The sequence below is a fragment of the Paralichthys olivaceus genome, chromosome 14, assembly GCF_024713975.1.
Source record: "Paralichthys olivaceus isolate ysfri-2021 chromosome 14, ASM2471397v2, whole genome shotgun sequence".
Classification (NCBI taxonomy): Eukaryota; Metazoa; Chordata; class Actinopteri; order Pleuronectiformes; family Paralichthyidae; genus Paralichthys; species Paralichthys olivaceus.
Window position 1 is genome coordinate 17,780,512 of NC_091106.1, and position 118,647 is coordinate 17,899,158.

Below are 118,647 nucleotides of genomic sequence, written 5' to 3' on the forward strand. Positions count from 1 at the left end.
CAGCACGTTTCGAGCAAGCAGCGCAGAGTTATTCACCCTTTGGTGAATATGGGTTAGGGTTGCAATTAGGGTTAGGGTTAGGGTTGTGATTAGGGTTAGGGTTAGGGTTGTGACTAGGGTTAGGGTTAGGGTTGTGATTAGGGTTAGGGTTAGGGTTGTGACTAGGGTTAGGAATGAAAACCCATTGGAGGTCAAGATATTCTTCAATAACTTTTTTTCCGAAGGTCATAGAGACTTGGAAGTTGGTTCCATCTCCACTAATGTGGCTATGCCCGATCCATTGGTACCACCCACGAGCTTCTACGACCTTTGGAAGGGGTAGGGTTAGGGTTGTGATTAGTGTTTGTTTTTTGGGTTGTGATTAGGGTTAGGGTTAGGGATGAAAACCTATTGGAGATCAAAATATTCTTCAATAACTTTTTTTCTGAAGGTCATAGAGACTTGGAAGTTGGTTCCATCTCCACTAATGTGGCTAGGCCCGATCCATTGGGACCATCCCCGAGCTTCTACGACCTTCGGAAATCGTAAAACCACCAAATCTAAAAAAAAAAGTAGAAGATATTTGTGAATAACTTTTTTTCTGAAAGTCATAGAGACTTGGGAATTTCATGACTAATCAAGGGTAGCCTGCCACACAACCACACCGAATTTCAGCACGTTTCGAGCAAGCAGCGCAGAGTTATTCACCCTTTGGTGAATATGGGTTAGGGTTGCAATTAGGGTTAGGGTTAGGGTTGTGATTAGGGTTAGGGTTAGGGTTGTGACTAGGGTTAGGGTTAGGGTTGTGATTAGGGTTAGGGTTAGGGTTAGGGTTGTGACTAGGGTTAGGAATGAAAACCCATTGGAGGTCAAGATATTCTTCAATAACTTTTTTTCCGAAGGTCATAGAGACTTGGAAGTTGGTTCCATCTCCACTAATGTGGCTATGCCCGATCCATTGGTACCACCCACGAGCTTCTACGACCTTTGGAAGGGTTAGGGTTAGGGTTGTGATTAGTGTTTGTTTTTTGGGTTGTGATTAGGGTTAGGGTTAGGGATGAAAACCTATTGGAGATCAAAATATTCTTCAATAACTTTTTTTCTTAAGGTCATAGAGACTTGGAAGTTGGTTCCATCTCCACTAATGTGGCTAGGCCCGATCCATTGGGACCATCCCCGAGCTTCTACGACCTTCGGAAATCGTAAAACCACCAAATCTAAAAAAAAAAGTAGAAGATATTTGTGAATAACTTTTTTTCTGAAAGTCATAGAGACTTGGGAATTTCATGACTAATCAAGGGTAGCCTGCCACACAACCACACCGAATTTCAGCACGTTTCGAGCAAGCAGCGCAGAGTTATTCACCCTTTGGTGAATATGGGTTAGGGTTGCAATTAGGGTTAGGGTTAGGGTTGTGATTAGGGTTAGGGTTAGGGTTGTGACTAGGGTTAGGGTTAGGGTTGTGATTAGGGTTAGGGTTAGGGTTAGGGTTGTGACTAGGGTTAGGGTTAGGGTTGTGATTAGGGTTAGGGTTGTGACTAGGGTTAGGAATGAAAACCCATTGGAGGTCAAGATATTCTTCAATAACTTTTTTTCCGAAGGTCATAGAGACTTGGAAGTTGGTTCCATCTCCACTAATGTGGCTATGCCCGATCCATTGGTACCACCCACGAGCTTCTACGACCTTTGGAAGGGGTAGGGTTAGGGTTGTGATTAGTGTTTGTTTTTTGGGTTGTGATTAGGGTTAGGGTTAGGGATGAAAACCTATTGGAGATCTAAATATTCTTCAATAACTTTTTTTCTGAAGGTCATAGAGACTTGGAAGTTGGTTCCATCTCCACTAATGTGGCTAGGCCCGATCCATTGGGACCATCCCCGAGCTTCTACGACCTTCGGAAATCGTAAAACCACCAAATCTAAAAAAAAAAGTAGAAGATATTTGTGAATAACTTTTTTTCTGAAAGTCATAGAGACTTGGGAATTTCATGACTAATCAAGGGTAGCCTGCCACACAACCACACCGAATTTCAGCACGTTTCGAGCAAGCAGCGCAGAGTTATTCACCCTTTGGTGAATATGGGTTAGGGTTGCAATTAGGGTTAGGGTTAGGGTTGTGATTAGGGTTAGGGTTAGGGTTGTGACTAGGGTTAGGGTTAGGGTTGTGATTAGGGTTAGGGTTAGGGTTAGGGTTGTGACTAGGGTTAGGAATGAAAACCCATTGGAGGTCAAGATATTCTTCAATAACTTTTTTTCCGAAGGTCATAGAGACTTGGAAGTTGGTTCCATCTCCACTAATGTGGCTATGCCCGATCCATTGGTACCACCCACGAGCTTCTACGACCTTTGGAAGGGGTAGGGTTAGGGTTGTGATTAGTGTTTGTTTTTTGGGTTGTGATTAGGGTTAGGGTTAGGGATGAAAACCTATTGGAGATCAAAATATTCTTCAATAACTTTTTTTCCGAAGGTCATAGAGACTTGGAAGTTGGTTCCATCTCCACTAATGTGGCTATGCCCGATCCATTGGTACCACCCACGAGCTTCTACGACCTTTGGAAGGGGTAGGGTTAGGGTTGTGATTAGTGTTTGTTTTTTGGGTTGTGATTAGGGTTAGGGTTAGGGATGAAAACCTATTGGAGATCAAAATATTCTTCAATAACTTTTTTTCCGAAGGTCATAGAGACTTGGAAGTTGGTTCCATCTCCACTAATGTGGCTATGCCCGATCCATTGGTACCACCCACGAGCTTCTACGACCTTTGGAAGGGGTAGGGTTAGGGTTGTGATTAGTGTTTGTTTTTTGGGTTGTGATTAGGGTTAGGGTTAGGGATGAAAACCTATTGGAGATCAAAATATTCTTCAATAACTTTTTTTCCGAAGGTCATAGAGACTTGGAAGTTGGTTCCATCTCCACTAATGTGGCTATGCCCGATCCATTGGTACCACCCACGAGCTTCTACGACCTTTGGAAGGGGTAGGGTTAGGGTTGTGATTAGTGTTTGTTTTTTGGGTTGTGATTAGGGTTAGGGTTAGGGATGAAAACCTATTGGAGATCAAAATATTCTTCAATAACTTTTTTTCCGAAGGTCATAGAGACTTGGAAGTTGGTTCCATCTCCACTAATGTGGCTATGCCCGATCCATTGGTACCACCCACGAGCTTCTACGACCTTTGGAAGGGGTAGGGTTAGGGTTGTGATTAGTGTTTGTTTTTTGGGTTGTGATTAGGGTTAGGGTTAGGGATGAAAACCTATTGGAGATCAAAATATTCTTCAATAACTTTTTTTCTGAAGGTCATAGAGACTTGGAAGTTGGTTCCATCTCAACTAATGTGGCTAGGCCTGATCCATTGGGACCATCCCCGAGCTTCTACGACCTTTGGAAATCGTAAAACCACCAAATCTAAAAAAAAAAGTAGAAGATATTTGTGAATAACTTTTTTTCTGAAAGTCATAGAGACTTGGGAATTTCATGACTAATCAAGGGTAGCCTGCCACACAACCACACCGAATTTCAGCACGTTTCGAGCAAGCAGCGCAGAGTTATTCACCCTTTGGTGAATATGGGTTAGGGTTGCAATTAGGGTTAGGGTTAGGGTTGTGATTAGGGTTAGGGTTAGGGTTGTGACTAGGGTTAGGGTTAGGGTTGTGATTAGGGTTAGGGTTAGGGTTAGGGTTGTGACTAGGGTTAGGAATGAAAACCCATTGGAGGTCATGATATTCTTCAATAACTTTTTTTCCGAAGGTCATAGAGACTTGGGAGTTGGTTCCATCTCCACTAATGTGGCTATGCCCGATCCATTGGTACCACCCACGAGCTTCTACGACCTTTGGAAGGGGTAGGGTTAGGGTTGTGATTAGTGTTTGTTTTTTGGGTTGTGATTAGGGTTAGGGTTAGGGATGAAAACCTATTGGAGATCAAAATATTCTTCAATAACTTTTTTTCTGAAGGTCATAGAGACTTGGAAGTTGGTTCCATCTCCACTAATGTGGCTAGGCCCGATCCATTGGGACCATCCCCGAGCTTCTACGACCTTCGGAAATCGTAAAACCACCAAATCTAAAAAAAAAAGTAGAAGATATTTGTGAATAACTTTTTTTCTGAAAGTCATAGAGACTTGGGAATTGCATGACTAATCAAGGGTAGCCTGCCACACAACCACACCGAATTTCAGCACGTTTCGAGCAAGCAGCGCAGAGTTATTCACCCTTTGGTGAATATGGGTTAGGGTTGCAATTAGGGTTAGGGTTAGGGTTGTGATTAGGGTTAGGGTTAGGGTTGTGACTAGGGTTAGGGTTAGGGTTGTGATTAGGGTTAGGGTTAGGGTTGTGACTAGGGTTAGGAATGAAAACCCATTGGAGGTCATGATATTCTTCAATAACTTTTTTTCCGAAGGTCATAGAGACTTGGGAGTTGGTTCCATCTCCACTAATGTGGCTATGCCCGATCCATTGGTACCACCCACGAGCTTCTACGACCTTTGGAAGGGGTAGGGTTAGGGTTGTGATTAGTGTTTGTTTTTTGGGTTGTGATTAGGGTTAGGGTTAGGGATGAAAACCTATTGGAGATCAAAATATTCTTCAATAACTTTTTTTCTGAAGGTCATAGAGACTTGGAAGTTGGTTCCATCTCCACTAATGTGGCTAGGCCCGATCCATTGGGACCATCCCCGAGCTTCTACGACCTTCGGAAATCGTAAAACCACCAAATCTAAAAAAAAAAGTAGAAGATATTTGTGAATAACTTTTTTTCTGAAAGTCATAGAGACTTGGGAATTTCATGACTAATCAAGGGTAGCCTGCCACACAACCACACCGAATTTCAGCACGTTTCGAGCAAGCAGCGCAGAGTTATTCACCCTTTGGTGAATATGGGTTAGGGTTGCAATTAGGGTTAGGGTTAGGGTTGTGATTAGGGTTAGGGTTAGGGTTGTGACTAGGGTTAGGGTTAGGGTTGTGATTAGGGTTAGGGTTAGGGTTGTGACTAGGGTTAGGGTTAGGGTTGTGATTAGGGTTAGGGTTGTGACTAGGGTTAGGAATGAAAACCCATTGGAGGTCAAGATATTCTTCAATAACTTTTTTTCCGAAGGTCATAGAGACTTGGAAGTTGGTTCCATCTCCACTAATGTGGCTATGCCCGATCCATTGGTACCACCCACGAGCTTCTACGACCTTTGGAAGGGGTAGGGTTAGGGTTGTGATTAGTGTTTGTTTTTTGGGTTGTGATTAGGGTTAGGGTTAGGGATGAAAACCTATTGGAGATCAAAATATTCTTCAATAACTTTTTTTCTGAAGGTCATAGAGACTTGGAAGTTGGTTCCATCTCCACTAATGTGGCTAGGCCCGATCCATTGGGACCATCCCCGAGCTTCTACGACCTTCGGAAATCGTAAAACCACCAAATCTAAAAAAAAAAGTAGAAGATATTTGTGAATAACTTTTTTTCTGAAAGTCATAGAGACTTGGGAATTTCATGACTAATCAAGGGTAGCCTGCCACACAACCACACCGAATTTCAGCACGTTTCGAGCAAGCAGCGCAGAGTTATTCACCCTTTGGTGAATATGGGTTAGGGTTGCAATTAGGGTTAGGGTTAGGGTTGTGATTAGGGTTAGGGTTAGGGTTGTGACTAGGGTTAGGGTTAGGGTTGTGATTAGGGTTAGGGTTAGGGTTAGGGTTGTGACTAGGGTTAGGAATGAAAACCCATTGGAGGTCAAGATATTCTTCAATCACTTTTTTTCCGAAGGTCATAGAGACTTGGAAGTTGGTTCCATCTCCACTAATGTGGCTAGGCCCGATCCATTGGGACCATCCCCGAGCTTCTACGACCTACAGAAATCGTAAAACCACCAAATCTAAAAAAAAAAGTAGAAGATATTTGTGAATAACTTTTTTTCTGAAAGTCATAGAGACTTGGGAATTTCATGACTAATCAAGGGTAGCCTGCCACACAACCACACCAAATTTCAGCACGTTTCGAGCAAGCAGCGCAGAGTTATTCACCCTTTGGTGAATATGGGTTAGGGTTGCAATTAGGGTTAGGGTTAGGGTTGTGATTAGGGTTAGGGTTAGGGTTGTGACTAGGGTTAGGGTTAGGGTTGTGATTAGGGTTAGGGTTGTGACTAGGGTTAGGAATGAAAACCCATTGGAGGTCAAGATATTCTTCAATAACTTTTTTTCCGAAGGTCATAGAGACTTGGAAGTTGGTTCCATCTCCACTAATGTGGCTATGCCCGATCCATTGGTACCACCCACGAGCTTCTACGACCTTTGGAAGGGGTAGGGTTAGGGTTGTGATTAGTGTTTGTTTTTTGGGTTGTGATTAGGGTTAGGGTTAGGGATGAAAACCTATTGGAGATCAAAATATTCTTCAATAACTTTTTTTCTGAAGGTCATAGAGACTTGGAAGTTGGTTCCATCTCCACTAATGTGGCTAGGCCCGATCCATTGGGACCATCCCCGAGCTTCTACGACCTTCGGAAATCGTAAAACCACCAAATCTAAAAAAAAAAGTAGAAGATATTTGTGAATAACTTTTTTTCTGAAAGTCATAGAGACTTGGGAATTTCATGACTAATCAAGGGTAGCCTGCCACACAACCACACCGAATTTCAGCACGTTTCGAGCAAGCAGCACAGAGTTATTCACCCTTTGGTGAATATGGGTTAGGGTTGCAATTAGGGTTAGGGTTAGGGTTGTGGTTAGGGTTAGGGTTGTGACTAGGGTTAGGGTTAGGGTTGTGATTAGGGTTAGGGTTAGGGTTAGGGTTGTGACTAGGGTTAGGAATGAAAACCCATTGGAGGTCAAGATATTCTTCAATAACTTTTTTTCCGAAGGTCATAGAGACTTGGAAGTTGGTTCCATCTCCACTAATGTGGCTATGCCCGATCCATTGTTACCACCCACGAGCTTCTACGACCTTTGGAAGGGGTAGGGTTAGGGTTGTGATTAGTGTTTGTTTTTTGGGTTGTGATTAGGGTTAGGGTTAGGGATGAAAACCTATTGGAGATCAAAATATTCTTCAATAACTTTTTTTCTGAAGGTCATAGAGACTTGGAAGTTGGTTCCATCTCCACTAATGTGGCTAGGCCCGATCCATTGGGACCATCCCCGAGCTTCTACGACCTTCGGAAATCATAAAACCACCAAATCTAAAAAAAAAAGTAGAAGATATTTGTGAATAACTTTTTTTCTGAAAGTCATAGAGACTTGGGAATTTCATGACTAATCAAGGGTAGCCTGCCACACAACCACACCGAATTTCAGCACGTTTCGAGCAAGCAGCGCAGAGTTATTCACCCTTTGGTGAATATGGGTTAGGGTTGCAATTAGGGTTAGGGTTAGGGTTGTGATTAGGGTTAGGGTTAGGGTTGTGACTAGGGTTAGGGTTAGGGTTGTGATTAGGGTTAGGGTTAGGGTTAGGGTTGTGACTAGGGTTAGGAATGAAAACCCATTGGAGGTCAAGATATTCTTCAATAACTTTTTTTCCGAAGGTCATAGAGACTTGGAAGTTGGTTCCATCCCCACTAATGTGGCTATGCCCGATCCATTGGTACCACCCACGAGCTTCTACGACCTTTGGAAGGGGTAGGGTTAGGGTTGTGATTAGTGTTTGTTTTTTGGGTTGTGATTAGGGTTAGGGTTAGGGATGAAAACCTATTGGAGATCAAAATATTCTTCAATAACTTTTTTTCTGAAGGTCATAGAGACTTGGAAGTTGGTTCCATCTCCACTAATGTGGCTAGGCCCGATCCATTGGGACCATCCCCGAGCTTCTACGACCTTCGGAAATCGTAAAACCACCAAATCTAAAAAAAAAAGTAGAAGATATTTGTGAATAACTTTTTTTCTGAAAGTCATAGAGACTTGGGAATTTCATGACTAATCAAGGGTAGCCTGCCACACAACCACACCGAATTTCAGCACGTTTCGAGCAAGCAGCACAGAGTTATTCACCCTTTGGTGAATATGGGTTAGGGTTGCAATTAGGGTTAGGGTTAGGGTTGTGGTTAGGGTTAGGGTTGTGACTAGGGTTAGGGTTAGGGTTGTGATTAGGGTTAGGGTTAGGGTTAGGGTTGTGACTAGGGTTAGGAATGAAAACCCATTGGAGGTCAAGATATTCTTCAATAACTTTTTTTCCGAAGGTCATAGAGACTTGGAAGTTGGTTCCATCTCCACTAATGTGGCTATGCCCGATCCATTGTTACCACCCACGAGCTTCTACGACCTTTGGAAGGGGTAGGGTTAGGGTTGTGATTAGTGTTTGTTTTTTGGGTTGTGATTAGGGTTAGGGTTAGGGATGAAAACCTATTGGAGATCAAAATATTCTTCAATAACTTTTTTTCTGAAGGTCATAGAGACTTGGAAGTTGGTTCCATCTCCACTAATGTGGCTAGGCCCGATCCATTGGGACCATCCCCGAGCTTCTACGACCTTCGGAAATCATAAAACCACCAAATCTAAAAAAAAAAGTAGAAGATATTTGTGAATAACTTTTTTTCTGAAAGTCATAGAGACTTTGGAATTTCATGACTAATCAAGGGTAGCCTGCCACACAACCACACCGAATTTCAGCACGTTTCGAGCAAGCAGCGCAGAGTTATTCACCCTTTGGTGAATATGGGTTAGGGTTGCAATTAGGGTTAGGGTTAGGGTTGTGATTAGGGTTAGGGTTAGGGTTGTGACTAGGGTTAGGGTTAGGGTTGTGATTAGGGTTAGGGTTAGGGTTAGGGTTGTGACTAGGGTTAGGAATGAAAACCCATTGGAGGTCAAGATATTCTTCAATAACTTTTTTTCCGAAGGTCATAGAGACTTGGAAGTTGGTTCCATCTCCACTAATGTGGCTATGCCCGATCCATTGGTACCACCCACGAGCTTCTACGACCTTTGGAAGGGGTAGGGTTAGGGTTGTGATTAGTGTTTGTTTTTTGGGTTGTGATTAGGGTTAGGGTTAGGGATGAAAACCTATTGGAGATCAAAATATTCTTCAATAACTTTTTTTCTGAAGGTCATAGAGACTTGGAAGTTGGTTCCATCTCCACTAATGTGGCTAGGCCCGATCCATTGGGACCATCCCCGAGCTTCTACGACCTTCGGAAATCGTAAAACCACCAAATCTAAAAAAAAAAGTAGAAGATATTTGTGAATAACTTTTTTTCTGAAAGTCATAGAGACTTGGGAATTTCATGACTAATCAAGGGTAGCCTGCCACACAACCACACCGAATTTCAGCACGTTTCGAGCAAGCAGCGCAGAGTTATTCACCCTTTGGTGAATATGGGTTAGGGTTGCAATTAGGGTTAGGGTTAGGGTTGTGATTAGGGTTAGGGTTGTGACTAGGGTTAGGAATGAAAACCCATTGGAGGTCAAGATATTCTTCAATAACTTTTTTTCCGAAGGTCATAGAGACTTGGAAGTTGGTTCCATCTCCACTAATGTGGCTATGCCCGATCCATTGGTACCACCCACGAGCTTCTACGACCTTTGGAAGGGGTAGGGTTAGGGTTGTGATTAGTGTTTGTTTTTTGGGTTGTGATTAGGGTTAGGGTTAGGGATGAAAACCTATTGGAGATCAAAATATTCTTCAATAACTTTTTTTCTGAAGGTCATAGAGACTTGGAAGTTGGTTCCATCTCCACTAATGTGGCTAGGCCCGATCCATTGGGACCATCCCCGAGCTTCTACGACCTTCGGAAATCGTAAAACCACCAAATCTAAAAAAAAAAGTAGAAGATATTTGTGAATAACTTTTTTTCTGAAAGTCATAGAGACTTGGGAATTTCATGACTAATCAAGGGTAGCCTGCCACACAACCACACCGAATTTCAGCACGTTTCGAGCAAGCAGCACAGAGTTATTCACCCTTTGGTGAATATGGGTTAGGGTTGCAATTAGGGTTAGGGTTAGGGTTGTGGTTAGGGTTAGGGTTGTGACTAGGGTTAGGGTTAGGGTTGTGATTAGGGTTAGGGTTAGGGTTAGGGTTGTGACTAGGGTTAGGAATGAAAACCCATTGGAGGTCAAGATATTCTTCAATAACTTTTTTTCCGAAGGTCATAGAGACTTGGAAGTTGGTTCCATCTCCACTAATGTGGCTATGCCCGATCCATTGTTACCACCCACGAGCTTCTACGACCTTTGGAAGGGGTAGGGTTAGGGTTGTGATTAGTGTTTGTTTTTTGGGTTGTGATTAGGGTTAGGGTTAGGGATGAAAACCTATTGGAGATCAAAATATTCTTCAATAACTTTTTTTCTGAAGGTCATAGAGACTTGGAAGTTGGTTCCATCTCCACTAATGTGGCTAGGCCCGATCCATTGGGACCATCCCCGAGCTTCTACGACCTTCGGAAATCATAAAACCACCAAATCTAAAAAAAAAAGTAGAAGATATTTGTGAATAACTTTTTTTCTGAAAGTCATAGAGACTTGGGAATTTCATGACTAATCAAGGGTAGCCTGCCACACAACCACACCGAATTTCAGCACGTTTCGAGCAAGCAGCGCAGAGTTATTCACCCTTTGGTGAATATGGGTTAGGGTTGCAATTAGGGTTAGGGTTAGGGTTGTGATTAGGGTTAGGGTTAGGGTTGTGACTAGGGTTAGGGTTAGGGTTGTGATTAGGGTTAGGGTTAGGGTTAGGGTTGTGACTAGGGTTAGGAATGAAAACCCATTGGAGGTCAAGATATTCTTCAATAACTTTTTTTCCGAAGGTCATAGAGACTTGGAAGTTGGTTCCATCTCCACTAATGTGGCTATGCCCGATCCATTGGTACCACCCACGAGCTTCTACGACCTTTGGAAGGGGTAGGGTTAGGGTTGTGATTAGTGTTTGTTTTTTGGGTTGTGATTAGGGTTAGGGTTAGGGATGAAAACCTATTGGAGATCAAAATATTCTTCAATAACTTTTTTTCTGAAGGTCATAGAGACTTGGAAGTTGGTTCCATCTCCACTAATGTGGCTAGGCCCGATCCATTGGGACCATCCCCGAGCTTCTACGACCTTCGGAAATCGTAAAACCACCAAATCTAAAAAAAAAAGTAGAAGATATTTGTGAATAACTTTTTTTCTGAAAGTCATAGAGACTTGGGAATTTCATGACTAATCAAGGGTAGCCTGCCACACAACCACACCGAATTTCAGCACGTTTCGAGCAAGCAGCGCAGAGTTATTCACCCTTTGGTGAATATGGGTTAGGGTTGCAATTAGGGTTAGGGTTAGGGTTGTGATTAGGGTTAGGGTTGTGACTAGGGTTAGGAATGAAAACCCATTGGAGGTCAAGATATTCTTCAATAACTTTTTTTCCGAAGGTCATAGAGACTTGGAAGTTGGTTCCATCTCCACTAATGTGGCTATGCCCGATCCATTGGTACCACCCACGAGCTTCTACGACCTTTGGAAGGGGTAGGGTTAGGGTTGTGATTAGTGTTTGTTTTTTGGGTTGTGATTAGGGTTAGGGTTAGGGATGAAAACCTATTGGAGATCAAAATATTCTTCAATAACTTTTTTTCTGAAGGTCATAGAGACTTGGAAGTTGGTTCCATCTCCACTAATGTGGCTAGGCCCGATCCATTGGGACCATCCCCGAGCTTCTACGACCTTCGGAAATCGTAAAACCACCAAATCTAAAAAAAAAAGTAGAAGATATTTGTGAATAACTTTTTTTCTGAAAGTCATAGAGACTTGGGAATTTCATGACTAATCAAGGGTAGCCTGCCACACAACCACACCGAATTTCAGCACGTTTCGAGCAAGCAGCGCAGAGTTATTCACCCTTTGGTGAATATGGGTTAGGGTTGCAATTAGGGTTAGGGTTAGGGTTGTGATTAGGGTTAGGGTTGTGACTAGGGTTAGGAATGAAAACCCATTGGAGGTCAAGATATTCTTCAATAACTTTTTTTCCGAAGGTCATAGAGACTTGGAAGTTGGTTCCATCTCCACTAATGTGGCTATGCCCGATCCATTGGTACCACCCACGAGCTTCTACGACCTTTGGAAGGGGTAGGGTTAGGGTTGTGATTAGTGTTTGTTTTTTGGGTTGTGATTAGGGTTAGGGTTAGGGATGAAAACCTATTGGAGATCAAAATATTCTTCAATAACTTTTTTTCTGAAGGTCATAGAGACTTGGAAGTTGGTTCCATCTCCACTAATGTGGCTAGGCCCGATCCATTGGGACCATCCCCGAGCTTCTACGACCTTCGGAAATCGTAAAACCACCAAATCTAAAAAAAAAAGTAGAAGATATTTGTGAATAACTTTTTTTCTGAAAGTCATAGAGACTTGGGAATTTCATGACTAATCAAGGGTAGCCTGCCACACAACCACACCGAATTTCAGCACGTTTCGAGCAAGCAGCACAGAGTTATTCACCCTTTGGTGAATATGGGTTAGGGTTGCAATTAGGGTTAGGGTTAGGGTTGTGATTAGGGTTAGGGTTAGGGTTGTGACTAGGGTTAGGGTTAGGGTTGTGATTAGGGTTAGGGTTGTGACTAGGGTTAGGAATGAAAACCCATTGGAGGTCAAGATATTCTTCAATAACTTTTTTTCCGAAGGTCATAGAGACTTGGAAGTTGGTTCCATCTCCACTAATGTGGCTATGCCCGATCCATTGGTACCACCCACGAGCTTCTACGACCTTTGGAAGGGGTAGGGTTAGGGTTGTGATTAGTGTTTGTTTTTTGGGTTGTGATTAGGGTTAGGGTTAGGGATGAAAACCTATTGGAGATCAAAATATTCTTCAATAACTTTTTTTCTGAAGGTCATAGAGACTTGGAAGTTGGTTCCATCTCCACTAATGTGGCTAGGCCCGATCCATTGGGACCATCCCCGAGCTTCTACGACCTTCGGAAATCGTAAAACCACCAAATCTAAAAAAAAAAGTAGAAGATATTTGTGAATAACTTTTTTTCTGAAAGTCATAGAGACTTGGGAATTTCATGACTAATCAAGGGTAGCCTGCCACACAACCACACCGAATTTCAGCACGTTTCGAGCAAGCAGCGCAGAGTTATTCACCCTTTGGTGAATATGGGTTAGGGTTGCAATTAGGGTTAGGGTTAGGGTTGTGATTAGGGTTAGGGTTAGGGTTGTGACTAGGGTTAGGGTTAGGGTTGTGATTAGGGTTAGGGTTAGGGTTAGGGTTGTGACTAGGGTTAGGAATGAAAACCCATTGGAGGTCAAGATATTCTTCAATAACTTTTTTTCCGAAGGTCATAGAGACTTGGAAGTTGGTTCCATCTCCACTAATGTGGCTATGCCCGATCCATTGGTACCACCCACGAGCTTCTACGACCTTTGGAAGGGGTAGGGTTAGGGTTGTGATTAGTGTTTGTTTTTTGGGTTGTGATTAGGGTTAGGGTTAGGGATGAAAACCTATTGGAGATCAAAATATTCTTCAATAACTTTTTTTCTGAAGGTCATAGAGACTTGGAAGTTGGTTCCATCTCCACTAATGTGGCTAGGCCCGATCCATTGGGACCATCCCCGAGCTTCTACGACCTTCGGAAATCGTAAAACCACCAAATCTAAAAAAAAAAGTAGAAGATATTTGTGAATAACTTTTTTTCTGAAAGTCATAGAGACTTGGGAATTTCATGACTAATCAAGGGTAGCCTGCCACACAACCACACCGAATTTCAGCACGTTTCGAGCAAGCAGCGCAGAGTTATTCACCCTTTGGTGAATATGGGTTAGGGTTGCAATTAGGGTTAGGGTTAGGGTTGTGATTAGGGTTAGGGTTAGGGTTGTGACTAGGGTTAGGGTTAGGGTTGTGATTAGGGTTAGGGTTGTGACTAGGGTTAGGAATGAAAACCCATTGGAGGTCAAGATATTCTTCAATAACTTTTTTTCCGAAGGTCATAGAGACTTGGAAGTTGGTTCCATCTCCACTAATGTGGCTATGCCCGATCCATTGGTACCACCCACGAGCTTCTACGACCTTTGGAAGGGGTAGGGTTAGGGTTGTGATTAGTGTTTGTTTTTTGGGTTGTGATTAGGGTTAGGGTTAGGGATGAAAACCTATTGGAGATCAAAATATTCTTCAATAACTTTTTTTCTGAAGGTCATAGAGACTTGGAAGTTGGTTCCATCTCCACTAATGTGGCTAGGCCCGATCCATTGGGACCATCCCCGAGCTTCTACGACCTTCGGAAATCGTAAAACCACCAAATCTAAAAAAAAAAGTAGAAGATATTTGTGAATAACTTTTTTTCTGAAAGTCATAGAGACTTGGGAATTTCATGACTAATCAAGGGTAGCCTGCCACACAACCACACCGAATTTCAGCACGTTTCGAGCAAGCAGCGCAGAGTTATTCACCCTTTGGTGAATATGGGTTAGGGTTGCAATTAGGGTTAGGGTTAGGGTTGTGATTAGGGTTAGGGTTGTGACTAGGGTTAGGAATGAAAACCCATTGGAGGTCAAGATATTCTTCAATAACTTTTTTTCCGAAGGTCATAGAGACTTGGAAGTTGGTTCCATCTCCACTAATGTGGCTATGCCCGATCCATTGGTACCACCCACGAGCTTCTACGACCTTTGGAAGGGGTAGGGTTAGGGTTGTGATTAGTGTTTGTTTTTTGGGTTGTGATTAGGGTTAGGGTTAGGGATGAAAACCTATTGGAGATCAAAATATTCTTCAATAACTTTTTTTCTGAAGGTCATAGAGACTTGGAAGTTGGTTCCATCTCCACTAATGTGGCTAGGCCCGATCCATTGGGACCATCCCCGAGCTTCTACGACCTTCGGAAATCGTAAAACCACCAAATCTAAAAAAAAAAGTAGAAGATATTTGTGAATAACTTTTTTTCTGAAAGTCATAGAGACTTGGGAATTTCATGACTAATCAAGGGTAGCCTGCCACACAACCACACCGAATTTCAGCACGTTTCGAGCAAGCAGCGCAGAGTTATTCACCCTTTGGTGAATATGGGTTAGGGTTGCAATTAGGGTTAGGGTTAGGGTTGTGATTAGGGTTAGGGTTAGGGTTGTGACTAGGGTTAGGGTTAGGGTTGTGATTAGGGTTAGGGTTAGGGTTAGGGTTGTGACTAGGGTTAGGAATGAAAACCCATTGGAGGTCAAGATATTCTTCAATAACTTTTTTTCCGAAGGTCATAGAGACTTGGAAGTTGGTTCCATCTCCACTAATGTGGCTATGCCCGATCCATTGGTACCACCCACGAGCTTCTACGACCTTTGGAAGGGGTAGGGTTAGGGTTGTGATTAGTGTTTGTTTTTTGGGTTGTGATTAGGGTTAGGGTTAGGGATGAAAACCTATTGGAGATCAAAATATTCTTCAATAACTTTTTTTCTGAAGGTCATAGAGACTTGGAAGTTGGTTCCATCTCCACTAATGTGGCTAGGCCCGATCCATTGGGACCATCCCCGAGCTTCTACGACCTTCGGAAATCGTAAAACCACCAAATCTAAAAAAAAAAGTAGAAGATATTTGTGAATAACTTTTTTTCTGAAAGTCATAGAGACTTGGGAATTTCATGACTAATCAAGGGTAGCCTGCCACACAACCACACCGAATTTCAGCACGTTTCGAGCAAGCAGCGCAGAGTTATTCACCCTTTGGTGAATATGGGTTAGGGTTGCAATTAGGGTTAGGGTTAGGGTTGTGATTAGGGTTAGGGTTAGGGTTGTGACTAGGGTTAGGGTTAGGGTTGTGATTAGGGTTAGGGTTGTGACTAGGGTTAGGAATGAAAACCCATTGGAGGTCAAGATATTCTTCAATAACTTTTTTTCCGAAGGTCATAGAGACTTGGAAGTTGGTTCCATCTCCACTAATGTGGCTATGCCCGATCCATTGGTACCACCCACGAGCTTCTACGACCTTTGGAAGGGGTAGGGTTAGGGTTGTGATTAGTGTTTGTTTTTTGGGTTGTGATTAGGGTTAGGGTTAGGGATGAAAACCTATTGGAGATCAAAATATTCTTCAATAACTTTTTTTCTGAAGGTCATAGAGACTTGGAAGTTGGTTCCATCTCCACTAATGTGGCTAGGCCCGATCCATTGGGACCATCCCCGAGCTTCTACGACCTTCGGAAATCGTAAAACCACCAAATCTAAAAAAAAAAGTAGAAGATATTTGTGAATAACTTTTTTTCTGAAAGTCATAGAGACTTGGGAATTTCATGACTAATCAAGGGTAGCCTGCCACACAACCACACCGAATTTCAGCACGTTTCGAGCAAGCAGCGCAGAGTTATTCACCCTTTGGTGAATATGGGTTAGGGTTGCAATTAGGGTTAGGGTTAGGGTTGTGATTAGGGTTAGGGTTAGGGTTGTGACTAGGGTTAGGGTTAGGGTTGTGATTAGGGTTAGGGTTAGGGTTAGGGTTGTGACTAGGGTTAGGAATGAAAACCCATTGGAGGTCAAGATATTCTTCAATAACTTTTTTTCCGAAGGTCATAGAGACTTGGAAGTTGGTTCCATCTCCACTAATGTGGCTATGCCCGATCCATTGGTACCACCCACGAGCTTCTACGACCTTTGGAAGGGGTAGGGTTAGGGTTGTGATTAGTGTTTGTTTTTTGGGTTGTGATTAGGGTTAGGGTTAGGGATGAAAACCTATTGGAGATCAAAATATTCTTCAATAACTTTTTTTCTGAAGGTCATAGAGACTTGGAAGTTGGTTCCATCTCCACTAATGTGGCTAGGCCCGATCCATTGGGACCATCCCCGAGCTTCTACGACCTTCGGAAATCGTAAAACCACCAAATCTAAAAAAAAAAGTAGAAGATATTTGTGAATAACTTTTTTTCTGAAAGTCATAGAGACTTGGGAATTTCATGACTAATCAAGGGTAGCCTGCCACACAACCACACCGAATTTCAGCACGTTTCGAGCAAGCAGCACAGAGTTATTCACCCTTTGGTGAATATGGGTTAGGGTTGCAATTAGGGTTAGGGTTAGGGTTGTGATTAGGGTTAGGGTTAGGGTTGTGACTAGGGTTAGGGTTAGGGTTGTGATTAGGGTTAGGGTTAGGGTTAGGGTTGTGACTAGGGTTAGGAATGAAAACCCATTGGAGGTCAAGATATTCTTCAATAACTTTTTTTCCGAAGGTCATAGAGACTTGGAAGTTGGTTCCATCTCCACTAATGTGGCTATGCCCGATCCATTGGTACCACCCACGAGCTTCTACGACCTTTGGAAGGGGTAGGGTTAGGGTTGTGATTAGTGTTTGTTTTTTGGGTTGTGATTAGGGTTAGGGTTAGGGATGAAAACCTATTGGAGATCAAAATATTCTTCAATAACTTTTTTTCTGAAGGTCATAGAGACTTGGAAGTTGGTTCCATCTCCACTAATGTGGCTAGGCCCGATCCATTGGGACCATCCCCGAGCTTCTACGACCTTCGGAAATCGTAAAACCACCAAATCTAAAAAAAAAAGTAGAAGATATTTGTGAATAACTTTTTTTCTGAAAGTCATAGAGACTTGGGAATTTCATGACTAATCAAGGGTAGCCTGCCACACAACCACACCGAATTTCAGCACGTTTCGAGCAAGCAGCACAGAGTTATTCACCCTTTGGTGAATATGGGTTAGGGTTGCAACTAGGGTTAGGGTTAGGGTTGTGATTAGGGTTAGGGTTAGGGTTGTGACTAGGGTTAGGGTTAGGGTTGTGATTAGGGTTAGGGTTAGGGTTAGGGTTGTGACTAGGGTTAGGAATGAAAACCCATTGGAGGTCAAGATATTCTTCAATAACTTTTTTTCCGAAGGTCATAGAGACTTGGAAGTTGGTTCCATCTCCACTAATGTGGCTATGCCCGATCCATTGGTACCACCCACGAGCTTCTACGACCTTTGGAAGGGGTAGGGTTAGGGTTGTGATTAGTGTTTGTTTTTTGGGTTGTGATTAGGGTTAGGGTTAGGGATGAAAACCTATTGGAGATCAAAATATTCTTCAATAACTTTTTTTCTGAAGGTCATAGAGACTTGGAAGTTGGTTCCATCTCCACTAATGTGGCTAGGCCCGATCCATTGGGACCATCCCCGAGCTTCTACGACCTTCGGAAATCGTAAAACCACCAAATCTAAAAAAAAAAGTAGAAGATATTTGTGAATAACTTTTTTTCTGAAAGTCATAGAGACTTGGGAATTTCATGACTAATCAAGGGTAGCCTGCCACACAACCACACCGAATTTCAGCACGTTTCGAGCAAGCAGCGCAGAGTTATTCACCCTTTGGTGAATATGGGTTAGGGTTGCAATTAGGGTTAGGGTTAGGGTTGTGATTAGGGTTAGGGTTAGGGTTGTGACTAGGGTTAGGGTTAGGGTTGTGATTAGGGTTAGGGTTAGGGTTGTGACTAGGGTTAGGAATGAAAACCCATTGGAGGTCAAGATATTCTTCAATAACTTTTTTTCCGAAGGTCATAGAGACTTGGAAGTTGGTTCCATCTCCACTAATGTGGCTATGCCCGATCCATTGGTACCACCCACGAGCTTCTACGACCTTTGGAAGGGGTAGGGTTAGGGTTGTGATTAGTGTTTGTTTTTTGGGTTGTGATTAGGGTTAGGGTTAGGGATGAAAACCTATTGGAGATCAAAATATTCTTCAATAACTTTTTTTCTGAAGGTCATAGAGACTTGGAAGTTGGTTCCATCTCCACTAATGTGGCTAGGCCCGATCCATTGGGACCATCCCCGAGCTTCTACGACCTTCGGAAATCGTAAAACCACCAAATCTAAAAAAAAAAGTAGAAGATATTTGTGAATAACTTTTTTTCTGAAAGTCATAGAGACTTGGGAATTTCATGACTAATCAAGGGTAGCCTGCCACACAACCACACCGAATTTCAGCACGTTTCGAGCAAGCAGCGCAGAGTTATTCACCCTTTGGTGAATATGGGTTAGGGTTGCAATTAGGGTTAGGGTTAGGGTTGTGATTAGGGTTAGGGTTAGGGTTGTGACTAGGGTTAGGGTTAGGGTTGTGATTAGGGTTAGGGTTGTGACTAGGGTTAGGAATGAAAACCCATTGGAGGTCAAGATATTCTTCAATAACTTTTTTTCCGAAGGTCATAGAGACTTGGAAGTTGGTTCCATCTCCACTAATGTGGCTATGCCCGATCCATTGGTACCACCCACGAGCTTCTACGACCTTTGGAAGGGGTAGGGTTAGGGTTGTGATTAGTGTTTGTTTTTTGGGTTGTGATTAGGGTTAGGGTTAGGGATGAAAACCTATTGGAGATCAAAATATTCTTCAATAACTTTTTTTCTGAAGGTCATAGAGACTTGGAAGTTGGTTCCATCTCCACTAATGTGGCTAGGCCCGATCCATTGGGACCATCCCCGAGCTTCTACGACCTTCGGAAATCGTAAAACCACCAAATCTAAAAAAAAAAGTAGAAGATATTTGTGAATAACTTTTTTTCTGAAAGTCATAGAGACTTGGGAATTTCATGACTAATCAATGGTAGCCTGCCACACAACCACACCGAATTTCAGCACGTTTCGAGCAAGCAGCACAGAGTTATTCACCCTTTGGTGAATATGGGTTAGGGTTGCAATTAGGGTTAGGGTTAGGGTTGTGATTAGGGTTAGGGTTAGGGTTGTGACTAGGGTTAGGGTTAGGGTTGTGATTAGGGTTAGGGTTAGGGTTAGGGTTGTGACTAGGGTTAGGAATGAAAACCCATTGGAGGTCAAGATATTCTTCAATAACTTTTTTTCCGAAGGTCATAGAGACTTGGAAGTTGGTTCCATCTCCACTAATGTGGCTATGCCCGATCCATTGGTACCACCCACGAGCTTCTACGACCTTTGGAAGGGGTAGGGTTAGGGTTGTGATTAGTGTTTGTTTTTTGGGTTGTGATTAGGGTTAGGGTTAGGGATGAAAACCTATTGGAGATCAAAATATTCTTCAATAACTTTTTTTCTGAAGGTCATAGAGACTTGGAAGTTGGTTCCATCTCCACTAATGTGGCTAGGCCCGATCCATTGGGACCATCCCCGAGCTTCTACGACCTTCGGAAATCGTAAAACCACCAAATCTAAAAAAAAAAGTAGAAGATATTTGTGAATAACTTTTTTTCTGAAAGTCATAGAGACTTGGGAATTTCATGACTAATCAAGGGTAGCCTGCCACACAACCACACCGAATTTCAGCACGTTTCGAGCAAGCAGCGCAGAGTTATTCACCCTTTGGTGAATATGGGTTAGGGTTGCAATTAGGGTTAGGGTTAGGGTTGTGATTAGGGTTAGGGTTAGGGTTGTGACTAGGGTTAGGGTTAGGGTTGTGATTAGGGTTAGGGTTAGGGTTGTGACTAGGGTTAGGAATGAAAACCCATTGGAGGTCAAGATATTCTTCAATAACTTTTTTTCCGAAGGTCATAGAGACTTGGAAGTTGGTTCCATCTCCACTAATGTGGCTATGCCCGATCCATTGGTACCACCCACGAGCTTCTACGACCTTTGGAAGGGGTAGGGTTAGGGTTGTGATTAGTGTTTGTTTTTTGGGTTGTGATTAGGGTTAGGGTTAGGGATGAAAACCTATTGGAGATCAAAATATTCTTCAATAACTTTTTTTCTGAAGGTCATAGAGACTTGGAAGTTGGTTCCATCTCCACTAATGTGGCTAGGCCCGATCCATTGGGACCATCCCCGAGCTTCTACGACCTTCGGAAATCGTAAAACCACCAAATCTAAAAAAAAAAGTAGAAGATATTTGTGAATAACTTTTTTTCTGAAAGTCATAGAGACTTGGGAATTTCATGACTAATCAAGGGTAGCCTGCCACACAACCACACCGAATTTCAGCACGTTTCGAGCAAGCAGCGCAGAGTTATTCACCCTTTGGTGAATATGGGTTAGGGTTGCAATTAGGGTTAGGGTTAGGGTTGTGATTAGGGTTAGGGTTAGGGTTGTGACTAGGGTTAGGGTTAGGGTTGTGATTAGGGTTAGGGTTGTGACTAGGGTTAGGAATGAAAACCCATTGGAGGTCAAGATATTCTTCAATAACTTTTTTTCCGAAGGTCATAGAGACTTGGAAGTTGGTTCCATCTCCACTAATGTGGCTATGCCCGATCCATTGGTACCACCCACGAGCTTCTACGACCTTTGGAAGGGGTAGGGTTAGGGTTGTGATTAGTGTTTGTTTTTTGGGTTGTGATTAGGGTTAGGGTTAGGGATGAAAACCTATTGGAGATCAAAATATTCTTCAATAACTTTTTTTCTGAAGGTCATAGAGACTTGGAAGTTGGTTCCATGTCCACTAATGTGGCTAGGCCCGATCCATTGGGACCATCCCCGAGCTTCTACGACCTTCGGAAATCGTAAAACCACCAAATCTAAAAAAAAAAGTAGAAGATATTTGTGAATAACTTTTTTTCTGAAAGTCATAGAGACTTGGGAATTTCATGACTAATCAAGGGTAGCCTGCCACACAACCACACCGAATTTCAGCACGTTTCGAGCAAGCAGCGCAGAGTTATTCACCCTTTGGTGAATATGGGTTAGGGTTGCAATTAGGGTTAGGGTTAGGGTTGTGATTAGGGTTAGGGTTAGGGTTGTGACTAGGGTTAGGGTTAGGGTTGTGATTAGGGTTAGGGTTGTGACTAGGGTTAGGAATGAAAACCCATTGGAGGTCAAGATATTCTTCAATAACTTTTTTTCCGAAGGTCATAGAGACTTGGAAGTTGGTTCCATCTCCACTAATGTGGCTATGCCCGATCCATTGGTACCACCCACGAGCTTCTACGACCTTTGGAAGGGGTAGGGTTAGGGTTGTGATTAGTGTTTGTTTTTTGGGTTGTGATTAGGGTTAGGGTTAGGGATGAAAACCTATTGGAGATCAAAATATTCTTCAATAACTTTTTTTCTGAAGGTCATAGAGACTTGGAAGTTGGTTCCATCTCCACTAATGTGGCTAGGCCCGATCCATTGGGACCATCCCCGAGCCTCTACGACCTTCGGAAATCGTAAAACCACCAAATCTAAAAAAAAAAGTAGAAGATATTTGTGAATAACTTTTTTTCTGAAAGTCATAGAGACTTGGGAATTTCATGACTAATCAAGGGTAGCCTGCCACACAACCACACCGAATTTCAGCACGTTTCGAGCAAGCAGCACAGAGTTATTCACCCTTTGGTGAATATGGGTTAGGGTTGCAATTAGGGTTAGGGTTAGGGTTGTGATTAGGGTTAGGGTTAGGGTTGTGACTAGGGTTAGGGTTAGGGTTGTGATTAGGGTTAGGGTTGTGACTAGGGTTAGGAATGAAAACCCATTGGAGGTCAAGATATTCTTCAATAACTTTTTTTCCGAAGGTCATAGAGACTTGGAAGTTGGTTCCATCTCCACTAATGTGGCTATGCCCGATCCATTGGTACCACCCACGAGCTTCTACGACCTTTGGAAGGGGTAGGGTTAGGGTTGTGATTAGGGTTAGGGTTAGGGATGAAAACCTATTGGAGATCAAAATATTCTTCAATAACTTTTATTCTGAAGGTCATAGAGACTTGGAAGTTGGTTCCATCTCCACTAATGTGGCTAGGCCCGATCCATTGGGACCATCCCCGAGCTTCTACGACCTTCGGAAATCGTAAAACCACCAAATCTAAAAAAAAAAGTAGAAGATATTTGTGAATAACTTTTTTTCTGAAAGTCATAGAGACTTGGGAATTTCATGACTAATCAAGGGTAGCCTGCCACACAACCACACCGAATTTCAGCACGTTTCGAGCAAGCAGCGCAGAGTTATTCACCCTTTGGTGAATATGGGTTAGGGTTGCAATTAGGGTTAGGGTTAGGGTTGTGATTAGGGTTAGGGTTAGGGTTGTGACTAGGGTTAGGGTTAGGGTTGTGATTAGGGTTAGGGTTAGGGTTGTGACTAGGGTTAGGAATGAAAACCCATTGGAGGTCAAGATATTCTTCAATAACTTTTTTTCCGAAGGTCATAGAGACTTGGAAGTTGGTTCCATCTCCACTAATGTGGCTATGCCCGATCCATTGGTACCACCCACGAGCTTCTACGACCTTTGGAAGGGGTAGGGTTAGGGTTGTGATTAGTGTTTGTTTTTTTGGGTTGTGATTAGGGTTAGGGTTAGGGATGAAAACCTATTGGAGATCAAAATATTCTTCAATAACTTTTTTTCCGAAGGTCATAGAGACTTGGAAGTTGGTTCCATCTCCACTAATGTGGCTATGCCCGATCCATTGGTACCACCCACGAGCTTCTACGACCTTTGGAAGGGGTAGGGTTAGGGTTGTGATTAGTGTTTGTTTTTTGGGTTGTGATTAGGGTTAGGGTTAGGGATGAAAACCTATTGGAGATCAAAATATTCTTCAATAACTTTTTTTCTGAAGGTCATAGAGACTTGGAAGTTGGTTCCATCTCCACTAATGTGGCTAGGCCCGATCCATTGGGACCATCCCCGAGCTTCTACGACCTTCGGAAATCGTAAAACCACCAAATCTAAAAAAAAAAGTAGAAGATATTTGTGAATAACTTTTTTTCTGAAAGTCATAGAGACTTGGGAATTTCATGACTAATCAATGGTAGCCTGCCACACAACCACACCGAATTTCAGCACGTTTCGAGCAAGCAGCACAGAGTTATTCACCCTTTGGTGAATATGGGTTAGGGTTGCAATTAGGGTTAGGGTTAGGGTTGTGATTAGGGTTAGGGTTAGGGTTGTGACTAGGGTTAGGGTTAGGGTTGTGATTAGGGTTAGGGTTAGGGTTAGGGTTGTGACTAGGGTTAGGAATGAAAACCCATTGGAGGTCAAGATATTCTTCAATAACTTTTTTTCCGAAGGTCATAGAGACTTGGAAGTTGGTTCCATCTCCACTAATGTGGCTATGCCCGATCCATTGGTACCACCCACGAGCTTCTACGACCTTTGGAAGGGGTAGGGTTAGGGTTGTGATTAGTGTTTGTTTTTTGGGTTGTGATTAGGGTTAGGGTTAGGGATGAAAACCTATTGGAGATCAAAATATTCTTCAATAACTTTTTTTCTGAAGGTCATAGAGACTTGGAAGTTGGTTCCATCTCCACTAATGTGGCTAGGCCCGATCCATTGGGACCATCCCCGAGCTTCTACGACCTTCGGAAATCGTAAAACCACCAAATCTAAAAAAAAAAGTAGAAGATATTTGTGAATAACTTTTTTTCTGAAAGTCATAGAGACTTGGGAATTTCATGACTAATCAAGGGTAGCCTGCCACACAACCACACCGAATTTCAGCACGTTTCGAGCAAGCAGCGCAGAGTTATTCACCCTTTGGTGAATATGGGTTAGGGTTGCAATTAGGGTTAGGGTTAGGGTTGTGATTAGGGTTAGGGTTAGGGTTGTGACTAGGGTTAGGGTTAGGGTTGTGATTAGGGTTAGGGTTAGGGTTGTGACTAGGGTTAGGAATGAAAACCCATTGGAGGTCAAGATATTCTTCAATAACTTTTTTTCCGAAGGTCATAGAGACTTGGAAGTTGGTTCCATCTCCACTAATGTGGCTATGCCCGATCCATTGGTACCACCCACGAGCTTCTACGACCTTTGGAAGGGGTAGGGTTAGGGTTGTGATTAGTGTTTGTTTTTTGGGTTGTGATTAGGGTTAGGGTTAGGGATGAAAACCTATTGGAGATCAAAATATTCTTCAATAACTTTTTTTCTGAAGGTCATAGAGACTTGGAAGTTGGTTCCATCTCCACTAATGTGGCTAGGCCCGATCCATTGGGACCATCCCCGAGCTTCTACGACCTTCGGAAATCGTAAAACCACCAAATCTAAAAAAAAAAGTAGAAGATATTTGTGAATAACTTTTTTTCTGAAAGTCATAGAGACTTGGGAATTTCATGACTAATCAAGGGTAGCCTGCCACACAACCACACCGAATTTCAGCACGTTTCGAGCAAGCAGCGCAGAGTTATTCACCCTTTGGTGAATATGGGTTAGGGTTGCAATTAGGGTTAGGGTTAGGGTTGTGATTAGGGTTAGGGTTAGGGTTGTGACTAGGGTTAGGGTTAGGGTTGTGATTAGGGTTAGGGTTGTGACTAGGGTTAGGAATGAAAACCCATTGGAGGTCAAGATATTCTTCAATAACTTTTTTTCCGAAGGTCATAGAGACTTGGAAGTTGGTTCCATCTCCACTAATGTGGCTATGCCCGATCCATTGGTACCACCCACGAGCTTCTACGACCTTTGGAAGGGGTAGGGTTAGGGTTGTGATTAGTGTTTGTTTTTTGGGTTGTGATTAGGGTTAGGGTTAGGGATGAAAACCTATTGGAGATCAAAATATTCTTCAATAACTTTTTTTCTGAAGGTCATAGAGACTTGGAAGTTGGTTCCATCTCCACTAATGTGGCTAGGCCCGATCCATTGGGACCATCCCCGAGCTTCTACGACCTTCGGAAATCGTAAAACCACCAAATCTAAAAAAAAAAGTAGAAGATATTTGTGAATAACTTTTTTTCTGAAAGTCATAGAGACTTGGGAATTTCATGACTAATCAAGGGTAGCCTGCCACACAACCACACCGAATTTCAGCACGTTTCGAGCAAGCAGCACAGAGTTATTCACCCTTTGGTGAATATGGGTTAGGGTTGCAACTAGGGTTAGGGTTAGGGTTGTGATTAGGGTTAGGGTTAGGGTTGTGACTAGGGTTAGGGTTGTGATTAGGGTTAGGGTTAGGGTTAGGGTTGTGACTAGGGTTAGGAATGAAAACCCATTGGAGGTCAAGATATTCTTCAATAACTTTTTTTCCGAAGGTCATAGAGACTTGGAAGTTGGTTCCATCTCCACTAATGTGGCTATGCCCGATCCATTGGTACCACCCACGAGCTTCTACGACCTTTGGAAGGGGTAGGGTTAGGGTTGTGATTAGTGTTTGTTTTTTGGGTTGTGATTAGGGTTAGGGTTAGGGATGAAAACCTATTGGAGATCAAAATATTCTTCAATAACTTTTTTTCTGAAGGTCATAGAGACTTGGAAGTTGGTTCCATCTCCACTAATGTGGCTAGGCCCGATCCATTGGGACCATCCCCGAGCTTCTACGACCTTCGGAAATCGTAAAACCACCAAATCTAAAAAAAAAAGTAGAAGATATTTGTGAATAACTTTTTTTCTGAAAGTCATAGAGACTTGGGAATTTCATGACTAATCAAGGGTAGCCTGCCACACAACCACACCGAATTTCAGCACGTTTCGAGCAAGCAGCGCAGAGTTATTCACCCTTTGGTGAATATGGGTTAGGGTTGCAATTAGGGTTAGGGTTAGGGTTGTGATTAGGGTTAGGGTTAGGGTTGTGACTAGGGTTAGGGTTAGGGTTGTGATTAGGGTTAGGGTTGTGACTAGGGTTAGGAATGAAAACCCATTGGAGGTCAAGATATTCTTCAATAACTTTTTTTCCGAAGGTCATAGAGACTTGGAAGTTGGTTCCATCTCCACTAATGTGGCTATGCCCGATCCATTGGTATCACCCACGAGCTTCTACGACCTTTGGAAGGGGTAGGGTTAGGGTTGTGATTAGTGTTTGTTTTTTGGGTTGTGATTAGGGTTAGGGTTAGGGATGAAAACCTATTGGAGATCAAAATATTCTTCAATAACTTTTTTTCTGAAGGTCATAGAGACTTGGAAGTTGGTTCCATCTCCACTAATGTGGCTAGGCCCGATCCATTGGGACCATCCCCGAGCTTCTACGACCTTCGGAAATCGTAAAACCACCAAATCTAAAAAAAAAAGTAGAAGATATTTGTGAATAACTTTTTTTCTGAAAGTCATAGAGACTTGGGAATTTCATGACTAATCAAGGGTAGCCTGCCACACAACCACACCGAATTTCAGCACGTTTCGAGCAAGCAGCGCAGAGTTATTCACCCTTTGGTGAATATGGGTTAGGGTTGCAATTAGGGTTAGGGTTAGGGTTGTGATTAGGGTTAGGGTTAGGGTTGTGACTAGGGTTAGGGTTAGGGTTGTGATTAGGGTTAGGGTTAGGGTTAGGGTTGTGACTAGGGTTAGGAATGAAAACCCATTGGAGGTCAAGATATTCTTCAATAACTTTTTTTCCGAAGGTCATAGAGACTTGGAAGTTGGTTCCATCTCCACTAATGTGGCTATGCCCGATCCATTGGTACCACCCACGAGCTTCTACGACCTTTGGAAGGGGTAGGGTTAGGGTTGTGATTAGTGTTTGTTTTTTTGGGTTGTGATTAGGGTTAGGGTTAGGGATGAAAACCTATTGGAGATCAAAATATTCTTCAATAACTTTTTTTCTGAAGGTCATAGAGACTTGGAAGTTGGTTCCATCTCCACTAATGTGGCTAGGCCCGATCCATTGGGACCATCCCCGAGCTTCTACGACCTTCGGAAATCGTAAAACCACCAAATCTAAAAAAAAAAGTAGAAGATATTTGTGAATAACTTTTTTTCTGAAAGTCATAGAGACTTGGGAATTTCATGACTAATCAAGGGTAGCCTGCCACACAACCACACCGAATTTCAGCACGTTTCGAGCAAGCAGCGCAGAGTTATACACCCTTTGGTGAATATGGGTTAGGGTTGCAATTAGGGTTAGGGTTAGGGTTGTGATTAGGGTTAGGGTTAGGGTTGTGACTAGGGTTAGGGTTAGGGTTGTGATTAGGGTTAGGGTTAGGGTTAGGGTTGTGACTAGGGTTAGGAATGAAAACCCATTGGAGGTCAAGATATTCTTCAATAACTTTTTTTCCGAAGGTCATAGAGACTTGGAAGTTGGTTCCATCTCCACTAATGTGGCTATGCCCGATCCATTGGTACCACCCACGAGCTTCTACGACCTTTGGAAGGGGTAGGGTTAGGGTTGTGATTAGTGTTTGTTTTTTGGGTTGTGATTAGGGTTAGGGTTAGGGATGAAAACCTATTGGAGATCAAAATATTCTTCAATAACTTTTTTTCTGAAGGTCATAGAGACTTGGAAGTTGGTTCCATCTCCACTAATGTGGCTAGGCCCGATCCATTGGGACCATCCCCGAGCTTCTACGACCTTCGGAAATCGTAAAACCACCAAATCTAAAAAAAAAAGTAGAAGATATTTGTGAATAACTTTTTTTCTGAAAGTCATAGAGACTTGGGAATTTCATGACTAATCAAGGGTAGCCTGCCACACAACCACACCGAATTTCAGCACGTTTCGAGCAAGCAGCGCAGAGTTATTCACCCTTTGGTGAATATGGGTTAGGGTTGCAATTAGGGTTAGGGTTAGGGTTGTGATTAGGGTTAGGGTTAGGGTTGTGACTAGGGTTAGGGTTAGGGTTGTGATTAGGGTTAGGGTTGTGACTAGGGTTAGGAATGAAAACCCATTGGAGGTCAAGATATTCTTCAATAACTTTTTTTCCGAAGGTCATAGAGACTTGGAAGTTGGTTCCATCTCCACTAATGTGGCTATGCCCGATCCATTGGTACCACCCACGAGCTTCTACGACCTTTGGAAGGGGTAGGGTTAGGGTTGTGATTAGTGTTTGTTTTTTGGGTTGTGATTAGGGTTAGGGTTAGGGATGAAAACCTATTGGAGATCAAAATATTCTTCAATAACTTTTTTTCTGAAGGTCATAGAGACTTGGAAGTTGGTTCCATCTCCACTAATGTGGCTAGGCCCGATCCATTGGGACCATCCCCGAGCTTCTACGACCTTCGGAAATCGTAAAACCACCAAATCTAAAAAAAAAAGTAGAAGATATTTGTGAATAACTTTTTTTCTGAAAGTCATAGAGACTTGGGAATTTCATGACTAATCAAGGGTAGCCTGCCACACAACCACACCGAATTTCAGCACGTTTCGAGCAAGCAGCGCAGAGTTATTCACCCTTTGGTGAATATGGGTTAGGGTTGCAATTAGGGTTAGGGTTAGGGTTGTGATTAGGGTTAGGGTTAGGGTTGTGACTAGGGTTAGGGTTAGGGTTGTGATTAGGGTTAGGGTTAGGGTTAGGGTTGTGACTAGGGTTAGGAATGAAAACCCATTGGAGGTCAAGATATTCTTCAATAACTTTTTTTCCGAAGGTCATAGAGACTTGGAAGTTGGTTCCATCTCCACTAATGTGGCTATGCCCGATCCATTGGTACCACCCACGAGCTTCTACGACCTTTGGAAGGGGTAGGGTTAGGGTTGTGATTAGTGTTTGTTTTTTGGGTTGTGATTAGGGTTAGGGTTAGGGATGAAAACCTATTGGAGATCAAAATATTCTTCAATAACTTTTTTTCTGAAGGTCATAGAGACTTGGAAGTTGGTTCCATCTCCACTAATGTGGCTAGGCCCGATCCATTGGGACCATCCCCGAGCTTCTACGACCTACGGAAATCGTAAAACCACCAAATCTAAAAAAAAAAGTAGAAGATATTTGTGAATAACTTTTTTTCTGAAAGTCATAGAGACTTGGGAATTTCATGACTAATCAATGGTAGCCTGCCACACAACCACACCGAATTCCAGCACGTTTCGAGCAAGCAGCGCAGAGTTATTCACCCTTTGGTGAATATGGGTTAGGGTTGCAATTAGGGTTAGGGTTAGGGTTGTGATTAGGGTTAGGGTTAGGGTTGTGACTAGGGTTAGGGTTAGGGTTGTGATTAGGGTTAGGGTTAGGGTTAGGGTTGTGACTAGGGTTAGGAATGAAAACCCATTGGAGGTCAAGATATTCTTCAATAACTTTTTTTCCGAAGGTCATAGAGACTTGGAAGTTGGTTCCATCTCCACTAATGTGGCTATGCCCGATCCATTGGTACCACCCACGAGCTTCTACGACCTTTGGAAGGGGTAGGGTTAGGGTTGTGATTAGTGTTTGTTTTTTGGGTTGTGATTAGGGTTAGGGTTAGGGATGAAAACCTATTGGAGATCAAAATATTCTTCAATAACTTTTTTTCTGAAGGTCATAGAGACTTGGAAGTTGGTTCCATGTCCACTAATGTGGCTAGGCCCGATCCATTGGGACCATCCCCGAGCTTCTACGACCTTCGGAAATCGTAAAACCACCAAATCTAAAAAAAAAAGTAGAAGATATTTGTGAATAACTTTTTTTCTGAAAGTCATAGAGACTTGGGAATTTCATGACTAATCAAGGGTAGCCTGCCACACAACCACACCGAATTTCAGCACGTTTCGAGCAAGCAGCGCAGAGTTATTCACCCTTTGGTGAATATGGGTTAGGGTTGCAATTAGGGTTAGGGTTAGGGTTGTGATTAGGGTTAGGGTTAGGGTTGTGACTAGGGTTAGGGTTAGGGTTGTGATTAGGGTTAGGGTTGTGACTAGGGTTAGGAATGAAAACCCATTGGAGGTCAAGATATTCTTCAATAACTTTTTTTCCGAAGGTCATAGAGACTTGGAAGTTGGTTCCATCTCCACTAATGTGGCTATGCCCGATCCATTGGTACCACCCACGAGCTTCTACGACCTTTGGAAGGGGTAGGGTTAGGGTTGTGATTAGTGTTTGTTTTTTGTGTTGTGATTAGGGTTAGGGTTAGGGATGAAAACCTATTGGAGATCAAAATATTCTTCAATAACTTTTTTTCTGAAGGTCATAGAGACTTGGAAGTTGGTTCCATCTCCACTAATGTGGCTAGGCCCGATCCATTGGGACCATCCCCGAGCTTCTACGACCTTCGGAAATCGTAAAACCACCAAATCTAAAAAAAAAAGTAGAAGATATTTGTGAATAACTTTTTTTCTGAAAGTCATAGAGACTTGGGAATTTCATGACTAATCAAGGGTAGCCTGCCACACAACCACACCGAATTTCAGCACGTTTCGAGCAAGCAGCACAGAGTTATTCACCCTTTGGTGAATATGGGTTAGGGTTGCAATTAGGGTTAGGGTTAGGGTTGTGATTAGGGTTAGGGTTAGGGTTGTGACTAGGGTTAGGGTTAGGGTTGTGATTAGGGTTAGGGTTAGGGTTGTGACTAGGGTTAGGAATGAAAACCCATTGGAGGTCAAGATATTCTTCAATAACTTTTTTTCCGAAGGTCTTAGAGACTTGGAAGTTGGTTCCATCTCCACTAATGTGGCTATGCCCGATCCATTGGTACCACCCACGAGCTTCTACGACCTTTGGAAGGGGTAGGGTTAGGGTTGTGATTAGTGTTTGTTTTTTGGGTTGTGATTAGGGTTAGGGTTAGGGATGAAAACCTATTGGAGATCAAAATATTCTTCAATAACTTTTTTTCTGAAGGTCATAGAGACTTGGAAGTTGGTTCCATCTCCACTAATGTGGCTAGGCCCGATCCATTGGGACCATCCCCGAGCTTCTACGACCTTCGGAAATCGTAAAACCACCAAATCTAAAAAAAAAAGTAGAAGATATTTGTGAATAACATTTTTTCTGAAAGTCATAGAGACTTGGGAATTTCATGACTAATCAAGGCTAGCCTGCCACACGACCACACCGAATTTCAGCACGTTTCGAGCAAGCAGCGCAGAGTTATTCACCCTTTGGTGAATATGGGTTAGGGTTGCAATTAGGGTTAGGGTTAGGGTTGTGATTAGGGTTAGGGTTGTGACTAGGGTTAGGGTTAGGGTTAGGGTTGTGACTAGGGTTAGGAATGAAAACCCATTGGAGGTCAAGATATTCTTCAATAACTTTTTTTCCGAAGGTCATAGAGACTTGGAAGTTGGTTCCATCTCCACTAATGTGGCTATGCCCGATCCATTGGTACCACCCACGAGCTTCTACGACCTTTGGAAGGGGTAGGGTTAGGGTTGTGATTAGTGTTTGTTTTTTGGGTTGTGATTAGGGTTAGGGTTAGGGATGAAAACCTATTGGAGATCAAAATATTCTTCAATAACTTTTTTTCTGAAGGTCATAGAGACTTGGAAGTTGGTTCCATCTCCACTAATGTGGCTAGGCCCGATCCATTGGGACCATCCCCGAGCTTCTACGACCTACGGAAATCGTAAAACCACCAAATCTAAAAAAAAAAGTAGAAGATATTTGTGAATAACTTTTTTTCTGAAAGTCATAGAGACTTGGGAATTTCATGACTAATCAATGGTAGCCTGCCACACAACCACACCGAATTCCAGCACGTTTCGAGCAAGCAGCGCAGAGTTATTCACCCTTTGGTGAATATGGGTTAGGGTTGCAATTAGGGTTAGGGTTAGGGTTGTGATTAGGGTTAGGGTTAGGGTTGTGACTAGGGTTAGGGTTAGGGTTGTGATTAGGGTTAGGGTTAGGGTTAGGGTTGTGACTAGGGTTAGGAATGAAAACCCATTGGAGGTCAAGATATTCTTCAATAACTTTTTTTCCGAAGGTCATAGAGACTTGGAAGTTGGTTCCATCTCCACTAATGTGGCTATGCCCGATCCATTGGTACCACCCACGAGCTTCTACGACCTTTGGAAGGGGTAGGGTTAGGGTTGTGATTAGTGTTTGTTTTTTGGGTTGTGATTAGGGTTAGGGTTAGGGATGAAAACCTATTGGAGATCAAAATATTCTTCAATAACTTTTTTTCTGAAGGTCATAGAGACTTGGAAGTTGGTTCCATGTCCACTAATGTGGCTAGGCCCGATCCATTGGGACCATCCCCGAGCTTCTACGACCTTCGGAAATCGTAAAACCACCAAATCTAAAAAAAAAAGTAGAAGATATTTGTGAATAACTTTTTTTCTGAAAGTCATAGAGACTTGGGAATTTCATGACTAATCAAGGGTAGCCTGCCACACAACCACACCGAATTTCAGCACGTTTCGAGCAAGCAGCGCAGAGTTATTCACCCTTTGGTGAATATGGGTTAGGGTTGCAATTAGGGTTAGGGTTAGGGTTGTGATTAGGGTTAGGGTTAGGGTTGTGACTAGGGTTAGGGTTAGGGTTGTGATTAGGGTTAGGGTTGTGACTAGGGTTAGGAATGAAAACCCATTGGAGGTCAAGATATTCTTCAATAACTTTTTTTCCGAAGGTCTTAGAGACTTGGAAGTTGGTTCCATCTCCACTAATGTGGCTATGCCCGATCCATTGGTACCACCCACGAGCTTCTACGACCTTTGGAAGGGGTAGGGTTAGGGTTGTGATTAGTGTTTGTTTTTTGGGTTGTGATTAGGGTTAGGGTTAGGGATGAAAACCTATTGGAGATCAAAATATTCTTCAATAACTTTTTTTCTGAAGGTCATAGAGACTTGGAAGTTGGTTCCATGTCCACTAATGTGGCTAGGCCCGATCCATTGGGACCATCCCCGAGCTTCTACGACCTTCGGAAATCGTAAAACCACCAAATCTAAAAAAAAAAGTAGAAGATATTTGTGAATAACTTTTTTTCTGAAAGTCATAGAGACTTGGGAATTTCATGACTAATCAAGGGTAGCCTGCCACACAACCACACCGAATTTCAGCACGTTTCGAGCAAGCAGCGCAGAGTTATTCACCCTTTGGTGAATATGGGTTAGGGTTGCAATTAGGGTTAGGGTTAGGGTTGTGATTAGGGTTAGGGTTAGGGTTGTGACTAGGGTTAGGGTTAGGGTTGTGATTAGGGTTAGGGTTGTGACTAGGGTTAGGAATGAAAACCCATTGGAGGTCAAGATATTCTTCAATAACTTTTTTTCCGAAGGTCATAGAGACTTGGAAGTTGGTTCCATCTCCACTAATGTGGCTATGCCCGATCCATTGGTACCACCCACGAGCTTCTACGACCTTTGGAAGGGGTAGGGTTAGGGTTGTGATTAGTGTTTGTTTTTTGGGTTGTGATTAGGGTTAGGGTTAGGGATGAAAACCTATTGGAGATCAAAATATTCTTCAATAACTTTTTTTCTGAAGGTCATAGAGACTTGGAAGTTGGTTCCATGTCCACTAATGTGGCTAGGCCCGATCCATTGGGACCATCCCCGAGCTTCTACGACCTTCGGAAATCGTAAAACCACCAAATCTAAAAAAAAAGTAGAAGATATTTGTGAATAACTTTTTTTCTGAAAGTCATAGAGACTTGGGAATTTCATGACTAATCAAGGGTAGCCTGCCACACAACCACACCGAATTTCAGCACGTTTCGAGCAAGCAGCGCAGAGTTATTCACCCTTTGGTGAATATGGGTTAGGGTTGCAATTAGGGTTAGGGTTAGGGTTGTGATTAGGGTTAGGGTTAGGGTTGTGACTAGGGTTAGGGTTAGGGTTGTGATTAGGGTTAGGGTTAGGGTTGTGACTAGGGTTAGGAATGAAAACCCATTGGAGGTCAAGATATTCTTCAATAACTTTTTTTCCGAAGGTCATAGAGACTTGGAAGTTGGTTCCATCTCCACTAATGTGGCTATGCCCGATCCATTGGTACCACCCACGAGCTTCTACGACCTTTGGAAGGGGTAGGGTTAGGGTTGTGATTAGTGTTTGTTTTTTGGGTTGTGATTAGGGTTAGGGTTAGGGATGAAAACCTATTGGAGATCAAAATATTCTTCAATAACTTTTTTTCTGAAGGTCATAGAGACTTGGAAGTTGGTTCCATGTCCACTAATGTGGCTAGGCCCGATCCATTGGGACCATCCCCGAGCTTCTACGACCTTCGGAAATCGTAAAACCACCAAATCTAAAAAAAAAAGTAGAAGATATTTGTGAATAACTTTTTTTCTGAAAGTCATAGAGACTTGGGAATTTCATGACTAATCAAGGGTAGCCTGCCACACAACCACACCGAATTTCAGCACGTTTCGAGCAAGCAGCGCAGAGTTATTCACCCTTTGGTGAATATGGGTTAGGGTTGCAATTAGGGTTAGGGTTAGGGTTGTGATTAGGGTTAGGGTTAGGGTTGTGACTAGGGTTAGGGTTAGGGTTGTGATTAGGGTTAGGGTTGTGACTAGGGTTAGGAATGAAAACCCATTGGAGGTCAAGATATTCTTCAATAACTTTTTTTCCGAAGGTCATAGAGACTTGGAAGTTGGTTCCATCTCCACTAATGTGGCTATGCCCGATCCATTGGTACCACCCACGAGCTTCTACGACCTTTGGAAGGGGTAGGGTTAGGGTTGTGATTAGTGTTTGTTTTTTGGGTTGTGATTAGGGTTAGGGTTAGGGATGAAAACCTATTGGAGATCAAAATATTCTTCAATAACTTTTTTTCTGAAGGTCATAGAGACTTGGAAGTTGGTTCCATGTCCACTAATGTGGCTAGGCCCGATCCATTGGGACCATCCCCGAGCTTCTACGACCTTCGGAAATCGTAAAACCACCAAATCTAAAAAAAAAAGTAGAAGATATTTGTGAATAACTTTTTTTCTGAAAGTCATAGAGACTTGGGAATTTCATGACTAATCAAGGGTAGCCTGCCACACAACCACACCGAATTTCAGCACGTTTCGAGCAAGCAGCGCAGAGTTATTCACCCTTTGGTGAATATGGGTTAGGGTTGCAATTAGGGTTAGGGTTAGGGTTGTGATTAGGGTTAGGGTTAGGGTTGTGACTAGGGTTAGGGTTAGGGTTGTGATTAGGGTTAGGGTTAGGGTTAGGGTTGTGACTAGGGTTAGGAATGAAAACCCATTGGAGGTCAAGATATTCTTCAATCACTTTTTTTCTGAAGGTCATAGAGACTTGGAAGTTGGTTCCATCTCCACTAATGTGGCTATGCCCGATCCATTGGTACCACCCACGAGCTTCTACGACCTTTGGAAGGGGTAGGGTTAGGGTTGTGATTAGTGTTTGTTTTTTGGGTTGTGATTAGGGTTAGGGTTAGGGATGAAAACCTATTGGAGATCAAAATATTCTTCAATAACTTTTTTTCTGAAGGTCATAGAGACTTGGAAGTTGGTTCCATCTCCACTAATGTGGCTAGGCCCGATCCATTGGGACCATCCCCGAGCTTCTACGACCTACGGAAATCGTAAAACCACCAAATCTAAAAAAAAAAGTAGAAGATATTTGTGAATAACTTTTTTTCTGAAAGTCATAGAGACTTGGGAATTTCATGACTAATCAATGGTAGCCTGCCACACAACCACACCGAATTCCAGCACGTTTCGAGCAAGCAGCGCAGAGTTATTCACCCTTTGGTGAATATGGGTTAGGGTTGCAATTAGGGTTAGGGTTAGGGTTGTGATTAGGGTTAGGGTTAGGGTTGTGACTAGGGTTAGGGTTAGGGTTGTGATTAGGGTTAGGGTTAGGGTTAGGGTTGTGACTAGGGTTAGGAATGAAAACCCATTGGAGGTCAAGATATTCTTCAATAACTTTTTTTCCGAAGGTCATAGAGACTTGGAAGTTGGTTCCATCTCCACTAATGTGGCTATGCCCGATCCATTGGTACCACCCACGAGCTTCTACGACCTTTGGAAGGGGTAGGGTTAGGGTTGTGATTAGTGTTTGTTTTTTGGGTTGTGATTAGGGTTAGGGTTAGGGATGAAAACCTATTGGAGATCAAAATATTCTTCAATAACTTTTTTTCTGAAGGTCATAGAGACTTGGAAGTTGGTTCCATGTCCACTAATGTGGCTAGGCCCGATCCATTGGGACCATCCCCGAGCTTCTACGACCTTCGGAAATCGTAAAACCACCAAATCTAAAAAAAAAAGTAGAAGATATTTGTGAATAACTTTTTTTCTGAAAGTCATAGAGACTTGGGAATTTCATGACTAATCAAGGGTAGCCTGCCACACAACCACACCGAATTTCAGCACGTTTCGAGCAAGCAGCGCAGAGTTATTCACCCTTTGGTGAATATGGGTTAGGGTTGCAATTAGGGTTAGGGTTAGGGTTGTGATTAGGGTTAGGGTTAGGGTTGTGACTAGGGTTAGGGTTAGGGTTGTGATTAGGGTTAGGGTTGTGACTAGGGTTAGGAATGAAAACCCATTGGAGGTCAAGATATTCTTCAATAACTTTTTTTCCGAAGGTCATAGAGACTTGGAAGTTGGTTCCATCTCCACTAATGTGGCTATGCCCGATCCATTGGTACCACCCACGAGCTTCTACGACCTTTGGAAGGGGTAGGGTTAGGGTTGTGATTAGTGTTTGTTTTTTGGGTTGTGATTAGGGTTAGGGTTAGGGATGAAAACCTATTGGAGATCAAAATATTCTTCAATAACTTTTTTTCTGAAGGTCATAGAGACTTGGAAGTTGGTTCCATCTCCACTAATGTGGCTAGGCCCGATCCATTGGGACCATCCCCGAGCTTCTACGACCTTCGGAAATCGTAAAACCACCAAATCTAAAAAAAAAAGTAGAAGATATTTGTGAATAACTTTTTTTCTGAAAGTCATAGAGACTTGGGAATTTCATGACTAATCAATGGTAGCCTGCCACACAACCACACCGAATTCCAGCACGTTTCGAGCAAGCAGCGCAGAGTTATTCACCCTTTGGTGAATATGGGTTAGGGTTGCAATTAGGGTTAGGGTTAGGGTTGTGATTAGGGTTAGGGTTAGGGTTGTGACTAGGGTTAGGGTTAGGGTTGTGATTAGGGTTAGGGTTAGGGTTAGGGTTGTGACTAGGGTTAGGAATGAAAACCCATTGGAGGTCAAGATATTCTTCAATAACTTTTTTTCCGAAGGTCATAGAGACTTGGAAGTTGGTTCCATCTCCACTAATGTGGCTATGCCCGATCCATTGGTACCACCCACGAGCTTCTACGACCTTTGGAAGGGGTAGGGTTAGGGTTGTGATTAGTGTTTGTTTTTTGGGTTGTGATTAGGGTTAGGGTTAGGGATGAAAACCTATTGGAGATCAAAATATTCTTCAATAACTTTTTTTCTGAAGGTCATAGAGACTTGGAAGTTGGTTCCATGTCCACTAATGTGGCTAGGCCCGATCCATTGGGACCATCCCCGAGCTTCTACGACCTTCGGAAATCGTAAAACCACCAAATCTAAAAAAAAAAGTAGAAGATATTTGTGAATAACTTTTTTTCTGAAAGTCATAGAGACTTGGGAATTTCATGACTAATCAAGGGTAGCCTGCCACACAACCACACCGAATTTCAGCACGTTTCGAGCAAGCAGCGCAGAGTTATTCACCCTTTGGTGAATATGGGTTAGGGTTGCAATTAGGGTTAGGGTTAGGGTTGTGATTAGGGTTAGGGTTAGGGTTGTGACTAGGGTTAGGGTTAGGGTTGTGATTAGGGTTAGGGTTGTGACTAGGGTTAGGAATGAAAACCCATTGGAGGTCAAGATATTCTTCAATAACTTTTTTTCCGAAGGTCATAGAGACTTGGAAGTTGGTTCCATCTCCACTAATGTGGCTATGCCCGATCCATTGGTACCACCCACGAGCTTCTACGACCTTTGGAAGGGGTAGGGTTAGGGTTGTGATTAGTGTTTGTTTTTTGGGTTGTGATTAGGGTTAGGGTTAGGGATGAAAACCTATTGGAGATCAAAATATTCTTCAATAACTTTTTTTCTGAAGGTCATAGAGACTTGGAAGTTGGTTCCATCTCCACTAATGTGGCTAGGCCCGATCCATTGGGACCATCCCCGAGCTTCTACGACCTTCGGAAATCGTAAAACCACCAAATCTAAAAAAAAAAGTAGAAGATATTTGTGAATAACTTTTTTTCTGAAAGTCATAGAGACTTGGGAATTTCATGACTAATCAAGGGTAGCCTGCCACACAACCACACCGAATTTCAGCACGTTTCGAGCAAGCAGCACAGAGTTATTCACCCTTTGGTGAATATGGGTTAGGGTTGCAATTAGGGTTAGGGTTAGGGTTGTGATTAGGGTTAGGGTTAGGGTTGTGACTAGGGTTAGGGTTAGGGTTGTGATTAGGGTTAGGGTTAGGGTTGTGACTAGGGTTAGGAATGAAAACCCATTGGAGGTCAAGATATTCTTCAATAACTTTTTTTCCGAAGGTCATAGAGACTTGGAAGTTGGTTCCATCTCCACTAATGTGGCTATGCCCGATCCATTGGTACCACCCACGAGCTTCTACGACCTTTGGAAGGGGTAGGGTTAGGGTTGTGATTAGTGTTTGTTTTTTGGGTTGTGATTAGGGTTAGGGTTAGGGATGAAAACCTATTGGAGATCAAAATATTCTTCAATAACTTTTTTTCTGAAGGTCATAGAGACTTGGAAGTTGGTTCCATCTCCACTAATGTGGCTAGGCCCGATCCATTGGGACCATCCCCGAGCTTCTACGACCTTCGGAAATCGTAAAACCACCAAATCTAAAAAAAAAAGTAGAAGATATTTGTGAATAACTTTTTTTCTGAAAGTCATAGAGACTTGGGAATTTCATGACTAATCAAGGGTAGCCTGCCACACAACCACACCGAATTTCAGCACGTTTCGAGCAAGCAGCGCAGAGTTATTCACCCTTTGGTGAATATGGGTTAGGGTTGCAATTAGGGTTAGGGTTAGGGTTGTGATTAGGGTTAGGGTTAGGGTTGTGACTAGGGTTAGGGTTAGGGTTGTGATTAGGGTTAGGGTTGTGACTAGGGTTAGGAATGAAAACCCATTGGAGGTCAAGATATTCTTCAATAACTTTTTTTCCGAAGGTCATAGAGACTTGGAAGTTGGTTCCATCTCCACTAATGTGGCTATGCCCGATCCATTGGTACCACCCACGAGCTTCTACGACCTTTGGAAGGGGTAGGGTTAGGGTTGTGATTAGTGTTTGTTTTTTGGGTTGTGATTAGGGTTAGGGTTAGGGATGAAAACCTATTGGAGATCAAAATATTCTTCAATAACTTTTTTTCTGAAGGTCATAGAGACTTGGAAGTTGGTTCCATCTCCACTAATGTGGCTAGGCCCGATCCATTGGGACCATCCCCGAGCTTCTACGACCTTCGGAAATCGTAAAACCACCAAATCTAAAAAAAAAAGTAGAAGATATTTGTGAATAACTTTTTTTCTGAAAGTCATAGAGACTTGGGAATTTCATGACTAATCAAGGGTAGCCTGCCACACAACCACACCGAATTTCAGCACGTTTCGAGCAAGCAGCACAGAGTTATTCACCCTTTGGTGAATATGGGTTAGGGTTGCAATTAGGGTTAGGGTTAGGGTTGTGATTAGGGTTAGGGTTAGGGTTGTGACTAGGGTTAGGGTTAGGGTTGTGATTAGGGTTAGGGTTAGGGTTAGGGTTGTGACTAGGGTTAGGAATGAAAACCCATTGGAGGTCAAGATATTCTTCAATAACTTTTTTTCCGAAGGTCATAGAGACTTGGAAGTTGGTTCCATCTCCACTAATGTGGCTATGCCCGATCCATTGGTACCACCCACGAGCTTCTACGACCTTTGGAAGGGGTAGGGTTAGGGTTGTGATTAGTGTTTGTTTTTTGGGTTGTGATTAGGGTTAGGGTTAGGGATGAAAACCTATTGGAGATCAAAATATTCTTCAATAACTTTTTTTCTGAAGGTCATAGAGACTTGGAAGTTGGTTCCATGTCCACTAATGTGGCTAGGCCCGATCCATTGGGACCATCCCCGAGCTTCTACGACCTTCGGAAATCGTAAAACCACCAAATCTAAAAAAAAAAGTAGAAGATATTTGTGAATAACTTTTTTTCTGAAAGTCATAGAGACTTGGGAATTTCATGACTAATCAAGGGTAGCCTGCCACACAACCACACCGAATTTCAGCACGTTTCGAGCAAGCAGCGCAGAGTTATTCACCCTTTGGTGAATATGGGTTAGGGTTGCAATTAGGGTTAGGGTTAGGGTTGTGATTAGGGTTAGGGTTAGGGTTGTGACTAGGGTTAGGGTTAGGGTTGTGATTAGGGTTAGGGTTAGGGTTAGGGTTGTGACTAGGGTTAGGAATGAAAACCCATTGGAGGTCAAGATATTCTTCAATCACTTTTTTTCCGAAGGTCATAGAGACTTGGAAGTTGGTTCCATCTCCACTAATGTGGCTATGCCCGATCCATTGGTACCACCCACGAGCTTCTACGACCTTTGGAAGGGGTAGGGTTAGGGTTGTGATTAGTGTTTGTTTTTTGGGTTGTGATTAGGGTTAGGGTTAGGGATGAAAACCTATTGGAGATCAAAATATTCTTCAATAACTTTTTTTCTGAAGGTCATAGAGACTTGGAAGTTGGTTCCATCTCCACTAATGTGGCTAGGCCCGATCCATTGGGACCATCCCCGCGCTTCTACGACCTACGGAAATCGTAAAACCACCAAATCTAAAAAAAAAAGTAGAAGATATTTGTGAATAACTTTTTTTCTGAAAGTCATAGAGACTTGGGAATTTCATGACTAATCAATGGTAGCCTGCCACACAACCACACCGAATTCCAGCACGTTTCGAGCAAGCAGCGCAGAGTTATTCACCCTTTGGTGAATATGGGTTAGGGTTGCAATTAGGGTTAGGGTTAGGGTTGTGATTAGGGTTAGGGTTAGGGTTGTGACTAGGGTTAGGGTTAGGGTTGTGATTAGGGTTAGGGTTAGGGTTAGGGTTGTGACTAGGGTTAGGAATGAAAACCCATTGGAGGTCAAGATATTCTTCAATAACTTTTTTTCCGAAGGTCATAGAGACTTGGAAGTTGGTTCCATCTCCACTAATGTGGCTATGCCCGATCCATTGGTACCACCCACGAGCTTCTACGACCTTTGGAAGGGGTAGGGTTAGGGTTGTGATTAGTGTTTGTTTTTTGGGTTGTGATTAGGGTTAGGGTTAGGGATGAAAACCTATTGGAGATCAAAATATTCTTCAATAACTTTTTTTCTGAAGGTCATAGAGACTTGGAAGTTGGTTCCATGTCCACTAATGTGGCTAGGCCCGATCCATTGGGACCATCCCCGAGCTTCTACGACCTTCGGAAATCGTAAAACCACCAAATCTAAAAAAAAAAGTAGAAGATATTTGTGAATAACTTTTTTTCTGAAAGTCATAGAGACTTGGGAATTTCATGACTAATCAAGGGTAGCCTGCCACACAACCACACCGAATTTCAGCACGTTTCGAGCAAGCAGCGCAGAGTTATTCACCCTTTGGTGAATATGGGTTAGGGTTGCAATTAGGGTTAGGGTTAGGGTTGTGATTAGGGTTAGGGTTAGGGTTGTGACTAGGGTTAGGGTTAGGGTTGTGATTAGGGTTAGGGTTGTGACTAGGGTTAGGAATGAAAACCCATTGGAGGTCAAGATATTCTTCAATAACTTTTTTTCCGAAGGTCATAGAGACTTGGAAGTTGGTTCCATCTCCACTAATGTGGCTATGCCCGATCCATTGGTACCACCCACGAGCTTCTACGACCTTTGGAAGGGGTAGGGTTAGGGTTGTGATTAGTGTTTGTTTTTTGGGTTGTGATTAGGGTTAGGGTTAGGGATGAAAACCTATTGGAGATCAAAATATTCTTCAATAACTTTTTTTCTGAAGGTCATAGAGACTTGGAAGTTGGTTCCATCTCCACTAATGTGGCTAGGCCCGATCCATTGGGACCATCCCCGAGCTTCTACGACCTTCGGAAATCGTAAAACCACCAAATCTAAAAAAAAAAGTAGAAGATATTTGTGAATAACTTTTTTTCTGAAAGTCATAGAGACTTGGGAATTTCATGACTAATCAAGGGTAGCCTGCCACACAACCACACCGAATTTCAGCACGTTTCGAGCAAGCAGCACAGAGTTATTCACCCTTTGGTGAATATGGGTTAGGGTTGCAATTAGGGTTAGGGTTAGGGTTGTGATTAGGGTTAGGGTTAGGGTTGTGACTAGGGTTAGGGTTAGGGTTGTGATTAGGGTTAGGGTTAGGGTTGTGACTAGGGTTAGGAATGAAAACCCATTGGAGGTCAAGATATTCTTCAATAACTTTTTTTCCGAAGGTCATAGAGACTTGGAAGTTGGTTCCATCTCCACTAATGTGGCTATGCCCGATCCATTGGTACCACCCACGAGCTTCTACGACCTTTGGAAGGGGTAGGGTTAGGGTTGTGATTAGTGTTTGTTTTTTGGGTTGTGATTAGGGTTAGGGTTAGGGATGAAAACCTATTGGAGATCAAAATATTCTTCAATAACTTTTTTTCTGAAGGTCATAGAGACTTGGAAGTTGGTTCCATCTCCACTAATGTGGCTAGGCCCGATCCATTGGGACCATCCCCGAGCTTCTACGACCTACGGAAATCGTAAAACCACCAAATCTAAAAAAAAAAGTAGAAGATATTTGTGAATAACTTTTTTTCTGAAAGTCATAGAGACTTGGGAATTTCATGACTAATCAATGGTAGCCTGCCACACAACCACACCGAATTCCAGCACGTTTCGAGCAAGCAGCGCAGAGTTATTCACCCTTTGGTGAATATGGGTTAGGTTTGCAATTAGGGTTAGGGTTAGGGTTGTGATTAGGGTTAGGGTTAGGGTTGTGACTAGGGTTAGGGTTAGGGTTGTGATTAGGGTTAGGGTTAGGGTTAGGGTTGTGACTAGGGTTAGGAATGAAAACCCATTGGAGGTCAAGATATTCTTCAATAACTTTTTTTCCGAAGGTCATAGAGACTTGGAAGTTGGTTCCATCTCCACTAATGTGGCTATGCCCGATCCATTGGTACCACCCACGAGCTTCTACGACCTTTGGAAGGGGTAGGGTTAGGGTTGTGATTAGTGTTTGTTTTTTGGGTTGTGATTAGGGTTAGGGATGAAAACCTATTGGAGATCAAAATATTCTTCAATAACTTTTTTTCTGAAGGTCATAGAGACTTGGAAGTTGGTTCCATGTCCACTAATGTGGCTAGGCCCGATCCATTGGGACCATCCCCGAGCTTCTACGACCTTCGGAAATCGTAAAACCACCAAATCTAAAAAAAAAAGTAGAAGATATTTGTGAATAACTTTTTTTCTGAAAGTCATAGAGACTTGGGAATTTCATGACTAATCAAGGGTAGCCTGCCACACAACCACACCGAATTTCAGCACGTTTCGAGCAAGCAGCGCAGAGTTATTCACCCTTTGGTGAATATGGGTTAGGGTTGCAATTAGGGTTAGGGTTAGGGTTGTGATTAGGGTTAGGGTTAGGGTTGTGACTAGGGTTAGGAATGAAAACCCATTGGAGGTCAAGATATTCTTCAATAACTTTTTTTCCGAAGGTCATAGAGACTTGGAAGTTGGTTCCATCTCCACTAATGTGGCTATGCCCGATCCATTGGTACCACCCACGAGCTTCTACGACCTTTGGAAGGGGTAGGGTTAGGGTTGTGATTAGTGTTTGTTTTTTGGGTTGTGATTAGGGTTAGGGTTAGGGATGAAAACCTATTGGAGATCAAAATATTCTTCAATAACTTTTTTTCTGAAGGTCATAGAGACTTGGAAGTTGGTTCCATCTCCACTAATGTGGCTAGGCCCGATCCATTGGGACCATCCCCGAGCTTCTACGACCTTCGGAAATCGTAAAACCACCAAATCTAAAAAAAAAAGTAGAAGATATTTGTGAATAACTTTTTTTCTGAAAGTCATAGAGACTTGGGAATTTCATGACTAATCAAGGGTAGCCTGCCACACAACCACACCGAATTTCAGCACGTTTCGAGCAAGCAGCGCAGAGTTATTCACCCTTTGGTGAATATGGGTTAGGGTTGCAATTAGGGTTAGGGTTAGGGTTGTGATTAGGGTTAGGGTTAGGGTTGTGACTAGGGTTAGGGTTAGGGTTGTGATTAGGGTTAGGGTTAGGGTTAGGGTTGTGACTAGGGTTAGGAATGAAAACCCATTGGAGGTCAAGATATTCTTCAATAACTTTTTTTCCGAAGGTCATAGAGACTTGGAAGTTGGTTCCATCTCCACTAATGTGGCTATGCCCGATCCATTGGTACCACCCACGAGCTTCTACGACCTTTGGAAGGGGTAGGGTTAGGGTTGTGATTAGTGTTTGTTTTTTGGGTTGTGATTAGGGTTAGGGTTAGGGATGAAAACCTATTGGAGATCAAAATATTCTTCAATAACTTTTTTTCTGAAGGTCATAGAGACTTGGAAGTTGGTTCCATCTCCACTAATGTGGCTATGCCCGATCCATTGGTACCACCCACGAGCTTCTACGACCTTTGGAAGGGGTAGGGTTAGGGTTGTGATTAGTGTTTGTTTTTTGGGTTGTGATTAGGGTTAGGGATGAAAACCTATTGGAGATCAAAATATTCTTCAATAACTTTTTTTCTGAAGGTCATAGAGACTTGGAAGTTGGTTCCATGTCCACTAATGTGGCTAGGCCCGATCCATTGGGACCATCCCCGAGCTTCTACGACCTTCGGAAATCGTAAAACCACCAAATCTAAAAAAAAAAGTAGAAGATATTTGTGAATAACTTTTTTTCTGAAAGTCATAGAGACTTGGGAATTTCATGACTAATCAAGGGTAGCCTGCCACACAACCACACCGAATTTCAGCACGTTTCGAGCAAGCAGCGCAGAGTTATTCACCCTTTGGTGAATATGGGTTAGGGTTGCAATTAGGGTTAGGGTTAGGGTTGTGATTAGGGTTAGGGTTAGGGTTGTGACTAGGGTTAGGAATGAAAACCCATTGGAGGTCAAGATATTCTTCAATAACTTTTTTTCCGAAGGTCATAGAGACTTGGAAGTTGGTTCCATCTCCACTAATGTGGCTATGCCCGATCCATTGGTACCACCCACGAGCTTCTACGACCTTTGGAAGGGGTAGGGTTAGGGTTGTGATTAGTGTTTGTTTTTTGGGTTGTGATTAGGGTTAGGGTTAGGGATGAAAACCTATTGGAGATCAAAATATTCTTCAATAACTTTTTTTCTGAAGGTCATAGAGACTTGGAAGTTGGTTCCATCTCCACTAATGTGGCTAGGCCCGATCCATTGGGACCATCCCCGAGCTTCTACGACCTTCGGAAATCGTAAAACCACCAAATCTAAAAAAAAAAGTAGAAGATATTTGTGAATAACTTTTTTTCTGAAAGTCATAGAGACTTGGGAATTTCATGACTAATCAAGGGTAGCCTGCCACACAACCACACCGAATTTCAGCACGTTTCGAGCAAGCAGCGCAGAGTTATTCACCCTTTGGTGAATATGGGTTAGGGTTGCAATTAGGGTTAGGGTTAGGGTTGTGATTAGGGTTAGGGTTAGGGTTGTGACTAGGGTTAGGGTTAGGGTTGTGATTAGGGTTAGGGTTAGGGTTAGGGTTGTGACTAGGGTTAGGAATGAAAACCCATTGGAGGTCAAGATATTCTTCAATAACTTTTTTTCCGAAGGTCATAGAGACTTGGAAGTTGGTTCCATCTCTACTAATGTGGCTATGCCCGATCCATTGGTACCACCCACGAGCTTCTACGACCTTTGGAAGGGGTAGGGTTAGGGTTGTGATTAGTGTTTGTTTTTTGGGTTGTGATTAGGGTTAGGGTTAGGGATGAAAACCTATTGGAGATCAAAATATTCTTCAATAACTTTTTTTCTGAAGGTCATAGAGACTTGGAAGTTGGTTCCATCTCCACTAATGTGGCTAGGCCCGATCCATTGGGACCATCCCCGAGCTTCTACGACCTACGGAAATCGTAAAACCACCAAATCTAAAAAAAAAAGTAGAAGATATTTGTGAATAACTTTTTTTCTGAAAGTCATAGAGACTTGGGAATTTCATGACTAATCAATGGTAGCCTGCCACACAACCACACCGAATTCCAGCACGTTTCGAGCAAGCAGCGCAGAGTTATTCACCCTTTGGTGAATATGGGTTAGGGTTGCAATTAGGGTTAGGGTTAGGGTTGTGATTAGGGTTAGGGTTAGGGTTGTGACTAGGGTTAGGGTTAGGGTTGTGATTAGGGTTAGGGTTAGGGTTAGGGTTGTGACTAGGGTTAGGAATGAAAACCCATTGGAGGTCAAGATATTCTTCAATAACTTTTTTTCCGAAGGTCATAGAGACTTGGAAGTTGGTTCCATCTCCACTAATGTGGCTATGCCCGATCCATTGGTACCACCCACGAGCTTCTACGACCTTTGGAAGGGGTAGGGTTAGGGTTGTGATTAGTGTTTGTTTTTTGGGTTGTGATTAGGGTTAGGGTTAGGGATGAAAACCTATTGGAGATCAAAATATTCTTCAATAACTTTTTTTCTGAAGGTCATAGAGACTTGGAAGTTGGTTCCATCTCCACTAATGTGGCTAGGCCCGATCCATTGGGACCATCCCCGAGCTTCTACGACCTTCGGAAATCGTAAAACCACCAAATCTAAAAAAAAAAGTAGAAGATATTTGTGAATAACTTTTTTTCTGAAAGTCATAGAGACTTGGGAATTTCATGACTAATCAAGGGTAGCCTGCCACACAACCACACCGAATTTCAGCACGTTTCGAGCAAGCAGCGCAGAGTTATTCACCCTTTGGTGAATATGGGTTAGGGTTGCAATTAGGGTTAGGGTTAGGGTTGTGATTAGGGTTAGGGTTAGGGTTGTGACTAGGGTTAGGGTTAGGGTTGTGATTAGGGTTAGGGTTAGGGTTAGGGTTGTGACTAGGGTTAGGAATGAAAACCCATTGGAGGTCAAGATATTCTTCAATAACTTTTTTTCCGAAGGTCATAGAGACTTGGAAGTTGGTTCCATCTCCACTAATGTGGCTATGCCCGATCCATTGGTACCACCCACGAGCTTCTACGACCTTTGGAAGGGGTAGGGTTAGGGTTGTGATTAGTGTTTGTTTTTTGGGTTGTGATTAGGGTTAGGGTTAGGGATGAAAACCTATTGGAGATCAAAATATTCTTCAATAACTTTTTTTCTGAAGGTCATAGAGACTTGGAAGTTGGTTCCATCTCCACTAATGTGGCTAGGCCCGATCCATTGGGACCATCCCCGAGCTTCTACGACCTACGGAAATCGTAAAACCACCAAATCTAAAAAAAAAAGTAGAAGATATTTGTGAATAACTTTTTTTCTGAAAGTCATAGAGACTTGGGAATTTCATGACTAATCAATGGTAGCCTGCCACACAACCACACCGAATTCCAGCACGTTTCGAGCAAGCAGCGCAGAGTTATTCACCCTTTGGTGAATATGGGTTAGGGTTGCAATTAGGGTTAGGGTTAGGGTTGTGATTAGGGTTAGGGTTAGGGTTGTGACTAGGGTTAGGGTTAGGGTTGTGATTAGGGTTAGGGTTAGGGTTAGGGTTGTGACTAGGGTTAGGAATGAAAACCCATTGGAGGTCAAGATATTCTTCAATAACTTTTTTTCCGAAGGTCATAGAGACTTGGAAGTTGGTTCCATCTCCACTAATGTGGCTATGCCCGATCCATTGGTACCACCCACGAGCTTCTACGACCTTTGGAAGGGGTAGGGTTAGGGTTGTGATTAGTGTTTGTTTTTTGGGTTGTGATTAGGGTTAGGGTTAGGGATGAAAACCTATTGGAGATCAAAATATTCTTCAATAACTTTTTTTCTGAAGGTCATAGAGACTTGGAAGTTGGTTCCATGTCCACTAATGTGGCTAGGCCCGATCCATTGGGACCATCCCCGAGCTTCTACGACCTTCGGAAATCGTAAAACCACCAAATCTAAAAAAAAAAGTAGAAGATATTTGTGAATAACTTTTTTTCTGAAAGTCATAGAGACTTGGGAATTTCATGACTAATCAAGGGTAGCCTGCCACACAACCACACCGAATTTCAGCACGTTTCGAGCAAGCAGCGCAGAGTTATTCACCCTTTGGTGAATATGGGTTAGGGTTGCAATTAGGGTTAGGGTTAGGGTTGTGATTAGGGTTAGGGTTAGGGTTGTGACTAGGGTTAGGGTTAGGGTTGTGATTAGGGTTAGGGTTAGGGTTAGGGTTGTGACTAGGGTTAGGAATGAAAACCCATTGGAGGTCAAGATATTCTTCAATAACTTTTTTTCCGAAGGTCATAGAGACTTGGAAGTTGGTTCCATCTCCACTAATGTGGCTATGCCCGATCCATTGGTACCACCCACGAGCTTCTACGACCTTTGGAAGGGGTAGGGTTAGGGTTGTGATTAGTGTTTGTTTTTTGGGTTGTGATTAGGGTTAGGGTTAGGGATGAAAACCTATTGGAGATCAAAATATTCTTCAATAACTTTTTTTCTGAAGGTCATAGAGACTTGGAAGTTGGTTCCATCTCCACTAATGTGGCTAGGCCCGATCCATTGGGACCATCCCCGAGCTTCTACGACCTTCGGAAATCGTAAAACCACCAAATCTAAAAAAAAAAGTAGAAGATATTTGTGAATAACTTTTTTTCTGAAAGTCATAGAGACTTGGGAATTTCATGACTAATCAAGGGTAGCCTGCCACACAACCACACCGAATTTCAGCACGTTTCGAGCAAGCAGCGCAGAGTTATTCACCCTTTGGTGAATATGGGTTAGGGTTGCAATTAGGGTTAGGGTTAGGGTTGTGATTAGGGTTAGGGTTAGGGTTGTGACTAGGGTTAGGGTTAGGGTTGTGATTAGGGTTAGGGTTAGGGTTAGGGTTGTGACTAGGGTTAGGAATGAAAACCCATTGGAGGTCAAGATATTCTTCAATAACTTTTTTTCCGAAGGTCATAGAGACTTGGAAGTTGGTTCCATCTCCACTAATGTGGCTATGCCCGATCCATTGGTACCACCCACGAGCTTCTACGACCTTTGGAAGGGGTAGGGTTAGGGTTGTGATTAGTGTTTGTTTTTTGGGTTGTGATTAGGGTTAGGGTTAGGGATGAAAACCTATTGGAGATCAAAATATTCTTCAATAACTTTTTTTCTGAAGGTCATAGAGACTTGGAAGTTGGTTCCATCTCCACTAATGTGGCTAGGCCCGATCCATTGGGACCATCCCCGAGCTTCTACGACCTACGGAAATCGTAAAACCACCAAATCTAAAAAAAAAAGTAGAAGATATTTGTGAATAACTTTTTTTCTGAAAGTCATAGAGACTTGGGAATTTCATGACTAATCAATGGTAGCCTGCCACACAACCACACCGAATTCCAGCACGTTTCGAGCAAGCAGCGCAGAGTTATTCACCCTTTGGTGAATATGGGTTAGGGTTGCAATTAGGGTTAGGGTTAGGGTTGTGATTAGGGTTAGGGTTAGGGTTGTGACTAGGGTTAGGGTTAGGGTTGTGATTAGGGTTAGGGTTAGGGTTAGGGTTGTGACTAGGGTTAGGAATGAAAACCCATTGGAGGTCAAGATATTCTTCAATAACTTTTTTTCCGAAGGTCATAGAGACTTGGAAGTTGGTTCCATCTCCACTAATGTGGCTATGCCCGATCCATTGGTACCACCCACGAGCTTCTACGACCTTTGGAAGGGGTAGGGTTAGGGTTGTGATTAGTGTTTGTTTTTTGGGTTGTGATTAGGGTTAGGGTTAGGGATGAAAACCTATTGGAGATCAAAATATTCTTCAATAACTTTTTTTCTGAAGGTCATAGAGACTTGGAAGTTGGTTCCATGTCCACTAATGTGGCTAGGCCCGATCCATTGGGACCATCCCCGAGCTTCTACGACCTTCGGAAATCGTAAAACCACCAAATCTAAAAAAAAAAGTAGAAGATATTTGTGAATAACTTTTTTTCTGAAAGTCATAGAGACTTGGGAATTTCATGACTAATCAATGGTAGCCTGCCACACAACCACACCGAATTCCAGCACGTTTCGAGCAAGCAGCGCAGAGTTATTCACCCTTTGGTGAATATGGGTTAGGGTTGCAATTAGGGTTAGGGTTAGGGTTGTGATTAGGGTTAGGGTTAGGGTTGTGACTAGGGTTAGGGTTAGGGTTAGGGTTAGGGTTAGGGTTGTGACTAGGGTTAGGAATGAAAACCCATTGGAGGTCAAGATATTCTTCAATAACTTTTTTTCCGAAGGTCATAGAGACTTGGAAGTTGGTTCCATCTCCACTAATGTGGCTATGCCCGATCCATTGGTACCACCCACGAGCTTCTACGACCTTTGGAAGGGGTAGGGTTAGGGTTGTGATTAGTGTTTGTTTTTTGGGTTGTGATTAGGGTTAGGGTTAGGGATGAAAACCTATTGGAGATCAAAATATTCTTCAATAACTTTTTTTCTGAAGGTCATAGAGACTTGGAAGTTGGTTCCATGTCCACTAATGTGGCTAGGCCCGATCCATTGGGACCATCCCCGAGCTTCTACGACCTTCGGAAATCGTAAAACCACCAAATCTAAAAAAAAAAGTAGAAGATATTTGTGAATAACTTTTTTTCTGAAAGTCATAGAGACTTGGGAATTTCATGACTAATCAATGGTAGCCTGCCACACAACCACACCGAATTCCAGCACGTTTCGAGCAAGCAGCGCAGAGTTATTCACCCTTTGGTGAATATGGGTTAGGGTTGCAATTAGGGTTAGGGTTAGGGTTGTGATTAGGGTTAGGGTTAGGGTTGTGACTAGGGTTAGGGTTAGGGTTGTGATTAGGGTTAGGGTTAGGGTTAGGGTTGTGACTAGGGTTAGGAATGAAAACCCATTGGAGGTCAAGATATTCTTCAATAACTTTTTTTCCGAAGGTCATAGAGACTTGGAAGTTGGTTCCATCTCCACTAATGTGGCTATGCCCGATCCATTGGTACCACCCACGAGCTTCTACGACCTTTGGAAGGGGTAGGGTTAGGGTTGTGATTAGTGTTTGTTTTTTGGGTTGTGATTAGGGTTAGGGTTAGGGATGAAAACCTATTGGAGATCAAAATATTCTTCAATAACTTTTTTTCTGAAGGTCATAGAGACTTGGAAGTTGGTTCCATGTCCACTAATGTGGCTAGGCCCGATCCATTGGGACCATCCCCGAGCTTCTACGACCTTCGGAAATCGTAAAACCACCAAATCTAAAAAAAAAAGTAGAAGATATTTGTGAATAACTTTTTTTCTGAAAGTCATAGAGACTTGGGAATTTCATGACTAATCAAGGGTAGCCTGCCACACAACCACACCGAATTTCAGCACGTTTCGAGCAAGCAGCGCAGAGTTATTCACCCTTTGGTGAATATGGGTTAGGGTTGCAATTAGGGTTAGGGTTAGGGTTGTGATTAGGGTTAGGGTTAGGGTTGTGACTAGGGTTAGGGTTAGGGTTGTGATTAGGGTTAGGGTTAGGGTTAGGGTTGTGACTAGGGTTAGGAATGAAAACCCATTGGAGGTCAAGATATTCTTCAATCACTTTTTTTCCGAAGGTCATAGAGACTTGGAAGTTGGTTCCATCTCCACTAATGTGGCTATGCCCGATCCATTGGTACCACCCACGAGCTTCTACGACCTTTGGAAGGGGTAGGGTTAGGGTTGTGATTAGTGTTTGTTTTTTGGGTTGTGATTAGGGTTAGGGTTAGGGATGAAAACCTATTGGAGATCAAAATATTCTTCAATAACTTTTTTTCTGAAGGTCATAGAGACTTGGAAGTTGGTTCCATCTCCACTAATGTGGCTAGGCCCGATCCATTGGGACCATCCCCGAGCTTCTACGACCTACGGAAATCGTAAAACCACCAAATCTAAAAAAAAAAGTAGAAGATATTTGTGAATAACTTTTTTTCTGAAAGTCATAGAGACTTGGGAATTTCATGACTAATCAATGGTAGCCTGCCACACAACCACACCGAATTCCAGCACGTTTCGAGCAAGCAGCGCAGAGTTATTCACCCTTTGGTGAATATGGGTTAGGGTTGCAATTAGGGTTAGGGTTAGGGTTGTGATTAGGGTTAGGGTTAGGGTTGTGACTAGGGTTAGGGTTAGGGTTGTGATTAGGGTTAGGGTTAGGGTTAGGGTTGTGACTAGGGTTAGGAATGAAAACCCATTGGAGGTCAAGATATTCTTCAATAACTTTTTTTCCGAAGGTCATAGAGACTTGGAAGTTGGTTCCATCTCCACTAATGTGGCTATGCCCGATCCATTGGTACCACCCACGAGCTTCTACGACCTTTGGAAGGGGTAGGGTTAGGGTTGTGATTAGTGTTTGTTTTTTGGGTTGTGATTAGGGTTAGGGTTAGGGATGAAAACCTATTGGAGATCAAAATATTCTTCAATAACTTTTTTTCTGAAGGTCATAGAGACTTGGAAGTTGGTTCCATGTCCACTAATGTGGCTAGGCCCGATCCATTGGGACCATCCCCGAGCTTCTACGACCTTCGGAAATCGTAAAACCACCAAATCTAAAAAAAAAAGTAGAAGATATTTGTGAATAACTTTTTTTCTGAAAGTCATAGAGACTTGGGAATTTCATGACTAATCAAGGGTAGCCTGCCACACAACCACACCGAATTTCAGCACGTTTCGAGCAAGCAGCGCAGAGTTATTCACCCTTTGGTGAATATGGGTTAGGGTTGCAATTAGGGTTAGGGTTAGGGTTGTGATTAGGGTTAGGGTTAGGGTTGTGACTAGGGTTAGGGTTAGGGTTGTGATTAGGGTTAGGGTTGTGACTAGGGTTAGGAATGAAAACCCATTGGAGGTCAAGATATTCTTCAATAACTTTTTTTCCGAAGGTCATAGAGACTTGGAAGTTGGTTCCATCTCCACTAATGTGGCTATGCCCGATCCATTGGTACCACCCACGAGCTTCTACGACCTTTGGAAGGGGTAGGGTTAGGGTTGTGATTAGTGTTTGTTTTTTGGGTTGTGATTAGGGTTAGGGTTAGGGATGAAAACCTATTGGAGATCAAAATATTCTTCAATAACTTTTTTTCTGAAGGTCATAGAGACTTGGAAGTTGGTTCCATCTCCACTAATGTGGCTAGGCCCGATCCATTGGGACCATCCCCGAGCCTCTACGACCTTCGGAAATCGTAAAACCACCAAATCTAAAAAAAAAAGTAGAAGATATTTGTGAATAACTTTTTTTCTGAAAGTCATAGAGACTTGGGAATTTCATGACTAATCAAGGGTAGCCTGCCACACAACCACACCGAATTTCAGCACGTTTCGAGCAAGCAGCACAGAGTTATTCACCCTTTGGTGAATATGGGTTAGGGTTGCAATTAGGGTTAGGGTTAGGGTTGTGATTAGGGTTAGGGTTAGGGTTGTGACTAGGGTTAGGGTTAGGGTTGTGATTAGGGTTAGGGTTGTGACTAGGGTTAGGAATGAAAACCCATTGGAGGTCAAGATATTCTTCAATAACTTTTTTTCCGAAGGTCATAGAGACTTGGAAGTTGGTTCCATCTCCACTAATGTGGCTATGCCCGATCCATTGGTACCACCCACGAGCTTCTACGACCTTTGGAAGGGGTAGGGTTAGGGTTGTGATTAGGGTTAGGGTTAGGGATGAAAACCTATTGGAGATCAAAATATTCTTCAATAACTTTTATTCTGAAGGTCATAGAGACTTGGAAGTTGGTTCCATCTCCACTAATGTGGCTAGGCCCGATCCATTGGGACCATCCCCGAGCTTCTACGACCTTCGGAAATCGTAAAACCACCAAATCTAAAAAAAAAAGTAGAAGATATTTGTGAATAACTTTTTTTCTGAAAGTCATAGAGACTTGGGAATTTCATGACTAATCAAGGGTAGCCTGCCACACAACCACACCGAATTTCAGCACGTTTCGAGCAAGCAGCGCAGAGTTATTCACCCTTTGGTGAATATGGGTTAGGGTTGCAATTAGGGTTAGGGTTAGGGTTGTGATTAGGGTTAGGGTTAGGGTTGTGACTAGGGTTAGGGTTAGGGTTGTGATTAGGGTTAGGGTTAGGGTTGTGACTAGGGTTAGGAATGAAAACCCATTGGAGGTCAAGATATTCTTCAATAACTTTTTTTCCGAAGGTCATAGAGACTTGGAAGTTGGTTCCATCTCCACTAATGTGGCTATGCCCGATCCATTGGTACCACCCACGAGCTTCTACGACCTTTGGAAGGGGTAGGGTTAGGGTTGTGATTAGTGTTTGTTTTTTTGGGTTGTGATTAGGGTTAGGGTTAGGGATGAAAACCTATTGGAGATCAAAATATTCTTCAATAACTTTTTTTCCGAAGGTCATAGAGACTTGGAAGTTGGTTCCATCTCCACTAATGTGGCTATGCCCGATCCATTGGTACCACCCACGAGCTTCTACGACCTTTGGAAGGGGTAGGGTTAGGGTTGTGATTAGTGTTTGTTTTTTGGGTTGTGATTAGGGTTAGGGTTAGGGATGAAAACCTATTGGAGATCAAAATATTCTTCAATAACTTTTTTTCTGAAGGTCATAGAGACTTGGAAGTTGGTTCCATCTCCACTAATGTGGCTAGGCCCGATCCATTGGGACCATCCCCGAGCTTCTACGACCTTCGGAAATCGTAAAACCACCAAATCTAAAAAAAAAAGTAGAAGATATTTGTGAATAACTTTTTTTCTGAAAGTCATAGAGACTTGGGAATTTCATGACTAATCAAGGGTAGCCTGCCACACAACCACACCGAATTTCAGCACGTTTCGAGCAAGCAGCACAGAGTTATTCACCCTTTGGTGAATATGGGTTAGGGTTGCAATTAGGGTTAGGGTTAGGGTTGTGATTAGGGTTAGGGTTAGGGTTGTGACTAGGGTTAGGGTTAGGGTTGTGATTAGGGTTAGGGTTAGGGTTAGGGTTGTGACTAGGGTTAGGAATGAAAACCCATTGGAGGTCAAGATATTCTTCAATAACTTTTTTTCCGAAGGTCATAGAGACTTGGAAGTTGGTTCCATCTCCACTAATGTGGCTATGCCCGATCCATTGGTACCACCCACGAGCTTCTACGACCTTTGGAAGGGGTAGGGTTAGGGTTGTGATTAGTGTTTGTTTTTTTGGGTTGTGATTAGGGATGAAAACCTATTGGAGATCAAAATATTCTTCAATAACTTTTTTTCTGAAGGTCATAGAGACTTGGAAGTTGGTTCCATCTCCACTAATGTGGCTAGGCCCGATCCATTGGGACCATCCCCGAGCTTCTACGACCTTCGGAAATCGTAAAACCACCAAATCTAAAAAAAAAAGTAGAAGATATTTGTGAATAACTTTTTTTCTGAAAGTCATAGAGACTTGGGAATTTCATGACTAATCAAGGGTAGCCTGCCACACAACCACACCGAATTTCAGCACGTTTCGAGCAAGCAGCGCAGAGTTATTCACCCTTTGGTGAATATGGGTTAGGGTTGCAATTAGGGTTAGGGTTAGGGTTGTGATTAGGGTTAGGGTTAGGGTTGTGACTAGGGTTAGGGTTAGGGTTGTGATTAGGGTTAGGGTTAGGGTTGTGACTAGGGTTAGGAATGAAAACCCATTGGAGGTCAAGATATTCTTCAATAACTTTTTTTCCGAAGGTCATAGAGACTTGGAAGTTGGTTCCATCTCCACTAATGTGGCTATGCCCGATCCATTGGTACCACCCACGAGCTTCTACGACCTTTGGAAGGGGTAGGGTTAGGGTTGTGATTAGTGTTTGTTTTTTTGGGTTGTGATTAGGGTTAGGGTTAGGGATGAAAACCTATTGGAGATCAAAATATTCTTCAATAACTTTTTTTCTGAAGGTCATAGAGACTTGGAAGTTGGTTCCATCTCCACTAATGTGGCTAGGCCCGATCCATTGGGACCATCCCCGAGCTTCTACGACCTTCGGAAATCGTAAAACCACCAAATCTAAAAAAAAAAGTAGAAGATATTTGTGAATAACTTTTTTTCTGAAAGTCATAGAGACTTGGGAATTTCATGACTAATCAAGGGTAGCCTGCCACACAACCACACCGAATTTCAGCACGTTTCGAGCAAGCAGCGCAGAGTTATTCACCCTTTGGTGAATATGGGTTAGGGTTGCAATTAGGGTTAGGGTTAGGGTTGTGATTAGGGTTAGGGTTAGGGTTGTGACTAGGGTTAGGGTTAGGGTTGTGATTAGGGTTAGGGTTAGGGTTGTGACTAGGGTTAGGAATGAAAACCCATTGGAGGTCAAGATATTCTTCAATAACTTTTTTTCCGAAGGTCATAGAGACTTGGAAGTTGGTTCCATCTCCACTAATGTGGCTATGCCCGATCCATTGGTACCACCCACGAGCTTCTACGACCTTTGGAAGGGGTAGGGTTAGGGTTGTGATTAGTGTTTGTTTTTTTGGGTTGTGATTAGGGTTAGGGTTAGGGATGAAAACCTATTGGAGATCAAAATATTCTTCAATAACTTTTTTTCTGAAGGTCATAGAGACTTGGAAGTTGGTTCCATCTCCACTAATGTGGCTAGGCCCGATCCATTGGGACCATCCCCGAGCTTCTACGACCTTCGGAAATCGTAAAACCACCAAATCTAAAAAAAAAAGTAGAAGATATTTGTGAATAACTTTTTTTCTGAAAGTCATAGAGACTTGGGAATTTCATGACTAATCAAGGGTAGCCTGCCACACAACCACACCGAATTTCAGCACGTTTCGAGCAAGCAGCGCAGAGTTATTCACCCTTTGGTGAATATGGGTTAGGGTTGCAATTAGGGTTAGGGTTAGGGTTGTGATTAGGGTTAGGGTTAGGGTTGTGACTAGGGTTAGGGTTAGGGTTGTGATTAGGGTTAGGGTTAGGGTTGTGACTAGGGTTAGGAATGAAAACCCATTGGAGGTCAAGATATTCTTCAATAACTTTTTTTCCGAAGGTCATAGAGACTTGGAAGTTGGTTCCTTCTCCACTAATGTGGCTATGCCCGATCCATTGGTACCACCCACGAGCTTCTACGACCTTTGGAAGGGGTAGGGTTAGGGTTGTGATTAGTGTTTGTTTTTTTGGGTTGTGATTAGGGTTAGGGTTAGGGATGAAAACCTATTGGAGATCAAAATATTCTTCAATAACTTTTTTTCTGAAGGTCATAGAGACTTGGAAGTTGGTTCCATCTCCACTAATGTGGCTAGGCCCGATCCATTGGGACCATCCCCGAGCTTCTACGGCCTTCGGAAATCGTAAAACCACCAAATCTAAAAAAAAAAGTAGAAGATATTTGTGAATAACTTTTTTTCTGAAAGTCATAGAGACTTGGGAATTTCATGACTAATCAAGGGTAGCCTGCCACACAACCACACCGAATTTCAGCACGTTTCGAGCAAGCAGCGCAGAGTTATTCACCCTTTGGTGAATATGGGTTAGGGTTGCAATTAGGGTTAGGGTTAGGGTTGTGATTAGGGTTAGGGTTAGGGTTGTGACTAGGGTTAGGGTTAGGGTTGTGATTAGGGTTAGGGTTAGGGTTGTGACTAGGGTTAGGAATGAAAACCCATTGGAGGTCAAGATATTCTTCAATAACTTTTTTTCCGAAGGTCATAGAGACTTGGAAGTTGGTTCCATCTCCACTAATGTGGCTATGCCCGATCCATTGGTACCACCCACGAGCTTCTACGACCTTTGGAAGGGGTAGGGTTAGGGTTGTGATTAGTGTTTGTTTTTTGGGTTGTGATTAGGGTTAGGGTTAGGGATGAAAACCTATTGGAGATCAAAATATTCTTCAATAACTTTTTTTCTGAAGGTCATAGAGACTTGGAAGTTGGTTCCATCTCCACTAATGTGGGGATGAAATTAGGTTAGTTAACTAGCTAGTTAGTTATCTAACTTAGCTAGCTCTCATAGCCTAAAGCCAGCTAACTTTGCTTGAGCCCTGGACTCTTCAAATAAATGCTCTTAATGTTGTGAATGAAAGCTTCTTAGCAACAACTTTATCTAACTAATATCTTTCTCAGAACCTTTTACCTTCTACTCACCTCACACAGCAGATCTTTGAGTGTCAAGCTGTTTCGTTTCACGTCAACCACATGCAGAGAGACGGTTCCGCAACTTCCTGTATCCGTGTCAAAATAAAAGCCATCGTTTCAAATTAAAAGCCCTCTAGTGCTTCATACACGGTCCAGACATATAGGCTTTGACGTCTTGCTTGGTAAATAATTACCGAGGTCCGGACCTTGGTGGCCTCATAGCTGGCTATGGCCATGGTCTCAGAATGGGAAGCGGACCAGTTTTTCCCATTATGACCAAATTACACAGTTCCACCTGGGACACATTTTGGAAATTGTTCCAAAATTCCGAAATCCTATCATTCACCAAAAAGTTGTCAAAATAGACAAAACTAATGAGCTAAGTACCTTCATTTTCCTCAGAGGATCCCTGTCTATTTTGATTAGGTGACCTTTTCTGTGTAACACCCTCTTTATGTAATGGGCTGATAGCGCTGGCATTTGCTGACCACATCCATTCTCCTCAAAGAAAGAAGCATTTTGAGTTGTGCCATGCTAGAATTGAATTTTTAGCCATGAGAGACAAATACAGTAGAAAAGATAAATCATTTACACATTGCTCTACCCATCCTACAATTGAATATGACAAAGTGAGGGAATAATTGTAGCTTCTGAGGAACATTGCAGAAATCACTCTGCTATCCCAAGTATAGAAAATACATTTTTCATTAGTTTCACTTGGCTCTCTGGCCTAGCATACTAAAGTACTTCTTAAGTTTGTAAAATTATACATAAGCACCCCTGGCACTACCAATGCAACTCACACAACCTATTTCACTAGTATCCTTCAGTTGGAGTATGTAGGCTATTGTTTTATTTAACTGGTACCTGTTCAAGCCTCAACCTTAACTTTTGACCGTATATATACTGTATCAGCTCACGCAGGTAAAAAGTATTTGGTATATACGATTGACCATAAATGAAAATATAGGCCTCTTACCTTCCTCCTTTTTTACAATTACTGCTAATGAATGACTGTGGTTTAGTGTTAAAGTATTAAAGTACCTCTTCATCAGTGATGGTAGGACTGCAGATTCCAGGTGTGTACATTTGGAAATGGTTTTTGCTGACATGTTGATAATAGCTTTGTCTAATTGTCCAATATGATGATACATTGCAATCAAAGACACTTGAAGCATTGATTCAACAGGTTGAAAAACATTTTTCAATGGAATTGTTTAAATAAAAGTGTGAATTGGAGACGAAGTACAAAGTTCAACTCATTAAATGTTTTTGTGAACAGAACCAGTAAATCCCTCAAGGTGTCTGAGTATCTTTATTTTTCTGCCAAAATAGAACAAAGCAAAGCCTTCAACAAAAAACGAGAACAGCTCTTGGACCCGTAGAGCTCACTGGTGTCTAACGCAACAGTCATTATAGTAAAAATAAACTTTTCTTCCAAAGGGATTGTTTGCATCCAAATGGGGTATTAAATTATTTGTGTGCTCCAGTGCCTCGGGTTCAAGGTAGTGTGAAATAGCCAATGATTCTCTTTGCAGAAAATTTGACAATATTTAGCTCTCTTGCATGGTGGATGTGAAATCACAAACACAAAATATTTGATTTATCGTTATTTTTCACTAAGCACCTCACAAAGTATGATGAAGCAGTAGGTGATGTGTATGGTTAGTATCAAGTGTTATAAATATGAACAACACCAGCACATTTTGGTTAAATCATTATCAATATTTTGCATTTACATAGTTGTATATATTATATGACCTGAAAGTAGAAGTATGGAAATCCAAATTTAAATACAATTTATTAATTGTTATCTTCAAATGGCATATAACATAAGTACAGTGGAGCCAAAAAGTGTTTTAAAATGTGGATAAATCAATGTGCGTTTCTCCTGACAAGGTCTTTCAAATGTGTCAACAAAAGAAAGTTGGGAAATCACTTGACATTTTATTTATGCATTTTTTATTATACTTATTTATATGTGTATGCAAGCCTTCACATCTTTGCTGCTGCCTGCAAAAAATTATCTTCAAAACACTCAGTTAGTCTCTTGTGTTCTCTGCCATTTACTTTTGCATTCAAGTGGTTTCCCACTTTTCCCTTTGTTAGTACCATATGTGTTTAAGCCTTTTGGGAATCCAGTTTCTAACATTTATTGTTAGAAATTGCTTTTGCAAACTGTAATTCACTTTAAGCATCTGCTTTATCGGCGAGACTGTATTTCCAAAACAAAGGCACTGCGAGGAAACATGAAAACATTGTTGTTTCTCACAATATAATTTGAATATAGCAGTTTCTATTCATTTGGGAGGCCTTCTTTTATCCAAGATTTAAGAGTACCAAGACACTTGACAGAAAATCCATCAACAAAAACACATTTCATTCAACATATTTTATCCAACTTTCTTATAGATTTCTTAAATTCATCAAAAGATGGAGGGGCGGGGGCAGTTAGGTCAAAGTCAGTGGGTTAAAGGTTTAGTAGATGGGGTTAAAGATCACTCTCTCCATAGAGCGCAGTGGAGAAGGCAGTGTAGTCCAGGGCCCCTGGTGGCACGCCATGGCCGGTGTAAGGCGGCATCCTCATGATGCAGTACTCTGCTTGTTCAGGGGGAAGCTCTCTCCTTAGCTCCTCCACTAGTATGTAGGGCTGCGTAGTGGAAGGAAAATGTATTTCAGGCATGTTTTGCATAAAGTGTAATGCTAATACCACTGTTTTCCTACTAAGGTCATGATCAAAATTGTGGCTCATAAATCAGCTTGGCATGGTCAATTCTTGGAAATAATGACTTGAATAGAATAGATTAGAGTCAGCTAAGAATATCATGCCGGCACGCACATACCTTGTCAGCTGCCAGGATCCGGAAGGATGCCACAACCTGCTCAGCAGTGTCTGTGTCAGCGGTCTCTCTGGTCATAAAGTCAATGAAAGACTGGAAGGACACGAGTCCAGTACCACTGGGATCCACAAGTATCATTATACGGGCAAACTCCACTTCTCCCTTGGAAAGTAGGACATAATAAAAAGAAATGTTTCTACAAAGCATGTGTAGAATACAGCTCCCCTCCATCCAACCACATTTGAAATAACATACCAAGTCATATCCCATAGAGATGAGGCAAGCTCTGAAGTCATCAGTTTCCATCGCTCCATTCTTTTTCTACAGTTGAAGGCCAAATTTCAAGTTCACAACACAGGAGATAAGAAGGAAAATACAGTCAAGGAAGATAGAGTCAAAACAGAGACAAGATAATATCAACAGCGTTAAACATGACAGCAATATTGTAAAACTAAATGCTGAATTTATGTACTATTCACAGTCTTTAAGTTTTTTTCTCTAAATTTATCAGTGACTGTTAGATGAACCACACTGTGATAAAATAAATATAACTGAGGAGGAAGGATTTAAACGGTAAGTGCATAATCTTTAAGCTTTTCTGATAAAGCATTAAAGATGCTGGAGATTTTGTGATAAATGAGGTATGAGAACATTAAATGAGGAAAGAAGAAATTGTATTATCGCTCAGATGCTTGCCTGAGCATAAATACAATACAGAATACACACAAACACAAAATATTCCTTATCGGAGATATCGCTAAATGGTATAAGTTTGCCAATATTGTGTTGCAAGTTTGATTTGCTGGATGAGTTATCCATGCATTATTCTGTTAGTCTGGCAGAGTGAGGAAGTCGACAGATGTAGCTTGAATAAATGAAAACGGCATACCTAAATAAGTGATCCATTTTTACACCTCAATCAAAACTGCAAGGATCTACTCCTAACTAAACATTTCCCAGTTCAGTAGTTGCACTTTTTAATGGATTACTTGTTGTGGCATAAGGAGAAATGTAAAATCTTTCATCCTCAACATTTCCACCAGAAATCAGTTCGTGTCAGATGTAGTGACAAAGGCTGAACGCTGCAAGAATTCTCCAGTAGATTTGGGGTCAACGTCGGCACAGTTATAAGATCATCTCTAAATACTCTGCAACCCAAACTATATGATTTGCTTTAAGGTCAGGTTGGTAATTTGTTTTTGAAAATGTTTTTACTTATTTGTTGAAATCCTCTTCACGTCGCAATAGCCATTAATAAATAAAGTCTTCTGAGTTACAAAAAGAAAATAAGCCGTTGTCTGTTGCCCTCATAGGACTGGGAAAAAAATTATTCCCTAGCGTACCTGCGCGCACCCTGCCCGTCTCACTGTGCATGACTGAAGACTTCAACCAGGGATACATGCACCGCTGAAGCAGAGACAGAAAAGTTGGCCTCTAGCAGTTGTCAGGCAGTGCGCGTTCATGTGTTTTCGAGGAATAGCTTTTGACAAGAGGGCTGATGGGAGGGCTCGGGATGTACAGTATAGGGAGCTTTAAAAAAATCTGCAGTGCTGTGAACTGGTGAAGAGCTTTACCCGGTCAAAGTGGCTGAAAGAGGATCTGAACTCGTTCATCTGCTGCTGGCTGATGCCCTTGGCGTCGCGGGTCAGGATCTGGGTCTCTATCTCATTGATGGTTCGGGCGATGGTTGTGAGGAGCAGCTCCCACCCGACGCGGATGTGCTAGTAATGAAGAGAAGGCATGTGCAAACAGAAAAGAAAAAGCTGTACGTGCGTCTACTGTTCATGTCCATGTGTGCATACATTTGTGAGACTGTATGCCACGGCCCTGTACCTCCATAGTGTAGTTGGTGTGCTTATTATCAAACACCAGGGACTCTTGGATTAGCTGGTGGTCTCCCTCCAACTTGTCGATGTTGGGCTTATAAGCGACGATTACGTGCTCGCACTGCTTCAGCTGAGTCATCTGGTCCTCCAGCGCTCCTCCGATCTCCATCGAGCAGCGTGCAATTTCCTGTTAGGATAACCACATGCAACAAGGTTAACTTCTTTTTTTGGTCGAATTTGTATCTGCAGGGAGTCGTTTACCTGGGGCGAATATTGAATTCTGTCAGGACATGCATCATTTGATAAAATGCATGTGCATAATAATGTTCAGTCATTTCATTCAGTTTTATTTCATTATTGTTATCATCATCATCAGGAAAGTCACTATCGCTGTACTTGCGTACAGTGCATTTGAATAGAATTATCTTCCATTCTAGGCCTTTATTTGATTAGATGGAGAGAACTGTCTAATTGCGTATGAAGCCTGTATGTCTAACCTCCATCCTGGTCTGTACCCAGGGTCCGATGAGATTAGCCTGGGCAGCAAACTGTCGTCTCAGCCTCTCGTGGGCATGCTGGTGTGCCATCTCCTCCTGGAGGGCACCATCCCTCTGAGGAACCAGCTTCTTCACCTAGAGAATACGCACAGACACAGCTTTACGTGGTATTGTGAAAAGTTACCTCCCTGTGAAGCTGTTAATATTGAATAGAATAATTCTAATATATTTGGATTAAATGCTTTAGATCTTCATTCAACTCAGGGATAAAATATTAGAGCTGCACTTTTTTACTTTATCAGTGGAACACAGACTCTGCTCTCCTTGCTCCTCTTTCATGACTGCTTTTATACGGCCAGACAGCCACTATCGAAATAACGACTTTATTCGTTGAGTCTGTGAGTGAGTTTTAAAGCAGTAGATACCTTTTCCCACTTGTTAAGAAGCTCCTCTGTTGTAATGGTGCTGTAGGGGTTCATAATGTTGGCCTTGATCCCATAGCTCTGGGAAATTTTCTGCACCTCATTGTGGATTCCCAGGATGGCTTGTCTCTCTGCATCAGCCTCAGGTAGAGTAGCTTTGAACTGCTCATGAGCTGCGATTAGACTCTGACAGGGAAAAAGGGAAGCACCCGAAACGTTACCTTAAATTTGTCAAGAGTGGTTATATGTGTTTTTTTTGTGGGTGGAATAAATCTACCAACATTACACACTATGTTACATTAAATACCTCATAGATATTTACAATAAAAAGCAGATGTATGGCCCTGTTCAGACCTGGTGTTAACATCCATACTGAGAGATCCGTCTGCTACAAGTCTATTCTCCTCTGGCATTATGCATCCTGAATGTGGACACATTTGGGTGCATTCAGACTTGCACTGAGCTGACCATTTTCAATCAGATCACTCCGGACAGTGGTCTGAACAGGGTCTATATCTAAATTCTGTAAAACACAACTACAATCTAATGAATATGTATCTTTACTGCTGTAACCCTACCTGGACTTCTTCAATAGTATGCACTATGAACATGTCCTGCAGATCTTCCATGGCTCCTTCCATCCAGTTGTTGAAAGGAGCAGACCTCTTGGCAAATTCCAGGAACAGCTGATCAATAGTCTCCAGGAGTTTATCAGTGCGCTGAAATCATTAACACATACAACTTTCATTTATTTTCTATTCTTAAATCCTAAATAACTGACAGACACTTGCCTGAAGTAAGTCACCATCTTCATATCTCCCACAACAAATATTCCGTCACGCCTTTAATGACTAATCCCAGGGTAAATGACACTGGCATGCACTTGTTAACCCCCAACTTTAGATGAGTCCCTGCTGACAGAGTCCCCCCCTCTCCCCCAACAGAGGATGGTGGGGGATCAGGAGATGGGACAGAAAACAGACCCCTGTCCCTGTCATTCAGACTTAATCCTTGGCCCTTTTCCCACGCCCTCACACATTTGCAGGTCTGAAATGGTCAGCACGGATCAGAGGAAGTGGCTGGTGGGCTTCTAGCCAGTCTCTTCCCTGGACGGAGACCCTTACATCTATTTCTCCTTCATCCCCTCCACGCTGACATTTGCCCTCCTCTCTGGGTCAGGGGATCCAATTATCTCTCCTCATTAAACAGCTGTGTCTTCAATGTTCATATGTCCATGACAGTCAACTAAATATGCTTATACCTACATTTTGATTAAACTGGTCTCAGACGCAACGTCATTCTATTGTAGTCTCTATTATAGTCAATGTGGAACATTAGCACACTCTTGTGGGGACTTGGAAAGCTGTCCTAACACAAAAGAAATCAATCCTTCCTTCCAAGTTTAGGGACCTTAAAAGACTGAGCCTATGAGGAAGAATGAAAGCTTCTCATGTGCTTTTCAGTCAAACATTCAGATATATTGACCTTACAATTGTCAGCAGCCCTTACCTCCAGTGCCTCTCTCCGTTTCTGAGTCAAGGTTCCCAGCTTGTCCCACAAGTCACAGATGCTCTGGCAGCGCAGGTTCACAGCTGCCACATCATGGTAGTCCAGCTCACTGGAAAAACAAAGCACATGCTGGGTTTTTTTCAGCTGTGAAAGAGACATTCACAACATTATCATTTCATCAGTAATTGTAGTAAATGTCTGTGTTAACTTTTATTGTAAAAGAGGCACAACTGTAGGAGTCAAATCTAAAGCATGTGTAGCTCTAACAATGCCAATAAAACATATGCAGAATATGCATTAAAGTTTATATATTGACATTATAGGTAATAGTGGAGCATTTTATAAAGTCATCTAACCCTATTTCCACATTTAAGGGAACACTCCTTATAAGGATATGTCCCACTTCACCCGTACCTTTCTATGGTTTATGGGAGATGTACCTGCCATTACGGTCATCCACGCTATTGTATGTTCAAGTTTACTCGCTTGTTTAAAGTTGGTGCTACATGCTGACTTGTGATTTCAATTCTGTAGGGGCCCACGTATGTACAAATTTCCTCAGAGAATTTTGTGTTTGGCTCATTGTCAGAACAAACAAGATAACCTCCAAAGGTGTTCATGGTGCAGCTTTTCCATCAAATTAACCAAAGAGCTAGCAAGTCACAACCATTTACAGAGCCAGCTAACATTAGTATACCTGAAATTAGAAATATATAAAAAATGTGAACAGTCACTGTTAAAAGACAATCAGGCACATGGAGGTCTCCAACTTTAAACTGACTGTTTTCAGCCCATGAGTTACTGTAAGTGATACCATGGAACAAACTGAAATTCAAAGCCTTTGGCCTGGACGAACAAATCTCATCCAAGACATTTAAAACGATTTCTTCCCATTTGTGAGTTCAGCTCTGTTACATTTGAAACATCATTGAATTAAGATTCACATACACACAAAACTACAGAGTGCTGAGGCTCTGCAACTCTTAGAATGGATTAAAGGTTAAACTAGTATTTATAAAAAATATATATATATATATTTAGTCAGGCAATACAGACAGTGATACTTTCAGCATTTATTTGAAAAATTGAACAGATGTCAACATATTAAATTGCAGGAACCAGTAGAGCAGTCTTTACACCTGCTCTTGTTTGTAAGAGCAGTCCTCTTTAGTATTCCTGCCAGAGGTCTTCACTTGGATCTTCCCTTGTCTGAGGGCCTGAGGTTGGACTTTGAGCAGTGGGAAACTGGTATCTCTCATAGTGGACATCATTCCAGTGATTTCTTCCACTTTCATATTCTGACTGAAAGTGAGAGTGCGTGCCAGGAGGAAGCCGACCAGTCAAGAATAGGTAAAGCTGGCTTGGTCCAAGCGGTTCCACTTCTGGTACTGGAACTGGCTGCAAGTACTCCTCAGATGTGGAAGCAGCAGCAGAGATGGATGACAGCGCGTAGGGAGGCAGTGGTAAATAACCGCGGTCCTCCGTTTCCCGCTCCTCATTTCCGTTCTCGTAGATGGATTCATAATGACTCAACTCACCAGCCTGGTATTCAGATTTAGGATATACAGGAAGTGGTGGAGGAGGCACATTTAGATCTTCTGTTTCCCTCTCAAAGTTACCATCCTCAAAGTTCTCTTCGTATTGCTCAAGCTCACCTGCCTGAAATGGAGGGGGAGGAGGGGGACGAATGATGTCCAGTATGGGCTGAGATGTTCTGGACACGCTGAGGCCAGTTGTAGACTCTTCCAGAGGGTCCAAAACAGGAGCCTGACCAGGGGGATCTGTAGCAGGTCTAGTGCTTGCTGGATAGGAACTGTAATATTCTCCCCCCTCCATTGGGTCATAGAAGTATGAGACAGCAGGATCGTTCATATTGGTAGGCTGAGCAGGAGCAACTTGGGATAAACTACTATGGCGGCCAGGACGCGTCTCCACATTTGAGAAACTGCCTCCATAAGGATTATCCTGGCGCCAACCTAGAATGGAAAAATGTTTGTATTAAAACATTTTAAAAGGAAGTCTAAGAAGGTTTATTATTTAACTTGAGGCAGATAACATTTGTCAGGTTATAGCATTTACCTTTTTTAGTAGGAAAACAATGAACATTCCAGCAGAAGACTGAAAAGAGGAGCAGCAGACTGTAAAAGAAAAGCGCTTGGTCAAAAACTTCAGTAAAATTATAAACAAGACATAAAACAAACCAGAAACATAATCATTAAACTGTCTCATACCTTGCAGAACCCCAGGCAGCCATTCTCCTTCCCAGCTGAAATGTTATCTCCTCCTCTCAGCTCAGAGCACTGGTTAAATGTCAAACAGGAAGTGTTCTGTGGCCAATCCCGGACTGAGAAGGTAACGATGGACAGGTGCACATTGCTGACTGCTGATTGAAAATGTCAGTGAAGCTCACCCTTCACCTTTGTCACCAGCAGTGATGCTGTGCATCCATATGCTTCACGGAAGGTACCTTTTCTCAAGTTGTAAAGTTGATGTTCTGACTTGTGTTCATGTGCTTTGAAGTCGGAATGTGGAAAAAACATGAACGCTCTGAACAAAATGTGTTGTTTTCATGTGTCAAGAATAATATTCCAATATCTGCATAGTAATGATGAGCAAAGAAAGAAGGCCAGGAATGACATATAGATAATTTTAAATGTACACATCATTAAAAAAAAGTCTGTATAGTGTCTGTGTAGAGCTAAACCAAAATATTCGTTGACTTTGTAAAGTTTTGGCCCAACTTGGTGCCCGGTCACACATATGCCAATGAGTCAATGGTAAACCTCTGCCTACCGGTTCACTTCCAATCTCAAGTTGGCGTTCACATAGACTTTAGATTATTCTGACACCACATGAATTTACTTGTTTCATCAGTACTTTTTCCAAAGTGGTTCAAAAAATAATGAGTCACCTCAATGTGAACGAATAGAATAGTATTTCCTTCTATGCAAGAGCAGCGCTAATGGTATTAAAATAGTATTTACAAAATGTTTTCCCTCGCACCCCCATCATTGCCCACCCACCGCCGACTGCCCCGGGCCTCATGACACGACTGCAAACGTCTGCTCTAGTGAGTGCATACTTCAGCTCCTGTGCGATGGCGGCAATCTGCTCCACTCTGTCCTGGTGGGCTGCCAAGTCGCTCTCGAAGGCCTCGTGTTTTCGAAGCAATGCTCGGATTTCTATGAGGGTGGCTGTTTCATAGTCCTTCTGGGAGAGGATCAGTTCCTTACCTGAATATTAAAAATAGGCAAAGAGAGAACAAGGCAATAGGCAAGAGCACTGAAGAACCAGATTATTTAGAACATTAAAAACAAGTTAAACAGAAAAACAGAGAGACTTATAGTTACTGCAGTGAGAGACACAAACCATCCAGTTAAAAAGCATAGTGACAAACTGACCACTGGCCCAGTTCTCGTGATTGCTGGCTTTTTGGCGGAACTTTTCTGCCAGGTGATCCAGTCTCTCGAGCCGACGGATCTCAGTGAGGAGCCACTCCTCGTAACCTTTCTCTGCCTGCTCCAGGCCCTGCCACGCACTGGCTATGTCCTGGAAACAAAATGAATATTCACAGTTCAAATCTCCTTGTTTGAGAAGTTGAGAATTGATCCATCCTGGTAAATTAGAAAAAAAGGATGGAAGTGTAAAACAAACCACCCACTGCTGGTGCAATGCCAGGGCCTGTTTCTCTTAAATCCTGTGTAAGACTCCAGCATTTGCTATCAGGCTAATGTGACATAATGTGGTATAAGACACATTGATAGCTGTGCACTCAATCATAAACACTGAATTTGAGTCGTGACTTACGGATACCATCTTCCCCTCAGAGGGCATGAAGGCGGGGCGATTGCTTATGCGCAGCTTGGTCTGCAGGGTGTTGAAATTAATTTCCAGCTGGCACTTCTCCTGCACCTTTGGGGGCTTGTGTTGGCGTCTGTAGTCCCTGAAATCCTCCAGCTTCCGCTGCATCTCTGCCATGGTCTTCTCTGGGGTCCGGTTCTCCAGCCAGGGGGTGGTGCGGCGGATCCACTCCAGCAGCTGAGAAACATGGGACAGGGTGGGAAAAGTTGAGAAACAAAAGAGCTGCAGGTTAACATACAACAAACATAGAAATGATTCATGTTTTCTCATGGGTGAAGAAAGATGTAATATCAAAATAGGCAGAGGACCAACTTTAGAGTAGCATGTCCTGTAAATGCCTATTAAAGTAAATGGCTTCATTTCACAAAAGCCATTTTGAAACATTAACTCTGGAAAATTGGGTCAGGACATTTTCTACAGTTACATATTGAGAGTGCTGAAGGAGATTTTCAGAATAAGACGCTTTCACAACAAGAAAATGTCAGGAACATTCAGGTGAGGGTTATGGAAGTGCATGTCTGAAAGCATCACATGAGAGGATATTCTGTGACTACATGTCACACTATTTTACCTCACTGGCCAGTCTTTCATATTCCTCCATCATTTTTTCATTTTCCTGGTTGACGCCGAGCACCTTACAGATCCTGTTGGCAGCCGTCTCTGCCTGCAAGCACAGGACACCAGAACACAGTATCACATCAGCAAAGCAGCGTGGGCCATGCTCCCATTCTTCTTTCCAAACCAACCAACTATATAAACATCAAAATCAAAGGGACAGAGCTCTGCCCGTGAACACAGATGAATTGTACAGAAGAGATGGTTAATCTCAAAATGCAAATTGGTGAAGTCAGCTTCAACCTCTGTACCTGCTCAGCTCCAGCAAAGGCGTGGTAAAAGCAGGACACGTAGGTCATGATAGCTCTTTCATCGGGCTTTGGGGTGTTGATGATATCTATGGCAGTGACAGGGAGGGAAAGTCAAAGGTGTAGAAAAGAGAAAAGTGGGGGTCAACATTTTCACCCTTAACCAAAGAAGACACATTAAGAGAAAAACAAATATGTGAAATCTGGTGCAGCTTTATTGAATTTAAAGGGACTGTTGGGCCTTCTACCAGTTTGTTATGGTTTATGTTCCACACAGGTATATAATTATGGTATAGAAATATATCTATATATGAAAACAATCACATTTACAACTTGTGATTGGATCTATGTGAAAGAGCCAAGAGGTAAACTACACCTCCAATAGAGAAAACGTCTACGTACACACAGACATAATCATATCAATCACATTAGAAAGTTTAAAACTTTAATTTAAAAAAACAACATTTGGCTCCTTCTATTTTATAAAACATTACCTTCTGCGTCCAGCATTTTGGGAATGTCCAGGTGTTTCTCAGCTATGTCGAAAGCCAGGTTCAGGTTCCCCAAAGGATCATCCTAAATAAAGAAACACAATTCTGCATCACTGAGCAGCAATGTCGGACTTAAAATGCCACCACACTGACCCCTCTGCTATGATGGACGCATTATTCTCCCCTGGCCCCCTGCTGTACATGCACATTAATCTAACTGCACTTGTTTTTACATTTATATATTCAATACAGCTTCTGCACAAAACCTAGTAGAGAGAAAGTAACACGAGGAAGATTCATGAATGTGATGTTTATCTTAACTGATTTAATCAAATAGAAAATAAATCAATCAACCGGAACATTACTCTATGTGGCGCGGATTTTAAAGTGATGCTAATGAGAATTACATAACATTTCACCATATTTAGATTTACATTTAAATTTGACATTTAGATTTAAATTAAACATTTAGGTTTAACATTTAGATTTAATATTTAGATTTAGATATAACATTTAGATTTAACATTAAACATTTATACATAGATTTAACATTAGGGTTTAACGTTTGATATTTAAGTTTTAATCTGAAATTTTAAATAAACATGAAAACAAAACATTAAAAAAAAAATTAAAAAAATCCCGACAGTAAACATCATATATTTCTTGAGGTGACAAATTCATTTTTTGTGACATACAGAAAAAGAGTTATAACAGAGTGGGAGTGGTGCATTAAGCGAACAGCTGATGGTGAACAGTGAGAATGCACTGGGGTAAAGGGATCATGCTATCATGCTTCTGCTATTGTCTCATTTCTGTAACACTGTTCCATAAAGGTAGAGGGTGGGGGTGAGGATTGGCACAGTACATGACAGGGCCAGCTGCTCACAGATCCAGTGCAGGACAGACAGATAGATGGATAGGATAGTCATGGTAGTAATGGGATGGAGGGACGGATGGAAGGATGGATAGAAGGACATCCCACAAGGCCTGTGTGTGTGTGTGTGTGTGTGTGTGTGTGTGTGTGTGTGTGTGTGTGTGTGTGTGTGTGTGTGTGTGTGTGTGTGTGTGTGTGTGTGTGTGTGTGTGTGTGTGTGTGTGTGTGTGTGTGTGCGCTCCCCCGACCGGAGCTGGTTCAGCGGGCTGGAACACAGCGAGCTTAACAAACACACTCACCTGGAGCCAGACTCAACAGCTGCCTGGCACAGCTGCCTGTCTCCTGGTAACGCGAGTAAAACTGAAAAGCCCAGGTGCGACTGAGTGAGTGAATATGTTTGTGAGTGTCGAGAAGATGGAGAGAGTGAGGAAAAGCAATAGATAGACAACACCGGGTTTGTTTGTCCCTCATCACTCACATTTACTGACAGAATTGTATTCCTAATTATGAAAACAGACACCATCCTCACAGCGATACTTAATATTTGACCGTGAAATATCACAGTTACCACCTCATAAACGTCTCCCTGACTTTTCCCAGCCTCTAACTGGGGGAGCACCATGTGACACTGTGGACAATAGCAGAGGAAGAGCTAAGCCTGAGCTCTGCGGGGACTAGGCTCATGTTTCTGTGACTATTCTAGGTCAACTCCAAGTCAGGCCGGTGAGTTGTGTCCTGAAAATGAGCGCTTCTCTTTCCACAGCAAATGAAAATGTCACTCTCCCTAACCGGCCCTGCGATGGAAGAGCGAAGCCTCAAATATTCCGAAAGCAGCCATGGCCTTCCTGTCTGGCCTAGACGGCACAGCACCTTTCATCCAGGAGGGAAAGCATTGGTTATTTGTGCGCTGTTTTTTCCTGACAGACGTGGAGGGGGCTGTCAGCTGTGCAGAATGACTCAATGAGCCCCTCGACTGTCTACACACAAACACTGTGAGAGGGAGTCGTGGCCATCCATCAAATCCAAAACATTTAAATGAGCTGCGGATTTGTTGCCCTTCAAAAACACTCGAGCTCAAGTAGAATGTGCACCCTGATACACCCCGCATTGTGAAGGGGTTTTTAAATGGACAGGAAATGTCAAACTCCGCATTAATTGAAGGTAGACAAGCCTCGGCTCGCATATTTATCACTTTGTGTCACAAGGGGCCTCAAGTCACCACCATTAAACTAAATGTTGTGCTGGGCACAGTGGGGTTCACGAAATGGACCGAAAAACTGCAGCAACAGGTTGTTTTTTAATGCTAATTATGCTTAAGTTAAGTAAATAATGTATATTGAAGCAGTGACGCATGAGGTGACACTGAACGAATGCACTTGCAATAAAATGCTCTGCTCTGGAGATTGAATTCATGTCCATTAGCCCAATAACACACTGTTTATCTACAGCATATGTGACTGCTCAGGGGACCTCTCATAGACACCTTACCTTAAATTATTCACATGTGTAATATTCTGTATATAAGATGGAGCTGGTGGCACAGTAGTACAGCTGTTAGCACTGTCCCCTCACTTTGGAGTTTAACAAGGTTAATTAGTGACACTTAATTAACTATAGGTATGAGTGTAGATGGAAGGAAAACACTATAGATAAATAAAGGACAGAACCATATACAATACCAACAATCTCATAAAACTACTTCAAGTTCAAACTATAGTTTGGATTAACCCAGATATCACAATCAACACCTCCTGCTCTACGTATAGACTAGTTTCCCTCAGTGTTCCCGAACATAATCTAAAAAAAAATGTTTAAAAGGTGCCCCAAGAAATGTGATCATCCTGAGTTGAGTGTGTGTTTGTTTTCAGCAGTAGTTCATACTGTGACGGAAGTGTTAATTTCAGTGGAAACCACTCTGTTAGTGTTTGGGGCTGGAACACAGCATCCTGGTTACAGGTGAAACCACACGACACCTTGTTGAGCTTAGAGTAGTCGAGGAGGTCAGGTCTGTGTCTATGAATCAGGGCGCAGAAGGCCAGGCCATCCTTCCAGCTGCACCGGCCGACGAGCGGAGAGAACCAACACGTTTAGTTAGAACTCGACTCAGAGAGGAAGCTATTCCAGGTGGAGGTGCAACAGCACAAAGCTGTTGTCATACTTATAAGATTATAAGATGCTATAAGATTGACTTAGTTATTGTACAAACTATAAATATGCAGATCCCAGATAAAATCACTTGCATGTCCAAGTGAAATTAAAACAATATTTTGGAATAGGTGCCGGCATTTATCATCTCTGTTCTTAAAATATATCAACACGGTAGAGAATAAGAGGACAACCTAGAGTAACGACTAATCGCAGCTATCACTAAAATCAAACAGCTCAGTTAAGAGTATGTGTGAAACTCTGACCTGACATGGAAGTTTTGGACATTGACATTCCTGTAGGGGGCAGTCTTTCTTTGACACCACAGGAGAAGACCTTCCTTGGCAGATGTTTCTGAGGAGAAAGTGAATTCACAGGTTACTTATTTCACTATGTAGCAGAGGTTTGAGATTTAATAGACTCTGATAAAAGATAGAAAATATTCTGAGGACCCCTCATTTATGTCCCTTGGAATAATTGGACATTCTTTACACAACAGGAATATCCCAGATATTAAATATATATAAATATTTTCACCATGTCATCACAGAATACTCATATTTAATGATCATTTTAACACACAGTGTGCCAAGGACCCCCGGGTGTCTTTGAACCCCCATTAGAGAATCGCTATAGTATGCTGCATTTCTGTGCACAGCTAGTTTTTCCTTGGCTGCAGTGAACGTCTACACTCAGTTGACCCGATGTTATCGAAAATGATCTAATTTCTTTGGGTTTCACCATCTCACCTTCCACAGAAATGTCCTGGATGGCGAAGCGGAGGATGATAGTCCAGATCATTCCGAGAGTCATCTTTACATTACCGTCCACAATCTCTGAAAGGCAAACAACCCGTAAAATTTGGTTTGCACAAGACTGATGAAAAAAATCTGATTATCACCCTGATCCATATATGTTCAAATATACAGGAAAGCTGCGGTAACCTTCAGCTCCAATGGAGACCAGTTTCACTCCTTTGCTTGTGATGAACTCCAGAGCTTTGTTGACATTAGCAATCTTATGAAACCGCATCTTCCCTCTGTCTGGCTTGGGTAACCTCTCTCCTGCAAACAGTATTATGTAATGGTCAGCTATTTATGTAACTGGATGTGATCATTACTTTAGACAAAGAAATTGAAAAGAATCGAGAAGACATGAACTGATGACATTTTTTCTTGAGTGGGCTGACCTGAGATAACTTCCAGCAGCAGCATCAGTTTCAGTCCATTCCTGAAGTCTTCCTCGATATTTTCAATTTGAGTTCCAGCTTTCCTCAGGTGGGAGTTACACCAGGCCGTGAAGGTCTAACAAGGAAAAGGGACAAAAACGTGGGTGACCGTGAAAACTGCAGCTATTTCCACACTTCCTGCTACTGATGCATCACACTGAAGGCTTGATATTCCCCTCTGCAGAGGACCAGAACAAACTGAAGCAGTTCACAGCTTAACACGTCGTCACTTCAAGACTGCATTTCAAATCAATCTTAACCTGTTTGACCAGTGCTACATTTTCCGATTAACCCTCAGTGACCCTTCAGTGTCTGGTTTCTTGCTTTTTCCTGCTGTGGCTCCATAACAGCGATCAGGTGAAACGTGGGCTCCTGAAAAACTGTAAATCACTATCAGACGGGCTCATTGTCTTTCTCCTCCTATTTTTACAAAGTCTCTCTCAACAGCCACAGCAGCAGAGTTTACAGGCGCTCAGCACGTTTAGGGATGAAAGCTGGGAGCCGACCACAGAGCACATTCCGACCGATACAAGGTGTTAAATTTAGACGGCTCTGCTGTGCCTCACGATAAGAGGGCGGGAGGGGAAAAAACCGTCGAAACGTCTTACCGTGTCAACATAAGTGAAAATGTCACGTGGATGCAGAACAAGTTCCCCCCCTCACGTCCCTTTCTCTCACTGTGATTGGCTACAGCTGCATGGAGATAACTTTATCACATGTATGCTGTTCTTCCTGGTCACACTCATTACTGTGCTGACGTATGAGGACGGGCAGGCGTGGTGAAAGAATGGGAGCATAGTTGAAATTTCATATTTAAAATCAGGTTCAGGATCAACCACAAGGACGAATATGTTGTTGTCTGCCATGGTAGAACAATCATTCAAAGAAGCTGGCTTTCGTTTTATAAGAGCTTGAATCAATGAGGAGATCAGTAAAATAAAACAACATACAAAAACAATATTTTTCTCTTTTATTTAGAAAAACCTTTTCTTTTACTTGGACTGAAATGTTCCAGATAAATCATTGGAAGTAAGACATTGTGCAGGAGTTTCTTTCTTTTCTCTGACTTATTTCATCCATCTACTGGAGGTTTTTAATGACATTTTGGTCTTTTACTTTTCACCCTCACTCAAAGAAATAGAGTCAGGGGTCAAAGTGTGAACCTGACACTGGGTAAGAGATTCATTAGCTGTTAGCAGTGAAGTCACTCATTAATTTTTAGCAGTTCTCTTTTCTTAATTAGTGTATTTTCACATATATAGCATTATTGGCAAAGTGACATTAATATATATCGAAGCACTTTCCATCCCTTTGTTCTTAAACATCCTTTCACCCAGAGGGATTGGACTGGGTGCCCTTCCAGCCGCTCAGGTTTCTCCTCTGGGTGCTGGTTCAAAAACAGATTTACCAGCTTCAGACTAAATCACATTCCACACTGAGTGGGTCCCCAGGCTCGATGTGACATTGAACTGCTGCCCTCCTTGATGAATGAAAAAAAAAAAAGGAGAGAAAAGAACGTGGCCTGCTGCTCCTCCAAATTTGACTCGGCCACAATTGCAAAACCCGTCTGCCCACTTTCCGAGCCCCTCCTCCCGCCACCGCCGCCTCCCTCCTCCCTCTGCAGCACAACTGACCAGTGACGATTACAGCTAAAAATATTCATGAATCACATCCAGTGCGGACCAACCCCGTCACTGCCTTTGGGGCCTCGCTGGGTCAGAGGATGACCGCTCGTGTTCAGAAGGATGGAAAAATAGAAAACTGAATGTTGAAACACGTTGAAATATTCATCTTCCCTTTTTTTTACATCTTTAGAACCTAGATGAGCACATCCACTTTTTATCCATAACACGTTTGCACTTTCACTTTCTCTGATGTAACTTGGTTTAAGGTTTAGCTTCACACGACGGAGCACTGATGACTTTTAACCATCTCCTTAATAAACCTTTCTGAGTCAGATAATAGATTTTTTTTAGAGTCCACATAGGCACAGTCCCATTAATACCCAGTGAAGAAAAGCTAATACAGCTGCTGGTGGGATTTGAAATAAGCGGACTGCACCACAACATGAGGTGGACAAAAAATTTAAGGCGATTGAAAAGAAATTATTTTTGAAAAAGCAACTAAAAGTGGCCCCTGATGAAGGAATCAAAACCCATCCTGCATGGCAACACTTATATACTGTGAACATATAGGCTGGAGTATTTAACAAGCTGCTGGGACACAAATTCATCACCTTCCTTTGTTGTTTCATCAGCTCTGATCACTGTGAACAGCTGCTGGCATGACCACCTCTCTCCAGTGAGCACTTGTCAACTCCAAATTACAATCAGTAAAAAAGATAAACACTGGAAACATGGTGCATATGGACCAGGGACCTGATTATCATACTGTTGCCAAAAATACACAGTTCTGTCATGTCTGCAGGGGCCACACATGGAGGTCATGGGGTCTGGAGCTGTTCGGACTCCACTTGTGCAGAAAAGCAGCAAATCTAATGCCTGGGTCAACTTGTAAAGCCCTAATAAAAGTGTGTGAGGCCGGGGATGTGTATCTGAGAGGAGCTGGTGCTGGTACAATATTTCTGCGTGGTTTCTATAAACAAAAGAATCCCGCACCAAGGACACTGGATTAACTCAGTATAATGCCTTTTGGTCCCGGGGTTTAAAATTAGACGCAGCGTCCATTCTAATCCCGAGAGCGTCATCATGTGTCGGGAGCATCTGTTGACAGCTCGCATTCCGCGCGTATCAGCGGGGGAGAGAGGCGGCGCTGCGCGGAGCCGCTGGAAGCTGGAGCGGCTATTGTTAGCTGGTACCCGCCGCATCCCTCCGCCAGGGCCCCCCTCCCCACCGCCGGAGCCCCGGGGCCGGGTCAGGGCTCAGGCATGCAGGCAGAACCAGGCCGGAAGTGGAGCGTCAAAATCAAACAGCACCATCCAGCAGTGGCGGATCTGGAGGTTTTCTAAATCAGGGGGGGGGGGGGGGCACAGAGGGGCCAATTGTATGTGCAACATGCATGCACAGTTCCTGAATCAGTGAAGTGCACATTTATGTCATTATGATTATTGTTATAACTCTATTGCTTTGAGCAAAGCAAAGCGACGTTGAATGTATTTTGATCCTTTTTCAACAGCATTGTCTACTAAGAGCTTATGAATTAGAAAATCTATGCAAATTATATTATTATTATTGTTATATTTATTGCTAGTATGTGACTTAATAATAACTTACTGAGAGGTCTGAGGCACTTAAGGGACGATCAGATATCGGCCCATGACCCCACCCCTGGTTCTGGCCTTCTTTCTTTATGGTTTCTTTATGGAGCCACAATTTAAACAATAAATAAAATCTATATTAACACATATCCACGACTAATGTGTCAGAGAGCCATCTCATTTGTACAGTCTTCATTTTTATTGTTGTTTTACCTTCTTGTGGAGAACTCTGTTCAGAAAAGTGTCGTTTAAATAAAGCTATAGTTCTTATTATTATTATTATTATTATTATTACTACACAGCAAGTTGGGTTGGTTCGTAATATTTGGGTTCGTAGTGGTTATTCACATTGTCTATCTGTCTTAACCTTCATGCACAGAGTTAGTTACATGAAAACTCAAATAGATTTACTTAATTAAAAAGACAAACATGACTCTCTATGGCATAGTAAGTTGTTAAATGCTCCTGAATTTTATTTTATTTTGAAAGTCTCAACCGGTAGTCCAACTTCATCTTGTTGCATTAACAGTCTCAACAGATCCGTGTAAAACTACGTTTTAGATTCCTACACATTATATATACATACATCTTTAAAATACATGAAATAAACATTTTAAACGTTTACTACAATGCTGGTTCACAGCAGCTCTGCACCAATCACAAAGCAGCTCGAGTTCCTCTGATCCAGGTTTAATGTATTTGATTCAAACTTACTTTCCTCTGCTGCTGCTCCCAGGCCGGATCCAGCAGCATGTCCCGGTCCCACTCATCCTCCTGCATCATGTACACATCCTCGAAGCCATTGTCGTAGTGGACCGTGGTCTCCACCTGGGTCATCATCATCATGGTGCCGTTCACTTCTCTGTTTCCCCAACAAACTCAAACCCTTGTTATTCCTGAGACTGTGATGTAGACGAGGAGATAAGTTTCCTGACTTCTTCTTCTCTCACGCTTGCCCTTGTCCTCCCGTCCTGACACACGTCTGGCCCTGGTGCCACAGATGAACCAGCGGCCGTGCCATTAGTACTGGGTGGTCACATGACGCCTTCATACCTAAAACCCCCCCCACTCAAACACCCACCCACCCACAAACTGCGGCAGGAGACCTCAGGTCAATAGAACAGTCTTTATTGTAGAAAAAAAAATCAGACTTTCATTTAAAACAAAACAAAACAAAAACATGGGACATATAAATAAAATGCTTCTTCCTTGAAAAACCATTATATTCTCACACTCTAAAAAGCGTTGGTCGCTGACACTGTTACAAACCAACTAGAATCAGTCGCGCTATAAAGTAAAACAAGTATTTAAACTTGTTATGGCACAATGTGGTGTATCCAGTCCACTCCACCGCTTCCTAATGTTCTTGTTCTGTTGTTTTTAGGCTCGTGCAAAACACTGGGACAATCGCGGATGAACAAACATCACAACTTAAATTTAGCAAAATATAACACTTGGCTTTAACGCAGCATATTGGATGAATGGAACTGTAACCTGGTGTGAGCTGTGCGCATGCATACACACGGTATGTTCAAGTACAACCAATCTAACAATAAGTGTGGACATTCAGACGAGTTAAAAACACTGACGTTTTGAGGCAGACCAACAATGACTGTAATATGAGATGATGCATGGCATAGGTTTTCCTTCCCCGACCAGTTTATGTGCCGAGTCCTTTCATTCCTTTCACAGAGCACTTTCTTTACCTTTTATTGCTAAGTTATTAAAAGGAGAGTTTGCTAAAATTTTAATCAGTGAACCTGCTACATGTCAGTTCTTTGTTAAATTATATGCATGGAACAACCCTGGGAATTAACTAGTTTGTGGAAATTATTTGTCTGCTATGAAGGAGGAGCATGTCATTTTACAGAGAAATAATTTACAGCCACCATTTCTCATTGTTTGCCAAGGAGGTCATGGTCCATTGATATGTTTGTATCTCAGCAGGATTGTACAAAAAATACTGAAATGATTACCATGAAACTTGGTGGAACATGGGCCAAGAAAGAATCCATTTAATTTTAGCACGGATCCGGAACAAAGGAACAGAACCAGTGCTTTTCTAGTTCTTTCACATCAGGTCTTTCTGATATTTTCACAAATTTCCCAGAGAATAATTCATGGATCTTGATGGACACAAAAAAAGAAGTGACATATTTTGGGTACTGATATCATGTAGCTGTAGTTTTTCCTTACTCTTGTTGAGGTTTAAGACCTCTGAGACAAATTGAGATTTGTGAATATGGGCTATACAAATAAAATTATATTTAAATGTAGGATTGTTGGGCCTTGATGGAGGTACGTGCAATTTTATTTGTTTTTAAAACTCATTTCATTCTCTCAAAAACCACAGCTCCATGTGCTCTGTTAATGAAATGAGTATACTGCATCAGACTAGCCTGTATGTAAGAAATGAAAACTGTCCCTTTAAGGTTCAAAATGGCAGGGCGGAGGCTGGTCCTGACAGATGCCACCTCACCACAGAGCTATGGTTCATACAGAGTGCAAAGAAAGAACCTGGGAGTGAAAAAGAACACGCGTGTTTCTCAAAACCACCCGACAACCTTAAGAACATGTCTGTCAGAGCTATGCTAACACTGTCCAGGGGCTCCACGTTAACCCAAACAAACTGTGGGGGCTCGGAGCGTAACAGCTGGGAAAAACAGGAGTGTTTTGAAGAGAGGGAGTGAGCCCCATTTATTCACATGTGTCATCTGTGATCTGCAACAGTGTCCTGTGGGCACAAGGAAGGGGAGACGGGGGGCAGAGCTGTGACGAGGAGATTTGTTTTTTCATCATTCGGTTTCATTTAGGCCACAAGGTCGCCGCCACTCCTGGCCTCGCTCGTGGATCCATTTGTTTGATACTAAAGACGGAATAAAGAAAACAATCAGAACTTGAGACCCAGAACATATGTACACCCATCTTTTAAACCCAAGACTACATCTGTCTTGCTTTCAAATTAAAGCTCACCCCACTTGTTGCCCACCAACACTGGGCACGCTGCATGTCGGGTGCTGTAGTCACCCTCCCCGCTAGCAAACAAATTGTACCAGAACACTGCAGTACCCTGGAACACACAGACAACAGGCAGGAGAGGTTAGCAGCAGTGAACAACCTCCAGGAACAGAGTATCAGTCTCAATATCCTAAACTGACTAAAATTAAGCATTTTGACATTTTAAATAATAATTAGAAATAAACTGAGTACATATTTGTTTGTCTGTGATTACTTAAATGTATGGAAAATTGAGAAATGTTCTATAACACAGACAAATTGGCTTTTTACATGGATGAGAGAATTCTGTTGTGTGACAACATGGCACAGCATTAATAAATTCATTTTTATTTGTGTTCATATTAACCTATAAAACAAATGAAAACAGCTGGGAATTCCATATATTGAACTAACATTTAGTGAGACAGTAATAGTGGATGTTATGAAGTGAAGTATGAGAACTTATTTACCTTTCGGGGCCAAACTGCTGCACCAACATCTGGAAAAACTGTGGCTCCACCTGCTGAGACATCACTCATCTACAACAGAGAGAGTTCAGGGGTCATGTCACTACAGGGGGAACATTTATGTTAACATTCAAAACAAAATGTATGTTTGTCTTCAATCTAGGTTGACTGGTTATGATCCCATTTGATATTTTGCTTCATCCCTTTCCCACTTCCATCAAATACAGCTTCCTCCTTACTGCCTGATAGTGTAGCAGGTCCCACTTTAACTTGTATGTTACTTTGGTGAGTATGGGACTACTCAGATTCTATCGCCGTATTTTTTTCTCCTGTTTTCCTATTCATGTCCTCGCTGTTTAAAATGTATATACATGTAAATAAAGAGTGAGTGTCACATGTAGAATACTGAGTAAAGAGTAAATTTGGCCAGAAAATACTTTGTATTCAACAAGTTCACTCACGTAGAAAAGCCATGTTGCGATGCGGTTCCCAGTGCCGAGCTCTTTGAAAGCATCTGGCTCATCTTTCTGTGGAGAAGAGTAAACATCAGGTTTAACGTCCTGCCATGTTACCACTACCTAGAAATGAACTTGTCAATTACAAAGGGTCTTACCCTTCCAAAGTCAAAGTGAGGTTCGTATTGACCTCCAACACCATAATTCGCAACCTGTAGAGATCGATAAAATATGATTTAGGTCTCACAAATGTACCAAACAGTTTTCCCAACAATAATGACATTTACAAAACAAGGTTTCCCAAAGACTGTTTATTTTTTTACATGCAAATATAAACTATGTAGGTTCAATAGAAACAAGGTCTGGATTTTTACCTGCAACTCTTCTGCAGTGTCCATTTCCAGCCCTGTGAGATCTTCAATTCTCTGGTTGATCTTTTCAATCAAGGGGTCTTCATAGCCAGTGAGCCATGCACTGGAATACAGGATGGAAAGCAGACCGGTTGAGAAATAAGGGCAACATGCACAACCGTTCGTCAGTGAGGGACACATTTGTCCACTAGATGGTGGTAAAGATTTCTTCTAAAACAGGCGACAGAGATCTCATGCTGCAAACTTGCCATGACAAGCTCAAACAGAAAGTGAAGCTGTGCGTTACTATCAGATGACAGGAAAATGAAGTGGAGAGGAAAATGTAAAAGAAAAGAAAAACCCAAGATTCAGATACTCCAATCAGCTCAGGGTACATGGTTGTCCTGAATTCAGACTGAGTCTTGTGGACATTTTGCACACGTGTCTGGTTGAGGACTGACACAATATTTTCATGGATTTAACCCTGACACTACCTGCCTTTCATACTCACTCCCACACCCCAGTCTGAGTGAAGGCTGCTCTGCTCTTAACTGAGCTTGCAACAAACTATTTCTGGTAAACGATTAAAACATGTCACAACTCATGTTCTGCAGACCACATTAAAGAGTTAATTGGCTCTTTTTTTTCAATTATCCACATATAAAAAACCCATCCAACCACACTGTGTATTAAGAACCATGTTATTACTATAAAGTCAGCATCACACGAGACAAATACAAAATTAAAAAATAAATTCCAAAACTCAAATTTAGTGAATTTCTTCAGGCATCTGACTCAAGTCCCACCCCTGCAAGGTGACATTTTATCAGACTTTCTAACTGGAAATGTGTTTGTGTGATTCTATTTTATCATTCAAAGTTTGTGTTTATAATGAGTAATAATCTTAGACGGAATGCTGGACCAAATGTGAGCCAACAAATTCTTTCCTTATGGGAGACGGGTCAGCCTCTTCTGAGTTCATCCATCTGTTGCATCTCACTAGATTTGCAGTGAATTTGGAAATACGTGCTGGCCAGCACGTACACACACAAAACATGAAAGGGACACCACACCCTTATGGCCACATCTCCACACTCACATTTATTACCAGGAGGAGTAAAACCAAAGAAACTTGGGGTTTTGGTGGGATGCCAAACCTTCTATTTTTAGGGTGGGGTGAACGTTTAACAATGACAAATATATCTGCAAAATAAATTTAAAGTACATTTGCAGTTTACATCTGTGTATTTGCACATCCAGACTCAAGTTTTGGAAGTTTCTTGCTGATATAGAAGTTAAAGAAGCACAGTAGAGCCACAGCAGCTGTCATGAGCTCGTATGAGAATGTGATACAGCCTCATTCCTGGAAAGTGCAATTGGGAATAGAGATTTCCTGGACATCACATACTGTACAACTTGAGGTAAAGAAAACAGCCTGTCAACTGCGCAGTTCTATGAAAATACCAAAATTATTTAGGCAAAGACAAGTTCAGTTACACCAAAAAACGAAAGAGGAATATTTAACTTGGTTTAAATGATTTTTTAGCACAGTTTGGTGTCTTGGTAGAGAAGTGCTAAACTTTTCACTTGAACCAAATTAAAACCGCATCTGTTAAGTTTTCATGGTGGAAACTTAACATTTTCATTGTTGTTCCGTGGTTAGCTTGGTGCACGGCTGAATTAGTGTGTCAGCCAGGGCGCAGAGATAAAGATGGAGTTAAATATGGAGGAGGGGAAGGTGGCCCTCCCTGTAGACCTGTGCCCCTTACCTCTTGGAGACTCTGTACTGGGCTGTAGTGAGTTTCCCAGTTTTGGGGTCATGCACCGTGGCTCGCCTTAACTACAGTAGTTCCGCGGCACAAGGACACAAAGGTTGAGGGGGAAAAAAAGATTACAAAAAGGAGGGGGGGAAAAAAGGACAGTTTGGTTCACACAGGAGGATGAGTGGAAAGCAAGAGAAGGAATGAGAGAGAAATAAGAGAGAGAGAGAGAAAAGGCAGATGTGGTCACTAGTTGTCAATGTTATTCTTCAGAAAGCCCAAGAGACGTGTTTCATGAGGCAATGCTAGAAACCAAATCTCATTTTCAGAAACTGGATTTAACGACTCTGATACACATCCTGGCTCAAAAAAAAGCAACTATGTTAATATTAACTGGCAGAAGAAGTAACACACTTTCCCCCTCCTCTAACTTCTTGTGTTACTTTTCTATAGCAGACTCCTGAGCAGAAACATATCCACACAAGTTCCACAAGAGCAGCAGCAGAATCCAAACAATATTCCTCCAAAGAACAGTTGTTCCAATGATACATGTATCTTGTTTTTCTTCAATTTTTGAAATAGCACCACAAGATAATGAATTTGGAAAAAGCAAGACCTATAAACCAAAATGTGTATGCTCTGATTATTCTCATTTGGATCCTGTGCTTCAGCTCAAGAGCCTTTGAGCTTTGGTAGGGGCGGAGAAACGGCGAAATCGATATGGACAGACAGGAATACACAGGAGAGATGGAATGACACGCTGAGGGAAAAAGGAGAAATCCTCACTTTCCCCTCTCAGCTCTCTCCTACGTCATCCTCTGTTCTTGGCGGCTCCTGGCTCTGCCTTACCTTTTGCTGATCCGGTATGGAGCTGTCTCCAGCACTCCTGTGATGGGGTTGGAGATGGTGGCCCTGCGCAGCTGTGAAGCCAGGGACACGATTTACCCACACACAAAGATGTGTGTGTCTGTGTGCTTGTCCAACATATGAACCAGCCTCACAGCTTTGACATCCCACCCCTCAACATTATCAACTCCACAGCAGAAATTAAAAAATCCTAACACTCACTAGATTTTAATGATAAACTGTTGTGACCATTGTGTTTATGTATGACAAGGGAGCATGGAAGAAATACTTACTCTTGGCTTTGCCAGTTGCTTGACCCTTTCCATTTCTTTGTCTGAAATGATATCAAGGTAGCGGACAATGTAGGGGCGGTCCCACTCATCTTGCTGTTTGACAGGTGACAGCACATAACTGGGGTTGTGTTTGTTGTCAAAGTAACGACAGAACAGTCGGCTCTGCCTCCGGGGGGTCTACCAAGAGACAGGGAAAGACGTTATTAAGGAGGTATAAACTAAAAGTTGGAAATTGTGTGTCTCTTTGACTTCCTCACCATTCTGATGCCCTCCCCACGACAAAGCATCTCATACTTCTTCCTCTCAGGAACCTGCTGATTGGTGATGTTCTTTCTGGGCTTCTTCTTCTTTTCACTTGTTCCTTTTATGCCTTGCTCCTTCTGCACTAGACGTTCACTCTCCTCAGCCTTTTTTTGCTTCTCCAACTGGAACTCAAAGTACTTCCGGTTGCCCTTGGCTCGCTGGTGCTCTGGGTCTACATAGGAAAAATCCAAAACCAACAGTATAGTAATACTGGTCATCACAAATAGCGATACAGGCTATCAGCTATACCTGGATGGTGTTTAGCACTGTCCAGATTCTACTTTATGAAAGTAATTCTGAAAAAAGCTGTAATAAAGCCATGTCCCATCTACATGGAGGCAGAGTTTATGACCTACACAGCAGCCTTTCAATTAATGGCGACTAAGATGTTTTGGTTTCACTTCTGCTGTGTTGTCAATGCATTGAAAATATCACTTCCCTTTGCAAAACATGTTGTAAAAATACTTTGTGTATAGAGACTCACCCAGTTCAAGCAGCCTCATGGTGAACACAAGGGCGCGATCTATATCCCCCTGCTGGTAGATTGCATAGCTGAGGTAGTCAAGCACCGTCACCTTGTCTAAAGTGGACTCTTCTCCCTCATCGAGCTGCTTCAGGGCCTGGGCCATCCAAAGCTCTGTGTGGTAGTAATCAACATCGGAGTAGGCGATTTTCCCCAACTCGTAACAGTCCTCTACTGTCATATGGCTCTTGTGTTTCACTCCTAGTGTGTAGAGGGTACAAGATGGAAGCATTAACATAAAAAACTAAATCACATTGCTTATAATGCAAATCACACAGAAACCAGGAATAACCTTCTGTTGCTTCACACTCACTTTGTTTGTGATTTGTATTAATAACTTCCTGAAAAAAGGTTGACCACAGATAGATGTGGTGTGCACTGATTTAAGGCCCTTACCAGGAAGGTCTCCTACAGAGATTGTGTTAGCGTCCAATCTGTATGTGTCTTGTAATCGGAGGAGAGCTTTAGCAGCCCCAGTTTGGTCCTCATCTGTCGGGAAGTACTGTCTCTGGATGGTGAGGTTGGAAATGAATCCTAGGAGAGATAGACAGAAAAGGACAGAAGAGATATAGGATGATTCTGTGTGGAATAAATAAAACTCAGCCTTGTGAAAAATATATACTCTTTCCAAATGCGACTGTTATCTTGAAAGATATAGTTCCATTAAGCCACATGTGGAGAAAATGAATGAGTCATGTTCTCTTTTACCTCAGAAACTTCTACTGAAATACTGTATGTCTGGAACAAATATGCTGCACAACATAAATAAAGATCTTCCCTGGATTTGTGTTAAAATTATTTTTCTTTAACTTTTTGATTTGCTTTAATTTAATTATTATCGGATCTGGCACAAAACACCAAACTACGAGGTAGTATCGGCATACAAGATTGTTGTTGAGTTGTAATGTGAACCAGGTTTTCTTTATCCGTACCATCAGTGGTGTCACTGAGGACAAGGCTCTCCAGGTCACCCCACTCTGTGTTGAGTCTCTTCATCAATTTGAAGGCGTTCACAGGATGCCCCAGGAAGCCCTCGGGGTCCAGTATGGCTGTGGCTGTCAACGAATCCAGCTTATCAGCCCACCTATCACAAAGAAAGTAATAAAGTAAGATGCATTGCTCACAATTGAATCCACAAGCAATCGTACATTTTAACAATAAGTGTTATGGACTGTTTATATGGACCATTTGGTACAATTGTGTAGATAGACGCATATATGTGTTTCATCCTTTTCCACAAACTCACCGTTTCACCTGTTCAAGCTTGTTCTCCTCTGCTTTGATGTAGTCCTTTAGAGAGGTGACGAGGTCTTTCTCTGTGTATAACAGATCTGTCATCTGGCCTGAGGAGTCAGAGACATAATCAGTACTGCAATGACGAATTACACATGGATTCACATCTTATCATTTTGTGTTGTAAGATGGCATTTTCTATGTTTAGTTAAATATGCACGTTCAGTGGAGAGACTATTTATTTAGAACATCAGTGCCATATGTTGCTTGATTTTTTTACCTATGGAGGTGAAGAAGTCATTGTGGGCTGAGAACAACGGCAGGCAGCTCAGCAACAGTAAGCACCAACTTAACAGCTCCATCCTAAACAAAGGGTGAGAGAATTAAATTAGTTATTTTTAAAAAGTACTTGAAAACTGAAGGTTAATCATTGAGTGTCATGTGAGACCAATGTTGGCAGCACTCTCAAAACTAAAGATTTGTTTGAAGCAACTTTGTTTTTGCAATCTACAAATTGAAAACATGGTTGTTAGCTCTATTTAAAAAAAAAAAGTAGCCTTTAAGATCAGGGACGGTTTTAAAATGTTGAGGGTCAATTCAGATCCTGACAATACACATATAAACATGTGTTATAAGAGGCATTTAAAAGAGCTAGTCAGTTGGATCTGGTCATGAGAAAATAGCTATAAAATAGCAAAGCAAAATGAATAATCAAAGCCTTGAACTAAAAAGACTTGGACCTCGTAAGTGCAGCCTCCTACCCGCCACACAAAGCCAAATATAAGTCTGTGGTTGATGTTAGTGTCTGGTTGGGCTTTGGAGTTGGCACAGCTGTGACTACCACTGTGATCTTTCAGCTCATATACACAGAAATCAGAGCACAACACAGACAGACAGGACATGACAAGGTATGTCCAGGAAATTCTGTGTACACACAGTATCTCAAGAGTGCTTGGACTGTAACTTTCCACTTCTGTATGAGATTTGTGAACTGACCATGCCAGTTTTTCTAGATCCATTAGTGAGTTCAAAATATGGAATGGACTCCATATTTTGTAAAAATAAAAAAAATATTTTGTGCTGATTATGACATGAAATATATGTATAATACAATAACGTATATATAAAATTTGCACATGCATACAAGGAAAAATACACCCACATATACTCTTTGCTTCACAAGTACACACATACACCTAGCAGCAAAGTATGTTCATAAAGTTCTTGCACGAACTGCCCATCTACGTAGATTTGCATGAAAAGTCTTCTACTGGAAGCAGACAACAAGCTCAGGCAGGTTCAGAATTTGAACGAAAGTTCAGTGAAAATAAAAGAATGACCTCACATGGGATTTTAATTTAGGTCAGCAGGAAAGAAAATAAATCTGAGAGAATTTATTAAATTAGGCATAGCGCAATTTACCATTATCCTTTACTGCTGCTGCTACACTATTTCCTGTATATGTGGTGCCGTAAGTATGCATCTGCCACTTAGATTTCCAGCAGGATAAAAGAAAACAGTAGAATGTAATTACTGTAATGACAGGGAGACAGCCACTGTGCTGTAGAAGTGTAACGTCAAGGACAAAGCTGTGAGAGCAGCTGTTGTAATTTAGATGCATAATTCAAACCAAACATGAGAGTGAGTGGTAGTGAAAGTGTCTCTGTGGATAAACGCTGTTCTGTGACATGTGAAAAACATTCCTGATGGAGCACAAACCATTTAACATTTAACCTGCGGAGACACTTGTTTAGACAGAACACGGAAAATTCTTCAGGATAATTTGGCTGCAGTATTTTTCAGGACCTCAAAAGTTATAAGTAAACTAGGTTTGCATGTTCATTATATGACTCTTCTTAATGTTCTTAATTCTCGCAAATATTACCTCCATAAAATAATAAATGTATGCTTTGTTTGAGACTGGCCAATAAAAATCAGCCTTTCATATATACTGGTGTTTATGTTTGATGAAATTAAAACTTATTGTACAGAATAAATGTATGAATCTATGTTTATATTCATATTTTACATTTTTAAATATATCTCATTTCTCAGTTCATGTTCTATATATTTGGTAAGTTTATGGTGCAACTGTAAAATACCAATTACATTTTAGGAATCATATCAGTTTTTATATTGATATCAAATGTTTCACTCTCTAATATCGGTGTCGACATCAGCCCCCCCCCAAAAAAATCCAGCTCATTCTGGCTTTGTGGTTTGTGCTGACTTTGGGATTTTACGTCACTGTTGTGTCCGGCTATTGTTTCCTGGACAAAGTTACTGACCTATATTAAAATGAACAAAGCTATGAAACACCTTGAGGAAACTCTGCAGTATTCCACAGTTATCATCCTAACGTGAGAACCTCACTGCTGCTGAATGAATGAATGAATCCTGTGCAAAAAAAAGTTCTGTGCTAGAAATTCAAGGGCTTTTAATTTTCCCAATCTGATGAGACCACAGCTGCTGAGCTTCTGATCAAATGACAGACGTCTCCTCTCTCCTCCTGCCCTGAGCTGTGTTGTCTTCTTCTTCTTCTCCTCCTCCTCCTCGTCCGGGCTCCACAGGGAGAGCAGCAGAGGAGTCAGGTTGCACCGGAGGTTTCGCAGGATGTGGACGGAGGAGGACTGCCACGTCCTCGCCCCTCCCCGCCGGAGACAGCTCATGAGAGGGCTGCACAGACTGCACCGTGGAGCCGGGGGACTGAAATACTTGAACCTGCAGTAACCTGTCGATAACCCCATGCTAACTGACTAACAGCAGGGGGGGGGCGACTAATACCTGGAGGCTGTTGGGTTACTTACTCCTAAACTAGTCTGGAGGGAGAAGTTGGATTTGTTATGGTGCAAATATTCCCACTAATATCAGCTCCTAGTCGCGATGTGCACCAGACTGTGTGACTACTGAAGTCAGATATATTGACTGCACAGAAATAAAATCAATGCATTCCTGTTTCAACACAGAGCTGGATGGAGGCAGCTGCACTGCATCGGTATTCCTCCACATTGACGCTACTTTCACGCACAAAATGCTAACTATTATTTTCATTACTATGTATTTTCTCGCCTTTCTTTCGCTGAATTCGCTCACTTCACCCCCTCGTTCATCTGCCCACTCCGATGACATCGTTTCCCCCACACGCCAGAACCATCACAAAGTGCATAGTTTCCAACAAAGTTAAGCTAGTTTTCTGCTAGCTTAGCGCCAAGCTAACTTAACTTTGAAAATAATGGAAATTAGCTTCGTCTAACGGTCCCGACTGAAAACACACTGCGAATACCCGCAGTTGACACGAGAACTGTCAGATAATTAAAGTTTTTACACGTGTCAGCTTTGGTTATTTTATCCCATTCAAGGAGTGAGGGGTTTTTTATTTATTTACCTTGACGAGAGCATCCAGGGGGAGTTAGCAAGAATGCGAGCGGCTCGGTCGTCGGGTTCCCCTCAGCTCCTGCAGCCGGACTCCGTGCACTGGGATCGGTGAGAGAGACGAGCACGGACCGGGCTCTTCCTATCAGTGGTGTTCCGGTGATGCACTGCTGGCCATCTGGTGGTAAGAGGTGGATCTCAGTTAGTGGATCTCAGCGAGTACGTGCAGATCCTCACATTCGCCCGGCCGCCTCTTACTATAAGGGGGCTGGCGTCTGTGGAAGCAACGGGGAGGTGTCTGCAGACGTCTTGACCCGTGGAGAGGCTGCACACACACGGATCCGTATTTATGGTTTTTCATGAAAAAAAAAAGAGAAATGAGAGTGTGTCGTCACTCGTTTGCCACGTGTTGAGAAAGTTATGCAAGAAGGAGAAAGATTAGATTTTCAACCACACTACAAACTGTTGATTTGTGAGGTTGTGAAGTGTTGACCATGACTTCAGCATTGCACATTTTGATTGTTCTTAATTTTAAGTTTTCTTTTTGCTTTCCTCCCGTTTCACATTCTTTCCTTTTTCTCCCCCATTCCAGAAAATTCCTTCCTCCCAAACCCAAAGCTGTGACTGGAGGGAGGGAATTCCTGCTGCATGCATCTGAGGTCAGGAGGGTGGAGCTAAAAGTGTGTGTGTGTGTGTGTGTGTGTGTGTGTGTGTGTGTTTGTGTGTGTGTGTGTGTGTGTGTTTGTGTGTATATAGCAAGGCTGTTAAAACTGACTGCATCATTTCCAGATGCACACATGTGTGCGTGATGTATGCAGTATGAATGGGACTGTGATGAATTCTGGGTATTTGCAGGCCCGTCCTGGAGCAAGTCAAGCATGAGAGTATGAGAGCACCATCACTGTGGTCCCTGGTCTGAATCCCAGTTCCTCTTGGGTCTGTCTGAGTGGAGTTTGCAGATTGAGGTTAGGATAGTAGGAGACTCTATAAATTGACAGTACTGTGAATGGTAGTGTGATTCTGTCCAGGGTGTACTCTACCTCGTGCCCATTGTCAGCTGGGATTGGCTCCGGTTTCCACCGTGGACCATCAAAAGGACAAGCAGTACAGATACTGGATGAATGATAATCATATAAATAGCAAATATTCAAAACCTTCTAGCTTAAAATTAAATACCTTTTGGTTTTGTTGGACAAATTTGAAGACATTACATTTCAGTCTGAGAAACTATGATGGGAAGAATAATTTGTAATGTAAAATGTAATAAATAGACTAATGCACCACGGTCAAGAGAGCTCGTCAGCAGGTTTTTTTTCTTTGGAGACTGCAGAAATGTGGAATAAATGCCAGCATCCTCACAAACTTCTACTGGTGAACCATCGAGAGCTTGCTGACAGGCTGCATCACAGTGCAGAGAGCGGTAGAGATGGCACAACCCATCACTGGATAGATGTCCTGGCAGTCTCTCAGCCGTCCAGGACATCTACCACCAGTGTTGTCTACGACGAAGGGACACACAACAACAACATTTTATATTGTAAGCTCTTTCTACCTTGTTTTTATTTTAATTTAAATTGTTGAATTGTTAATTGTTAAACTTGAAACTTAATGTACATTTTACATTACATCAACTATCACTAAACAAAACACCATACCAGGGATTATACAGATTCATACGCAGGTCACATACTTAAACATTTGTATGAATACTGTTGTAATTGACAAGAAACACTGTGTGGAGCTTGATGGTGAGGCAAGGTTAAAGTCACACTTGTGGGGGGAAATATATTCATATCCAGTCTTTCTTGCAGTTCAAAATCCAAATCTGTTTGTTTAGTCTCAGCTTATTTTATACATTCTCTCAACATGAACTGTGGGAAGTAAAATACATTTTCTTTCAATGTGCTCTGCAGAAAGAGCTTTTCATTCCCATTCTGCAGTCATCGGCGGATGTCGTCCAGGGAGGTGAGTCTTCTCCCAAACAGCTGCTCCTCAAAGGTCAGCAGCTGACGCAGGAAGTTCACGTTGGGTGCCGTGCAGGCCCTCCTCTCCTTCAGCCAGTGCAGGGCATGAAGCAAGGACCAGCGCCGGTGCTCCATGAGGAAGGCCAGCGTTAGTGCCGAGCTGCGACTCCTGCCCATGCTACAGTGGACCAGGACACGACCAGCCGGCTCACCCCTCAGTGCCGTGTTGATGAAGCTGGACGCCAGGGGCAGGGCCTCCACCAGGTCCTGCTGGGCATCGTCGCTCAGACACAGCCGCAGGTAGCACAGCGTGTTAGGGAAAGCGTCAGGGTAGTTGGCGGTGGCGTTGACCACGTGCGTGATGTGTAGATTTTTGATGATGCGGTAGTCGGAGGCCTGGGGGGCTGAGCCCTGGTAGAGAGCTCCTTCCAGGATCTCTGAGGGATAGATGGTGAGGGTGTGCCGCTCAGGTTCAAGCAGGACCATACGTGGTGTGCACAGGAATGGGTAGAGGATGTAGAAGGCTGAGAATCCCCCCAGCAAGATGACAGGATCCATTCCCAGATTACTGAGCTGGAAGAAACAGCGCTGGAGGTCTGGGGAGTCAGTCCTGGCCTTCAAACTACCCACTGAAATGTGGAAACAATTAAGAACAGTCTACAGTCATGTTCTTGGCACTGACAAATTTTGAATGTGGTGCTGGATAAAAAGTTAAAAGATCACCAGAGTCTTAAAAACTTGTTCAGAGTGGGCCATGAAATTCTTCAACGAATTTCATGTCAATCTAAGAACAAAATGTCGACCTGCTTGGTGATTACCAAAGTCAGTTTGGATTCATCCTCTGTGGATCATGAATGTCTGTAGAAAATGTCTTTGCCACATGCAGTGATCTGACTTAATCATTGACACAGACTCATGTTGTCCAGTTTATGTTCTTCTCTGCATGTGTGTTTGTGGGAGAACATGGAAGTGCGTTGCTGACCTGGGCTGCATCCTTCCTCTGCGTACAGCAGTATTATAGAATACTTCTGCAGATCTATACAGCTGATCAGACAGCCCAGCTGAGGGTGGATCACCGTCACAGCGGCCCGCGCTGTCACCACATGGCAATCCTTGTACCTAACGCACACAGTAAATCTTTAAATGCACATGTATCATAACTCTGCTTTCACTATTTTCACTGTACGTCTTTTCATTTTTGGTTTTCATATTTTCATGGAATTTGTTGACAGTAAGGGAAATATAGAGGATTGCCAAACCTACAATTCAAAATAGATAAAATGTCCAAAAACTGTTATATAAAACATATATATGAGCTCCTCTTATGACCAAAAAAAACTACATTTTCCAAAATTCGAACATAATTGGATAAACAAAGAAACTACTGCTCAAAGTAATACAACTCTGTACAAATTTCTATGCCTTTTTCCTTTGTGTTAAAACAAGTTTTCATTCAAAGCTGGTAACTTTAAGTTCATGTCCTGCTGGGGATGTTCAGTATCTGTGCAGTGCCCACCTCTCTGCACTGCGGCAGTCCAGGATGAGGATATAGTATGGATCGTGTAAGGCAGGCTGGCCCTCCTCTGCGCACAGCAGGTTGTACGCTTGCTGTGGGGTGATGTAGCCTCGCTCCACACAAGCTGTTTCTGGAAGAGCAGGAACCAGCACCTCCTCTGGCTCACACACCGATGAGGAAATGCAAAGTGGGTCTGAATGTGTGTAGTTGTGTGTGTGCTTAATTTTCTGTGTGCAAGTTAGAAGTCCGAAATACAACCTTTACCTTTGTTCTGGGTCGGTATGATGGAGGAATGGTCACTGCCTGTACTATTGGCTTCTCTGTCAAAGATGCTGCTCTCTGTTTGGAATGAGTTGACAGGCTCTCTGGAGGCCGCTCGACAACGGCTGTTCACTCTGACACAAACCGATGCACAAACAATCTCAGACGGTTGATGATGATTAAACAATTAGATTTCAGTAAAAAAAAAGATTTACCTGGACAGTACTACACCCATCTTGATAAAGTCATTTGGCAGATGCATCAACCTTTCCCATCAGGGGCCTTCAATAGAAGAACATGCTGCACTAAGAAACAGATACATGTTGTAAAAACAAACTCTGAGAAATAAATCAAGAAAACCCACCATGCAGAACTAGTTCCTGCTTCTTTCTCTGCCCCGCTGCAGCCTCTGCCTTAATTTAACTGGTGGTCTTGGAAACGCAGCAGTGGCTAAGTGCTCTAGAGGACCACATGGTAGCTGGCTGTGACAGGTAACAGAGGGGAGATGTGGATTGGACTCCTACTTTACTCAAATTATCTCCCAGTGTTTGCTGTGCACGCAAAAAGGTTTCAAGTTGATCATAAAACCAAACAGAGATCAGGACAGTTCTTATCAAAGAGGTTATATTGATTTGAATTGGAAGAGGAGGCATTCAATATAACAGAGATGTTGCCAAAAATCTTTTATTGGATGGTTTAGTTTTCACAAATTTGTGGCACAAAACGTTTTGAACAGACATTTTTGTCATTTATTGCTTATTCCATGTATAGTTATGTCTTTCTGTTGAACTCTAATCATTAACTGTTTGTTAAAGGGTTGAAAGTTGAAAGTTTATCTTAAATCTTCCAAGTGTTGGCAACAGTCACGGGGTAACGCACTAGTTTATCAGTTACTGTGTTACGATGTCAAGTTTCAGCTCCACAGTGAGAGACATGCACTGAACAGGTAGATGCCATGAAGAGAAGCCATTACTGCATTTTAAAATGTTAGATTGTGATTTTTACATCAAAATAAAAGTAAAATCCCAGTGTCATTTCTGATACACCCACATAAAAGCCATTTTTTGTAATGTTTTGTCCAGTGCACATAGAGACGATTTACTTTCATTAAGTGATCACATGCTGTTTATGTAAACACGACACACATGTTACGAGGCAGATGTATTTTAAGAAAAGAAAAATTATTATTAAGTACTTGTCTGGCAAAACTACTTATATACAGGAAATGTATTTAGATACTATTCACAACTAATATTGAAGAAAACATATGTAGCTTGATTTATTTTGCTAAGTTGTGTTTTGAACATTGCTAATTATACAAAGGGGTCCTAAACTTGAGAGAGAGAAAAGAGGACGATGAGTAATGACACACAGAGGTATAAGTAAAAGGCTTTTGAGGCCTGCTGGCTTGCTGCTATTGTGTTCTGGATCAGTCGGGGTGCTCACGCTGCTACTGTTTGTCTGAGCTGCAGAGAGCACAGGCCTCCATCCTCTTGGTCTGTTGAGTTTGTTTACTTAAGAAGACCCTCAGTCATGCAGCTATGTGGCTGCTGGACTCCATGATGGCCTGTGTAAACTACAGAGGGATCCAGACAGAAGGTGGGGGTGCAGCTGGAGACGGACTGTCAGGAATGTCACAAACAGGTGGTAGAGCTGAGAGGAAGCAGAGCCAGGATTTACTCACTCGGCTTCAACAATGAGGTAAGAAATCTATAATCAATATAAGACAGACAGATAGATAGATGGTCAAATTCCTCTCATGAGGCTGAAAGACTCTCACATTCACTTATCCTGTGTAATAAAATGTATCAGCAAACCTTGATAGATTCCACAGATGTCTGCTCTATTTCTGTGTATGTTCAAAGAAAAAGACTTTCACGAGTCTAATTGACCACCTATCGGTCGCCTCTGTGTTTATGGGTGAACAAAGTGACCAAGACCAAAGTCCATGCGGACACAGTGTGGAAACACATGAGGTGAATGCCCGCGGCACAGAGAGCAGGAGCCAGAGACACGTTCAGCAGAACGAGAGGGAGAAGCAAATTATTATTATAACAGTGAGATTATTTGTAGTTGGTGACAGGACGGCAGTGACAGACACTCAGAAGTAATGAGTGAAATATGAAGATGAAATATGACTTTATGAGAAAATGCTGATGGTGAGTTAAAATTCTCGTGATTTCTCTATGTTCTTGCCTTTTTTTTTTTAACTATTTACCATTTATTCAAATGTTTTTTTTTATTCAAACATTTTAAGAATGCAGTTTTATAAGCTTTACCTCCAATGATATATATGCACCGTTATATGACCTTTTTTGCTGATATTATTGATATGGTCTCAGATATATATCTGATTATTTTTATTGTATAACTTAATTTGAGGCTTACATTTTAACCTAAATCTCCAGGTTTTATGAGATTATTTTACACAGATAGGTGACTGATTTTTAAAAAGTATTATCTTCATTTCTTGAGCTTGAGCATTTAAATTTCTAACTGGTAAATTACAGAGGCTAAATGAAAGCGACAGCGAGTGAAGATGTTGTTTCAGCTGCTGGTTGAATTTCTGTTGTTCTTGACATCTTGATTTCCATATTGATCTTTGTAGTTGTCTTCATGTGAATGTCTCTTCTCTCCACATTGTCTCCGAACAACAGATCGTTGTGTCTCAACAGGAAAATCTGCACAGAATGAGAGCATGTCTTTCAGGTATAAGGTTTATATAATTTATATATAATCTGTGTTGCCCTGGGAACCACTGAAATGAGAAAACAGCTGTATTTATAAAACCAAATAGGAAATTTACTTTTCAAGAGGTTGTCAACCAAACAATTCAGCAACCAGTGAGCATTGTAGAACATGAAGCTGACCTTTTCTGTTATTCTGGTAGAAAAACTTAGAAACTTAAATTTCATTGTACGATTCGTCTCTGCTCCCCTGTGCAGTTCAGGGAGGTGGAGGCAAGGACGTTGTGCTTCAGCAGCGAGGAGTCTCTCAGCTAATCGTGCCCTGAAGCCCCTGGTTCCCGTCCTCTGCCTGGTGGTCGTAGTGATATATGGCCTGGCTGACAAACTCCGTAACTTTGTGGCCGGCATCTTCATCCCTCAGTACCATTACCCATACGCCGTGGCTCTGTGCTTTGGTCAGGTTGGTACCCTGCTGCTCCCTGGAGGCTCTCTATGGACAATTTATCCAAATCTTTTATCTAAATAAAACAATCATGAATGAAACGCTTTCAGTTCTACCAAGTGTGACAACACTGCACAGTGTGGCTCCCCTGCTGTCTCATTGACACAGAATCATTTTCATGATCTCTGACAACAGGCCGAATGGAATATCTTTATTATTATATTTTAAAATTTCCCTCACACACAGTCGGCAAAATATTAATTACTAATATTTTTAATACTGTGTGAGTGTAGAACAAAGACGGCTCATTAAGAAATCTTTAAAAAAATAAAAGAGCTGTTAATCATTACTGCAGGTAACTTCATGCCTGCACATTTTTGTGTGTGTGTGTATGTTTTGAAGGACAGGGAAGTGTGTGTGTGTGTGTGTGTGTGTGTCGAAGGCTGTAAAAAGGTGGATTTATGGACTGACATATTCTTGCAGTAATATCAGGGATCTCTATCAGGTAATAACAGGCATGTGATTGGTCTGTAATCTAACCTTTAACGACACTGATTATCCTCTCAGGGTCATGGGGGGCTGGAGCCTATCCCAGTTGACTTTGAGTGTCGACCCCCATTCAGGTCACCAGCTTTTAATTCCAACTAGTACATTATGCTTCAGAACCAAGTTGAGAAGAAGAAGCTAGAATATTTTGTATATTTAGATTAAGAGGCACAGAATCAACCGATTATTGGTTTGTATCATTCACATGTCAGGAATTTAAAATCTGTGCACTTTATGTTTAAATCACACCAGTTCCTGCTTCATATGACGTCCATTATCCAAACAAGTTGCAGCCATTAGTCAAGACCAGCAGAACTTTATCTTTGAGCATTTGTATACAGTGGTGTGTAAACTGCTTTATAATGACATTGTGAAATCCTCCCCAGGTTCTGATCTCTGTGTCAGTCTTAAATCTCCTTCATGTCCTGGATCTGGTGCCTCTGAAGTGTTACTCTAGGTCTCTGGGTGAGAGGGTGTTGGTGCCGGCTATCTGTACCAGCACCCACGCCGTGCTGGCTACGTGGGCCCAAGCCAGCAGTGTGTACTCCGGCCTCTTCCCCACTACGCTGCCCCTGCTGCCGCTGTTAACTGTCGGCTTTAGTTTTGCCCTGAAGCTGACGTCTCTGCCATCTCTCCACATCTCTGTTCTGATCTCCATCCTGACTGGGACATCTCTCGTCATCGCAGGTAAACAGTCAGATGATGTTTCCAGGTGAAATCGATGGATCTTAACCTCAACAAATTAACCTTTAATTGATCTCCTCTCTCTCTCTCTCTGCAGTTTCCAAAGGTGTCTCGGTTATTGAACCTCTGGAATACATGTATGCACCTCTGGCTTTAATCCTCCACAGTGTCTCTCTGACCTGGCTGGCTAAAGTGTCTGAAGCTGAGCGCCACCACTCCCCTGATGCCCAAGCGTCCATATTTGACATCTACTACGCCCAGCTGGTGAACCAGAGCTGGGTGCTGGGCCTCCTGTGGCTGCTGCACCCAGACAGACCCTGGCAGGTTCTGAGTCGGGGCAGCTGGCACACTTTGCTCTTCCATGGATACCTGCTCGCCATCCTCCTGCTGGGGATGGTATTGAACTTCCTCGTCAGTATATCGGCTCTATGGGTGTCGCCGCTTTCTGCTGCACTGCTCCACTCAGCACGGCAGGTGGTACAGCCATTCCTTCTCGTGTAGTTTTACTTTAAAGGACTGTACCAGTGAAACAAGTACCAACTGTGTTTTTTTTTATTCTATGGAGTAAAACAAGTTGCTGTTTAACGTTATACATTTATACCTCCATGTACTGCGGTCCTAAGGACATTCCACTTAACCAAGGACAATTCAGATTACATATAGGGAGGGGCAACATGTCTTGTTTGTGATTGGACAGAACCCAAATCTGAAGGACAGTTCAATGTCAGTGTTGATGTGTTGGACCTTCAGGGCCTGTGCATATTTTCAGCTAAGATAAAATGAGAATGAGGAATTCTAACCAGCATGAGCAAATATACAGGTATAATAAGCTACTGATTTACACTTGAGTCTAAACCTGTTAAGAGCAGTTAGCCTTTATCTTAATTCTGAGTTTGAGCACCTGCGTCTGTACGGGACACGACGTACCAAATCATCCCGAGACTAAACCACATGAACGAGTGACAGACTGTGAATGTAATGTTACAGTGGAAGCTCTCTGACAAAGAAACCTGTACAAACAACTTGGATCAGAAAATACATCATTTAGAGAACGTGGCACCAAAATATCACAACAACCCACTTGTTTTCTGATGTATATTTATGAAAAACTGACCATAATTGAGGATAATACATAAATAATGAAATAATTTCTTAATAGTTCTTTATCACAGACCTCTTGTTGATGTTGTTATTATACTCAACAGTAACTGAGAGATTGAAGGTCCTATCTTTCACTCAATACATTTTCAACCACAGCTTTGTGGAAGTTGTCCTCAAAAGACAGGTGTGAAGGGAAAACAGTATTTAAGCTGAAATCCTTGACTGAATGACTAATTAACCAGAGGAGGTTGATCTTAAGTGAATGTGACAGCTGAGATATGTCAGATGATAAGGGACCACGATGAGGGGAGAGTTAAATGGTGCTGGTCACAATTTCTGTCAACTACATTTAACAATGAGCTAATAATATTCAGCTTTTACAAATGTGCAGTAAATATGTATTATATTTAAAAACAGAGGTTCATATTTTACCATTTAAAATGTTATTTAATAACTGAAATGAATTTACTTGCAAAAATATTTATTCTGTTTCCAACTTAAGAAAGTAAGTGCAGTTAAAAACACCATCAGTTAATGTATTTCAACATTAGCAGCATGAATATTCACTGTAAAAAACATTTACATTATCATACATACATCTGTAGTTTACAGTCCAAAAAAACGATTTCAAAACATTTACAATAGATGAATGAATAAATGTCTTATTTGTCTCAGCTCGTCTTAAAGAACACGATGCATGAATGTAAACAAAACCACATTTGGTACAGTGAAAACTCTACATGGCAACTTTTACATTGATGAATGCTTCAGAGGTAACAAAGGTACTGTGACAGTATTAGATGCTGCCTCTTGCTGGTTGTCGATACTTTTTATTCTTATACTTCCTCAACCATTAGTTTCTTTGTTATGAGGAATCAGAGTTGGGTGGCAGGTGTAAGCCCAGGCTCTGCAGCAGGTTGGAGGCTGGTCCAGCCAGACCCTCCTGGCAGCTGAGGGACTCGAGCAGGTTTGATATCAGGTTTAAGTCCACGTCAAGAGGCTGGATCTCCTCCTCTGTCTCTTCCACTCCTGTGGCAAAGAGATGAGGCGAGCCGCTGTCCAAGTCTGCATTGGTGTAATCCTGCAGGACAAATACAGTTAAACAATATTTTAATAAAGAACATTAAAAACAACACATTATTTCACATATTTTTGGTGCATGTTTTTTGAAAATGAATATGTTGAAGCAGAGCGAGGAACGTGATATTCCAAGGTTGAAATCTTACTGTTTGATTGAAGCTTTTTCCAACATTAGTGCTCATCAGCTCCGTATCCATTTGGTCCATGTAGCTTCTCAGACTGTCCAACGTTTCTGTTCCATTTCTCTCATCGTGACCAGATGACCCTTCCTCTTTTTCTTCCTCCTCCTTTTCTTCTTCGTCTTCTTCATCATCATCATCATCATCATCTAGATCGTCTGAATCTAGTTCTTCGTCTTGACTCCCTATAAAATTGAATTGACAGATTTGGTTTAAGAGGTGAAGATGTGTTAGGTCCCTGCAAGTTTGTTTTACTGTTCATTACATCGACATACCGAGCAGTCTGTCCAGAGCGTTGGCCATCGCGTCAGGCTCAAAACTGAAAGGATGAGCTGAGGCACTCCTGAAATACAAAGAAGATTAACAACTGAGGAGGACAATGCAAATCTAAATGAATGAGCTGGATCCTAAACTATTTTAATCAATGAGCCTTTGATGATCTTGATTAGATATTATCAAGATCAATTAGGTCTAATGGAAAGAGAGCCAGTCTGTCTCACCAGGGCAGTTCAGCTCCCTCATGCGATGACATGGCACTGAGGAAGTTCTTCATCCCCTGACTGACAGCTACCAGGCTATAACTGGCCTCCTCCTCCTCCTCCTTGTCGCCCTCTGTCTCTTTTCTCTTCTCCTTTGTACCCGTGACGTGCTGTGTCTGTTTGGTGGAGCTTGAGTCATGGCTGCCAACATCAGCCCTCCCCCCACTTCTCTCCTGCAACATATGCTCCAAATCCTGAGCTGTGATATCAAGCCAGCTGTCACCTGGAGATAGACACAAAGAAAATTAATTATGGGAAACGGTTGAAAGAGATAAGGTTAGAGAAGGGATGATGCAAACCAAAAAGGACAGAAACTGAAAGGAATTGGCAGGAAGCAGAAAATCCCAGGTGGCAGCATCAGACAAATGTAATGTTTACTATTCAAGCAAAGTCGAATGAACCTTGAGATACGTACTTTATAAAATGTAAAATTCACATTTCCAGAGAGGCTCTAGACATATGTACGTAAATAAATCTCAAGTGAGGTCCAAAATCTCCAAAATCATTATGAGGGCAAGCTGCTTTTTCCAGATATCAAACCTTTTCCATGTACAATATTTAAAATACAAGAACAATATCTGTCATAATGTATGATACAGGAATAATTACATCATATATAACTTCATACATGTAAATGCTTTATTTCTGCGGTCGCCACTTCTCATTATTCAACACATCATTCAAATCTGAGCTCCACTTAAAGGCTTAATCTGCAAATATGTTTTTTTAACAAATGTATGTCAAGTCTCCGAATATGGAAAGTTTCACAGTAAAGGTACATTTTCACTTACTGTCCTCTTGGGGGAGCTGTGACTCTTGTTTCCTCAGCTCCTCCAAGTCAAAGGAATTGCAGCTTTGCAGAAGATGGAGAACCTCCTCACCTGGCGACAAAGCACTGGCAACACACACACACACACACACAATTGGATGTTACAGGCATAAACTATCACACAATGCTCACAGCTGCATCCACACAAACACACACGCTGTCCTCACCTCGATTTTGAAGCGACAGACTGTTTGAAGAAGTTTTCTGCAGATCGTGTCAGTTCTCTGAAATGGGTGGAACCTTCCAGTTCTCCCTGCATTTAAAAACAATAACATTAAAAACATCTACAACTTTCTACACTAGAACAATTCTGAGAGTGATTCATCTTCAACAATCTGTGAGTAAATGATGAACCTAGTTTTCCTAATATTAAAAAAGACCAACCTGGAAGTAGTCATTCCTTTTCAGACTATCCATGAAGCTTTTCCACTGAGGGTTACAACTGACGGGGGCATCTGGCTCTGATGATGGCAGCCTGCACTTCGAGCACAGGATCTCAAAGCCATGTGCCTGGAGACAGGGTCACACACAGATAGAGACTGGGAATCAATAATCAATAATGAGACTTAAAACTCTGCATTAAAAGCACCTTTGCATTAAATTTTCCTAAAAGACAGATCAGAATGAAGAGTAGTGGTGGCTCACCAGTTTCATGCCAAGCTCATGGGCTTTGTACTGGGGATGAGAGCGAAGAGGCAGTGTGAAGCCGCTCCTCCGGTCTGGGGTGAACTCTTGCTGCTGCAGCTGGGCATAAAGGCAACGGGTGAACGTCACCTGGAGATAAAGACAAAAGAACGAGGTTTCGGATTGCATTAAGGTTTTTAAGACATTTCACAAAAGCTGAAACATACACATCACAGAAACAATATTTTGAAATAAACAAGAGGTGGGCCTCTTGTCTTTGCATTCACCACAGTAGTCATGAATATTTAGTTTTGTTTACCGATGTCAAGACTCTTGTAGCCGGAGGAAAGGTCTTGAAGCTCCGACACGCCTGCAGATCTACTGGATCCCGCAGGTAGAAAGCTGACACTGCGGGGGCGACTAGGTCTGGACGCTGTTCCAGCACCTTGGCAATACCTGCTGGTATGAAGCAGTGGGCACGGTGGAGACTTTTCTTAACCTTCTCTGGGTACCTAAGTGGAAAGATTGATATGTAGTTTTATTTTTCCTACATTCACATTATTTCTTGATACCAGTAAGATACAAATGTTCCACTTATATACAATACACACAAGACCAAGATATTCTGACATTTTACTTCTTTCCTCTTAGGTCTTCAAATACAGAGCTAATGTGACCACTAAGGAAGGAAGGAAGCTGTGTCACAAACTGTTACTTTTATACTTTTCAATATTCTATTCCATATGATCTGTTCAATAGAATTCCCAGTAGAAAGCATATAAATGTGTCACTGACATTTCAACAGATTTCTTTACAAAAGTTGATTTTTATCATGAAAAGAAGTCCTCTAACCCCTCTAGTCGTTTTCTCAGGGCTGAACAAATCTTCGGACTGGCTCGACAGGCGTCCGTGTGCGTGGAGAGCAACGTCAGAGCTTGTTCCACACTGGGTACAACATCCTTCGAGATGCCCACTGGACTGGATTTGGTTGGGCAGGGAAGGATGTGCAATTCTCCCTTATAGAGGAAGACCTGCAAAAAGATATTGTGAAACGAGTAAGTTTTACACTTTCTAAAGGACAATATGAAGCATAAGGTAATATGTGCAATTTCTCTTGTACGGTCATATTAACAGATGTATCTATGTTTAAATAAAATATGTTTAAGACCATCTCATCTGATCATCTCACCCGGAGTTCACTGGTGTCTGGATTCAGCCACTTGGGAAGATAATCTGCTGCTTCAATCAGAAGAAACTCCCCATCATTGTCCTCAACCCTGCACAAACACACAAACATGAGATGAGAGAGAAGCACATGACAGTCAAACCTCTGAACATGATCTATGTGTAATAACTAAAATGCAGCAACGATATCATTTTTCATAAATATAAAAACTCATGGTACTTTCTATCCCACCTGGCTGCAAGCTCTGGGAAGTTCTCTGTGATCTGCTGCAGGAGGTAAACGATAAACCACTCATCCTCCACATTGTCCCCGAACTGAGTGCTGCCTCCGAAGTGAGCAGGCACATCACCTGTCAATAAAATAAACATACATTAATCTTATTAGAGGGAAACTTTACCAAGAACTGCACCAACAATATCTAAATCACTTCGATGTCTATGGCGTTGACAGGACTTTACCTTTCTCGGGATGATACTTGAGGTTGAATGGCTGCTGCTGCCAGATGTGCTGGATCAACAGAGGGGCGACCTTTGCCAGAATCTCCTCCAGGAGATGTGAGAGAAGTTCGGGTGTTTGCTGAGACCTTGAACCTTCTGTTTGGATCAGGAACACTTTGTACTGAACCGTGTCCTCGTGAATCCCTCTCCTCTGCAGGGCGTCCATTGTACAGAGAAACCTGAAGAAGGAAAACACAGCAGGGGACTGACACACCTTCATATACGTAGAGTCGCATCGTGCTATATTGTTGTATACCTCCAGACTTAATTAAATATTAATTAAATCGATAGTTAGGCATTTATATTGAGTTTATTATCAACATGATATATTGTACATTCGCCTGCGCTTACCTTTGTCTTGTTTTAAAATGTTACGTGAAATTTCAACGCGAAAAAAGGGGAAACTTTTCTATTAGCTTCGTACGTTGCTATCACGCCTGTTATCACTGTTTCAGTCCGACTGTGAATTCTGCTCGACTACCCCCATCTACTATGAAAACATTGGTTCCTAATCTTTATTTTAACCAAATGTCGCCGCTCTTCATTTAAAACAACCTCCACTACAACAAGTTAACGGAAGAAAATAAACGTAAATAATTACAACCGAACAGTTTATCAAATAATATGTATTTTCTCTGTAGTCCATCAGCGACGAGCGGAAACTTTTCAGGAACGTAATCGTATTGTCGCAGTGGTTTCTGGGAGTTGTAGTGCCAGTGCTTGTGACGGAAGGGCTGTTTATTTGTAGCAGGGGGTGGCCCCAAAACTCTATTTCCCATGAGTCCATGCGGGGGTGAAGCTGCGTATCCATGACAGCGGGGTTATTGTTGGTGGTGGTGGTGCTAACCGTTAGCAATGGAACTCCTGTGAGGTGACGGTAGCTAGCTACAGCTCCCACTTTGTTGTATTAAGATGTGACACTCATGGAGCGGAGGAGACGCTGATGAAGAGTAGCGACATTTATTAGGAGCCATGTTCGTGCATGGTTGACGTTTTACCTGTCAAACGTTAGCTCGCGTCTTTGTAGACGTAACTTCCTGCTAATATTAGCTGCAGGAGCGTTAGCATCAGTAGCCAGAGCCCCGTCCAGCTTCCCCGCAGCGACATGTCAACCCTCCCTCCGACGTGTTCCCTGGAAGCGGAGGCGACGATGAGAGACGAGGGCTCGAGAGTTTGAAGCCCGCGACGAAGGAGGGAGGATGATTTCACGATACAACAGAAGACCCGTGTCGCACAAACTTGAGATGTGAGTAGCGAATATGAACGAGTTGCGTTTCCTAACGAGCATTGGGTGAAGATGTAGAATCATCACAGTGCAGAGTCAAAAACAACAACCTTCACTCAGGAGCAGAAATGTGTCTGTGCACTTGACTGACATTCTGGCAAATTTCCCCAAAAGCCTTGAATTTTCATTCAAGGTTATAAGGTTGTTTTTTTAAGCCATCCATAGACAGTTATGATGATCATTACATTTTTGTTCATGACTTTAGTAAAAAAGGAAAAAAGACACGACCTTTGAGGCAAAATTTGCACATTATTTAGTTTATTGTTGCCTTATTAGTTATTTTATAATTGGTCAATGAATATGTCCACTTTCTTCCACGTGTCAATGTCATTTTTAATGTCTTATGAATGATATTATTCATAATTATTGTTGAAAATGTGATATAAATGTTCATAAATTCACGCACATAATTCTAGACCATTACTGGTTTTCGTTAATGTCTCTCATCCTGTTAACAGTATGACTGTGAAAAAGCTGTTAAATTGTGAATTATCTGGTATTAAACTGTCTAACTATCTATAGTTTATCTGGGTGAACCCTGCAGAAACCCACACAGTTAAATGATAATATTTAGCTCATGAGAATCTGCCTGTTTTACACAGACCTTCTACGGCATGCAGTACATGATTTTAAAAGAACATTTCTTTGTTTTCACACATTATTTTTATTCAAGAATATGATGTGCAAAACCATCATTATGGTCCTCTCCTTATTATGATCAACCTCTCACTTTTCTTAATGAACTTTTTTGATCCTTCTCTTGTGCAGTCGTGGTTTGTCACGAAGCAGCCTCGACCACCACCCTCTCCCAGAGGAAGCAGACGATAACCAAAGCCCACAGCGCTACCTCCATGACCTCCAGGAAGCAGTTTCCACTCACAACAGGTAACGAGTCCTGGTTGTTCTGCACGTTGTTGTGCAGAGACACAAACTCAAGATCAAACTATCTATAACTACAACGCACACAGTATCTAGCCTAAATGTTTTGTAATGTTACACCATGTTGTGTGGACAACTGATTCTCAAGGAACTCAATATGTGAAATAAGACACTCAGAAGCAGAGGATTAATTGATATCACATTTCCTTCTTCAGATGTGCAATTAAAAGAATAAATAATGAGGTGGGCTCAGTTACTTTGACATTTGACCTTTTTTTCCACAATGAAACCTTGCACATGATGATGTCAGCAGCCACCACCAGTGAGATTTCCTCAACCACACAACAAGAAGAAACCTCGTTTATTTCATGACATAGAGATTTAAGATGTTTAAATATGATTGTTAAAGTGGTTGTGTGAGTGATGGAAACAGGTTGTGATCGATATCCCTGTCATGAAAATTGGCAAAACTTCTTAAACTGTGCATAAACCTCACAGCTTTCTTGGTCTGTCTGTCTAGCTCAGGGACATCTGCTGCCTCAGGCCACTCTGACTGTCCCACCGTCCTCTCTGTAGACTCAAACCAGTCGTGGTCGGGATTCCACAGCTCCACAGGCACTGGTATATCCACAGAAAGGAGCTCTGTCTTCTCCTGGGGCTACGATGTAAGTCTGCTCCTGAAAAAACAATCTCCATGTGAAGTGATGATTTCAGTCTGGGTCTGTCTGTCACACAAAAAACATGAAGAGAAAAGATGAAGAGATTTAACAAATGTACCTACATGCATGGTGAAATGTCAGATTTGATTTACTTTACCAGTGAAAACCCTTCAACAACATACAACCAGTCTCTTAGTCATATGTCTCGCTATCATCTGCCACTTCTTTATACATGTGAGATCTGATTCCACTGGGTATAGGTTTGTTATTGTGCTGTGCTTTCTCGCTTCAGCTGGTCCTAAAAAACTTTTCAAGGACTCAATGATTTATTCAGTTTGTTGTCCTCAAGCTGCTAACTCACTCCAAACACACTTCTGTCTCTGTGTCTCTCTTTTGCTACTCATGAACAATCCAGGTTGACCACACATACACACACACATCTCATAGGGCTGTAGGAACTAATTGTTATGCACATCAAGGCTTCCTGTGGGATAAAAAAAAAAACAGAATTGCTACGTGTTGCCAGTAGCTGATGAAGAGGCGGTTAAGCAGCAGCTCTCAGTCTTAGTGCTGCTACACGAGAACAGAGGAATGACTGGCTTTTCTTCCTGTTTTTCTGTTCCTCTGTCCCGCAGGAGTTCGACAAGGCGGCGTCGCGACAAGTGCAGCAAATGTTTGAGGAGATTGACAAAGAGCTGTATGAGGGGAGGGGCAGTGGCGGTGGGATACTCCAGGGGCTGCAGGATGAATGCCAGCAGTGGGCCACACGTTTCCCACATCTTCGGTATATTATCCACCGCTTCCTACCAGCCCTAAAGGGCAATAGGGGGGTTCAACACTGAATGTGGAGACAAACCTGAACAAAAACATTACTTTCATGCATAAAAGTATAATTATTTTACTTATTTATTATAATAATTAATTTATTCATTGTATTTGTGTCACTAAGGATCCTCGGGACTCAGGTGGTGTATCCCAGTGATGAGGGCTTCCAGTGGTACGCCACCTCAGGGACAGGCATCTCCAGCAGCAGCAGCCCGTCAGCGGGCAAAGAGAGCAGTGTGAAGTCACAGGAGAAAGATAAGGGTGGTACAGAGTAAGTTGTATCTGCACTGACTGCCATAAAGTCAAGCTACAGTACATTTCCCTTAATTTTCAAAACTGTAGTACTGTCTTAAAATATAATTTGATTTGAGCACAGACCTCCATTTAAGAAGCTACAACTCCGAATTACACTTTGTGAGTACTTTATCACACTTATTATTTTTGATATTATTCATGATACTGATGTGAAGCAGGTACATCAAACAGCTTGAATAAATTAAATTCCCTGACACTTATGGATATTGCAAAACTCTGCCAACATAAACAAAAGTTTGTGTTTGAAACAGTTTCAGCAATTAATTTTTTTAAAGAAATTTGTAGGAATTATTTTGCTTCTCTATCTTGAGTGGCTGTTGGCTGGCTGTCCAGATGACTGGTGTTGGTGCATCAATTATGAAGGAGTCCTGGGCGACTCTGTGGTTTTCTGACCTAGATTCAGTGGCTTGTTCATCAACTTTGTGTGACCAAGTCGATGTTAGTCAGCGGTCGATGCGAGGGCTGACACTTTTAATGGTTGTAAAAAGGCAGCACCACTTTGTAATGGCTCAAAACTGAGTTTTGTAAGATATCGTTGGGCATTAAGCCTTCATTGATTTGACAGGATTTAAGTGTGAAAGCTGGAGAGAGTGCAGGCAAGACATGCAGCAAAAGCCTCTGTACTTGTGTTTCCACTCAACCAGGAGCCAATTGGCGCCCCAAAACTGAGCTGGCATAGTATACATGTGAATACTGTACTGAAGCTCTCAGTTGGATTCTAACTTCTTTATTATTTATTGATTACTGCATGTGTGGACTTGTGTCTTTGATTGTGTGTTTTTATTTTAACATATTAATGTGCTGAATGTGTTCTCTTGTCTTGGTGGAAAGGTTGAACGTGCAGGGCAGGAGAGCGGCGCTGACCTCGTCCTCCTCAGCAGAGCTGAATGTGGCTCCTGGCACCTCCAGTGGCTCCAGCAGTCAGCACAAGCCGAGGGTGATTGAAGTGGAGGGTCTGATGGAGGAATATCTGGCTTTTGATAGCAGGGACTTGTGAGTTACTCACTTTCATCGTGCAGCACAGCATTGGTCTTTTTCCAGAATCTGACTCTAAACCTCAGCTGCCGTCCATGTGTTGCCCAGTTAAGTTATAATGATTTATTATATCTGTCTTTTACAGGGAAGACGAGTGGGAGCAGGATTGTTCAGAATCGTGGGGGAGGCATCACTCTCTGCCCCCCGTCTCGCCGTACCGGTGTCGCCACCAAGCTGTTCTCGACCTGCTGTTTGATGACATGTGGCGGCAGCTGGTTGGCTGGATGAAAGAGCTTGTTCAACGCCACTGGGAATGCTGCACCTCAAGTAGATCAGAACTTTTCTCTACCATTTTACTTGCATCTGACATTAACAAGTGTTCGTCCTTATGCACAGTGTTTTATACACGATTGTGTGTGATTGACAGACGATGAAAAGATTTGCGGGAACTTGAGCCCTGTTCAGCAAGACTCCCAGAATCCCTTCATGCTGCTCTCCACGCTGCCCACCATGCTTCCCAAACTTGGTCAGAGCAGGGTGCCCCCGCTCCCAGCTGGACTGCAGTTCCAGGTTAGTGGTCTGAGAGAGGCTGAGAGGTACGGGGGTCTGTCTGAGGTAAAGGGCTGGGTTCGCCATAACAGTTTCTGCCACTGCCAGGAGTTCATTTAAAAAAAGTAACTCTAAAAATGTTTCTTCACTGTTACAAATGGAAAGAAAATAACCCAGGTACAACATAAAACTAAGTTGGTATAAAGTTTTAAATGCAGCATCAGTCCAGATGAGAACAAAAGTGACTTTAGGTCTAATCATGATTATAAACCTGTTTTGTGTACTCTTTATCCCTAATTGTGGGATCTCTGCAGACTTTAGAATTGCCCGTTAAATTTCACAGTCCACACCTGATTGTCTCCTCTTTTTCACTCCTGCCTGTTGCTCTTTCTGTCTTCTCAATGCTTCCAGCACATTAACTGGTCACTGTTTTCTTTCCTTCCCTCTTTAATCTCTGCCCTTCACCTCGCCAGTGTGGTCTGTGGACCTTGTTTCTATTGTCTATTTACCTTTTTGTTCACTAATTTTTGTTATTTCTCTCTTTCTTCCCCTTTATGCTCTTTACATTTTTTCTTTCCCTTCTTCTTTATCCATTTTCTTTGGTCATGCCTTTTTTCCCCCCTCAAAGAACACAAAGTCAAGGAGCTCAAAGCACAAGTCCAGACGGAAATCCAAAAAGCAGAAAAGACCTTCCGCTGTATGTAACCACCTCACTTAGAGCCAAAATGGTGGCGTGTTGTGTGCATGCCGTCCATGGCGGCTCATTGTCTTTACCTCGAGTAAATCTGCTTGTGCTCGTTGATTAACACAAAAGCATCCCCACCTAAACCATTGAATTAACTGCAACTTATTTTCAACATGAACTACTTTGATTTTCTTCAGATTGTCCTTTTTTGTCACAATGAGAATGTTGGAATGTTTTGTTTTTATTAGTTCTGGGTTTTGTTGCATTTTAAGTGTCGTGAATGTTATTTTGGTTGCTGGTGTAGCAGATATGGGGTCGTTCTAGCATCCCTGCATAATAAATAACCATTTCTTGGAAACTCCACTTTATTGCACATGTGGAAAAAACTAAGCACATGGCCACTAGCCTTTATAAGATAAAGTATTATTATTATTTATTAAATATAACCTGTCTTTCCTCCTCCACATCTCCTGTAATTTCCATCTTTTTGCATTCCCCCTTCCGTCTGTCTCTCTGTGTTCTCCCCCTCATCTCACTCCACTCCTCAGGCTGGACGGGTTCCAGTTGGAGCAGTGGCGACCCAGCACAACTTGAACGACCTCATCGTGATCCACAGCATCCCCCTGCAGCAGAGGAACCTGGGTGCGCTGGATAGAAACCAGTACGGACACATTTTACTCTTTGAGCACCCTTGCCAAATACAAACAACAAAAGTGAAAACAAAGACACAGCCACCACATATTTGTATATCCCTTAAATTTGACTTCAATCTGTGAATGGGAAGGAAAACATGCATAGCTGTGTTGCAGTTACTCGTTTCCATTTGCATGTTAACACATTGCATTTTGGACAAAGGGTCCATCGTGCCATGTTTTCATCCCTGATCTGAACACCTTGTTTGGCAGAGCAAGTGGCCAGTTGGCAGCTGGAGGAAACGCACCATTCATCAGTGTTCCACTGTCTCCTTGTACAGGGAGACAGAGGAGCAGGCATCCCACAGACCGGGCTCCAGCGTGATCCCCTCCAACAAACCTCGCCCTCGCCGAAACCTGGAGCAGAGCTCTTCCTCACTGTCCCGCCCGGCACAGTCAGCTCGGCGCCGAAATCCTCTCCCCAGAACTCTGGTGCCGCTGGTCCCCAGCCTGAGTCAGTCCTGCACAGCGGGATCCATGGATGAGGTCATCCGTGGGACACGTCTGTGAGTTTTAGCATCACAGGAACCCTGCCAACCCCACCCAAACTCCTGTCTCTCTTTTGGTCTCTGAAGACGTGCAGAGGCAGACAGATCACTTTGAAAATAGACTCCCTTTCAACTTGTGCCTCATGGCTCTGTGTGGTATATTAGTGGGGGTGGGAGGTGACAGAAGTTTCCTGTGTGATACCAACCCAACAGATGAACTTGTCATGAACTGCAGGTGAAAAAATAATGATGTAAAATCTGTAAAATTCAGCAGTCACTGTATCTTAACTTCTAATGGAATGGTAAGATCCAGTTAGACAGTTAGGAAATATGTTTTCTATGTGTTAAAAGAGAAAATCAAAGACTTAGCTGTCAAAACATTTGTGCTTTTATGTTGTATTGAAGTTTCCAGGCAATTATAGGAAAACCCTCGACTTGTATCTAATATCACATCTGTTCTTTATTGAAAAGTAACTTTGGTTTTCATGCACACCCACCCTGGTTAATTTTCACTAACCACACACGGTCTTGTTTTCAGAAATAATTATACATGTAAGCGACATAGATAACACATAGAAAAATCTATTCATGATATTTAATTAACTTTATTGAGTCTTCATCCACAGACCCACAGCCAGTGACCGCTTGACGTCTCCACTGTTGCCTCTGAGCAGGAACACACTCCTTCCCCCCATCAGCACTGGAGACCCAGATTCAACTCACTCAGGGCTGCAGTCCAAACCTGCACAGGTAATATACAGTTTAAACATGACTGTACTGACAATAGATAACCCAATACAACTTTCTAAATGAATTATCCTTTATTATGAAGACATAAATAATTAGAAGTTTACTGTCTTATAAACGATTGTTCCTGTAGATTTTACAAAATGTATTTGTAATATTTCTTGGGATGCAGTTAAACGTCTGTGACCAACTTTATAAAATCTGTGTATTTTTCCATCGGCCCAGCGTCAGAAAGGCGCATCCAGCCGCGCACACAGTGCTTTAAATGATGAAGCTTGCAGTTCAATGCCAAGGGATCGTCACCACCTATTGGACGTCTTCTCTCGCCCCAACACAACTCACACATACAGGGTAAGATCCTCTTTATCATCCTCAAGACAGGAACAAATGATAAACATTACATACAGCATCACAAGGAAGGCAGTCATGAGTAAACATTGTGTTATATGAAGAATCAAGAATTATTTCCACAAACCATCAGGTTTCTTTATCAGTTGGACATGTTTTTAGATTGTGATTCATTTTATCAATTGTAAAATCAGTTTGTTTGACCCTCTGCATTTTTTACAGTCTGACACTCCGTACCGTCGCTCCTTCACAGTGTTGGACAACATTGGGCAGGGGCGGCCAGGCAGAGCTTCAGTGGCCACGGGTATAAATTCTACTTGAATATTTTCATAAAAAATGCTGCTGGAACAGGGATGTGATTCACTGCAGCAGGTCTTTTTTGTCAGACGTTCTCCCACAGCCCTGTCAGTATGTATGACCTGGGTCAGACAGAGTTTGTGGTACGTCCCTTATGCATTGCTTTAATTTTTTCATTCCAACAGACTCTCTTGGAATTGGCGTGACCGGCGTCAGTCTTGGCATCAGCAGCTCATCTTTCTTGGACTCGTTTTCCCACCATCCCTTGGGGCACTCGCCCATCAAAGACGAAGAGGAGCCAGACCCACAAGCCCCTGTCCCAGGTCAGTAGATAAAAAGCTGCTGATGATTTTCTTCCAGGAGCCTTGGATAAACTATGTATGTTAGAGTTTACAGCTGCTTTTTTTCATGTCAGATTTATCTACTGGAAAATATTTAAAGCTCAGGATGTTAATTATCTCGAGATTTTCTTTCTTTTCTCCTTTTCTCGATAGCACCACTGGTGCCTTTGTCAGTTCCCCCTCGGTCGTACACCCGGGGAGGCATCTCATCCAGAGCCAGCAGACCCGGCTTGTAGTTTGCCTTCGACCTCAAGAACCTTCAGCCATTCATCTTTATACAGCACAACAGAGACACACTTTACAGCATCTGTGCCCACTAAACATGTTTTTGTCTCACTAAAGTAGCATGTTTTTTTCACAGTATGCTGCTTTGGTGAGGTTTTTGTCAGAGGCCTATTTTTGTATTTCACAAATCAGCTTATGTGGCAGCCAAACACAAAGGACTCAACTGTAACTCCATCTTCACTCCATGTGTAGACATTCATACGATGTTTGTATGATGTGATTGTGTATATACATCTAATTATATGTGAATGTACTGTATATTATCCTCTGCAGTGTGTTGTTGTACTGGTACGTGACTATGCAGGGAATAACACATCCATCAGAACAGGGACAGGATAAAAAAAGCACTTTTTCCCTCTCTGATGCAACATCAGAGTTTGGTACTGTGTCTTTTATAAGGACATCATTTTCATTCAACTTGGGTTACAAAAAAAAAAAAAGATCTTATTGCATATCGCTGCACACAGGAAAGAACAGAAAAGAAGAAGCCGCCTTGAAAGTTTTCGGTTTGCCTTTCTCTCCATTACAGCTCAGCTCTAATCAGAGATCAGAAGGAATGTGGTGGATATAAAAGCAGAGAGAACTTCCCAGCTTCATCTCAAGATAATGTAGGAATACAAGTTACAGCAAATGGTTTGTAAATAACTAAAGAGAATGTAATCGTGTCTGTACAAAACACTATGTGATGTAAATGTAACTTTATTTACTGATTAAAGCCAAGTGTGGGTGTATTGTCAGACAACATCAGGGCTACTGCACAAATGGTAGTTTTCCTTTTCATTATTATTATGATTATAATATATTTGACAGCCATGCTACAAAGGTGACAAAGCTTCAGTATATTCTCTTTGTTTATCCATTTTGTATAAAAGAATAAAAGCTCTATACAAGTTATATAAATATGAACTTTATTTGTGTTTATGAAGACTGACAACAAAATGCACACATGACGAGACATAAAAGAAAGATTTACATTTTGATAAACGCTGCACAGGACATGTTTATGAGGAGGAGGGAGCAGTTAGGAAGCTGATCGTTAATGTTCTCGAATTTCTCCAAAAAGGTGTTTTTGAAAACTGCTCTGAGAATGAATCTGATAAAACCAGCGCTTGTGTGATTTTCACTTTTTCCCTCTCCCTCCTCTTTGAGATTTCCCACTTTTTTTCGAGTACTTTGCCTCCAGGTCAGACAGGAAACTGTTGAAGTTCTGTTCTCTGGACTTCTGTTTTTGCTGGAAAATAAGACATAAGGAGAAGATTACTAAGAGAAAATGTTTTTAAAAAGATAGTTACATACATGTGTGTATGCAGTTGCTACCTTGAGCATCATCACAAGACTATCTTCCTCGTCTCCGAGCCCCAACTCTTTCTGCACTTCTTCTGCTTCTTGTCGCTCTCTGTCAGCCTGGAAGGACAAATGCAGTCGCATCACTGAGACTGTACAACATACTAGAGCCTAGTGCGTATATTCTGAATATATTACTCTGTAAATCAACGAAAAGGGGTTCATGGATTTAGTGGAACATTTTGGCCGACAGTTACATTAGAAGATGTAATAAATATTCGAGCTGTGTGGATATTGTGGATATTGTGGCTTTCACACCAACACATTTCTCACCCTCTTCCTACGCGCCCTCTTCTTCTTGCCACTCTCCTGAGTAAACGCTGGGAACGCTGCGACTTCTTCCTTCTGGATGGCCGCCTGGATGATGCTGCAGAGCCTGGGCTCGTCTTCCTGGGAGCAGCACAGAGCCGAGGCTGTGATGACGTCCATGTCTCCCTCGTGCTGCACGTACAGCTTGATCAAATCCTGCCGCTCCTCGTCCGAGCCCTTATATTTCTTCTCAAATTCAAGGATGTCCTGCACTGTGATCTGGGGGAGGGGGGCAGAGGCAGAGCTGGTCGTCAAGGCAAATTAAAAACTCTATAAAACGATGTTAATGAGCTGTTTCATGACTCTGCAACACAATGTTTACATGAACCCACAATTATCCCCGAGTACAATTCACTTGACAGCGACACATTAACCTTGGACCTCATGTAATCTATGTCGAGCAACATATAATTCCTGGAATACGAGTGACTCACTCGAGGTGTCACATCATCACACACGAGACAAAGTGATGTGTGACTCACTGAGAGAACAAAGAAAACCCTGCTGGGCTCCAGTACCTTAGGGAAGAGCACTCTCCAGTAGTCCTCCCAGCAGCGGTCTTGACTCAGGACGTCAGAGTCTTCATCCACCACCCCCTGCTCATCATAAGCCGCCCTCTGCTCCTTATCGCTCAGCACAGCATACAGCTTCCCCAGCACCTGAAGGAGGAGGAGGAGAGAATCAGGTGAGGGTCAGTGTCACACACATCTGCAGCCAGTGTTGATAAACTGAGGGCATCTGTCACAGAAACATGTTTACAGGGCAATAAACACATTAATCATATATGTTTCAACAGTGATGAGACATGTAGCGTCGGATCAGAGGGAAATCTTAAAAACGTTCTTATACAATTGTTTAATTGAAATTACTATCAAAGGCCAGAAATGTCATCATCACGAAAACAGACCGAGAAAAAGAAAAGAATAAAAGATGGCTGCAATTTAGTATTTATTCTTCTTTGCAACTCATTAAATGATCCCATAACAAAAGATTTACCCAGTGACCCCTTGGAGGGACCAGACTCGTAGGTTATATGTAATACTAGTGAGTACCATAAGCAGCTATCTGAAGCTAGCAGCTACTAGCTAGTTGCAGTTACTAGCTTTGGTACCGAGAATACTTGTTTACTTATTCAGGGTTTGTGATGCACACCTGTACACACCTGTACTTGTGATGGAGTATTTTAAACCCTGGGTATACTGAGTACACACTCCCTACTACACAGTACGTGTGTATCTGGTGTGACGGCTCACCTGGAACTTCTCAGTGGCCTGCGGGTCATCAGGAGCTCGGTCCGGATGAACCAGCAGCGACACTTTGTAGTAGCTCCTCCGGATCTCGGCCTCGCTCGCCTGCTTGTCGGAGCCCAGCACCTCGTACAGGCTGGAGGTCTTGAAAAGCTCCAGGCACCGCTCGAGTAAACCCATCCTGGAACCACACCGAGCACGTGAACCGGAGATTCTCCCGGTGAACGGTTTATTCTCGAGCTGCTGCACGTGAGTGAACTTCTTCTTCTTCTTCTTCTTCTTCTTCTTCTTCTTCTTTCGCGGTGAACTGCTCCTGTTTGGTTTCTGTCTTTGTTTATTTGGCGCGTTGGCCTGTCAGACACTTCCGTACGTGCAGAGACGCGCTTACGTCACAAAGAAAACATGCTTCCTATTGGTGCCCGTCAAATTCGTCAGACTGTAATAGGGCGTTTTTCTGCGGACCTCTAATATATAATATAATCAAACATCTTATTAGTAGTTTATTTATTTTTATTTAATCTAGTTTTTCATGTATCCTTTATTATCATTATGACTATTTTTATGATTATTTTTATTTACATCACGTTTCCTTCATGTACTAGTGACATGTTGATTGTTCTCTTTAAAAGTGTTTCATTCATTTAATAAGTTACGGTGTTGAATATCATTTAATAAAGGTTACAGACTTTTAATAATACATCCATGATTCTCCTCTGCTGCAGCTCAAAGACCCCATGATTAATTTCATTCGATGTGATTGTCATTTATTTTTATTCACAAATGTCTTTATACCAACTAATTATCAGTATTTTCACATTTTATATATTTTATAATCTCTGAAATTCAAAATAAAAAAGTTATGCTTGATCAATTACAACAGCTTTATTTGAAAACACGTATCTGCCTTATATTCATATGTTTACTTATTTGCTGAATTTTATTTCTATTTTCATTATTTGAATATAAATAATGTGGTCGCTGTACTTATTGTATATAGTTTACCTAAATATGGATTACACTACAGTCTTCACAAAATGTAAAAAAATAGAAATAAATAAAAATCAGCATACCTCCAGATTCACGTCAACTCTGAATATTTATCAATAATTGTCAATAAACTATAATGTCAGCTGAATTTCTTTCACGTTTTACTGGCACAGTGAGAGAACATGATCAGAATCATACAGACACAACACTGTCATGACGTCTGCAGTAATATCTAATCTGTCATATGTTGCGTGGTCACTGTAAGTTTTTACCTTGTAGCTAAAAAAAACTATTTGTCTTTGAGACTGATAATAATCAGATAATTCAGGGCTACTACAAGTCACAGTCATTCTACAGTCATTCTAGAAACGATATCGAAATATTTAAAACTTAATCTTTCCAATACAGCTCCAGCCAACTTACCAAAAATGTTGAGACCTCCTCCAAGTAAATTGTCACTAATTAGAACTGCACAAGTTGTTGCAAGAAGAAAGTCAAATCCGACAGTTCAGTTTAAATCCATGCATCTCAGTCAGGGACATTCAGATACCGTAGTATTTATTGGTGCGTTTGAA

At 42.2% G+C, this 118,647-nt stretch overlaps 8 protein-coding genes across 14 annotated transcripts; 2 read left to right on the forward strand and 6 right to left on the reverse strand.

Annotated features, from left to right (window-relative positions):
* Window positions 1–59,604: 59,604 nt before the first annotated feature.
* On the reverse strand, window positions 59,605–79,119 carry actn2b (actinin, alpha 2b). 2 transcript variants are annotated; one of them, XM_020097156.2, is made up of 21 exons: window positions 78,796–79,119; window positions 74,826–74,940; window positions 74,581–74,700; window positions 74,386–74,472; window positions 73,903–73,990; window positions 73,465–73,543; window positions 70,621–70,702; window positions 70,130–70,215; window positions 69,835–69,927; window positions 69,210–69,440; window positions 68,804–68,951; window positions 68,485–68,635; window positions 65,403–65,511; window positions 64,472–64,612; window positions 63,897–64,079; window positions 63,472–63,606; window positions 62,982–63,161; window positions 62,723–62,869; window positions 61,404–61,469; window positions 61,152–61,310; window positions 59,605–60,958 (listed from the first exon to the last, which is right to left on the reverse strand). In XM_020097156.2, the coding sequence occupies exons 1-21, from the start codon at window positions 78,925–78,927 to the stop codon at window positions 60,800–60,802; spliced, it is 2,691 nt and encodes an 896-aa protein (XP_019952715.1). In that variant the 5' UTR covers window positions 78,928–79,119; the 3' UTR covers window positions 59,605–60,799. The 2 variants fall into 2 exon arrangements, with proteins under 2 accessions (XP_019952715.1, XP_019952706.1); XM_020097147.2 differs by having other exon boundaries at window positions 60,686–60,958; window positions 61,152–61,469.
* On the reverse strand, window positions 66,461–67,732 carry LOC109635790 (uncharacterized). The gene is made up of 3 exons (XM_020097167.2): window positions 67,634–67,732; window positions 67,482–67,540; window positions 66,461–67,378 (listed from the first exon to the last, which is right to left on the reverse strand). The coding sequence occupies exons 1-3, from the start codon at window positions 67,654–67,656 to the stop codon at window positions 66,570–66,572; spliced, it is 891 nt and encodes a 296-aa protein (XP_019952726.2). The 5' UTR covers window positions 67,657–67,732; the 3' UTR covers window positions 66,461–66,569.
* Window positions 79,120–79,193: 74 nt separating the features above from the next.
* On the reverse strand, window positions 79,194–91,051 carry p4ha1b (prolyl 4-hydroxylase, alpha polypeptide I b). Of its 2 annotated transcripts, none has more exons than XM_020095050.2 (15): window positions 90,694–91,051; window positions 87,589–87,671; window positions 87,322–87,418; window positions 87,008–87,159; window positions 86,472–86,609; window positions 86,037–86,276; window positions 85,507–85,724; window positions 85,250–85,426; window positions 84,120–84,190; window positions 82,375–82,474; window positions 82,159–82,212; window positions 82,007–82,072; window positions 81,549–81,617; window positions 81,055–81,151; window positions 79,194–80,947 (listed from the first exon to the last, which is right to left on the reverse strand). In XM_020095050.2, the coding sequence occupies exons 1-15, from the start codon at window positions 90,705–90,707 to the stop codon at window positions 80,877–80,879; spliced, it is 1,647 nt and encodes a 548-aa protein (XP_019950609.1). In that variant the 5' UTR covers window positions 90,708–91,051; the 3' UTR covers window positions 79,194–80,876. The 2 variants fall into 2 exon arrangements, with proteins under 2 accessions (XP_019950609.1, XP_019950590.1); XM_020095031.2 differs by lacking the exon at window positions 84,120–84,190 and adding an exon at window positions 84,960–85,030.
* Window positions 91,052–92,493: 1,442 nt separating this feature from the next.
* Window positions 92,494–93,343, reverse strand: LOC109632181 (probable rhodanese domain-containing dual specificity protein phosphatase). The gene has a single exon (XM_020091345.2). The coding sequence runs from the start codon at window positions 93,200–93,202 to the stop codon at window positions 92,621–92,623; it is 582 nt and encodes a 193-aa protein (XP_019946904.1). The 5' UTR covers window positions 93,203–93,343; the 3' UTR covers window positions 92,494–92,620.
* Window positions 93,344–95,987: 2,644 nt separating this feature from the next.
* On the forward strand, window positions 95,988–101,014 carry LOC109636434 (uncharacterized). 3 transcript variants are annotated; one of them, XM_020098144.2, is made up of 6 exons: window positions 95,995–96,122; window positions 96,495–96,580; window positions 97,079–97,130; window positions 97,367–97,568; window positions 98,483–98,783; window positions 98,878–99,370. In XM_020098144.2, the coding sequence occupies exons 3-6, from the start codon at window positions 97,120–97,122 to the stop codon at window positions 99,279–99,281; spliced, it is 918 nt and encodes a 305-aa protein (XP_019953703.2). In that variant the 5' UTR covers window positions 95,995–96,122; window positions 96,495–96,580; window positions 97,079–97,119; the 3' UTR covers window positions 99,282–99,370. The 3 variants fall into 3 exon arrangements, with proteins under 3 accessions (XP_019953714.2, XP_019953703.2, XP_069394284.1); XM_020098155.2 differs by lacking the exon at window positions 96,495–96,580 and having other exon boundaries at window positions 95,988–96,122; XM_069538183.1 differs by lacking the exon at window positions 95,995–96,122 and having other exon boundaries at window positions 96,378–96,580; window positions 98,878–101,014.
* On the reverse strand, window positions 100,346–105,304 carry ecd (ecdysoneless homolog (Drosophila)). The gene is made up of 14 exons (XM_020098131.2): window positions 105,167–105,304; window positions 104,777–104,994; window positions 104,550–104,667; window positions 104,322–104,409; window positions 103,985–104,163; window positions 103,452–103,644; window positions 103,154–103,282; window positions 102,893–103,018; window positions 102,676–102,761; window positions 102,471–102,574; window positions 101,641–101,902; window positions 101,416–101,483; window positions 101,108–101,325; window positions 100,346–100,962 (listed from the first exon to the last, which is right to left on the reverse strand). Exons 2-14 carry the CDS (start codon window positions 104,979–104,981, stop codon window positions 100,747–100,749), a joined length of 1,992 nt encoding a protein of 663 aa, XP_019953690.1. The 5' UTR covers window positions 104,982–104,994; window positions 105,167–105,304; the 3' UTR covers window positions 100,346–100,746.
* A 327-nt stretch (window positions 105,305–105,631) lies between these two features.
* fam149b1 (family with sequence similarity 149 member B1) lies at window positions 105,632–115,085 on the forward strand. Of its 3 annotated transcripts, none has more exons than XM_020097076.2 (16): window positions 105,632–106,061; window positions 106,869–106,985; window positions 107,500–107,644; window positions 108,274–108,422; window positions 108,588–108,734; window positions 109,610–109,771; window positions 109,899–110,080; window positions 110,181–110,323; window positions 110,931–110,999; window positions 111,536–111,648; window positions 111,961–112,185; window positions 112,794–112,917; window positions 113,140–113,265; window positions 113,485–113,566; window positions 113,745–113,882; window positions 114,054–115,085. In XM_020097076.2, the coding sequence occupies exons 1-16, from the start codon at window positions 106,015–106,017 to the stop codon at window positions 114,134–114,136; spliced, it is 2,052 nt and encodes a 683-aa protein (XP_019952635.2). In that variant the 5' UTR covers window positions 105,632–106,014; the 3' UTR covers window positions 114,137–115,085. The 3 variants fall into 3 exon arrangements, with proteins under 3 accessions (XP_019952635.2, XP_019952643.2, XP_069394282.1); XM_069538181.1 differs by having other exon boundaries at window positions 105,920–106,061; window positions 107,556–107,644; XM_020097084.2 differs by lacking the exon at window positions 110,931–110,999.
* Window positions 115,073–117,478, reverse strand: dnajc9 (DnaJ (Hsp40) homolog, subfamily C, member 9). The gene is made up of 5 exons (XM_020097095.2): window positions 117,092–117,478; window positions 116,357–116,497; window positions 115,803–116,057; window positions 115,503–115,589; window positions 115,073–115,416 (listed from the first exon to the last, which is right to left on the reverse strand). The coding sequence occupies exons 1-5, from the start codon at window positions 117,263–117,265 to the stop codon at window positions 115,306–115,308; spliced, it is 768 nt and encodes a 255-aa protein (XP_019952654.1). The 5' UTR covers window positions 117,266–117,478; the 3' UTR covers window positions 115,073–115,305.
* Window positions 117,479–118,647: the final 1,169 nt, after the last annotated feature.

What these genes read in the sequence shown, in the direction of transcription:
- LOC109635790 (XM_020097167.2), bottom strand. Translation starts at nt 67,656, where the DNA reads ATGGCTGCCTGGGGTTCTGCAAG. An exon ending in GCTGCCTGGGGTTCTGCAAG is followed by an intron (nt 67,541 to 67,633) that starts GTATGAGACAGT and finishes TTTCTTTTACAG; the next exon opens with TCTGCTGCTCCTCTTTTCAG. An exon ending in TTGTTTTCCTACTAAAAAAG is followed by an intron (nt 67,379 to 67,481) that starts GTAAATGCTATA and finishes TTTCCATTCTAG; the next exon opens with GTTGGCGCCAGGATAATCCT.
- actn2b (XM_020097147.2), bottom strand. Translation starts at nt 78,927, where the DNA reads ATGATGATGATGACCCAGGTGGAGACCACGGTCCACTACGACAATGGC. An exon ending in GGGAGCAGCAGCAGAGGAAA is followed by an intron (nt 74,941 to 78,795) that starts GTAAGTTTGAAT and finishes TTTCCTTGTTAG; the next exon opens with ACCTTCACGGCCTGGTGTAA. An exon ending in CAAAATGCTGGACGCAGAAG is followed by an intron (nt 70,216 to 70,620) that starts GTAATGTTTTAT and finishes TCACTGCCATAG; the next exon opens with ATATCATCAACACCCCAAAG.
- p4ha1b (XM_020095050.2), bottom strand. An exon ending in AGCAACTGGCAAAGCCAAGA is followed by an intron (nt 84,191 to 85,249) that starts GTAAGTATTTCT and finishes GAACTACTGTAG; the next exon opens with TTAAGGCGAGCCACGGTGCA. An exon ending in CTCACTTTGACTTTGGAAGG is followed by an intron (nt 82,073 to 82,158) that starts GTAAGACCCTTT and finishes TCTTCTCCACAG; the next exon opens with AAAGATGAGCCAGATGCTTT.
- LOC109632181 (XM_020091345.2), bottom strand. Translation starts at nt 93,202, where the DNA reads ATGGATCCTGTCATCTTGCTGGGGGGATTCTCAGCCTTCTACATCCTC.
- LOC109636434 (XM_020098155.2), top strand. An exon ending in TGGCTCTGTGCTTTGGTCAG is followed by an intron (nt 97,569 to 98,482) that starts GTTGGTACCCTG and finishes AATCCTCCCCAG; the next exon opens with GTTCTGATCTCTGTGTCAGT. An exon ending in GACATCTCTCGTCATCGCAG is followed by an intron (nt 98,784 to 98,877) that starts GTAAACAGTCAG and finishes CTCTCTCTGCAG; the next exon opens with TTTCCAAAGGTGTCTCGGTT.
- ecd (XM_020098131.2), bottom strand. Translation starts at nt 104,981, where the DNA reads ATGGACGCCCTGCAGAGGAGAGGGATTCACGAGGACACGGTTCAGTAC. An exon ending in CTGAGAAAACGACTAGAGGG is followed by an intron (nt 103,645 to 103,984) that starts GTTAGAGGACTT and finishes CTTTCCACTTAG; the next exon opens with GTACCCAGAGAAGGTTAAGA. An exon ending in GAGGGAGCTGAACTGCCCTG is followed by an intron (nt 101,484 to 101,640) that starts GTGAGACAGACT and finishes TTTGTATTTCAG; the next exon opens with GAGTGCCTCAGCTCATCCTT.
- fam149b1 (XM_020097076.2), top strand. Translation starts at nt 106,015, where the DNA reads ATGATTTCACGATACAACAGAAGACCCGTGTCGCACAAACTTGAGAT. An exon ending in CTGGGAATGCTGCACCTCAA is followed by an intron (nt 110,081 to 110,180) that starts GTAGATCAGAAC and finishes TGTGATTGACAG; the next exon opens with ACGATGAAAAGATTTGCGGG. An exon ending in GGTGCGCTGGATAGAAACCA is followed by an intron (nt 111,649 to 111,960) that starts GTACGGACACAT and finishes CTCCTTGTACAG; the next exon opens with GGAGACAGAGGAGCAGGCAT.
- dnajc9 (XM_020097095.2), bottom strand. Translation starts at nt 117,265, where the DNA reads ATGGGTTTACTCGAGCGGTGCCTGGAGCTTTTCAAGACCTCCAGCCTG. An exon ending in AGGCCACTGAGAAGTTCCAG is followed by an intron (nt 116,498 to 117,091) that starts GTGAGCCGTCAC and finishes CTCCTCCTTCAG; the next exon opens with GTGCTGGGGAAGCTGTATGC. An exon ending in GGAGAGTGCTCTTCCCTAAG is followed by an intron (nt 116,058 to 116,356) that starts GTACTGGAGCCC and finishes CCCCTCCCCCAG; the next exon opens with ATCACAGTGCAGGACATCCT.